Below are 142,480 nucleotides of genomic sequence, written 5' to 3' on the forward strand. Positions count from 1 at the left end.
GTGCTGTTATGGCTTCTCTCTCTTTAGAAGGCTGCTGTTTTTCTCATAAATTAGTAATTAGTTTTGCTTTAACCTATGCCAATTTTTTTTTCTTATTAATGAGTAGGATCAGATTTGTCTTTGCTTGCATAATCTTATTGTACAAGAAGCATTTGGCTTAACTCGGGTGGAGGTTGGAGCAGGATTCCTTGACTTGGGAGCTTGGCATCCTCTAGTGGCCAATTTTAGGAAATCTGGGAGCATGGTGCTCAACTGGCATAAATGAAACAGCTTTAGTGACCTCATCAAAACGATGCCAATTTATAATTTGCTTCAAATAAAAGTTCAGCAGTGAGTAATTAATCTTTTAATTAGCCTTTGACTTAATTCTGCACTGATCCTGTCTCATATACACCTTGCAGTTCCTGAGCTATCACTGTACAGCCTGTGGTACACAGACAAATTGAATAAACTACTCTACCATTTCCATTTAAAAGTGTGGGCAGGACAGTCCAACCCTACAGGAGCTGCAAAGGCAATTATAAAAATTGACCTTAAATATTTGTCACTGAATGTCTTCATTCATGAAAACAGGACTAGCCAAGGAGGAATTAAAAGTATGTTAATTGTATGTTTCTAATTAAAAAATCAAAAGTATGTCTTACCCAGAAGTGTGTACATATTCATTTAGAAACAAAAGAAGTCTTCTTTTGTTTTATTTACAAAATTAATTTATTATTTATAAAAGAAATCCTCTCTGGTGTACTGCAGTCTATGCATAGCAACTGGGATGGTCCCATGGGATGCAAAGGATGATTCAGCCTCCCTGTGGATGTCCCTGTGCTTCTCCAGTAAGAGTAAAGTAGAATTTTAATGGAAACACTTATCTAAAAAAGGCAAAACCTCATTAAGTAGCTATGTTTACCCTTTGCAGAACTCTTGTTCTGAAATACTTTTTCAGAGTAGGGGATGTAACATCCTTAATGAGTCTCAGGGTAACCTGAAAATAAGGCAAATGCCAGCCTAACATAATTCTCTGAGAAAATACTGCACTCTATGCCATGTTTGCTGATAATTATTTGTATTATAAGGAAAGCTACTGATTGCTTTTAAAAAAATTATCTACAATCTTAATGATTTATCTACAACCTTAATGATTAAGACCATTACAATCCAGTAGGAGTCAATGGGAAAGTAGAAAGAATGGAAAAGTAAAAAGAATGGAGTCTCTCTACTCCCACTGATAATAGGATAATGAGTTTTCTTTATGGCCTTCATGTACAGAAGATCTATTTTACTTTTTGTCTTTGTGACCATCAGTTTGGATGGTGACATGAAATTAAATCTATACAGGAGAGCTATGACAGCAAAACAATGATACCAAGGCCTAATTTTCTTTATTCATTGCAACATTTCTGGGCATTTTAATTAGACTTTGGAGAACTGATAGACAGCAGAATAATTGTGGACAATATAACTGGACCTACTCTGAGTAAGCCTCTTGATATAACTCATTGTTCAATTATATTATTGGAGTTTCTAGTACTGACCTGCTTTTAAACTCAAGAGGTAGTTCCATTTTCTTACTCTCTGCCATTAGATAATCTTCATTTTGGTTTCCTGTTCCAAAACTGGGAGTTGCAATCTGAACTAAATAAGGATTTTGTTCCCCTTCCATAATCACTGAAATAAATTTACAGATTTTAAACCTCTTTCTCTATTTCACCTTCTCAAAAATACAATTTGTTAACTGATAAATTGATTATGTTTCTTTACATATTAGGAATTTTATCTTACTGGTCTTTAAAAGATTTTTTAATTATTATTTTTAGCTGATGGAAAATGCAGTTTATACTTTTGAGCAGTTGTTCTCTTCAAGTCAACAGGCAGACTCGGCGAGAGTTGCAACAACCATTGAAAAAGTCAAGCTGAGAGTACTGAAGGTAAATGTCATGTAGCAGCATCTGCAAAGGAAGACCTTGGGGTTTGCCTTTTTGGAAACAGAGGTTGTAGTTTGTATGAATTTATCTCAGTATTTGAAATAAGGTAGCTCTTGGCATCCAGCTGGAAATACTAATTTGGTGGCATTCAGCAAACCTGCTCATTTTGGGGGTAAAACTGAGCTCTGGGCAGACCCTTGTAAAAGTATTGACTTGTGCAGTCCTTTTAACTGCAATTACATCAGCTGGAGATGATGTTGTGGATCTGGGTGAATTATTTTTTATTAGCTTTATAATTAGCCTGCCACAAGAACTCATTACTCTCAGAAGTGGCAGTGCTGAAATAGCTGGAGAGAGCAATTGGGACTGTTCATAGCCAAAGAAAAAACTGAGATCCCAGCAAGCCAGATTTTAAAGTACTTCTGTAAAAGCTGGAATAACCTGCATGGGAATTCAAACCCCTGGGTGCTTCCATGAAATGGTATCCTTTGGGATTGGCACATCTCCAGTGTCAGGATAACAAGAACCAGTTTCTCCTGTGAGTAATAACCCCAGACATGTTTGGCCTTGTTTCTCTCTTTGTCTCTTTTGACAGCAATATGATTATGACAGCAGCACCATCAGGAAGAAGATATTTCAAGAAGCACTGGTACAGATTACTTTGCCCACAATGCAGAAGACACTGGCTTCCACGTGCAAACCAGTAGGTTTCTGTAATTAAACAAAACAAACAAACCCCAAAAAAAAAAAAAAAAAAAAAAAAAAAAGCAAAAAATGCAGGGAAGGATTAACACTTTGACAGGAAATCCTCAGTTCTGTAAAGCTGTTTACTCTCAGGGAATCACACAGATTGGCTGTGGGCTCTGCCAAATGACACTGAGATTTGCCACTTTGTGGATCAGGTTGATATGGAGCACAGGGAATATTTCAGAAAACAGGGATAGCTTTTTTTTTTTTTTTCTCAAGGACAGTTTCAGACCACTGCACACCCCCTTTTTCATCTCTTCTGCATAGATCTGAAGTCCCCTCAAACTGGGCTCCTCTTGACAGCTAGGATTGCAGTTTATGAGCTTGTCCTTGTGTTCAGCAGCCCTGCAGTCCATGGCAGAGGGCTTTTTCCTCTTCAGCAGCACTCCCAAGGCACAGCCTCTGATGGCCACCTCCTACAAAGCCAAATGCCTGCTTGGGCAGCCAAAGCAGCACATGCTCTCAGCAATTTCACATGGAAATAATGTCTCAGCAATCAGGAAGAAAACACAGTGACACTCTCTGTTGCCCTTAATCACACAAGTAACTTAGTACTCTGCAAATGTGGCTACCAGAGTTTCGTGGGGCAGTTGGCAGTGTGGCTGCCTCAGAGGCCAGTTGGAATGCTGCTCACCTGGGCTCAAAATGAATACTCTGTCCCCTTGAAGCCCATGCATATCCTCTTGTATTTGCAGTGTACATGCTGAAAGGTGACTGCCCTCAGCTTCTCCAGCACCTCTGTCCTTGTATTCCCTTGACCTTCATCACTTCCTGGAGGCTGTAAGCTCAGTGTGTTGCTCTTGCTGATCTTCTCCAGCTTTTTGCAGTTTCAAAACCAAGTGTTTGCCCAAGTTATGTTTCCAAGTCTTTGAGTCTGGATTATTAAAACTTTCAAAAACATATTTACAATCACTCTCTGCTTTAAGTCACTCTTCTTTCTTTACTAACCCCCAAATAATAAACCTTTGTAGAGTCTCAGCAGTGCCTTCAAGACAAGGTGTTGTTGCACAGTGCAGGCATTTCATCACCTTGCATAGATGTAGAGAGGGTGGAGGCCCACATGGTGTTTCAGTCACACAGGATGAAGGAAGCAGGGATCAGGCAAACTTCCCTCTCTGCTTAGTTGCCCACAAGCCTTTCACATTTGTGCCTCTGCAGGAATGAGCAGCCAGCTCTAGAAGCAAACGTGTGGCATAGTCATGCCCAGTCACATCTTAACTCTTACTTGAAAACCACCAAATGTTTGTAGGCACCACTTCTAAAAGTGGGCACAAGTCACTTATTTTACTTTTTTATAGACCACCAAGCAGCTGCTTAGTGATAATGACCCAGTTATTGTCTAGACAGCCTATTGACTGTGAATCAAAACATTACACACCTATTAGAAAAACAAAACCAATTTATGTCCCATGCTTGCTGTGGATTTGCTTACTCGGACAAACAGTGAGTGAGGCATTTCCTCAACAGCTACTTCCTCCAGAATGGTTTATTACAGATGGCAATGATCTGTAGTGCTTTTAAATGTAATTGTAGTGCAAGAGGACTTTGGTAAGTTCATAATAAATGGTGAACATAGATAGCTCATTAAGTCATAGTTCAAATATTTCACCTATAGAGTCAGCAAGGAGCATTGCAAGACCTGCTGGATGGCATCTCCAAGGTGCTGTGTTGGAGTAGGGCTGTCAGAATCTCTAATTTTTCTGTATCTGTTCCTTTCTTTGTGCCTGCACAGGAGCTGCAGAAATATGAGCAGTTCATTTTTGCTGATTACACAAGTGTGATCCAAGTAGAGAATGTGTATGAGGAGATTTTATATCAAACACTGCTTGAGGAAACCCTGAAAGGTGAGAACATTCTTGAGGTGACAGTAATAACATTTCAGCTGCTGGCCAGGGAGCTTTTGCTTCGGAACTTCCCAGAGTCCCAGCTTGAATCAGACCCAAGTCCCATTTCCTGAAACCTGGTGGTTACAGTGGTACAGGGTTTTCATTCAGCTCACTAAAGATGTGAGGCAAACCCTAAAATCTGAATTATGGGGCAACTTTACTAAACCTGGGAAACTTGAAATGAAAGCTTGGCCTTTTTCTAACAAAATACAATGATGCCAACTTCATTTTGTCTTGATTCTCTGTCCAAGGAGTGAAATTAATCTTGTTTGTGATGACTTGGTGGTATCTAATGGCAGCAAAAAAATAATTTCCCCAAGTGAAATGTACTGCTGGGTGCATTTTCCAGTGCACCTGCCAGTGCAGGACTCCCTGCAAATGTCTCACCTCTTGTGTCAGAAAATTATATTATTCTTTCTGATTTATATAGATATATGAAATGCTTGTGTCTCTCTGGATCTGTCTGTCTGTATCCTACGTAAGACACAAGTATATGTATTGCACAGGAAGTCCTAACAAGCCCTCTTTGGCACTTGTGTTCAAAAATATCAGTATAACAATTAATGCAATGAGCACACTTTTATTCATAAATTCAGTGTAAACACTTGTGCATTGAAACATTTGTGTGGTGTGGGTCCTCTGGTAGTTTTCTATTACTGAAGTTCCATTATTCCAAATGCATAAAACCCCCACCCCCAGAAAAGAAACATAAACTAAAAGCAAGTTCAGAATGAGAATTACTGTTGTTTGTAACATCAAAATTTATGACATTAAAAGTTTGAGAAAACACTCTGCCTTCTTCTAGAAAACTCTGTCAGTCTTTCCAAAGCAGTTTGATCTCTCTGTTTTCTCTAGTGATAAAAGAAGCTGCCATTATGAAGAAGCACAACCTGTTTGAAGATAACTTGAATTTGCCCTGTGAAAGTGTGTCCAGCTTAACAGACCTGAAAACCCCTTCAGGATCAGCACAAACCACCCCATCAAAGAAGCCTCCCACCACCCCAGCCAAGGCCTCTAACACTGACATTCCAAGTGATGAAACACTCATTGTGACAGGAAAAGTTTCTTGGGAGAAGGATGGTGATGATAAAAAATCATCAGGTAAAGAGGCAGCCACTCCTCTGAATGATCAGCAAAGCCAAAGTGAAGATGTGGTGCTTATAGGTGTCAGTGACAAAAGAGAGGCTCTTCCAGCTATACTCACACACCAAGAAGTTGCAGAGGAAAAAAGCACTTTGCACAGTGAAGCAAAGTGTATGATGAACACTGAGAAAGAGCTTAAGACACAGCAAGAAGCTGTGGAGGGAAAAGATGCTCTTGGGACTGAAACTGCAGTGAAAGATTTTGGAGCCAGACCTAAAAAAGAGCTTAAGGTTCACGAAGCAGAGGAAAGGGACATGAATCCTTCTGAGAGCCAAACAGCAGTGGATGAAGTGTTTGTTGATGGCACTGAAAAAGAAAGCAAAGCACAGGAAGAAGTTGATGAGGCAAAGGTGACTTCCTCACATGGCAATGTAGCAGAAGCAGAGATTTTAGGGAATGCTGAAGAGAAAATCAAGGTAGAAATAGAAATTACAAAAATAATATCCCAAAGGGAAGATGCAGTAAGAATAGGATTTGAAGAGGACACTAAAAAAGAAAGCAATAACCAAGGGGCAAGTACTGAGACAGGGGTTGTTTCCCAGGATGAAAACACAAGGAAAGGAGGGTTTGGGGATAATTCCAATAAAGAAGGGAAGTCAGAAGAAAAGAGTTGTAAATCCCCTGATGATGTGAATGAGAGACAGATTTTGCTTGTGGTAATGGCTGAGATACCAGCAGCTCCTCCAGCTGAGAACATAAAAGAGATTGGTGAAGGTGAGAGATTAAAGTTGCAGGAGCTGAATGAAGGGAACAATGAGTTGAGCAAAATGGCTGCAGCAGAAACTCAAATGAGCCAAATGATCATGAGTGAAGATGCAGCAGAATGTGCTAAATTCAGGGAGGACCAAGCACCTTCATCCAGTTTGGGGACAGATTATAGTAATTTAGTGAATGTGTCCAAAGGGGCTTTCAATATGGTACAAGCAGAAGGGCTGGTGGAAGGCTCAGATGTGCCTCAGGAGGCAAGGGCAGAGGTGGAAATGAAGCCAAGTGTTTGGTACAGAGGCACATCAAGCTGCACAAGTGATAGACTGCAGGCAGAAGGACACACTGAGAACATGTCTGAAGGCAACAGATTAGATGGGGAGGAAGGAGGAGCAGGGAGCAGCCGTGCCATCCTGGAGGCAGGGATTGAGAGCTTTTCTCCTGATCCTGCTGAAAGTGCAGACACAAGACCAGGGCCCATTCTGGATAGAGAAAACCCAGGAAAAGGACTGCTAGAAGTGCCAGGTTCTGTGGTGCCAGAGCAGGGTGAGGTAAGTGCTGTGGGGATCTCAGGAGGTGCAGAGCTTAGGGAGGGTGAAGGGAAGCCAGAAAATGAATCATCTTCACATACAGAAATAACAAGCACAGAAGTAAAAGATACTTTCCCAGTAGGAAACAGAGAAGGTAGTTGTGCACTGCAACAGTCTGAAGGGTAAGGAAGAGTTTTCAGCCCAGCCCTGCAGGATTTATTCACTCCAGAAATCCCTGTGTAATGGTGAATACTTACTTGAGTCAGGGCTAGAGGAAAAAGGGCTTTGTTGTGGTTATTACCAGCTCTTAGAGTTTTCTCATGGATTCATTCTGTGCTGAAGTGGTGAGGGGTGAGAGGTTCATTGTGGGGTAAAATCCTCACTGTTTAAAACCAGTGGGTTTAACTCTTGGGGGTTAAAACTCTTGGGGAACCTCATCTGTCACTTTAAAATCGCTATCTTTCACAGAAAAACTCTGAAAACGTGGCCACTGAATGCTTCAAAAGCAACTCACCCCCAACCATGGAGTTATTTTAACAATTTGACTGTTCTTAGGAGTTTTAGCAGGGGTGTAGCTCATGGTTTTTGAATGCATGGATTTGATAAGTACTGTTAAGGTTCTTAGGTAGCTGGTACATCCACTGCTGCCCCAGGATGCTTCTAGTATTTGCATGCAGTATATGGGAAATAAAGGAAACTTCTTGTAGTCAAACAGAACCAAATAGTGAATTTAATAGGTTGCTCAAAAGCCACAGTCTATGCAAACTCTGCCAGCTGATTTTAGTTTATTTTCAAGATTTGACAGGTATTAAGGGCAAGCAAGTATTCTGTTGGGTTTTTTTCTCTTATTGAAAGCAGAGAAAATAGGGGAGCAGGTTTCTCAGTCCTGCTCTGCACTTCTGGGTTATTCAGCCTTCCAGAGCACTTCCATGGCTATTTTATTTTATTTTATTTTATTATGGAAGGGGAAAATGATCATTTTTATTATAACTATAACCATTTAGGCAGCATCTTTCTGTTTAGATTATAGACTTAGACTGTAATAATTGCCTATAATTTCTAGCACAGGTGTTAACTGAAGCAAAAAGGATCCAAGGTTCTTAGGTTTTGGTTCTTAGAGAGCAGAACTGCATTTCAGAAGCAGGTATTAAAATGAGAGATTGCTTTTAACAGCTGGGGTATTATCAGTTATCAAGTTCTGATCTATGCACAAAGTTGCTCAGATGCATTATTTGCATGCACAGAGATGAAAAACAGTATTTTAATAAATTGATCTTTGGAGATCAAGATCTCACTTTAAGGCACCTTAAAAATTTTGCCTGGTGTTTGAATATTCTGAATAAATATTGTACAGCACAGGACAGCAAAGGTTAATGATCAATACAGTAAAAACTGCAGGATTTACACCTATAAAGACATGGGAAAAAATAAAATTCAATGCTATCAAAATATGCTGTAATACTATTAGAGAATTGTCACCAGAGGAGCAGGCAAATATTACTGCATAAGGAAGGAATGTGGAGTAATGGGACCAACTGCAACGTCACTATTGTAACATAAATACAACTCCTGTTTATTCCAGAGGTCATTTTACAGTATAGAAACTGTAAATCAGAGAGGTTTTCCTTGCAAAGGTACTTTTGACTCATTTCCTCCTCGTATTTAATGCAAAAATGCTAATTTGTAAACACACAAACCACTCCCAGCCTAGGAATAAGTAATTATTAGTTATTTCAGTCACCTCCTTTTCCTCTTTTACAGATCATTACTTATGAATTAGATATATCTGCACATAAAATACTTGGCATAACCAATCCCATCGTGGCAATTTTGGAGAAATTTCTGTGGCAGCTTTAGACCTGGGTGATATTTTCCTGTAATATCAGAATGCAGATGCTCAGTGTTTGTGTTTTTCACAAGTAGGATGGGGAAGGACAGGGAAGGCTGAGCCTGGACAACGTCCTGTGCTGCAATTTAAAGTTCCTCATGGCAAGGGGGGTGATTTTTTGCCTTTGTGGATATTTTTGTAAATTGTTTGTAAATGGATAGTGTTTTGCTTGTCTTTAAGCAGACTTGGGTCCAGGTGAGGGCAAGAACTCAGCAACCTGCAAGGTTACCTTGGACCACTGATCAAAACTAATTATAATCCACCTATTCCATGATTTGTGTCTTTTTTTTTTTTTTTTTTTTTTCTTCTTCTTTTTTTTTTTCTTTTTTTTTTTTTTTCCAATTTCCTGTTTACCTGGAATGAATTATTTCTCTTTTAATCTGAGAATAATGATCTTTCCCTGGTGCCTTGGTGGAGGGGGCTGGGGACGTTTCACTTCACGGGCTGCCAGTTTTAAAGGACAAAATATAAAACACTTGTGTATTTTGCTTTTAGCTGTGTAAAAACGCTTGCCATGAAAATAAAAAAGGCTCTTTCCTTCCACCGCTGGGAAGCTCCCTGTGCCACTGCGCTGACAGCTAAGCTATTATTTACTTTTCTGTAATAAAAATGCACTTCGGGCGGCTGCCGGGGAACACTCCCCTCACCCTCTCACTCGCCCAGGGATAACTTTTAGCTTGGTTTAGCCTCTGGGACGCCGGTGGGAGCCATTCCCCCGGACCGCCGCCCGTCTCCTCAGAGACCCGGAACTACAACTCCCAGCGCTCCCTTCGCTACCCCGCGTAGCGGATCGTCGGGCGTGGCCGCGGTGCATGCCGGGAGTTGTAGTCCCGTCGCACCGCGCTTGCGCGCCGCCCTTCTCGCCCCTCCTGTTGTCCACGTCGCCGCTCTTGCCCGCCTCGTCACGTGGGGCCACGCGCCCTCTTCCGCCTCTCAGCCGCGTCCCTATTGGCCCGGCCGCACGGGCGCGCGCGGGGCGGAACCCGGAAGCGGCGTCTCGAGACGGTTTCCTTGGCTACGCCAGAGGAGAGCAGAGGGGGCCGGGCCCTTCCGCCTGCTCCGGGAGCCGTGGCCGCCGCGCCGAGAGGGGCGGGATGGGCCGGGGCCGGGCCTGGGCCTAGCAGCAGCGGGCAGGCGGCCGCGGCCATGAGCGGAGCTGCGGGCTGCCAGGGGGGCGGCGGTGGTGGTGGTGGCGGCGAGCGGGGACCTCGCTGGAGGAGGCCGTGGAAGCTCCTGGCTCTTGGCCTGCTCTCCGCCTCCTCCGTGCTGGCGGCTGCCCCGGGAGCCGGAGCGATGAGCAAAGAGGAGAAGCGGCGGTTGGGGTGAGGAGGCCGGGCCGGGAGCGGGGAGGGGGTGGTAAACGGCGGGGGAGGCGCTGGGGGACGCTGGGGACCGGCGAAGCCCTGGGAGGCCCGAGCGGGGCTCGCGTGGAACTCGTCGCCCGCGGTGGCTTTGCCGTCCCCTGGCAGTGCTGGGGTGAGGGGGAACCCTGGTGCTCCCCAGCATTGGTCTGGGCTGGGCCTGACGCGTGTACCGTGCCCCTTGCCCGGCAGGACTCCGGGAACCTTTCCCCTGTCCTTTCCATCCCTAAGGCTCCTCTAGATGCGTGGCACCGATCTGTCACCGATTTCCGGTACCTGAAGGGGCTCCAGGGAAGCCGGAGAGGGACTGCTCACAAGGGCGTGGAGTGATAAGGGGGGGGATTGGTTTCAAGCTGAAAGAGGAGAGATTGAGATGAAACATTAGGAAGATGTTACTTCCTGTGAGGGTGGTGAGACACTGGCCCAGGCTGCCCGGAGAACCCATGGGTGCCCCATCCCTGGAAGTGTTCAAGGCCGGGCTGGATGAGGCTTGGGGCAGCCTCGTTTAGGGGGGTTGGAAATGGAGGAGCTTTATGGTCCCTTCCACCCAAACCATTCAGAGATTCTGTGTTTGAGGTGTGGGTGCCAGCACTGGGTTGGTATTTCAGATCAGGTCACTGTGGCTGTTGGGTTCCACTCCTTATCACAGGTGCCTGCAGAGTCAAACCCCTCTGGGAGAAACAGACTGGGAGATTAGAGCCAGTGGTTGCAGGTAATTGTGGGTAAAAGTGATCAAAGGTAAATGTGAATCCATAGGTGGTTGGTGTGATTGTGGCTGTGCTTTGGGAAGGTGTTTAGGAGTCATAAAAGAGATGTGTTCTTGCCTGGTTCCTGTACTTAAGGCAAGACACTTGGGTCCCCCAGGCGTGTGCATGTAAGAAGCTGATTGTCTTTTCACATGGCTCTGAGTTGAAGGGTAAAGATTCCAGTGATGGGTGGCACTGTGAGGAGCAGGAGTTCTGTGGAAAGGAGTCTGTCCTGCTCTCTGTGTTTCTGGGGCAGTTTCATCCTCATCCTCCTCTTCTGATTTGCTGGTCAGCTGCATGGAGTAATGATGCAAAAAGTGGAGACTTTCATGGCTGCTGATTTGTAGATATAAGTTGATATTTAACTCTGATTATAGTTACTGGTTTGTTCATCTTGTGGTACTCAGAGTACATAATGCTCTGTATGTTTTCTTCATGTGACTGTGTGTAAGGTGGTTTTGTGCTGACAGTTCTAAATTTTTTACATTTGTAACTTGCACTCACTGTATCCTCTGCTGCCCTGGAGACATCCAGGTCATGCCTTGCACATGTGTCTGGGGCACTGAGCTGGGTCAGTTCTTAATAATGGCTGAACAGGAGCCAGCAGTGTGCCCAGGTGGCCAAGAAGGCCAATGGCATCCTGGGCTGGCTCAGGAACAGTGTGGCCAGCAGGTCCAGGGAAGGGATTCTGCCCCTGTGCTCAGCCCTGGTGAGGCCACAGCTTGAGTCCTGTGTCCAGTTCTGGGCCCCTCAGCTCAGGAAGGAGATTGAGGTGCTGGAGCAGGTCCAAAGGAGGCAACTGGGCTGGTGAAGGGATCCAGCACAGATCCTGTGAGGAGAGGCTGAGGGAGCTGGGGGTGTTGAGGCTGGAGAAGAGGAGGCTCAGGGGAGACCTCATCACTCTCTCCAACTCCCTGAAAGGAGGTTGGAGCCAGGGGGGGGTTGGGCTCTTTTCCCAGGCAACTCTCAGCAAGACAAGAGGGCAGGGTCTCAAGTTGTGCCAGGGGAGGTTTAGGTTGGAGATTAGAAAGAATTTCTTTCTGGAGAGGGTGATCAGGCATTGGAATGGGCTGCCCAGGGAAGTAGTGGATTCTCCATGTCTGGAGATCTTTCCAAAGAGCCTGGATGTGGCACTGAGTGCCATGGGCTGGGAACTGCAGCGGGAGTGGATCAAGGGTTGGACTTGATGCTCTCAGAGCTCCTTTCCAACCCAGATGATTCTGTGATTCTGTGAATGGTTGGTAATCGGTGTGTTTGTTCAGCAATAAGATCGTGTCAGTCACATAATATCTTTCAGAAAATACCCCAGAAATGAAGTCACGTGTAGAGAAACAGAAGTTATAGCTCCATTGCTGAGAAGCATCACATGCTCAGGTGATCTGAACATGGCACTTGTGTTCCAGACCCTGGGGTTGTGGCTACTGCAGTGGATCCCAGAGCTGCAGACTGGATGTGGTCTGTGAATACCTGAAAAAAACCATCACATTCTGCTCCTTTGGCTTAATGCAATTCATGATTTAGAACTTAAATTTCTGACTCATTGAACTAAGTCAGATATTTAGAATACAGTTGTGGTGTTCTTGGCTCTTTTATGTTCAGTCTTATCAGCTGAAATTGTGAGTTATGTTGATGGGAGCTTAGAAATGAGTGTGCTCTTTGACCTTTCAGAGCTCCCAGTACAGCAGGGATGAGCAGTTGGAGGCAGGGCTGTCTCTGTAAAGCTGGAGAACTTGCATAGTAACAGTTCCCACCTCAACACACCAAATAAATGTACCTGCAAGGGGTTTCCTTGGCATTTGCTTGCCAAGGCTTTTAGTGGAAGGCAGAGGTGTGGCTCCTAATGTGGGACCCTTTTCTGGGTTTGATATTGGTGATTCCAGGCAGAACATAATTTTACTTCCCATTTTTTGCTGAGTGTTGAATATGTCCCATTGCTGGCTTTAATGTGTTGGTGATATTGGCAGCACAGGAGCTTGAGAGTCCCAGGTGCTTAATTTCATATTAGGTAAAGGAATAGTGTTTGCTTTCTGCAGTGAACTAAAGGGCATGAACTGGGAAAAATGATCATGCCATGTTTCATTTACTTGAGTAGAGTGTGTTAGGAGAGGACCTGTGACTGATACTCGGGTATTAAAGTGTTGTTTATTTTCCTGTTCTTAGATGGTCTGTCAAAGGCTAATGTGAGGTGAGTGACCACTAACATTTTTCTTTTTTTTTTTTAGAAACCAAGTGCTGGAAATGTTTGATCATGCATATAGCAATTACATGGTAAGCAAAATACCTGTTAGGTGAAATTTTAATTGATCTATTATTGCTGGGCTGGGAGAAGAAGCAACCTGCAGAACTAGAGAAACCATAGGAATGCAGGGGCAAAACCAAAGCTAAAATGGACAAAGGCATTTGTGTAACCTTTAAAAATAAACGAACAAATGTTAGTTACTTCCAGGAAGAGGAGTGTCAGAAGGGTTGTGACAACTTTCAGAACAGTAGCAAGGAATTGTTAGCAGTAGCTCTGTTAATCCAAAAGCCAGTTTACCTTGAAGAGTGTTCTTTTGAAACTGCAGACTCCTAAAAAAAACAACAAAAGGGAGCTTGAGAAGAGCTGTCTGTAGTCGTCAAGTTCTGTAGAACACAAACTGATCATATTTATTTTGAGGTTAAAAATTCTGTACACTGTTTCTGCTGCAGGAGGTTATGTGAGGTGCAGTTTGATGGCTCTTTTAGGAAGAAACAGTGTAGAATAAAAAGGAGATCCGGAACCATGTGTACACATCAGAGCTCTGGGGTGTGTGTGACTGCCATGTGACAGGGAGCTGTGTTTGCTGGGGTTGCTGCTGCTGTGAGCTGGGGTTTTCTCTGCAGGTATCTCCATGTGCTGTGTGTGCAAGCCATGCTGCACTTCAATCAGCTTGGAAATACCAACTTGGTTTAGCTGTGTTTAAGAGTAAAGAATTACTTAGAATGTGCTGCCTTTTCTCAAGTAATAATTCATTTCAGATACATTATTAGTAATAAACTCTGAGGAGAAACTGTAAAAGTAAAATAAATATATAAAAGATGTATTCTTGGTGACTTAAGCAGTCCTTTTATGTGCTCTCTGCAGAAACCTCTCTGTTCAGTTGCATCAGTTCTTTCAGGACAACTCACTGTCTCCTGACAGTATCTTACCACACGTCCCAGTTTCTCTGTTATGCTTTAACAGTTTTATACATGATACAAGACTAAAAGCCCATGAGTTACAAGTTTATGCAGTACACCAGTTACAGAACAAATGGATTGAAAAGCAAGCAAGAGGATTTGCAAACAGGGTACAACTTTTTTAACATTAGCTCTTGCTTTTAACACCAAAACAGCTGCTGGGTTCTTTTCATAATTTGTAACTAGTTACTTGGGATCACAAAAACCACTTGGCTTGGGTTTCCCATGGCTTCTGAAGGAAAAACTGTTATGTATTTTGCTAAATTGGATAAAAAGGATCAGTGCTTCCACTATTTGTTATGCAATAAAATGGAAACTGGTAGGTGTCTTGCTACACCTGAAACAGGAAAACTCAGAATGAGGAGGAAGAATGACTTCAGCTATACTGGAAACTTTGAAGCCAAAGTATATGTTTGCCATGTATGCTGGAGCACTAAACAAACAGAAATCTGAGCTGTTTGTTTAATGCTGAAGGAAAGATCAGGGTATCAGACCTGATTCTGACAGTAGGAGAATTAAGTATTTTTGCAGCTGCCTGTGAAACTGCCAGCTGAAAAGTTTTGGTTTTCTGTTCCTATTAATATGTTGTAGACTTGCTTGGCTAGAAGAAAAATCATATGTGAATGCAAGGGGGGAACTCCCCTGTCTTTTTTTATCAGTTGTTAACAAAAGCTTTGAGTAAAAAACTGATGGTTCCTTTTAGTACCCTAATGATATTTTGAATAATCAGATTTTTTTTTCTTTTTGACTGTCAGAAAGAATACAGGAAAATATCAGTCAGTTGTGGCTTGCAGCTGTAGTAGTGGTGCATCTGTGTTCATTACTCAAGCACTGTATTTACAGTCCTGACATGAGGAAGTAGGATCATCTGGTCAGTTAGAATGTGGAGAAATTCCAGAGTATCTGTTGAGCTCCATGTGTGTTGTAATTTCCAGAAATATGTTTCTTGTAACATTTGTGCCATCTTTTATACTTCATAGGTCTTGCCATCTTCCTTTGAGGTTACTTGAAAAGGGAGAAGTTACAAGCTGGGAAATCACTTGACCCCATAGACTTCCCTGGTCTAGACAGAGCTTAAGTGGACTTTTATTTTTCAGAAATTCTTCGTGTTCTTTAGGATTTTGTCAGCTGAGAAGTGCATTTTCTCCAGGATTTTTATCACCTTTTTTCCTCCAGAATTCAAGCCAGAGATCCCAGCTTTGACATTGCTTTTGTTGTGTACTTCTTTAATCTGAGACCTCTTACAAAGATGTAGATTCTGGCTTTTGTAGTTGAACTTCAGGAGAACAAAGAGTTGTGCAAAGACCAAAACACTTGGGAGGGTGGTAGACAGGGAAACAAACCTTCAGTTTCAAAAGAAGTTGCTGTAAGAGCTGTTTATTTATAGAAGAACGTTCCTCCTTTTCCCCTCATTTCACATTTGAATATAGATTTTTTTTTTTTTTTTTGTACCATATATTTGGAAAGACTTTTAAGGTGTTTACTTGCAGCAAGTGAACTTCTTTATCCTGCCACATGTTGGTTCTTCACTAAAAGTGACCTTGGAGAGCACAGTACAGCAGTTTCCTGATGGAATCAAAAGAGAGAAGCTCCATTCCAAATTGTTTGTATCTAACTAGTGTGGAGTGGCAAATTTAATTTATTTTTTTTTAATTAGATTCATCTTTCTTAATGTCACTGGCACCCTGAAAGTTTTTTTCAGCCCAACAACAAATTTCAAATTTCAGTTTTATTTGATACTTCATTTTGGTGGTAGCTTAAACCTCCAAAACTTCCAATGACTGGAGAGGAACAAGCATTTTATTCAGCACACTTGGCTTAGGCAGTGGTGCTACTCCTGTTATTTTCTGCCTGACTGACAAGAAATAATCTTACAGTCCAGTGTGGTTTGCAGAGTTCTTTTCTGAGAAACATGGAAAGTAACCATTGCTTTTCCAAAACAACCCTTAGCAATGTCTGTCTCTTTATAAGGAAAAAAAAACCATACTTGTAAAAGGCTCCTGGGTTTTTTTGTGTGTGAATGTTATCTTTTGTGTAGTGATTTACCAATTATTTTATTTTGTAGGTGATTTCCCATATCTGACACTGTGACCCTGAGTCACGTCCATTTGGAAATGTTTCCAGAAGGACTTAAGTCTAATCCTGACAGCTTCCCTATGGAATATCAGCCTCTTGATAATCCTGGTGTTAGTGCTAGGTCTTAGACCAATCTTTGGGATGGTAACTGCCTATCCCATGTACCTTGTTGCAGAAAAAACACTATTAGCCACTGGGTTAGGGGTTTTCTTATGTGCTGTCAGTTGTTCCAGGCTTCTCTGGGAGGCTGGAGAAAGTGGTCCTGTTGCTCTGTTCAGAGTTTAATCATTTCCAGCCACCACTGGAAGGAGGGGATTCTTCCCAGTGCATCTAATTCTGGGCTCCCCAGTACAAGAGAGAGATGGAGAAAGCCCAAGGAAGGGACTGGAGCATCTTGAGCAGAGGCAGAGGGCACAAACTGAAACATGAGAGATTCCCTCTGAACATCAGGAAACACTTTTTTTTTTTTAACTGGGAAGGTGACTGAGCACTGGTACAGGTTACCCAGTGGGATTCTGGTGTCTTCTTTTTTGAAGATACTCAAAAGTTGTCTGGACCCCATCCTGGGCTGTGGGTGGCACAGCTTGAGTGGAAGGGTTGGAGGAGATGACGTCTGGAGGGAGATTCCTTCCCACCTCAGAGTGTCCATGATAATTGTGCAGTTTTTCTGAAGGACAGGGTAGGTGGGCTTCGTTTGAAGAGGCTTTGAGGATTTGCTGAAATGGCTGTAAACATGTTTAACCTATTTCCTTGTTTTGTCTCCCAAAAGGAACATGCATATCCAGCTGATGAACTCATGCCTTTAACTTGTCGTGGACGAGTGCGGGGTCAGGAGCCAAGCCGAGGGGACGTGGATGATGCCTTGGGAAAGTTAGTGTTTGAAATGGTGACTGTCATGTAAACACCCAGGAGTCCTCAGTACAGCTGACAGCCCATAAAACGTCCTTCATTTGACCTCTCCACAAGCTCCTGTTTGTTGAAAGGTTCTATGGGTTCAGACAAAGCCATAATTTGTCTTGTATGTTCTCTGACGGGAGCTTAGGGGAAAAGAAAGCTCTGGTGGTGAACTTCTTGCAAGTGAGGCAGAAATACTTTAATTTCCTCTCATGATGTGAACTGATGTAAAATTCTACCTTAACTGGACAGAGAATTGACCAGTGAGTGAGTGAGATGCAAAGAGCTATTTTTTTTTTCCCAGCTGACACCATATTGGTAAATTTGATTATTAAGTAGGGGTTATAAGGTCAACTATTAGCTGCACACAACAGTAACTGCTATCCCTTATGCTGGCCTTAAGTGATATTTAAAATGCTTTTTACATTTTTATTAGTAGAAAACATAATCAAATGATTAACATGTGTGTGGTAGCCTGAGGCCTTTGCCAAAGTATATAATGTTACCTCTGATGTGGAAATTCTTCATATTTTTCCTTTTAAGATATCTTATAATACAGAATACTGATCCTTTGGCCAAACAGTCAAGCACAAAATTGACTTAATCTAGATGTGTTTGTAATGGATTATATTTTTTCCCACAAGCAATGTTGTCTGTGTGTGGGCTGTTTGTTTCTGGAGCAAACACTAATAAATAGTGTCAGTCTGGAGAGGAGAAGGCTCTGAGGAGGCCTCAATGCAGCTTTCCAGTGTCTGAAGGGGCTACAAGAAAGCTGGGGAGGGACTTTATAGGATGTCAGGTTGTACATGGGGGAATGGATTCAAATTAGAGGAGGGGAGATTTAGATGGGATGTTAGGAAAAATCTCTTCCCCGTGAGGGTGATGAGACCCTGGCACAGGTGTCCCAGAGAGGTGGTGGAAACCTCATCCCTGGAAGTTTTTAAGTCCAGGTTGGAGAAGGCTCTGAGCAACCTGAGCTGGTGGGAGGTGTCCCAACCAAATGGGCTTAAAAGACCCTCCCAACCCTGAAAATTCTGTGATTCTAATGTGTTAATGATTCTAATAGTGTTAATCAAAGCTGAAGTCTTTAAATACTAATTCTACTTCACTCAGTGATATTTAGCACATGATTTTGGTTATTTTTTTGTCATGTACTAAAGTTCCTTAGTCAAGAGATTCCTGTATAATAAACCTGCTGCCTTGGAGGTGTTGAGGGAGATGAATAAATAGTTGTTAAGTTCTTAATAAGTAGTTCACCTGCCACTTGCTGCTGCTGGATGGAACCAAGTGAAGCAGTGAACAGCAGATTCTTGACTTTCTTCATGCCATGTGCAATGTTAAAATCTGTAAAATGACATTGAAGTTTTGGCAGGCTGAAGAGCACTCGTCTGTTCCCTTGTTACTGGTGCAGAAGCTGATGCATACCTTCAGCTCCTGCTTACTTCCCTCTATTGTAGTTTTGTCTCTTCCACACAGAAATGTCATAACAAAATATCAGGATTTTCTTTAGCTTTTCAGCACTAATTTTAACACTGAGTTTGATTGCAATGAACTCGCTTTTCCTGAAGGAGATAATTGGAACAGTTTCTGGTAGGAGAAATTTAGCTTGGAATTATTTTTGATCTTCCTAAATCTTTTTTATTATTACGTGTAAGTCAAGATCCTTTATTTTTTTGAAAAAGAAAGAAAAAAAAAAAAGTGATTGGAAAAAGACCTTGAGCTGTTCTACTGGGTTTCTGAGTAGATTTGACTGGAGACTAAAAATTCATTTTGCATACAAGAAGTTTGGATTCTTTGGTGTGAAAATTTAATTTTATAGCTTGTTTCTGTCATCTTCTGCTCTGGTCACTAACAAAGGGAAGAAACTTAGTAGGGTATTCTGACTTTAAACACACTCTGTGCAGGTACTTTCCTAGCAGCCAGTGGTTTGTGAGAATTTAGTTTGTTAAGGTATTGGTTACTATTAAGAGCTATTTAATCTTGACACGTACAGGTTTATAGTAAACAAGTTTTAAATTTTGTTTTATAGGTTTTCACTGACCTTGATTGATACCTTGGACACTCTCGTGGTAAGTTTAATCTACTGATAAAACAAGAAAGTCTTCTGCTGCTCAGACTGACTTTTGGGTTCCTCTGTTGTTAAATTACATAGAAAAAAACACCCCAATCCTGCTTCACCTTTGATCTCTAGGCACCTGCTCAAAGTGATGCTTGTAATGTTTCATCTCTTTTTGAAAGACTTCAATCCTTAATAAACTACTTTTTCTTAGATTTCAATCCCTTTGACATAATTTTTTCTTCAAAAATGAACTTTGGAAATTAGGAATTTTTGGCCATTCACATCTCCAGGTAAACAAATCTGAGTAGTTTTGAAACTCCTTGCTGCACTGGTTTGGTGACTTGTGTACTTCTCTGATAATTTCTTTCTTATGATGTGCTGTGAGGTGACCCCGTGGCTCTTTGGCATTGGGGCTGAGAATACTGAAAATGTGGAGTCTGGAACCAGACACTCAGATGGATTATTTGGGGTTTATTTATTGGTTTGTTGTTTGAGAGCAGGATTAAACCTTGTGGCATTTAAGGGCATGTAAAGTAACAAAAGTGGATATCACAAAAACTCTTAAAGATTGACTGAGGCAAAGGAAAGTCAGTGTGGGGGGAGGAAAAAAAGTGTAGGAAATGTCTAAACCCTTCTTCAGGCACAAAAGAAAATTGCTGGAGGAAGAAAGCCACTGGGATGCTTTGCCAGGTTTAGGATGCAGCTCCTTAGTCCATGGACTGGAGGCTCTGCCAGCCCACGTAGTCCTTGTTGCACTGGACTCTGTGAAAATAAATCCCTGGGTTATAGTTTGGGTACATTCTCAGTGACTTTATTCTTTGCATACAGCTTTTATTCTCTTTTCTGTATCTCATTAGAAACAGAGTAATGGTGTTATCTGCTGGCACTGGATCAGGGTATGGAGGTCTGAAGTGTCAATCTAAGGCGTGTCAAATGCTTGCTTTGTTTTAATTCTGTGCACTTGTTCTCCCTCATATGACTGTGACTGTATTACCTGTGCTGGAACCTAACCACCTGGTCACATTTGTATTCCAGGTGCTAAATAAAACCAAAGAGTTTGAAGAGGCTGTAAAAAAAGTAATAAAGGATGTTAATTTAGATAACGACATAGTTGTATCTGTCTTTGAAACCAACATAAGAGTCCTTGGGTGAGTAACTTCTGTGTTTTCAGTACTAATTTAGTTTTTTTAGCTAAATGTCCCTAAAGCAGAGCTTCCTGTGCTGTCTCACCTCATTTAAAACAACTGTGCCTTTGTCACTTGACACAGAAAGCTCTTTGCCCTCAAAAGGTTTTCCAATGCTAGGCAGGAATTGCTGCAGTAGCACTCAGTCAAGTTCACCCCTTCAGGCTGCTGCAGGAACAGCTTCTTTTGATTTTTAAAAATTTGTCTGTTCTTAGGTAGAGTTGTTTCTCCTTAATGGGAACAGACTTGAAGATGACACTGTTCCATACAAGAAGAAATGCTTCCAAAATTCTGGCAGCTAACCCTGGTTGTAATTAGAGCTGCATCTGCTCAGCATTCCTGAAAACGAGGGCTGTGTTATGTACAGAGTCATCTGGATTGTACAGATTGCTCATTGCTCCTGAGATAAACACATTAAGATACATATCTTGAGATAAACTTATTAAAATGTGGATAATTTTTCTTGTATTTAGAGGTCTCCTGGGTGGGCATTCAGTGGCAATTATGCTGAAGGAGAAAGGTGATTTTATGCAGTGGTACAACGGGGAACTTCTGCACATGGCAAAGGAGCTGGGCTACAAGCTTTTACCTGCTTTTAACACCACTAGTGGTCTCCCTTACCCAAGAGTAAGTTCTCAGGTTTCTGCTTTTCAGAATATTTCTGTAAACAAAATTTTTTCTTGTGTTGTTTTTATTTCCATTTCTAAAATCAACTGTATATTTATTAAGTGAACAGCAAATCAAAAGCTGATAAATTGCTCAGCTGTAATACATGCTACCTAGTGTTTTTAAATATGGTTTTAGGCTTTCTGAATCCCTACTTTTCCAGCTGTTAAATTCTAATTTACATTGTTGTGGGTAAGTAGGACCAGCAGAAATCTTCCTATCTATAGGTAACACCAAGTAACTGAGGTGATTGATTGATTGATTGATTGATCTTCGTGGTCTGCATCCACATTTTTAAGAGGACAAGGGTTGCTGTGATCTAAAAATACTCAATGTAAAGACTTAAATCAAATTCACATCTTTTGTCAGTGATGGAAAAGTACTTCTTGTGCATGTCATCCACTGAATTTGCAAGTTGTGGCTTTGATTGGAAACTTCCCCATAAATTAAAAGTTTAGGCTCACTAAGTCAGCATTTTTCTAGTGAAAATATCTAATTCAGAGTGTTCAGTTTGACATTCATTTCTGCCAGAAGGCAGGAAGTTGTGCCCACAACAAAAGCAGGTCCCTCTAGCAGGTATTCCTTTGGAGCCAGGAGGAGTGAGGTATTTACAAATCTTAATTTTCACCAGCACTTGTGAAGCTCTGAGTTTCTGATTTGCTGATAAGTAAATTGCTAGAATTAGATTTTCAGGGTTGTTTTCTGCTCTTCAGGTATCCAGTGAATGAGGCAACAGCTGGCTGGGCCAGCCATGGTTTTGTAGGGTTAAGTATTTTGGGTACTTGTGGATAATTTTACCTGCATGTTTTGAGTTGTATGGTATGTGGTAAAGCAGAGCAAAACTATGAGCAAAACTGGGGGTGATTTTTAATTTTTCTTCTCTTTGTGAAAAGCAAGGGTTATATAGAGAGCTGTCATGAGAGAGTGAATTCTTTCAGCTTGTAAAAATAAAGATGTTGATCTTTTCTCTAGGTTAACTTAAAATTTGGTGTGAGGCATCCAGAGGCACGAACAGGGACAGAAACTGATACCTGCACAGCCTGTGCTGGGACCTTGATCCTTGAGTTTGCAGCTTTGAGCCGATTCACAGGAACATCCATATTTGAGGTTGGTTTTCCACTGGATTTTGTTCCATGGGATTAGGTATTAGTGTTCCATTTTGTTAATTTTGGAAAAACTGAGTTTATCAAATGGATAAACTTGGCTCTTCTGCACAAAATATTTGTGTGTCTTAAGATTTCTTGTATTTGCAAGCTTTTTTCTAAAAGTATTAATTTGCTTTTAAAACTGAAAGTAATTTTGTTTGAAAGCAGTTACAGGAATACAGAAGCAAACAAGATAAATATACTGCAGGCCAGTTAAAGGATAATACTTGCAAAACTTCAGGGCATGACTAGGAAGAAGAAAAGTGAGACACTTGTTCCTTAGAATGCAGATTAAGAAGAAAAAATCATACTCGTATGGTCCCCCTGCAGCTGTGCAGGATGTATCTAAGGGCATATGGTCAACAAGAAGCCAGTTGAAAATATTTGCAAGTATTCCTTGATATAATACCCAAAAACCTGTGTTTTTTTCTCAGATTAGAAGTCTTTGAAATCTTTCAGTATGGGCCTGGCAGCTGCTTGGAACTCTGTGGAAGCAGAGCTGGGTCTGTGTTGAGTGTTCTGGTAAAACTCAGAATTCTAAAATCCTGTAGAAGTTTTTGTCAATTCAGAGCCATTTTGTTGAGCAGATGTACACACATTCTTTATACACATAAGAAGTAACTTGTATACTAGCAGAAAGGGGCTGCTGCTCCACCTTGAGGTGTCTGAAGAGGCTCAGGAATAGTGATTCTGAGGATGGTTTTGGTTTTTTCTTTGTTGTTGTTTTTTTACTTAGCTTCCAGTCTCCTGAATTTTAGAGTGGGAAACTGGTGTGGAAGGACACGACTTGCCCAGGAGCACACTGTGTACTGGCAAACAGCACCTCAGACAAGCACCATCCTCTAACCAGCAAATCACTACCTGACCATCCTGCTGCCTCAGTTTTGTAGCTGCTAGATAAAAACCATCTATTACTTCCCAATTATTTCAGCTGACCAAAGAACAGCAGTCTCTAGTACTTGCTTCTCTATAACTTCCTTTACTGGATGGTTTTTGTTGTTGCAGGAATATGCACGGAAAGCTCTGGATTTCATCTGGGAGAAGAGGCAACGCAGCAGCAATTTAGTGGGTGTTACAATCAACATCCACACAGGAGACTGGGTCCGAAAAGGTGAGGGGTGTTCTGACTCTGAACGAGTGACTACAGCTGGGCTTGGGCAAGAAAAAAAAATCTTGGATGCTTTCCCTCTCCCCAACATACTGGATTATTTAAATCTCTGGATTGTTTAAAAATATTGATGGGACAGGCAAGTGGAGTTACATCCTTTTAGTGCTGGAGAAATGTAGCCTGACTTTACCCTGAAAATGAGTTTTGGTAGAGAAATTGGGTTTGTTTTATTCATTGCAAAGAAATTGTTCTCTGCTTCACTGTAAGACTGAAGGGGGATGCTTTGGGAGTAATTTTGAGGCATTCTACTAGAGAAGCATAGGAAAAATGTAAAAATGGTGGTGTGTGGCAGCCAGTAGTGATCTCTTTGTGTGTGCAAAGTGGAACAAAGTCTCCTGACAAAACTGTATATATATAAATTAGTGAATAAATCCCAAAGGACAGCAGAAATGAGTTGGTGAAGTAACTTGTATTTAAACCTTTCCAGGTGTCTAGTTTAAGCAGCTTGCATTTATTGTACAGTGAATGCTTCAAGAAGGGGATAAAACAGGGAAGAACTAGTACCTAAAAAATATTGTTTGCCCGGTATGAAAACAGATGCATGAAGTGGCATTTCAAATAGCTTAGGGACCACAGAGGTCTCTCCCTCTTTCATATTATGAAAACTCCTTTGCCAGTGTCTTTAGTGGTTTCAGCCAGCATCTTGAAATGAATGAGCAGAGTTCAGAAGTTCAGTCACAACTTGAACAACTTCATTGTGTACACAGACACCATCGTGTCTGTTCTGACACTAGAACACCATCTCTTAGTTCTAGTGATAAGAGGTTTTTCCTTTTACTGATAGAGCCTTTAAAATCAAAATGAAACCAAGTGAAAGTACCCAATAGCTACTTAAGAGTAACACCACCTTTTCATTTTCTCCTGTTTCTAGATAGTGGAGTCGGAGCAGGAATAGATTCATATTATGAATATTTATTAAAAGCTTATGTCTTGCTGGGTGATGACAGCTTCCTGGAACGATTTAACACGGTGAGTTAAGACCTTGTTAGGGTCTGTGCCTTCTTTAAGACAAGTTTAATTGTGCTGTCAGTCAGCTCTTAGCCTATGAAGAGCTAGAATCTCTGTGACTTCTGATGTGTTTAATGCCAGCTGGAGTTTTCACTAATCTTGGATGAAGTGTCACCTGAGGAGCTATTTTAACCCCATGCAATGAAAATCAGGATCTTCCAGACCTTTTCCTATGTTTCCAGCATGGGAAAAGCTATTTCAAATCACCTTGGAGAATGCAGTAGTAGAAATGCTTCTGTAAAATGGTGTAAGGGCCTCTTGTTACAAACCATGGCGTGATCTCTGTCTCTCCTGGAGCAATAAACAATATCTGAAAAGCAAAGTCCAGATCTTGCATTGTACTGCAGAGTCTGAGGCCCATTTAATGAAGCTGAAAAGCACACTTAGATTGCTAAATTAACCATTACTAAGCAACTTTGTCAGCATCATTATTCTTGCTTTTGAAAACGTTAATATCCAATAAAATCCTTTTATATCATCAAATTATATCATATAGCATGACTTTATATCATAAGCAGTGTTAAAACTGGAAACCTTTAGTATCTAAAGGCCTATTATGACACTTCAGACATCAGGAGAGCTTCATATTCATAACCTGCAGCCACCATTGTTTTATTTTGCCTCAGTAATTAATGTCTGTTAACTGGTTCCTATTGATTGGCTCACATGCTCATGATTGTACCTCTGTGCTCCAGAAAACATTTATCTTGGGGAGTATAAGGTTGGAAGCTGACAAGTGAGCCAGTGGGTTGTGAAGTTCTGAGCAATCAAGTCCAGCTGTTTTATTGTGTTTTTTTCTACCTCCTCTTCACTTTCTTCTCCTGTGATGCATTTGCTTTAGAGTTACCTTGTTCAGAGAAAGCCATTTCTGCTTTTTTAGTGTGGGCTTTAAGATTTAGCCAAAATAAGTGCACCTTAACTGTGATAGCTGCTTGTTCATCATGTGGCTGCTGAATATAGTTTGGTGTATGTGTGTGACTTGGAAAACATGATGTGTGTTGCACGTGTAACACTGTGGAGTTCTGCAGTAGTTATTGCTGCTCTTAGCTTCCAAAACTGGAAACTACTGTGCACTGCCAGATGTATTCATGAGGAGGAGTTTGGTTCTTCCATTGAAATCAAATGCCACACTCTGGTTTGTAGAATGTATTGATAATACTCCTGATTTTTCTGATGTTTGTCAGCACTACGATGCCATCATGAGGTACATCAGCCAACCACCCCTTCTTCTTGATGTTCATATCCATAAACCAATGCTAAATGCTAGGACCTGGATGGATTCCTTGCTAGCTTTCTTCCCTGGATTGCAGGTAAGGTTTAAAATCCCTGTGCAGGTGACTTCAAAATCTATTAAATGGACTGGATATGTAATTTACAAGTCAAGCTTAGTAACTGGGTTTTCAAAAATACTGAATGAGGATTTGTGTGCTCACTCCTCCTGTGACTTCAGTGCAGTATTCTGTGTGATCTGCTTCCTTCACTCATACTCATGAGAACACTCCAATTATGCTGCCTTTTCAGTAGTCTTTCTTCTTTGTGTGTCATTTACCTCTAACTAAGTCACATATCCACCACAGCTCTCTGTAAGTGACAGAAATCCTTATTCTGCATAGACAATGGTTTTTATGAGCTCACTGGTTTTCCTTATAAACTCTTACAAAATATCTACAGCTTACACTGAGAGGGGGCAATATTTACAGTTGGTATCTGCAGGAATTGTAGAAATGGGTCTGTAGCTTTACATGAAGACAGTGAGTGTGTCTAACTTTGAATATTACTCCTCTGCATGTTTTTTTTAATTAAAATTGAATTGGTTTTAATTTTATTATTGAATTTTAGGTGCTGAAGGGTGATATTAGACCTGCTATTGAAACTCATGAGATGCTGTATCAGGTTATAAAAAAGCATAACTTCCTTCCAGAGGTAAGGCAGTAATTCTTTGACCATATAAACTGATTCTTACCTCAGTTTGAGCCATCTCAGATATCCATTTGAAAGAATAGCAGGTGTGTGTGTCATTAAAGCCAGAGGCTCATTTCCACCATGTTCTGATGTGATTTACAGTTCTGCATGTATTACAACTCTGAGCTGAGTATGAAATACTCTTTCTGCACTGGTGCTGTAATCAGCACAGAGGAAGCTGCTGCTGTTAATAATTGCTTTGCTTTATATTTCAGCCTTTCAAAATTGACCTTGACTCATCTCAGTATAAAACATTTGTATAAGCACACGTAGCAGTAGCTTAATAGAACAGCTTTAGTGCTAAAGATCACAGTCATTAAGTCAAGGAAGGAAACTAAAGAGTGAATTGTTCTTAGAGGATGTTCTGAAAGTCTGCATAATGTCTTTGAAAGTAGATACATATCTGTAGATGTTTCAAGTGTAATCTTTGAACAAGTTAATTCTGCACAGAAAATCTTGTTTACCTGCTCAAGTGTGTCTTTATTCTGTGTATGTGTATATTCAGTCCATGAGAGCTTCTGACTCCCTCTGTAATTCTGACTTTCCCCTAGTGCAAGCTTATTTCTGTTAGAGAGCACTTTAAGTGACATTGCATCCACCTGATGTGGAAGCTGAGACCAAAGAATGTTCTCCAACCACTGGAATGATTTTTTTTTTCTTTTGAGTTCTATTAAAATGGTAAACAAAACCCAAACCAAAACAAAAAAAGGTGGCAAGAGCACTGGTTTAGGTTTTGGCCTCAGAAGTGCTAACTGGACAGAGGTCAGCCTCCTGAAACTCCTCCTCTGCTGTGTGCCTCAGCGGGTGTAACACAGTTAATGGAGGATTCAAACTAAACCTGGCTTTGGTTTTAATTCTTCCATTTATTTCTGTCCTTTTTCTTCCTCAGGCATTCACAACAGACTTCAGAGTTCACTGGGCTCAGCACCCCCTAAGGCCTGAATTTGCTGAGAGCACTTATTTCTTGTACAAGGTAAGGTCACTCTCATTGCTCTGACTTTTGGGCTCTTTGTCTAGCACCCAGGCTTTTGCTGGTGTTTTATTTCTTCACAGAATGAGCAGCACATCAGTAGCTTGTTTTATCTATTAGAGCCAGTTCTGTAAATAAACAAGATGAAAGTATTGGCTATCAAAAACTGTTTGAAGAATGTGTTTTTAAATGCCCAGAATTGGAAAGAAAAGTGTTAAGGCCCATATTTTTTAAGAGACTTTGGTGTTTCTGATCTCTCATAAAAGAGATCTTAGAAGTTTAAGGGCAAAAGCCACTTGTACTTTGCAAAGAAGAGCAATGCTTGAATGTCTTGTGTTTCTGTAAGTATTTCTGTGTGCTTATCTGCATAGCTGTATCAATTAATAAATCATCATGAGGAAAGAAAGCTGCTAATTGCACAGCAAGTCTAAGCACACCTGTGTGGGTTTTTTTGCTTTGTTTCTTTTCTAGGCTACTGGGGACCCTTACTATTTAGAAGTAGGAAAAACACTGATAGAAAACTTGAACAAGTATGCAAGAGTACCCTGTGGGTTTGCTGCAATGAAGGATGTTCGTACAGGAAGTCATGAGGACAGGTAAGCAGCTCTGTAATCATCTTTCTCATAAAATGATGATAGAAAAAATCTAATTACCCTGTTAAATAACCAAATTCATTGACTTTTTGGGTAGCTGTCTGCAGTTTGATATCCAAGTCTTACATTGCCTGTTTGTCATAGCCTGTAAACTGTTTCAGTAACTTTATAGTTTGTTATGTAAGAATATTTTTACCTTAATATTTAATATTTCATCATAATATTTCATGAATTTCATTTCTCAGAGCAATGCAGGAATTACTTTCAAACAAAACATTCTTCAAATCTAGGAGTCTGTAAAGAGGTTTGCTTGTTATTTCTAGATGCCATCTTGATGAACATGATGAATCATTTCCCTTCAGTTTCTTCCAAGTGAAATGAATGACATTGGAATTAAGTTCAGCAATTGTAGTCATGAAGACCTCAGAGATACAGCAATATTTGCAGGATTTGTTTTACTGATGTTCTAGAAAAAAGGGGATATTCCTACATGACATAGTTGTGTTGGTTTTGTTTTTTTTTTTCCATAGAATGGACTCTTTCTTTCTGGCTGAGATGTTTAAATACCTTTACCTGCTGTTTGCTGACAAGGAGGACATGATTTTTGACATTGAGGATTATATCTTCACTACTGAAGCTCATCTGTTACCACTCTGGCTTTCCACTACAAACCAAACCATCTCTAAAAAAAATACAGTAAGTAATAGCTCAGATCTAAATTAGTTTTAGTGGGGCTTGAAGCAGTTCCTTTTTTAATGAGAGGTAATGGAAAAAAATCAGGAAAAATCATAGTTGAAAGTACACCAGCTTCAACACTTTGTTTAAAATTAATGATTTCATTACATGCACAGTGACAGTCACATGAATGTGAATAACATTCCCATGATCGATTCTGCACCACCCAATCTTGAGAAGAAGCTGTGGAATATTAGCAGTATTTATACAGAGGTGGGGAATGAGCCTCTTTCTAAATTTGAAAATAACACACTATGATCTTTTAATCTTTATTTTCTGTTATTTTTTCCAAAATATTTGCAACAACATGCCTAAGTTTTTGTTGCTTGGCAAATTGAATTTTTTTTTGAGGAAGGAGACACAGCTTCTTTAGGCAACCTGTTCCAGTGTCTCCTCACCCTCACAGGAAAGAATTTCTTCCTCATGTCCAACCTAAATCTCCTCTCTTCGAGTTCTCAACCATTTCCCCTTGTCCTGTTGCTACACACCAGTGCCCAAAGCCCTCCCCCAGCTTTCTTGTAGCCCCTTCAGATATTGGAAGGTTGCTCTGAGCTCACCTGGGAGCCTCCTCTTCTCCAGGCTGAACAACCCCAATCCCTCAGCCTGGCTTCCCAGGGAGCTGCTCAGCCCTCTGAGCATTTCAGTGGCTCTGCTCTGGACACCTTCCAGGAGCTCTGTGTCCTTCTGATGTTGGGGACTCCAGAACTGGACACACAACTCCAGGGGGGTCTCACAAGAGCAGAGCAGAGGGGGAGAATCTCTTCCCTTGAGTAAATAGTGTCAACAAAATAAGTATGTTACTCTTTTAATAATTTATCTGAGGGGAAAAATTGGTAAGAAAAAATGGAATGTGAATTTATTTTCAATATAAATATCTGTGAGGGAGTTGGTAGCAGCAACTGAGCACCCTGTTTGTGTTTTTTTTCTCATGAACAGGAAAGGTCTTTTCTCACTGTGGTGAATGTTGCAGTAGTGCTTGCAAGACCTTATCTCCTAAGTGATGGCCCTACTGTTTGTCACACTAAGAACACACTAAGTGTTTATTTCAGTAAACTAAGCTACTTAATTTTTAATGAGCTGATATGTAGTGCAAACAGGGTTTCTTACAAGTTGATAAATAGTAAATAAATTTTTATAGGTAAGAAAACCAACTTGCTGGTTATCCAACCATTTTTTTGCAAAACTAAGACCAGGCTAAATATGGCTTTAAATGACTGTCCATGTTCTGTGTGGTTTCATGTGTTACAAGAGCCAGTTTGTGCAAATGTGAACTCTCGTCTTTTCTGAAAATGGAGATTGTTTGAATTCTGTGTAGCTTCATCCCTGCCCATTCAGCCTTGCAAGTCCTTATGGCTCCTGAGGAGGAGAATCTTTTATTTGTGTGTAAGGGTGCAATGTTCTTAGTGATACAAAACAAGAATTACCTAATGCCTGCAGCTGCTCCACTCAGGATAAAGGAAATACCAAATGAAATTGCAACTACTTCCTTTAGTTGCCCAGCACACAGAAACACAGGGACAGGAGCTATGTCACAAGTGGGCTTGAGAAATATTGTGTGCCAGTAAAGAATTAGCTGATCCTGCAAAACAGATGCTAGAAACTGTGGATGCAAGGTTGGTACCCTACAAATTAGAGCTCATGTTGTATTTCTGTGCCTAGAAAGGGGCTGTGTTACACTGGTTGTCATTGGGAGGTGTGTCAAGAGTGACATCCTCTTCATTCCTGGAAGCCCTGTGGCTGTGGGACACAGATTGCATTCAGCTGCTTTACATTCTGAGCACACAGAGTGCTTCATGGTAGCAAATCTGTTGATTTCCTTGGTATAAAAATCTAACTTGCATCTTTAATAGGTGATGTTTATCTTTTGTTTTAGACTACAGAATACACAGAGCTGGATGACAGTAACTTTGACTGGACCTGTCCAAACACCCAGATTCTTTTCCCAAATGACCCAATGTTTGCTCAGAGTATTCGTGAACCTCTGAAAAATGTGGTGGATAAGAGCTGTCCCAGGGGAATCTCCAGAGTGTAAGATGAAAATTTTCTCTTCTGTTAGTGTAGGGGTGAGTGGAAGGGGTCTGGTATGCACAGGAGAAATATGAGGTGGTGCTGGAGTTTGGCTGAATTCAGAGTCCTTTTGGAGTGGATGGCCACCCCAGGAAAAATCAGTTATGCTCTGGCATCAGCAGCAAGATTTAATTAATTTCCAGTAGCAATCAGCAAGCCTTTCAATGCAAAAGATGCTTAATGAGCCACATACTCGAGTGGGAATTGTGGCCCAGGTATTACAGGAAATATAAAGCTTGGGTTTGTAAAATTAATTTCTGGAGTCTCTTGAACAATTCTGCAACTCTTCTTTGTTATAATCAAGTCATGCTTTCATAACATCACCTGTTCTGAAGAATTTAGGGCAGTCTTTTAAAGCTTGGTAAGTTTATCCTTCTGACCACCCCTGATATCCACACTTCATGAGTAAAACAAACAGCAGCTCTATGAGGAAAACTGGTTTTAATCAGGCTTACAGTAATGGGGAGACCATTTAGGGATCAGAGATAGTATGTGGCAGTTTTATCAGCACTGTGTGCTTTTTGCACCATCATTGTTTTTATAACATCTACAACTTCTGAAAAAGATCGTTTGACTGGGAGTTGCATTGTAGCAAAGCTTGTACTCAACTTGGGGTGGTAGGAATAATGTGAGAGTTATGTTCTGAGAATAATCTGCTTTATAAAGCTTTGATCTCTTAATATGTTTTGGCAGAGAAGAGAGTTTGGGAAGTGGACCAAAGCCACCTTTGAGAGCCAGAGATTTCATGGCCAGTAATCCTGAACACCTGGAGATACTGAAGAAGATGGGAGTCAGCTTGATCCATCTGAAAGATGGAAGAGTACAATTAGTACAGCATGCAGTGCAAGTAAGGCCTGACAGTGCTACACCTGAAAACTTTACTGGAAATTCTGCTAACAATGGTATTTGATACTGGAGGTTCAGGAGGGACACCCCAGCTGTGGAAGGGGCACATGAGCTGAATATGCAGCTGTGTAGTGCAACAAGGCAACCAGGTGCCCCTAATTAGGCATAGGTGGGCTTAACACAAGCTCATGCCCACTCCCTGGCAATTAGGGGCACCTGGTTGCCCTGTTACACTACACAGCTGTATTAGTTTGATGCTTGTTAGTATTTTACCTCAGCATCACTTGTAACTAATCTTCCATTAAATTAGAGGCTGTTATGCTGTTAACTTCATCACTTGGACATTCTTATCTGAAAATATTAATTTGCATGGTGAGATAATTCTGTTCAGGGGCTCTGTATGCGTAGATATTTTTAGTCTCCAGTGTGATGGAGATGCTAAAAAAATTTTTTAATTTAAAATTATGAATGAGAGCCCATGAGCACACACTCTATTTAACAATCATTGTGATCACAGTGATCCAGCAAAACAAACTACTTTGTTTCCCAAAGTTTCTCAAACATTTGAGAAGAAACTATTTCTCTTTACTTCTCAGGCAGCAAGTTCACTTGATGCTGAAGATGGCTTAAGGTTCATGCAGGAAATGATTGAACTCTCCAGTCAGCAGCAGAAAGAGCAGCAGCTCCCTCCTCGTGCTGTTCAGATTGTTTCCCATCCCTTTTTTGGGAGGGTGGTCTTGACTGCTGGACCAGCACAGTTTGGGATGGACTTATCCAAACACAAAGCAGGGGTATGTAAGATGCACGTGTGTGATCTGTTCCTAACTTTGTTACTTTCCTCACTGTATCCACCAAAATTGTATGGAGCTGGTATTGTTTCAAGGTGATCAATTAATTAAAATGGTTTAAATGAGAGGGTGCAGCAGTGACAGAATGACAGCAGTGACAGTCTTAGATTGAGTCTGTGGCCCATGCTCTGCTCCTGAGTCACCAGTCATGCTGTAGGATATAAAACACAAACCTCCTGTAATTTTTGAAACAAAGGTAAATAATCTGCAGTGCACATCTTAAGAGATATTAATTTCAGAAAAGGTTTTCCTACTGTGGCAGCCATGAATTTGCAGAAACCCTTCTAGAGTTTAGGTTAGGCTGGTTTTGTGCAAGCCTTTATAAAGGGCTGTATCTAGATGGAAGCAGCAAATCCTACAGAGGCACTGGTCCCCTAGTGGAAGCAGCAGGAATGCCCCATGACTTCAGCCCCAAAGAGGAGTGCCAGAATAGCAGTTCCCATATACAATTTTTCCAGAGACAGCTGTTGGCAGACAGAATACACTGAATATGAGAGTTAGGTTCTCACTGTGTCCTTCTTCACTCCTTAGAACTCCTGCTGCCTGCACTGACAGAAGGCTATGCTAAATCTATTAGATGAACTGAAGAAACAGAAGTGCTTGGGAATCTTTTGCAACTTTGAACCTAGTGCTGTAATTCTGTCCTTTTTGGTTTATTTTCCCAGACAAGAGGATTTGTTGCAACCATTAAGCCATATAATGGATGCTCAGAGATCACTAATCCTGAAGCAGTGAAAGAGAAAATTGCTCTGATGCAGAGAGGCCAGTGCATGTTTGCTGAAAAGGCACGAAACATTCAGAAAGCTGGAGCAATAGGAGGCATTGTTATTGGTAAATAACATTTTAAGTTCTTCACTTGTGTAGATGCAACCTGTATTTTATAGATTTGAACATACTGGAGAGCTGACAAGAAGCTGTTAAGCTGCCTGAGATGACAGAACTCCAGTACAGCACTCCAACTGCATCTGCATTCAGAAGATGAGGAAATATTCTGGTTTTGTCTGGTTCTACCAAGAAAGTGAAGCTAAACAAATTGGGATGGGTGATTGAAAGTGTTTCTGCAGAATAAAAGTTGTTATTTTAAGGATTATTGAGTGTTGCAATAGTGCTGTCTGATCTGCTGAGGAGAACTTGAGATGCAAATGAAAAATGTTCAGGAAAACAAGTGTACAGGTTGGCTTCTTGCTTCCTACAGCCAACTTATTATTTTCTGCTGGAATCCTTTAACTGAGTAGGCAGTAGGAGGGTGCTGAAAAACTGCTGGAGTTCAGAGTTGTCTTTTTATCTAACAGGAGTTTTGTTGGTTTTCCTTTTGTGTGCATCTGGCTAGATGACAACGAGGGAAGCAGCAGTGACACAGCTCCTCTCTTCCAAATGGCAGGTGATGGAAAGAACACAGATGATATCACAATTCCCATGCTCTTCCTCTTTAACAAGGAAGGAAACATAATACTGGATGCAATCCAGGAGTATGAAGCTGTGGAGGTGCTTCTTTCTGATAAAGCAAAAGACAGAGGTAAGAGTAGAGGTTATTTATACAAATTGATCTTCCATCTGTGCTGTGGCACAATGTGAAATGGACAGCAGAGATTCTGAAGGTGCAAAGGCATTATCTGATAGCTCTGATTTTCTGACTGACATTGGTATTGGTTCTTTGATAAGAAAACCATTATCTGAGATGTCTTTAACTTCTTCCCCCTCAAGTTGACATTAACATCCAGAAATGCTGTTCAGAAGTTAAATGTCAGTTTGTCTACCAAGAAAATACAGCCTTTGGATTCCTTTTGAACCCTTTTTGTCATAATCTGCTTTGAAGTGGTGTCAGGAATAGTGTTTGCAGTGCCCTACATTGGAAATGCCTCTCTTATTGAGCTCTCCAGTGACAATCCTGGTACCCAAAATAAAAGAGACAACTGTTGAAACTATTTTGCCTGTCTAAGGAGAAGTGGTTATCATGAGAAACAAGGTTGCTGACCTCAGATGTTTTGCATTTTTTTCTTCTGTAATAGAGGAAAAACTGCAAGCTAAGGCATTCCCCATTTAAATGTTTGCATATGGCAGAAAATTCTAGGTTTTTCTTTTGTAAGCTTTGTTCAAGCAGAGGATATAAGAACAAATATCTCTATTAAAGCAGTGTTTATTTTCTTCATGTTCGCAGAGCTGCTATGCTGAAAGCTACAGTGTTGTTTCTCCATAGCTGCTTACAAATTCCTCTTGTTTATAACTGTGGTTAAGCTGCTCTAACTAACAAAATACTAATTACAACAGATAGCTCTGCATTTGAGGATTTGTAATCCATATCTGCTTTTTCCCCCCTTCCTCTTGCTTCCGTTTGGTATTCCAGCAACAATCTTTAAAGGTAAAATGATTCCAAACTACATTATTGATAGCAGTAAGTATCCCATGTTAAAAATGGCATATGCAGTTAAGCTCCCTAGAAGTGTTGGAATATTATTGTCCTGTGCACTAGCTGTAAGCATCAAACTCCAGAGCAATCTCCATGTTTTAATCCAGCAGCTGTGACAAAGCTGAATCAGCTCCTGAGACCTGAATTTTAGGTGCTTTGAGGGGAGATGTCTCTCTAATTCACAATTCAGTAAACTTATGAAGCTCTGTCTGATTCCCACTCACTTACAAGTGGGATCCTGGTGGCTCTGGAAGCTCTTTAAAATCTGGTATTAAAATTCAGTGCACACAGTGGGTATTTGGTTAAGACTGAAGAATGGCAACGAGCACTGACCCAGAAGTCACTACTCAAGTTTGAAGAACCAACAGTAGTCTCACTGTATTGTTTGCTATAATTTAAAATGTGTTTAGATGTCTTCCCTCACCTCCCTCCTTAATAATATTAATAACATGATAATAATAATATGCTCTTTGATAACATTAAATTATCACATCAAGGGAAGTCTTGCCCTTCCTTGAGGAAATGAGGCCAAGGGAAGTGACCTTTCATTTGAAACACATAACAAAATGCTGCTTTTCCAAGTTTTTTAAAAACACTTTTTTTTTTTTTTCTCTCCCCTCCCAAAGACTTGGAAATGGAGAATATGGACCAGAAGTTACCTGAAAGTGATTCAAATAAACAGAATTCAGAAGAAGCTATTTCAGCATCTCAGGATGTTGGTGCAGTCAGTGAGGAGCCTGAAGATGACTCTGATGTTACTGACCCTGGTTCTTTCCCTCCTGCTGATGCAGACAGTGACAGTGTTTCCATTTCTAATCAGGATTCCTACATCCCTGGAAGTGATGAGGCTGGTGCTTCAGAGCCAGCATGTACACAGGGAGATCACCAGCCTCAGGAACAAAAGACTGAAACAGAGTCAGATTCCAAGGTTAATTGGGATAGTAAAGTTCAACCTATGGAATCCATATTAGCAGACTGGAATGAAGATATAGAAGCATTTGAAATGATGGAAAAGGATGAGCTATGACTTGGAATAATAACTTATTTGTTAGTAAACAAATGGAGAACTGTTTGGGTAGAAGTGAGGCCCTGATATCTGAGAACTAGAAAACTTATTCAGTATTGTGATGAGCAGCCAGGTTTCACCTGGAAATTACCACAGAAATCCAGCACATGCTCTTTGTGTTGTTTTGATTTCTCCTGTTTCAAAATGGGAACGTGCAATTGATGTGTTTGTCTGGCTCCACTGCATGGTGCTGTCACCCAAGAGGCTTCTTCAGAGAAGGAGCCCAACTTCTGCCCTCCAGGCTCCAAGAGGTCACACTCCCTTGGTCTCTGGAAAGCAAAAGTTGAACATGAGAGGTTCAGATGCCACACAACAGTTACTGGTGAGAGCACCTGAAGGCAGGAGGTCAGCCACTGCTCTGAGTGGGGTGAAGGTGCTGTTTCCCTCATCTCTGCTGGACTGAAAGCAGGTGAAATTGTGTTTCCAGTTGTCCTGTCTTAAAGACACAGCTCAAAGCAGTTTGATTTCTGTCCTGACACATCATATGGAGATGTAGTGTTGTTTATCCTCCTTCCATCTGTTACCATGAAGAATGACCACAAGGACATGTGAGTTTTCCCTTCTGCTCTGCTTTCAGCTAAAGAAACTGCATAAACCAAAGGCAACGTGTGTTTGGTAGGCAGGTTTCATCAGGGAGAGGAAGCCAGCCTTGGGGTCTGCCAGAGAAAGGTTTGTTTGCAGTGTGGTGTGAAACTTGTGCTCAAAGTTAAGGTACAGTGTGGATGAGGCAGATGTTGAGTTTCTGGAATTTCTTTTGGCCTTCCAGGTGGAAAAACCTCAGTCTACCCTGAGACACAGAATTTAAACTGGCAATAATCCTCTAAAAGGACACAAGAGAAACTAGATCAGCTGTAACAAAAATCTTCCTTTTTCTACGAGTCTGACTTTTAACAGCTTGACTTCATTGTAATTCTTTTTATATGCAACTTCTGTGTGTGTGATGACATTTAAGACAATGAGGCCAGTACCAGTAGTGAACTGCAACCATTTTGCCTGTTGGGTCCATAGTTCAAGGTGTGGTGGCATCAGCTGTGAGGGGGACTGGTGTGTTACTCTGGGAGTTTCTTATCCCTATTATGAAAAACATTTTTTAAATCAAAATGGGGATGTTAAACAACAGAGAGATGTTTTGACTGTGTCCGAAGAAACTGCCAAAAACTAATTAACTTGATTTATAAAAACTGCTTTTAGTAGATTGTGGTTCAAAGAATTGTTTTACGTTGAAGAATAAATTAACACTGCCTATATGCTACACCAGGCTAAAAGTGAAGGTTTATATTCATCAATGGAATAAAACAAAAAACAACCCAATCTGAAGTGCACCTTTCATTTAGCTGGTGAAGTTATGCGTGCTGAATATGCAACTGTTAATTAGTACAGCCATACTGTATTTATTTATGTATACTCCTGTACAGTATGAATGGAGAAATGCCAGGCAAATGTTATATACATGTATACTTTGTGACACTTGCTTTCAAGAATATCAAAATGCACAGGCACCTTTTTGAGAGCATGACAGTCAATCAGAATATTGTCTGTGAGAACTCTGAATCACTAGGGTAGGAGTTAATTTTGAGAAGGAAGCAAAGCAGTAGCAAAAGAGAGAATAAGTGTCCTTTTAAACAAAATTAGCTTTTAAATGTAGTTGTAATTCCTTTGCACAAAGAACTGTATGGAGGCTTGGATGGAATGAGTGGAGCTGGAAGCAGCCAGGGTTTTCAGTTGAGAGTGCTTTTTATTTGTGTGAGTTTCTTCAAGTAAAGAGTTGGATCATGGGAGCCTTTTAAGTGTCCTTGGAGCCCTGGTCTGCACCTGCAGGACATGGGGCTCCCCTGCTAGCACTGGGGCTGGAAGCAATGTGGCCAAGTGCAGTCAGTCAGCTGCAGGCTCAAAACCATCAGGTGCAGATCAAAAGGTTTCACTCTCCTAACACCTTTGATCTGTGTGTGCTCAGTGCCACAAAAAGAACAAAAAGAAATTTTTGTTCCTGTGCTCTTTGACACGGTCTACATCTTCATGCCTGCTTAGCTCTTCTGGTGGAAAGAGAAATATTTTTATAGCTCTAGAGGCCCTCAGGTCACTGTTCAAAACTGTCAGTACAGCAACTAAAGGTTATCGTTACTTGCAGAAAATCTAGGTGTAGATATAAAATTTTATTAAGAGATGAACTTTCCTTGCCACCACCAGTTCATTTTTATTTAATAGCTTTTTCTACATCTATTGGTAGCAGATGTTAGCTCTCCTTCTAAGGGATTTTGAGCCATCCCAGAACTCAGTATGGATCTGAAGCATCATTTTGGTGGTGGCCTACCTCAGATAGCTGTTGCCTCCTTCCTTTTGAGGTGGGTTTTGTTTTGTGGGATTTTTTTTTTGTTTGTTCTTTGTTGGGTTTTTTTTTTCAGTTTGTTCTACTTTATCTTTGAAACCATCCTGAGAACCACAGCTTTGTTTGTGAAACTGAATCAGGTATCGTTGACCTTTTGGGGAAGAGGATAGGAGGACTAAACTTGGGAGGGGGGGGAGACAGTTTTATTCAGGTTATTTTGACTTTGTATTTCTTTATGGGGTAACAGGCTTTAGTTTAACCTTTTCACTCTGTTCTGAAAACAGTTCAGCTTTCTGTTGCATCCTAAAAAGCAAAAAGATTTTATTCATTGAAAAAACAAAACCTTTTGCTCAAATTTTGAGCAGTTTGCTCTCTCCATGTGTAATATTGCTCGTGCATCCTTCCTCAGTGAACACCTCTTGCTGTGTGGGTTTGTACAGTTACTCAGATGGTACCAAACACTGAAGGATTCAGGAATCACAGCTGGAGCAAGCTATTACCCTGTGCCATGTAATTAAGATCAGCCAATTTATTTCTCATTTGATCTTGGGGGAACTTTTTCAATTGTTTACATTTATTGTTTCTTAATGAAGTTTCAAACTGAGCCCAGCTTTGGTTCTCCTCCTCCTGCCAGTAGCACTAGGCATGAATAAGTGTGTGTGTTGAGAGGTTAAAACCAGGACATCTTACACAAAAGGCATCAGTCAGAACACAGGAAAAAACCCATTCTGTGAATGAAATATTGTACGTTCAGATTTTAAGACTTTTTTTTTTCCTCTCTCCAGCCAGCCCAAATTTACAGCCGTATATTTTCTTATGGAAGATGTCTAATAACAGGTGCTGTAACACTATTGTTGAGTTTTACTGTCTGGTGATAAGTGTATACAATATTTCTAAGGGCAACTATGTACTGTGATGTAAAAGTCTGGGCTAAAATGTATATAATCTGTGTACATAATTCTGTACTTGATTATAATTGCTGATTGTAAAGATTTAATAAAATGTAAATTTTCTTGTCAAGCTGTGCTGACACTAATTTCCATATTCCCCAGTCAGCCATGTTTGCCTTGGCTTTGGTAGTTGGTTTTTTGGGTTTGTTTGTTTGTTTTTTGTTGTTTTTTTTAATTCTGGCTTTTCTTCCATGGAAATTAGGATTAAGAAAATAAATATGCAGGAGCCCTAAATTTAAATCCTGGTGCAAGCATTCAGCAGTCTGTATGCTATTTATAAAGTAGGAAACATTTTTAAAAGCATGCCCAGCCTCACCAGTGAAGCTGAACTTTTCAGCCTGCTATTCTGGGGTCACCAGGACTTCAGGGATTGGAGTACTTTGAGTGAAGTCACCTTCTGCCTTGGTAGTCTCTTGAAGGGTCTTAAGTTGTTGAAGGGATTCTCAAAGTGTTTTGGTCTCTGGGTTATGTAACTTCACACTTAACATCCTGTATGTATTTACTGGGAGATGTCCACTGCTGCCATACTGAGGGGCTCAGTGCTTTAGCAGGGAGGGTCAGACCAATGGGATTAGTCAGTGCAAGGCAATGGGACTCAGAGATGTTCTCAAGAGACCAGTACAGGTTCTGCAGAAAATATTAAAATAACAATAACCAGGAGGAAACATGCCAAGAGACAGGGATGGAAAGAGGAACGGAGAGACATGAGGTGAGATGTCATCCTCCTCCTCGGAGTGGATGACTGTGGGCAAGGGCTGAGCTGGGAATGGGACAAGACCCTGGTCCTCTCACCATAGGAAAGCAGAGCTTGGGGCTCAGTGCAGGAGGATTTGACTGGCTTCTTGGGCCTTGCAGAAGTCAGAGCAGAGCCAGGAGCAGAGGCAAAGTTGTCTCATCTCTACTGGGGCAACTGGCAAGACCTTGGAGCAAGCCCTCAGCAAAGTGACTTAATTTTATTTAAAAGCAGACAAATAATCAAAAAGTTGTCATACTAGGACCACTGTTAGCAATACATTCCCAGAGTCCTTAAAGGATCTGGCTTTATCTTTGCCTGCTCATCTGTACCAGCTCGCCAGTTTTGACACCCAGATGCTGTTTGAAATAACAAGGAATCACAGAATTATCAGAGTTTGAGGGGACCACTAGTTCATAGATGATCCCTAGAGCAGGATCACCTGGAGCATGTTACACAAGACTGCACCCAGGTGGGTTTGAGTATCTCCAGAGAAGGAGACTCCACAGCCTCCACAGCCAGCCTGTGCCTGTGCCTTGGCACCCTCACGGTAAGAAAGTTTTCTTACATTTAAATGGAGCTTCCTATGTTCCAGCTCGTGCCCTCATTCTGTCACTGGGAACTCCTGAGAAGAGTCTGGCTCCATTCTCCTGGCACCCACCCTTTAGATACTTGTAGACATTAATAAGGTCTCCCCTCAGCCTTCTCTTCTCTGGGCCAGAAAGTCCCAGCTCTCTCAGCCTTTCCTCATGAGAGATGCTCCCATTCCCCACTCATCTCTATTGCCCTCCTCTGGACTCTCTCCAGTAGTTCCCTGTCTCTCATGAACTGGAGAGCCCAGAACTGGATGCAGGATTCCAGGTGTGGCCTCACCAGGGCAGAGTAAAGGGAGAGAATGACTCTCCCTTGACCTACTGACCATGCTCCCCATCCACCTCATTGTCCTCATCAAGCCCTCACTGCTTGAGTTTCCTAACGAGGGTGTTATGGTGTCCACAGCCTTCCTGCACTCAGGGTAGATACCATCCAGTGCCCTACTCTCATCTAGCCAGTAATGAGGTTGCAGAAGGCAATCAGGTTGGTAAAGCATGGGAAGAGAACCACATGGGCACCACTACATCACACATCCTACTATAACTATCTGTAATTAATTAATTACTGATTTGCCATTACCCAGCTTTTCACAGTTCCACTTCCCAGTGTGGTCATCTGAAGCTGGAGGACTTCAGTGATTGTAACAAAAATTCAGCCTCAGCTGCTGTGCATCCCCAGACCCAGGTGAGATGAAATGGTGAGACAGTCAGAGCTGGGGGCACTGAATTTACTGGCTTGGGATTTCTCTGCTCCTCACCTGTGGTGGGGAGGTGATGGAGCCAATATTGCTAATTAGAAACACGTGTGATCCCCCTGCCACAGCAGCCATGTTCCTGACCTGCTGCTGCTCCAATGCTCCTCACACTTGGGGCAAGCAAAGTAGCAAGCACAGCTTCAGAAGGCATAAGGGGAAAAGATGAAAACAAAAAGGGCAAAAAAGCATTTCTGACACAGACACTCTCATGGCTCTTTTATGTAACCTAGCATGTGACTTCCCATGGTTATTTTCAGTCTTGCCACAGGTTATCTGATTGCCAGGCTGGGAGCATTGCTGTTAAATGATGTCAATCTTCACTGCACTGGCATTACAGCATCATTAAGAGTTACAGAGCTGCTATTTTGGGTAGCAGCTCTCTCCGACTCAGTGAATAAATGCATCTCTCCATATGACTCACTCCAGGGGATTATTAATAGATGTAAGAGCAGAATGCCAAAAAACACAAGAATATCACTCAGTTCTCACAGGCACCTTTCTAGTTTCTCACAGCAATTGCACTTGAAAACTTCTTGTCTCAAGAAATCTATATATTTATATATATGTGTTTATATGTATTGGGGAGAATAAATGTTCTATTTTCTATTCTGCAGGGCTGGGTGATTCTGGTTGTGCAGGGGCCCCTGCATTCCCGGCTGGCATCCTGCCAACAGCCTCGTTAAGGCCAGGCTGCTCTCATTAATGAACCTGGAAATGAAAGCTTAGGTCTCCTGATATAAACAGAAACCACCATCCACTGAATAAATCAGGGACAGGTGGCAATGGCCAGATAAAGGCTGAAGGCTGGACCACACCCTGTTCTGGAGCTTCTTAACATGTTCCTTGGAAATCAGGGGGGTTGGAAGTCATTTCTGTGTTCCTTTGCACTGATAATGCAGGAAAACCTTTAATAATTTTTTTTTTTTCCCTAAAATGTTCTCTTGGCGTCCATGAAACTGCTGAGACACCACCAGAGTTGAAGGAACCACGAGTTCATAAGAATGGTGTTGTATATAGTTGGCTTTTAGGAAGCAGGTTCTCAGTCCCACATGTTTATACTGAGGAGGAGGAAGATGATGAAGAACACACAGAGATGCAGAAGAAGCAGCAGCAGAGGAAAATGACTGACATCCTTAAGCTCAAAGCAAGCACTTACCTCAGTGTGGTGGGGAAGAGGATGACTGGCATCTTTAAGCTCAAAGCAAGCACTTACCTCAGTGCGGTGGGTAAGAGGTACGTAGTTAAATTAAATATATATATACATATTTTATTTTTTTTAAGCAAAGAAATTAACCTTTTTGAAGTCTAGCACCTTTCCCATTTTGTGGATCCTCTGAGCCAGGATTTCTCTTCCTTTGCTCCAACAGCATAGCATTTTCACTTGGTGCTCACACAAACTTAGGTGTTCAACCTCAGCATTTCCTCCCCAACAGGGGGCAATCAATGTGCCCCTCTAAAACCATCCCTGGATTCCTTGCCTCCTCTTCCCCAAACATCTCCAGAATGAAATGAAATAGGGAAATATTTCAGCCTAAAAAGGGAGATGTTCCCAGTAGCAGCAGAACCCAGAAGGCAGCAGCTTCCAACTCTGCTTGCTTTGGGGGCTCTTGCTGGACACATGGGTAGATTCTCCAAGATTTACCAGTGGTGTTTGCTTTGGAAAATGTAGTTTACTGTTTGTTGGGTTAGAAAAATTAATGCTTACAGAGCTGAATATGGTGGGGGATGTGGCTCCATCATACCTGGTGCTCTTCCTTGGTGACAGTGATGAGCTCCACTGCTGCTCCTCTCAGGCTGAGGGGACATGGAGGGGACAGAGGTTTCTCTGATGCTGGGGAGGTGAAGACATTCAATGGACCATCAGTGCTCAGGTCTCCTCTCAGTTTAGAAAACAAAGGGGGAACGGCCACCATGGCAAGATGTGTTATACAACATGAAACACAGACTGTCACCTGGAAAGCAGCAACACTGAACAAAGCTGCTGATGGGACAGAAATACCAACAATGACTGGAAATAACCCCTTTTGTTTAAAGTTCGTCTTAAATTCTTCCTTAGTAGCTGCAGACGGTGCCCAGCTGGAAGCCTCTCCCATCCTGAAGGTCTGGAGTGTCAGCCAAGGAGATCTGGGATTAAGTCACAACAAACTCCAAAACAGAAGTGACAGGTAATTACTGTTTTATAGATGTGATAAAGTTGAAATAACTGAGAACCAAATATTTATCTGGTCTAATTTTCATACAACAATAGCAAGGTCTTCAGAGCTTAAAGGCTATTGTTTCATCTACCCCACTTAATCCTGGTTCTTTGGCTGCTTTGGTGATTCTCTTCAAGGGCATTTTCAAGGGCAGTTACATCTTTTTCTATGTCCATCCTCTCCCTTGGCCTCCCAGGTTAGATGTTAGGGAATATTTTGTCACTGGGAGGGTTGTCAGGCATTGGAATGGGCCAGGACAGTGGTGGAGTCACCATCCCTGAAGGCATTTAAAAGGCATTTGGACCTGGTCCTTAAGGACATGGTTTAGTAGTTAGATTATGGTGTTGGTAAAAGGTTGGACTGGATCATCTTGGAGGTCTCTTCCAACCCAAACATTCTGTGATTCTGTTTCGAAACGTGACACGAGTCCCACTGACCGTATTCAGACGCGAAATCGGTTGAGGGGCGGGCGCGGTGGCTTCAGCCCCACCGGGGGGTTCCTTCGGAATTTTTTCCTTTTGATCCGGTAGGGATAGATCCGAATTTTTTCTTTCGTTTCTTTTCTGGTAACGGAGCAGGGCCCGGCCCGGGAGAGGAGCGGGGTGAGGGCTCACAAAATGGCGGCGGTGGAGCTGCTGAGGGACTCACCCGCCACGCGCGGGCCCTGCTCCTCCCTGCAGCACGCGGTGTGCGCGCTCCGGTTCTGTGACACCGCGGGTTCGGTCCGCTCCTTACACCGCAGAGCAGCCCCACCGAGTCACGCAGCAGTCCCGCGTCCGGCAGCCCGGAGTTGCGGAGGTTCTGCAGGTCGGCGGGGGGAACCGCAGAGAGCAACCTCTCCACACCACCACCAGAAGCGGAGCGGAGAAAAAGGATCCGGAACCGGGGCGGAGAGCCCGGGGTGTTCGCTGCCACCGCTGCTCCGGGTGCGTTGGGAGCGCGGATGTTGGCCCGGACCCGACAGCACGCACAAGCGACCCGGTACCGGCACCGCAAGCGCCACGGCGAATAAAAGCGGCGGCGAGAGGAGAGAACTCGCGGTTCTTCCGAGCTCTGGAAAATATTTAGATGGCTTGAAAGAGGGGCTTGAGAAACAGATAATTGAGAGGCTCGGGATCTGCTCTTTAAACGGCTCGCAGAGGGAAAATTGAAAAGTTGATTGTCAGAAAATATCGAGATCTTTACAAGTCCGGAATCCTACTGTAATGGAAATGATGAAAGCCTCCCAGAATCTGGGCTCCGATTCACACACCCCAGCTGTGACTGCTGAGGCTGTCGCGGATTTAAATGTTCACCAGGGTCCACGTTCCGCCTGTGAGAAACGAAGCCATTTAAATGAGAATGCCCCCCTTTGCAAAGGAATAAAATGAAAAAAAGGAGCCCGAAGCGTTCCTCGGGTGCAGAGAAGGAAGGCGTTTTCCTAAGGGTTGATGAACACCGTCGCCCCCTCTGCCCTCCCGGGAAGCCGGAGGAGGAGAGGGATGGGAGGGACCGCGACAGCACCAAGTGGTCCTAAAGAGCAATCCCATAGAGGCACAGACCTCTTCCACGGGTATTTATGGACCTCTGGGTCATCTGTCACCAGGCAAGGTGTCTTTGTGCTTCCCGGACTGGTTGATTCTGATTTTACCGGTGAAATAGAATGCTTTGGACTCCCAGCCCTGCTTGTATTGGAGCAGCAGGTGGAAAGATTGCCCCGCTAATATGGCAGGGCTGCAGGGCTGCTGCTTTGCAATTCCCTTGAATCCTCCGAATGCTCCACGTTTTGCTTTTTTCCCTCTACAAATGTCTCGGCTTCCCATGGTCGGTGTCACTGGCCAGTCCTGCCTCAAGGCACCTGTAATAACCTTACCACCTCTTAATGGTTTGTTGCCAAAATACTCACTCCTTTACCAGATCAAGTGCCAAATACTTTCATTTATCATTCTATCTTGATAGCAGCAAAAGAACAAAAACAAGTAAATGATGTTATTGCCAGTGTGCAGGCAGCAGGACTTTGTGTAGCACCTGAAAACAATTCAAAATGTGGCTCCATGGCCGTATCTTGGTTGGAGGATACAAAATCAAACCATCACTCCACAGAAAATAAACCAGCAAGCGTGCAAATTCTCAATGACCTTCAGAGACTGCTGGGAGCTATCAACTGGATCAGACCTCTTCTAGGGATCACCACAGAAGATATGCATCCTCTCTTTTCATTGTTAAAAGGCAATCCAGGTGTAGCATCACCCTGATCTTTGACCCACAAAGCACAACAGGCTCTGAACAAGATCTCTACAGAGTTTCTACTCAACAAGCCCATCATGTTATTGAAGGAACACCTGTTTTGCTTTTGTTTTTTTATCATCATTTCAGCCTTGCATTCCACAGAAATATAAGGAAAAGCTTTTTCACTGGGAGAGTGACAGCATTGGCACAGGCTGCCCAGTGAGGCTGTGGAGTCTCCTTCTCTGGAGACATTCTAAACCCACCTGGACGTGTTCCTGTGTGACCCTGCTCTGGCAGGGGTTGGACTTGATGATCTTTTGAGGTCCCTTCCAACCCCTAACATTCAGTGATTCAAGACTAGAAGAAGGTTTCTGCTGCTTTCAGTTGTGTTTCCATAAGCACAACTCCTGAAATATATAAAATAAGCTGAAAACCATCACAAAGCTCCTGGGTTCTGCCTGGCACACCGTGATGGTCACAAGACCTGCCATGGACAAGGATTTTCTGGACAGGCAAATCCCCACCCTGAAAACCTCAATTCTGTTCAAGTCTCTTACATAATGGTAGAGCAAACCAAATTCTGCCATTCTCACTTCAGTCCCACCAGCAGCCTGGAGCATCTCAGCTTCAAAGACAACTATCCACTCACTCCAAACTTCCTACCCATCCTCATGCCTCCACAGGCAGCAGCAGGACAGACAATCCATACATTCCAAAATCTTATCATCTAAAGGTCCATCAATCAGTTTATAACTTATAAAGGAGACTGAAGCACTTGCTGTTGGTCATATTAAGTGGACAGGAAAGATAAGAATTGCTTTTTCTCTCTCACAAAGCTTCCACCAAAGCCCATGCCTTTGGCCCAATCATCACTGGCAAGCAAAAAGGAAGAAAAAACATTATTAAAGCTAGTAGTTGGCTGAGAGAAACTCCATGAAAAAGAGGGTGGTGTATTGAAAGATGAAGATGTGTCTGTGATATGGGGCTGCGTGAGGAAATTTACACACAAGTCAGTGTGTAGAAGATAAAGCATGTTTCAAAGATTCCATCCCTCTTACACCATGTGTGAAAGATTCATAAAGCACTTTGGAGAGAACAATTTGAAGGACCATTAATGAAAATGTTTTAATAATTATCTCTTGACTCTTCTTAGTGTGACTACTTACTTGAGAGCTGACAGAAAGGACGGGAAAAAAATCACATATAAGAGGACAGAATTATCACCTGGAAGGATTCACAACCTCTCCAAAGGTTCTGAAGCACTGAGAGATGCCAACATTCTGAGAAGGATGATGTGATGGGAGGAAGGAGGTGAAACTTCATCTCCAGGGAGGTCAGGATGCTCAGGAACAGCTGTGTGTTCAAAGCAGCTGCCAAAATGCAAGAAGTATTTAGCTAATCAGAATTTGCTGGAAAATTTTGACCATTAAGAAGATAAACATGCATGTGGTGAAACCTCCAGAGAGGACTGAGGTTGAGCAGGGGACTGAGCAGTTTGCAGCACTTGGAAATAGCTTCTGCTTGAAGATGACAACTTGCTTCTGCAGCCTTGCAAACACTGCTCAGAAAGCTGCTTGAGGTCACTCCTGGATCTCTCACTTTGGTGACCCAGAGCCACTGCCCCATCCACCGTGCAAAAGCCAAAGGAAAATCTGGTGCAGGGAAGGAAATGTTAAGTTTTGGGCTTGTTTTGGCATGTTCTAGGTATGGTACATAAGGAACAAGATCTTCTTTACCCAGACTCTCCAACTCCACTTGGAGTGAACAGTGGAGGATACCTTTGTAGTCAAGAAATTCCCTAATGTTTTAGAGATTTTCCTAAGTCACAAGAGATTTCTGAGGGATTTTAAAACCCTTTAAAGCCATTCAAAAGTTCCAGAAGTGAAAAATGTCCCATGTTAAAGGGCTTTGGGTTGAGTGCCCTGCTCAAATGCTGGCTGTATCAGAAAATGATGCTATAAATGCAATCTCATCCCCTGTTCCAGGTACATCACACACATCAAAGCCATGAAATCAATCCAATACAGAACCCTATGTCTTGATAATGTTTCTCTGTGAGCTTCAGTGCAAACCTGGTGTCACAGCAGGAAGAAATACCAGCACAGGTAACAATCTCCTTTGAAATACTAAATACAAAAGATGTACTCTTTTTTTTTTTTTTAAACTTGTGACAGCATTTGTTAAAAAAACCTGCTTTTGAGAAGGTGATATCCTCTCTATAATATGGAAAAAAAACCCCTCTACAGGCCAGAACAGGCAGTTGCTACCCTCACCTAGCACAGGGCTGCTTCAAGTGGTTAGATCCACAGACTCATCACCATGGAGGGCTGTTTCTGCCTTCCTTGTCCTCAGACTATTAAAACATTGGCTTGTAGGAATGGTAAAAGACAAGAATACATAAAAACAGTAAAATGTTTATTTTCTTAGAAAAAAAGAGATTGAAAATGATTGTGATCACACTCCCATTCGTGCTCAGCAAAGCCAATACTGCAAGCTTAGTCCTTGATCAAGATGCCTATTAAATGAAACTCTTTTTCCTCTTAAAATACAAATTCCTGCTCGTGTACCACTTCCAGTATTTCAGGGATAACATGCTTTTAATGGATAATAGTTTCCCAGCTTCTTCTGAGCAGAGAAACAAGGCCTGCCATGGCTAGAACAGCCCATATCTCCCAAGTTTGGAATCACCAGCATTAATAAGCACTCAGCCTGAACAGGGACTGACAGACAGCTTAAGGGTGTTTCTTAGATGCTTGACTGGTCGCTTATGGAAGCTTTGTATAACACTACCTCATCTGATAGAAAACAGGCCAGAAGCCTCAATAAAATCAACAACGTCTTTTGGATTAAACTTTAAGGATTTGCTGCGTTATCTGGACACAGAAAAAAGTGAGAAGTTGTAACAAGTTTTAACTAGCAGCAACAAAAGCAGTTCCTTACGAGTTCTTAGCAATATTCCTCATCAGTTCAATTAAGAAACACTGTAACTGAATGGAGCATATAATGTGGAAATTATCTTCTTCTCTTATGTAGTGCTGTTCACTATAGAAGACTTCCAAAAGGTCTTGACTGGGTTGGAATCTATTTACACAGTAGTACTCCTGGCAGCAGCAGCAGCAGAATTGGCACTATGTGACATCCTCCTCTTCTGAACAGTAATCCCGACCCTGTAAGGAGAGGAGCCAGAGAGTTTGTAAACAACAATTTGAAGGCAGGAATCCTGGGAATTGGGTCCATACTAATAATGCATTTCAGGTCTTTAAACTTAGAGGAGGCTTAAATCCAGAGCTGGGGAGAAACCTGAAAAATATGGATCAGAGATTGTGTAACTCCAATTTTTTCTGGAAGGCCTGGAGGGAAGTGGGATAGGAGACCCCCCCTTTCTGTCACTCTTAATTTCATGATTTTCCTCCTCTGTATTGAATTCTGGGGGGTTCTGATTTACAAACTGATTTACAAACCTACTTTGTGTAAATATCTACCTGAATGGACACATCCTTGGCAAGAGCATAAATCTCCACGGTAGAAGCAACAAAACTAATCCTGTAAGCAAGGCAAGTCTGGTGCTGTGAACAAGAACACCTCATCTGATAACCTCAGCAAGAGCTTAACCTAAGAGCAAAAGATACTCTTCATATGGAAATTACACTTGCACCATGGGAGAAAATAGGCCAAGCTTCACAGAACACAGATTAGTTGTGTTATGCTTTCCATCCTATCCCATCCCAAAGATGGGACAAGACTTGGAGCAGGATCTATGTATTAAACTCAGAAGGTCTGGAGAAGGTATGTCCTGTCCCTCATTAGCTGTTTTTTGCAAAAAGGATCTGATGGGACTTAATGTCCTTCTTTTTCTATACCAAAACAACTGGAGCTGAGCTTTTCAACACAAAAGCCACCAAAGATGTCCTGCTCAAAACAAGGGCCTTGAATGCAGGAGAAGAAGACAGGAACAAAGAAAAAAAAGAAGAAAAAGAAGGAGAAAAAACAACAAACAAGAAGAAAAGGAAAAACATGAGTCTCAGACCTGCAATAAAATGTAAAAGCCCCATCCAAGCTGGCCATGTATACTGGAATAGCTCATGTGGAAAGTTAAGCAGGTGCATGGGTTTGAAGGTTTGAAGGAGGGCTCATGGTGAGTGAGCAATTACACATAGAAATTTAAATGGAAATTTATTCTTCTAAAAAGAGGAGGGAAGAAAGCGTGCTACAAGGAAGCCAAAAAAGTTAAAATTCCTTTTTTTTTTTTTTTTTTTTTTTTTTGTCTAAAGCTTATTCTCTTTATATATATATATATATTCAGAAATAAGGTCAGTGTCCCTCAGGAAGATCAGAGAAAGCACAAAGCTGCCTTCCCCACTTCACTGTAAATCCAGCACACAGGGGTTTCTTCTTGGTGTTACAATTGTTTTTTATAAGCCACTCTCTTCATATAGGAAACTGCTTATGATGATAGGACTGGCAGTGATTTCCTTTAGTACACACTGTTCTACAGCCCACATTAATTATATTAAAGGAAAGAAATTCTGATGATCTTTCTGCTGCTTCCTGCGTAGGATTCTGAGAAAGCAGCAGTTTTTTCAGACCATTTTCCATGATAGCCATCATCAAGCTCTCTTAGCTAGAAAACACAAAATGGGGTAAATATTCTATATGCAACATTTTATACAGCAGAGCTTTTACCTTTGGTTTTATTGCTATTTATTATTAATCATAATTTCATGAAGTCTTGGTGGCCCTCTTCAATCTGTGGATCTGAGGTAGCAAAGACTATGCTCAGGATTTAGGGAATGAGAAAGTGGTTTGGGAGGGATCTTAAATAATAATAATAATAATAATAAAATAAATAATAATAATCTTAGATAATCTAAAGATCATCTAGTTCCCCTGCATGGGCAGGGACACCTCCCACCAGACCAGGTTGCTCCAAGCCTCATCCAGCCTGGCCTTGAACACTTCCAGGGATGGGGATGTCACAGCTTCCTGCAGCTCCATTCTCTGCTCTGCACTGTCCCTGTTCAATTAATGAGATTTAGTCCCAGGGGGTAAGGTGGAGTTTGTGTGGGGTCCAAATAAAGCTGAGATGTAGGTGTGAAACACATTAAGACCAGGGAAATTTTAGGAGAGACAGTAATTCTTCTGCTGTGATTCACTGCATCTCTTTGTGAATCCATATATAGCATGTAACAAAATTAGTCCTTGCAGTATTAGAGAGAACAGAGGTAAAACTAATTAATTTGCCTAAACAGCAAGACAAATTATCTAATTTTGCTGATAGTTTCTCACCACAGCCAGTAGAAAACACTGGGTGTCATGCAGACAGGGACTCTGTTAGTGGGGTGCATCTCTTATCTTTTTAATCAGAGCCAGATTTTTCACCCTGGGATGGGAGCAGTGACTTTTCTCACCACAGCTCAGCTGGTGGGGCCCATTTCTACCTCTTCCAGGCATCACACAGCAGCTCTCAGATTTATCCATCAGCTGCTGTGTTTTCTGCAGGAGGGATGAGTCAGTTGCTCTCTGCTTCCTTCTCAGCTTTCCAGAGTCAGATTTCTGCCTTTATTGACTGGGCTGACTCTAGCAGAACCAACATCTCATCCTACAAGCAAGGTTGACTTCTTCACTCACAGGCAGTTCTACCTTTTGGTTTTTACCTTTGGATGGCATTTGCAGAAGGCATTTGAGCTTCCTGCAGGCAGCCAGGAGCCAGGTATGGGCTAGACTTCCTCAGAAATTCCCCAGATGGTTTCATTAAGGCTTTTTTTTGACCTCCAGGATTAACAAATGTTTCGTATTTTCAGCTGCTAAAACATCAGCCTGTGTTCTTTACATTCCACTCTTGGATTGTAGAAATTTTATTTCAGATGCCCTCTCTGTCCCTTCAGTCATTTTATAGAGTCCAAATGGCCCATTTAATTTCCCTAGTTAATCTGCAGCACAAATGTTAGAGCTGTTGTTACTCACTTCTATGAGGTGACTTAAAACCCTTTGGGACTGCAGAGCAAATTGAGAGACATTTTGCTTCTGATTGTAGAATTTCTGTAGCCATGGCCCAAGGATTCAGTGCTTGCCCCATCCAACCCTGGCCCAACTTCTCTGGGCAACACAGGCCAGTGCCTCACCACTCTCACACTGAAGAATTTCTTCCTAATTTCTAGTCTGAATCCACTCTCTTTCAACTTGAAGCCACCCCCCTTTTCCTATCACTCCATGCCATTGTAAAAAGTCCCCCCCCAGCTTTCCTGTAGCCTTTTTAGGTATTGGAAGGTGCTCTAAGGTCTCCCCAGAGCCAGGCTGAACAACCCCACCTCTCTCAGCCTGCCTCCATAGCAGAGGACTTCCAGCCCTCTGACTGGTGATGTTTCCACAGAACAAAAGTTTATTTTCCTGTACCTCCTGTAACTTCTTTACCTTTTCAGTCTTATTTGCACTTAACTATCTAACCAGTCAGTGGTAAGGGGGAATCTGGGACCAGAGTCCCTCCAAGTACCAAAGAACACCAAGCAACAGAGTCTGGTTGTCCTCCCCATGGGACTGGGAAACCTGTGTTTCCACCCCTCCAGTGAAATAATAAATTTGCTCTATTGTGTCTTACCTTTTCTATTTTTTCATCCAGCATTCTGAAGAATTCTTGTTGGCTTTCAGAGATGTGCATGCTGAAAGGCAAAGGAAGATTATGAGTACTGACAGGATTTCAGCTGTTTTAAAATACTGATGCTGTAGTCCAGGTTCAGTGAGGGATTCAGCTGTAAATTTGCACCACAGCAAGAAATAAATCACTTTACATTTTTATCTGCAATATCAATTTTTAAACCTTTTTTTCTTTTTTTTCCCTTTTTTTTTTTCTTTCTGTTTGCCCACAGGAGATCAATTGCATTTAGTTCTGTGCCTGTGTGCTACACTTGGGGTGGTACAAGGAGCCTACATGCATCCAGAGGGGAGTATTCCCTTTTCCAAGAAAGTTTCAGAAAGTTCATAGCCCACTAACTTTCCTTGGGCCAGTGATAGCTCCCTCTGTGTAAAGACAGCTCTTCAAAGCCTGTCAACCTCACCACCACAAAATGAGATGCCTACAGCATGACTTTGCACTGGAAGATGAATCTGCCTGCCCTGCTACAGCTGTGCTCTGCATTCAACAGCCTCTGCCAAGCCCAGGACCATGCTTGCTCTTCCCCTCCCAGCTGGGTGGGTTTTACTGCTCCCCAAGAGGACCCCACAGACCATTCCTTTCACTCCCTGGAAAGCATTCAAAGCCAGGCTGGATGGGGCTTGAAGCAACCTCGTCTAGTGGAAGGTGTTCCTGCTCATAGCAGGGGTTTGGAATTAGATGACCTTGAGGTCCTTTTCACCCCAAAGCTTTCTGTGATTCAGTGATTTAATTCTGCAGCACCAAAGGCTCAGGGTTCACAATATGATTTTGCAGGAATGAAGAGGGCTGGGAAGCCCTCTGTATTCATTGTCTGTAAAATGCTGATGGTGGCACAAGGCCCTTCCCCAAAGGGGATCTGCAAGCTAAAAATACAGAGAAGTCAGATAAAAAGGAAAGGATGAGGAGGCAAAGATGAGGATGTGTGGCAAATGCCATTTGGGGTGTGTCTGCTTTATTTATGATGGGGGGTGGTAAGAGTGTCCTTCCTGAACTGACTGTGTCCCTCTGGGCCCACAGGAGCTGTGGCAAAGAGCCAGGGACTCCGTTTGGGACAAACAGAAGATGAAGAAAAGGAAGGATGGGAAACTGGTGCCAGAGTTAACATTGATGCCAAGTGGTAAGAAGGTCTCAGAGATTTTCCCCAGCAGTAAAAACTGTCTTGGTTTGCTGAATCCCCACCCCAGACTCATCTTCCTCAGCACTATCTTTTCAGATGACTTCCCAAGTGCCCAACAATTTGCTGCCCTTTCCTACAAAGCTCAGCATTCACACTTTCCTTGCTACAGGGATGAATGTATACAATGATTTGCTTATGCCAGCCATAAATGAAGGCTCAGTTCAGAAGAGAAGGCCTCAGGAGTGGCACTGAAACCTGCAGCTGTTAATTCAGGAGAGGGAACAATCCACCTTTCAGTGGCTGTGGGTGGTGGTGTCCCCAGCTGTCTGCCTGTCCTTCAGGTTCCCACCTTCCCCTCTGAAACCAGGAAAAAAAATGCTGCTTTGGGCAACTAAGCCTGACAGCTACATATTTGGGTGTCTTGGAGTGAGGCTTTAGGAGAGTACAGCCCTTTCTGGGTAGCTAAGCACCAGAAACATATTCCTGTCTTTTCAACAGCACAGATTCAGTTTCTAAGAAAATCAGATGATACTGTAGTGACTCACCCCAACCATAATTCACAAGGAAACTAAAGGAAAAGGGAGGGATGGGGAGGAGTATTGTGTTGTTATATGCAGGAAAAATCCCTTGCAGACCATGATCTTCAGAAAAGTTTGGTTGGGCAGTAAAACTGTCCCATGAAGTAGAGATGCAACATCCCCTCTGCCCCCCACAAGCAGGGCATAAAGAGCAGCATTTCTGCTGTTGTTCAAAATCCAACAGCAAAGCTTTATCATGAGCCCAACTGTGTAATCTGTTATTTTCAATCCAATTAGTGATTAAAACGTAACAGTGATTTATGTAAGAAATGAGTTACTAATCTCACCAACCAGCTCTGCCACAGGTCTTAAATATTTCATGGTATATGTAACACTGAGTAATCTCAGTAAAACTGTGAGGGAAGGATGGAGAAACTCTCAGCTACATGACAATCCTTGTTTTAAGAACTTGACCAGTTTAAAAGGAAGAAGTTTACCAGTCCTGATCCCAGGAAGTAGAGCTGCTAATCTAAACCACAAATTAGTAAAAACAGCCCTGGGAATTTAACTGATAGTGTACTAAGGAACACCAGGGCAAATCTAATTTTGTTTATGTGTCAGTTGAATGGAAAACTGGGAAAAAACCCACAGTATGGAGCTCCTATAAGACATGCCAAGAGGCATCTCATATTTTCAAGCCCTGCACATCACCATGCAAAGGAGGGGATGCTGCAGGGATGCAAGTATGAGCACTGCCCAGCTGTGCCATTGGTGACATGGGTGAGCTTACCTGTTTTATTTAAATTGGGCATGGGTTTAGGGCTGCTGGAACCACTAATCAATTTTTTTACTAGGCAATAATTGGGAATCTCACAGATACCACTTCATCCTGTGATTATACAAATAATAATAAAAAAAGAATTGAACTTACTTTACTCTGGGTTGATGCACTAATCCTGGGATCTCCTTACTAGATTTAAGTCTTACATTTGAACTGGCACTTTTTTCCTGAAACACAGAGAAAAGACAGAACAGAGATACCATCAGTATCTATTGAACACACAGTGTGACAGGCATCTGTCATCATGGTGTCACACTGCACTGGGTTCAGGCTCTAGTAGCACAAAATTCTGATGGGTATAACCCTGAGGAATCAGATGACAGAAAACTGAACTTCTCATCAACATAAACAGAAATATTCATGGGTACTCACAGGCTGTGGGGATGAGCCTCATGTATACATAAATACATAAATACAACAATAATCATGTCCCACTAACACACAGGCATTCTCACACCAGTTATTCCCATACTGTGTTCCCAGTTGCCTTGGGATGGCACCAGGGGAAACCCCTCTGGACACAGGGAACTCCAGATGACATGTTCATACAGCCAGACACTGCTGGAGCTGTGTGGCTGACAAAGGGGAAAAGCCCATAAAATCCATGTTCCAAACCAGCAAGAATTCCCTACAAAATGCTCTCATTCTTCCAACATCATCCAAAGCTCAATTTTTAAGATTTTTGGTAGGCTGCAGTTACATAAATGCCACTGCTGGATGAGATATTCCATGTCTTTATTTCACTCCTGTCAACATCTGTTTTATTTGCATTAATTTTCCATTTTGCACAAGGCTCAAGATTTAAGACCCAAGAGAATGAAGTTATAGTTCTTGCTACATGACAAATTTCAGTAAGCATGGGTAAAATGTACATTTTAAAGGCCATATGCATTGTGACACACATGAGAAGTATTATGGCTTTGGGAGAAGCCTTAAATCTGATTTGTTGTACCAACTTTTCATAGGTTTGGTTATCTGGGACTTTTGAATAGTAGAAATAAATTATTATCTCCCAAAGAATATTACAGCCTGCTCACACAGTAAGCTCCTGGTCCTCAGATGTATATGCATGGATTTTGTCTGGGTTCACCAAACAAATCTGAGAGTAATAGTGAGAACAGGTATGTTATACAACAGAATGAAAGACAATCCTTAACAGTTTAAAAAATTTATAAGCTATTTAAAGCACTAATAGAGGCTGGGTATTTAAGGGTTTATCTCCAGTAAGTTTCCTTGGAAAAAAAAAGCAGGTAAAAAAAAGCAAAAAGAGGAAACAATAACTGAATTTATTCTGTCAAAGATGAATAAAAATAGCTTTGAATGCTTAAGATGTTGCAGTGCTTAAAATAATAAGGAAACAAGGAAAATACTCGAGGCAATAGTAGGTGAAGAACTGGTTTAAAATCCAATTACAGAACAGTGGTATCTGACACATATTTGAGACTCAAAATGACTGTAGGTCTGATACTCCCTTTACTGTCCACTCTGATTCTAATGTGTCCACCATCTCACCTTCTGCATCACCTCTACCCCTCATAAGCAGGAGAACACAGGGAAAAGACTCAAAATGAGCTCTGCCCACCTTTTCCAGAGTGCAGCAAATCTTTTCTCTGGGAAAATGTCAGTGCCAGCTGAATCTTGCTGCTGTGGGTCAACCCCAGCAGTGGCCATCAGGCCAGCACTGGGACACAGTGTCTGGTTCCTGGCATGGCCATGGAAAAGGAGGGCTCATACACTGTGCAATCAGGCTGGCCAGGGATGGATCCTTCCCTCCCCCACAAACTTTCAAAGGCTTCTTGATCAGAATGTGAAATAACACTGGGAAACTCTAAAAGATCCAAATCCTGAAAGCTTCACCTGGTGTCTGTCAACTACCACAAAAGGAAGATATTGCCCAACTGAACCACCTGAGGGCACAGATCCAAACCACTTCAAGAGATTTCTGCCTAACCTGTTCTCCAAACTCCCATCCTGCAGGTTTTCTCCACAACCTGTCTTTCATTACCACCCAGCTTAAATCCTTGCCAGATGTCTTTTGCCTCTCTCAGGGGCCACAGAGAAAAACCATCTGTCATGCCTTTTAAAGCAACCCTTCACATATCAAGTGACTTATGTTCTCCTCTGTTTTTTAGCCAAAACAAATCATTTCCTTCCATCTTCCCTTACAACTTACATTTGGGAAACCTTCTATTCTTGTCACTCCCCTCTCAGCTCTTTCCCATCTGCCTTCAGCTCTCCTCCAGAGCACGTTGCCAATTTCAGTCACAGTATTTAAAGCCTTGCTGAAGTCAGGATGGAGCCCATGTCTTGCCATATTTAAAAGCAAAAGAAGCCCCCATTTTTAATCCAAGATCCCAAACCAGCAAGATTAGCCTCCCAGAATCAGAGACAGCATTTTTCTGCCTGCAGCAGCACTCTCAGATGTGTATCAAATGGACAGAAGCTGCGTGTGGCTCTCCCAACTATTTTAATACTATTGAGGTTTCCCTAAAAAAGGGAAGTATATTTATTTTTAGAAAGCAGGTTAGATCCCTTATTTGAGGATGAGAAAGCCCAACTCCTGAGGCAGCTCTGCTTCAAATCTTTCTGTTTTCTGAGAGCCCTCTCAAAGGGTTTGCCACTGAAATGTCAAAGTTTTATTACAACATATACAGGGGACATTTGGCATTCACACTTAAAAACACGAGGTATTTACTTGCTGAAGGAGAAATAAGGTGAGATCAACTTTTTTAATAGCTGCATAAAATTTGTGGTACTGTACTCAAGATCTCTCTGAAGGCACAAAGTTGGTGGGCATGATCTCTCCTCCTGCCCTAAACCTTCAATTGTTTAACAAAGGAATTATTTAGTGCCAACAGAATTATTAGAAAGCAAATTATCCACCTGACTCAGAGTCTAACATGTCTTCCTAAAATTAACAAAAATCACATGCAGCAAGCAAAACAGGCATTCTTAAATCATGTCAATTCTGCTATTTCTAACCAAAACCAGCTTTTAAGTCTGCAAGTTGATTTACAGGCAAGTAAATCAACCAAGTTTTAACATACACTCTATTTTCTTTTCAAGTCAGGCGAGTGCAAGAAGAAAAGCAACTCTTAAAATTTAGCAGGCTTGTCCCATCACAGCAATGTTCAGACAGTGATGGATGGGCATGTTACTACCAGCACTGCCAGCTGTAAGAGCTTTCTGTCTGAGTCAGAAGTATTCTTCAATCCATGCTCACAGGCACTGCAGTTATGATGAGGAGAAAGTTGGAGTTAAATGTGGAAATACTGTCTCAATTTTCACTGCAGTGCTGTAGTATTAGCATTCAATTACTTCCCTACATTAATTAACTCCTTATTTAATCCTAATGTGATAATGAGAACTGTAATTTAAACCTTATACCACACCAATGATTCTAACAGCAAAATCACATTTCATAAAGGTCACCAAAGCCCCATGACCCCTCTGTCTTTTTGTAAGCCATATAAAAGTACTGCAGCTGCATCAGGCCAAGAAACTTCCTTGATTGCTACAAAGAATTTAACAAATAAAATCTATTTCAAAACCCAAATCAGTAAGCTGACTTGAAAATCTCTCTGGCAAAGCAAAGAGCAGCAGAGACATGGTGATCAAGGCTGATGAACCCATGTTCAATAAAAAAAACCACATTAGGTCTTTTGCTCTGTGCTATGAACTTTCCACTTTGGCCCAGTCCTTAGGAGAGACCCCTGATATGGATCAGTTCCTTGACCTTCCCCTGGGAAGCACCTTGTGAGCTGTTAAAAACAGATTACAGACTTAGCAAGACCTGGAACATCAAGACCTAGCAAGAATCACACCCGACCTCCCAGCAGGCTTACCAACTCCTGCAGGAACACCAATAAATGGATGTGACACTTGCACAAAGACAACTGCAAACACCATGCTTGGTGCTCAGCAGTCAAACCTGACAACACTTAACTCACAACTTCTCAACCTGAAGCATTGCAAAAGCAGTTTTGAAACAAACTGAGGCATGAGCTGCCCGTCAGGATCACTTCTTCCCTACCACTGAAATGCAGAACTGCTCTCATTCCCTGACTGTTCATGAAAAGCTGGGCTGCTGGACAAGATGGATGTCCCTGTGGATTCACATCCTTAAATTATTACAAGTTTTTCTGATATTAAACTTCAAGCAGGGTACACTTTGCTTCTGAATCTGAAATGCACTTAAAGGCCCATTTCATCTCCTGGAGGTGCCTAAACCCCCCTGAGGACCTGTTCCATCTCACAGAGGTGCCCAAATTTCTTTTAGGGGTCAGTTCCATCTCACAGAGGTGCCCAAATTTCCTTTAGGGGCCAGTTTCATCTCACAGAGGTGTCTAAATCCCCCTTAGACAAATGGTGTATATGCCCATAATGCTGCTCATCTGAATCATAGCCTGGATGATGCTTCCAGCAGGAGACCATATGTCCTACAGACTAATTTTGCAGCTCTTAAACATCACAATGGCAATGAAGGACTGGAAGGACTCTTTGAGACACTGCTCTGGATATTTTAAAACAGGTGGGCAAGGCATGCACAGAAGCAGAGCTGAAGGGGAAGATGGACAAACAGCCAGAGGAGCAGAATGTAGGTCCCCTCAAGAAGCCTGTGCCACGTGTAGGTAGAACTGATAAAATAATTTTCAGTGGAGAAAGGAAGGACAAACAGTACACAGGGAAACACAAGATGGGGACATGTTTGATGGTGTTTCAAATTCAGTTAAACCAAAGGCAATCAACTGAGTGTACTAAGCAGAAGGAAAGATGCTCCTTTGAGCCTCTTGACTCCTCTACAATTTCTTTCAAATGAAAGGTGGAACAGTCACACAGTGCCCTAAACTTGGGGGCAGTAACACTGCACTGTCCCATTAATGTCCTAGGACTGCTAAAGCCTTTCTGTTACCATGTACTTGCTCTCTTGCCTCAGAAAACACAACTGCCTGACCATGCATTGCTTACAGGTGTGCTTGCCTCAAAACCTGGGAGCTCCTCTTCCTGGGGTCTCTTCTCCAGCCCCCTCCTGTACTTTCCTGCTGGTCAGATAGCACCAACTGAACCAGCTGGGATCACACTAAGCTCAGACCAAGGCAGTGCATGGCTATTTGCCCAGTTTGCTCACTTCTGAAATGGCTGCACCCTTGATAATGAGGTGGCAGATGCACTGAAAGCTCAGGATGTTATCAAGGCTCATCTGGGAAAGAGAAACATTTTGACTATTCAGTGGTCTCCTCCTAATCCTAAAATTCAGAGTCTAGTTTAAGCCCCAAATTCCTGGAGCTTAGAAGCACTTTCAATTAATATTACTGTACTGTCATGAGCTTGATGGGGGGGGGGGGGGCAGCTTCTGGCCCCCCAAATCCCCCATGGGACCCAGGAGAGCAGCAGAGACAGCTCCATGGACACAGCTGTACCAAGCAGAAACTCTGGTCTAGATTAATAACACAGACAAATTCAGAGAATGTTTGTCAATACTGAAAGGTATTGAAAAGTGCCCCTTCCACTCTTACCCTGTCAGGTTTTGTTTACCTGGGTATCAATTCTGCTGTGAGGAGGAAGAAAGATGTCACCATTGTAGTCAGTTCACAGCTTTACACTGACACTGGGGCTTTCTTCTCCCTTTGCTCATGCACAGGAGGCACCTTTGAAAAGACTTCAAACTATGCAGCTTGTGCCACTGCATGATTATAAATAGTGCCCATTTGCATGGCTGCAAAGAAGGTTCCAGAGGAGAAATGATAGATATATCAGGGGTAAGTCTTACCTCCCAAACGTTCAGTAAATTGGACTGCCCAAATGAATTTATGAAAGCAAATTTCATAGCATAATTATCTTGCTGAAAGACAAAATGATCATGCAGATGCTTTGTTTAAAATTATTTAACATCTAAGTATTGATTAAATAATTTAGAGGAACTGTCTATCACAAAACTCAGAAAACAGAATCATTTCCAGGCAAGAAAAAGAATATGAAATAATATAATAACAAGTAACTTGATTTAATTCTACATGTACTCTGCTTCTTGTTATTTTTGGTCCAAGCCATCAGCCTACTGTGGAAAAGCTAGCCAAGAATTCTTCAAGCCCTGCCAGAACTAGAAATATTGGCCAGAAGCATTTGTCATTTCACAGCTCAGTCTCCAAAAAGCAAGATGCTGGACTTCCACAGCCAAGAAAATACAAGGTGCAAGGGACAATAAGAAATGGACTTATTTAATATTATTGGAATGCATCAGATGAAATGAATACAAGTACTCCTAATTCTTGTATGACTTTAGCATGACAAATAGACTTCATTTAGACACTCAGTCCCTGTAAGTAAAAGATTCAGCCACACAGTGTCTGGGATGTGATTCAATCAGCATAAGGCAATGATTTCCAGTCCTCTGCATCCGAGGCAGCCTCCTCCTACAGAGAGCCAGTAGTCCCTTTAACCTTGGCTTAAATTTATTGATTTCTCCACTGGGTATAAATAACAGTACTGCCAGGCAGTTTTGTATGAGTTCATTGCCCACACTGTTAATGGATTTTGCTAACTTTTTCAAAGCACCCATAAAACACAAGGCAATGGTGTCTTATAATTAGGTGCAAAGGCAGAGGCAGCTTCTGCAAAACCAGTGTCTCCAAGAAAAACGTGTGGACACAGAGTTCCTTAAGAACTTTAGGCTTTATATTTACTTACTGGAGGGGACAATATCTTCAGCCACTGCCAGTCCTGTTCATCTCAGCAAGTTACCTGTTGCAGTAAGCAACAGGAGAAGGGTGCCAGGAGGAATCTCTCAAAGAAAATGTATCTCTTTGCTGTTTTATTTAGGACTCAGACCTCCCCTAATGCAAGGTGAGATCCCATCTACAAACTAACAAATTAGGAAATCAGGAAAAAAATAGGAAAACCCCCAGTTCTTCCTCTTGGATCAGGAAAAAAAATCAGAGTAAAATCTAATTGTTCATCTTGGATCAGTCACAGGTGTGCAGATGCCCAGTCTCAAAGCCAAGGTAGCTGCACTAAGGTCATGCTTTTCACCCACCTTATTTTGAGGCAGCAGCAATGCTCACCCACCCAAATAGCATGGTTAGCTATTTAAAGGGAGAACATACCCTGAAAACTGTCTCTGATTGGAACGAGGAGGGTTCTTCAAAAGAGATCAGCTATAAATATTTTTGAGGTACTGATTGAGAAAGACATAAGCAGGAATTAGTTTAAAGGAGAAAGCAAGAAGATCATTTTCTTAAGTTCACTTTGGCATCATATAAAGTTCAGTACTTACATATCTGAGCTAATTAATCAGACTGAATGAATCTAAGCTGTGACAAATACTGAAGGATTGTGTAACAAAGGCATACAGTGCTCTTCATGTCACAGGGGTAGAACTTGCTCACAAACCTCACCATTCAGCTTTCAATTGTGCTTCACAACCTAAGCTTGTGTTTTCAAGCAAGTATTCATCCTGCAGTATTAGTATTTTTAAGGAAAACCTTTACATGGGAAAAACACTGTCAACCAACAGCACCTGAAAGTTATATTTTAAAAAATAATCTCCTATTTATGTAGGTACCAGAAAGCAAAAGTAATTCTTTGGTAGCTTGCACCCTAGCATTAAGTTCCTCTAAACTCAGTCACATAAGAACCTTTGGCAGTCCACATTTTGCCACCAAAGTAATAAGTGATTTCATATTCATACACAGGCTATTAAATTCACACACTGTACTGCTTTAATCAAGAATAGTTAATTAAGCTGTTCCCTTGCTACAGATTTTTATCATTCTGCACCAGCCATGCATCACTTTTATAGGACACAGATTGTGGCCATGATACATGGCTATAATCTGTCCCTCCAAATTAATCTGTCACCATTTGTAAACTCAGAGCAGGTCCAATACATTTTGTTTCACTGGTAACTGGGCCAAGTTTGGGAACACTGAGGACTGGAGGGTAAGTGATGATGGAGCACTACTTCACAGAAGGGAAAAAGGGGGAAGCTGAATTACAAATCTCTCTTGTGGTTTGTCACCCAACAAGACACAAAGGACTTTGTTATTGTTTTAGTGCTTTGTGTTTCCAGCACTTTTATTTCCTTACATGAACTCAAGCTTTATGCTCTGTGCCACTGTCATAAAATCAGTTCCATAATTTACATTAGCACAGAGTAATCATCAGCACACATAATGCAGGAGTTGTAAGCACAGGCCATAAAACCAGGGAGATCTGTAGTGCCAGATTATTAAAAAGGTTAACATGTGATAAGAATCTAAGCTTAAATTTATTACAAGCAAAAATCCCCAACAATTTTCTGTAGCATTACCTGAGCTCAAGGACAAAAAAAAAAAAAAAAGGAAAAAAAAAAAAAATGGCAGCCATAGGAACTAGATTTGAATCTCTGCAGTTTTTAAGTACTCACAGTTTTTTTGATACCAAAAAAAAATAAGTTTACATCACTATTTGGCTATTTACTTATCATAAGAAAAGTGCTTAATGAAGTAAAAAAGTGACCAAAATGAAAACTTGGCTTTTCAAATTGGTGAGCAGAAGAATCTGCTCTAATTCAAACTCATGAAAAAAGGAGCACACAGAGAGAGAAGAAGCTTTCCACACATTTGACCACATTTCCACACATTTATGTAGGTTTTCTAAAAGGTGAACCAATTAGGTTGATGTAAATTGGCTGGGTTTTGACTTTCACAATCTGATGGGTAACTTTAAGAAAATACAACCAAAGAAGGTGGTTTAATGTGGATCCCCATCTCCATCCAGACTCTGCTCTGGGAATCTCCTGGGTATGGAGACAAAAGGAGAAGTCTATAAGAGTACTTTGATAGTTCACTTATTTTAGTTAATGAAGATAGGAAAATAATCCATGGTGAGCCTTATTTGAATGAAAAATCCAGTAAAACCAGAAAGCTTCCAAAACACAACCAAGCCCATAAGGAAAATGCAAGTCCACCCACTGAGCTTTTGGATTGGCTGGCAGAACTTGGACCTTTGGCCTTTTTCCCATTTAATGGTTAGATTTGTTTAGATAAACTCATAAATATGGTTATTTACATGACAAGATAGAACAGTGTATTTGGGGATTTTAGGGAGAACTATTTCATGCTAACTATAAAACAAAAGCATGCCAAACTTTAGTTTAAGAAACATGTTCTAACACTGAGACACTTTTATAATTAATCCTTGCCTCAGATCACCTCAGAACGAGTTATGTTGCTAATTAACAGCAGTTGAGAAATTGCTCATGTTTCTGAAATGGCTGAAATTAGGCCCTGGGTAACAGACAATCCATATCCTTTCTATCCCATGACCAATTTATAGCTAAGCCCTGACTCACTGCATTAAGTTCAAAAATAAATCTCAGCATGAGTGACAGCTCATTGCAGGCTCAGGCAAAACAAGTGACAGGTGAGGATGTATCCCTTCCAAACCCCCCCTCTTTCCAGGAAGGATGAAGACAATCTATTGCTACAGGTTTTTTGTGTATGTGGTCTTTTAGAACAACATCAGGGGCTTCTTAGAGAAGCTACATGGTTGTGGCTAGCAAAGGCTTGGCCAGTGGCCAGCCCCAGCTGGGTTTGCTGCAAGGCTGAGCAATGCCCTTAGCTTGGTAAAAGACTCCTGCTTGTTTGTTTCTTTTTTGTTTTTGTTTTTTTTTGTCTTCTTTTTAAGTAAAAAAAAAAAAAAAGGAGGCAGAAAACCCTATACACAACCCACTAAGAACAAGCTGTACTTGGGAAAGATGTGAGATGTGCCACCACCTCCTTGCTTCTTCCATCACCACTTCTGCCATGGTGCTGAAGTCCTGGGTCACTGCTGAATGTTTTCCCTAGGAAGGAAATCAGGGTAAACACCACTTCTGAGACAGTGTTCCCATATGGATGTTAACCTTTAGAAAAGCTGGGCAGGATGAAGCAACTCAGAGGGCCTGGAGAGCTCCAGAAGCAACAAATCCCACAAATACAGAAGCTGCTAAACTTGTACCTCCAGCCAAGCCCTTCTAAAAAACCAAGCACATTTTGACTTTAACTCTGAAGCAACCTGAAGCAGTTGTTCCACTGCCCCAGCAGCTGCCTGAGTGAGCTGAGGGTTTCCTTTTTTCACCTCATTGCTCAGCAAATGTGCTTGCCAATCCTAAAAAAAAAAAGGGTGGCAAAACATCACCAGCACCTCTCCAACCCTGAAAACACCTCCTGGTTTCCCCTGTGCCAGACAGCCAAACCTGTCCCTCCTCTCTCTCTCACAGCAGCTTCTTTTCTCTGAAGGGTTAAAGGAAGGAAGAAAACCAGGGAAAGAGGGCAGGTTGGTGGCTTGTTCCCTCCCACCCCCATCTTAATCATCCCCTCACACCACAGAGTCCAACATCCAAATCCTGCAGGAAGAGGACAGCAGATCCTGCTCCCCTACACATCATGCCTTTACCCTCTCCAGTATTAGCCTTTCATTTTATATGTTTTAATGTATATTTATTTATTGTATATTTATTTATTATCATTATTTATTATAGTTATTATATTTAATATATATTAATATATTCATATATTGAAAACTTAACCCCAGGTAGTTTCCCAGGAACTGCATAGATTTTGGAATAAAAGTGCTGAGTTGGGTGAAATTTCAGGGAAAATTTGTTACATATTAGCTCCTCTTTGCTGTGTTTGCAGGGAGAGAATCCACTTCTGACTCTCAACTGCTGCTGCAACCCCCCCTGTATTTAAATATATATACATAAAGGCAATTATTATTACCTTATTAAAAAGCATGGGGTTTGTGTTCCCATACATAACATTATCCAGCAGCTTTTTTATTTTATTTAGAGCCACCTGTCTTTGATGTTATCCCATGGAAAGATGACACAGGAGATAAAGCCCCAAGCAGAAGTGCAGAGTCAGAGCCCAACTTGGGGAGATGAAAGTGGAGCCCCCAAGAGCTGCATCTGAACTCACCCAGTTGGGTTTTTTTGTGGGAGCAAGGAGCAAAGTATTTAAAACAAACAAGAAAGGTCCTCTTCCTGATGAGAACACATAAAAGATGGTTTGGGAAGCTGCATGTTAGCTTAGTTCAGTATTACTTTGCTACCTGGGCAAATCAGTGCTTCACGTTAAAAATATTCATGTATATTTATTTTATCACATACCTCCAAGTAATTCCAAGCTGAATCTACCTCCACATTCACAAGAGCCTGAATTATTCACCCAGAATTTTCATACTATCAAAGTGCTTGCAAAGCAATTACAAAATGTATTTTCATTGGGTTTTTTTTCCTCCCTTTGTTTTTCTTGTTCCTTAAAGAAAAAACCCCAACCCTGAACCCTTAAGGGTTATCATCTTACATTGATTCCCTTTCTCCCAGTCCAGTTTCCTGCTCCCATTCCCACCACCCGAAACACAAAAATTCCTCCCAAAACTTGTACTCTTTCAGTGAAAGGGGAAAAACTGAAAAGTAAAATTACAGTGAAAAAAATTCAAGTTGCACCACTTCCAGCCTAGGTTTAAGCATCCGTAGTACAGATCTATTTACCCTTGGAGAAGGCTGAAGGATTTACAGTCACACTGGAGGCAAATATCCAAGAGGGATTTGACCTGAAGTAGCCAAAGCATCAGTGGTGCTTGCCTAAGGAATTCAGTGTCACAGTGATGTAAACCTTCAATGTTCCCACAGTCCCAGCTCAGCCTCCATCCCTCTTATCTCACACAGGAGCAGAAGCTGCTGCTTTTGAGGGTGGCAAAAAAGAAAATTGTTTACCCTGACTCTATTTATCAAGTGCTGCTACAAGCATCCCAGATAAATAAAGAATGGAAAATGTTTCTCATTTAGAAAAAGAAAATCCACCATTTCAACTTAGTATCAAAAGAATTTCTCAAAAGTTTACATTTCTCTCCCTCTCTTGCCCCTTCACAGGTTTATCAGGCTTTTAGGTTCCTTTTTCAGGGGGGTAGAGTGGGTTGTACAGGATCTATGTGTGTAGGTGACACAACTCCACTTCCACTCACCACCAGGAATAAAATCCCTCCTCTTGGTCCACTCACCTCCTCTCTGTAAATCATCCCACAGCTCCACATCCCTCTGGAAGACCCCCAGGGTGGCCACCCCAGCACCAGCAAACCCTCTTGGCAAGGTGGACCTCTGGAGGCTGCAGAATGCTGTCACCTTCCCAGCAGTCCCAAAATGTGCAGCAGCAGGAGAGCAAAGAGAGCAGAACCTTCTGAGTTCACACCAGGTCCTGGGGAGAACTGGATTTGCCAAGCCCATTGCCCTGAGCACAGAGTAATTAAGGCTAAAGAGCTCAATGAGCCAGTTAATACAGGAATTGAGCATGCCAAACAGCCATCTCCAGTTCTTTCTCTTTCTCCATCATTAAATCAGGTTGTCTTCTGCCCACATCTGGCCCAGCAAGCCTAAGCTGATAAAAAAACCTATTTGTTTTTTCCCTGAAAAAACTAAAATTTAAAAAAATAAAAATCCACTTAAAGCCATCTCCTCTGGTTTCAAGTGACTTTGTACAAAACACCAGCATTCTCCCCACTGCAGAGTTTAAATACTTACTGACTTCATCCCCATATTGTCATGAAGCACAACCAAAATTCCAAGCAAGGAAGCACAAGACAACAGCCACAGTAGTGAAAAACATTCCTGCTCAGTAAGGATGTGAGCACACAATTGCCTAATAGGTGGAAAATGTCACAAAAACAGTGAATATTGAAACAGGAAAATAACATTTCAGGCACATTCAGTACAACAGATATTGCCTTTTTGAAGAGTAATTAATTAGTGCTCTCCTGCTCTATTCCTGTGAGTACTCCTCACTCTTGGTTCTTCCATTTAATGTTGCTTCTAGAAGTATTATTTACATTTCTTACTAAAAATACCCATATGAGGAAAAATACACACTAAAATAATTCTGGTGATGAGGAAAGTCTCATATGGACTGTATATGGATTATATATGGATTTTATATGGACTGTATATGGATTTTATATAGATTGTATAGATTGTATATGGATTTCTTCTTTATTTTAGCATCTACACGGGGCAGCCTGGGGTAAGAATTAAAACAATATCTTCCTAAATCAATCCAGCATTCAGACATGGGCAGTATTTGCATTACAGATCACAAAATGTCTATGATTGATGTATCTATAGTACATATTGTGCATACTGTGTACAGTATAGACATTTAAGTTCCTCCCCTTTCACATATGACATTAATTCCTCATTTTCTGCTTGACTTTTAATTTCATATGCTTTATGTATCAGATACTACTTTGAACATATCACTACAGCAAAGTACAATGGTGTTGAACACAGAGCCAATCCTAAGTGTTAGAGAGATGAATGATAAAAGGAGAGCAGTGGTTGGGGCTGAAAAGCAAGACAGGGAATAAAAACCAAATCAAATTAAATCAGCACGTAAATGAGGCTGACAAACAAATACATTTGCAGGTAAATGGAGTGGAAATTTATACTTATTGCAGAAAAAAAAAAAGGCAAAACTCTGTTTATGTTATTAAAGGCTGAGTGAGAGATAGCAAGAGCTACAGAGAGAGACAATTTTCTTCCAGCTCCAGCAGGAACTCATCTCAAGTGCTAACACACGATTTAATTATGGACCTTCAGGACAAAACAGGATTATGCCCAATTGTTTTGAGGGTCTGGATAACAAAAGCAGAAAAATCCTAATAAGTAGCCTTCTGTGCCAATGCAATTCAGAAAAAATACTTCTATTGGTTATAAAAAGTTATAAAAACCTGAACTGCAATAAATAGGAAAGCTGATACAACTCATTAAGTGTAACAAAGCAATGCTAAGCTGCACAAACACACCACATCTTCTTATTTTACCTTTTCTGGCAAGAAAATTTTACAGTGGAAAACCATTAGTGCCACGAGAGTAAGGAAAGGAGGAAAATTAAATTCATCCTGTGATGAGTGTTAAATAGGCTGTAAAGATTGTACAATTAACATAACAGTGCAAGGGTAAACAGTGAGTCTTCTCCAAGTAAGAAATAACCAGATCTTCAGAAATTATAAGGTGTTTTCTTTACTACAGTGATACCAGCTTGGAGCAGGTATGTTTAGCATAGAATCAGCCTTTTAAAATACTTTCTGGTATTTATTTCTTAGCTTTCCAAAGTAATAAAACCAGGTATTATGACAGATGTGATGAGCCATGATTACTTTTGCTGATGTCTAGGACCAAATAAATAATATCTGCAGATCTGAGTGGAAAACTTGAAGCTGGCAGGACTCTGTTTTGGAGAAAGCTTATCATAAAACCATTAAACAACCCCTGGTCTCCCCCAAAAAGATGGGGAATCACCCCCCACCACTGTGGATCCATGGGAAGTTGAGGTTTGGTTTTAACACATGGGGGTTCACCTTGTTTGGCACACTGAGCTGTGCCTGGAGATGTCTTGAGCCCAGAACCTCAACAGAACTTGGCCCACCAAGAAGAGCAAAGCCAACCCACTGCCTTCCCAGGCCCAATAAGCCATGGCACCAGCCCTGCCACTTCCCAAGGTACCAATAACCAGCACAGCAGCTTCTTCAGCTCCAGGAACAACCCCACACTCATGGGCTTCAGCACAATTTCCATGTTTTGTTTTTTTTTTAAATATATGTAGTCAAACACTTGGGATTAAATACATACATAGTCTTGAGAACAAATTACTTCTTTCATCTTTACAGATGTGAGTGTCTAAAAGAGTCCCTAAAAGAGTCCCAGTTTTAGCTGAGCAGCTACCAAAGCATGTGGTGCAGAGTGCCAACAGGCAGCAGAACCCTGGGACTCCTGCACCTTCATCCCATTCCCACCTGCAAGCTACAAGGATGTGTTCATGTCAGCTCAAGGTTTTCCCCACCAAGGACAACATGACTGGCTTGATTTTGAGAGTGGAGATGTCCAGGTAAGATGCTCAAGAAGATGCTGGGAGATGAGATACCAGGAATGAAATTAGGGACAGAGGGATCCCAGCAGCAAGTGGAGGACCAGGGAAACAGCCAGGGTAAAGAAGTCCATCAGGCTGATGGACACAAGGGAACAGTAGGAAAACAATAAGTGACTGTGACAGATCAGTCTGAAAGCAGCTTGGCTTGTTTATGGTTTTGTATTTTCTCTTCCCCCTTGTTAAGAGTCTACATTTTAATTCAAGACCTTCAATTCTGCCAGAAAATGTCTTCACATGGAGCATCTTCTGTGTCACTTAGCATACAGTCCTAGCACATTTGAGGAATATTTCTGCTTCTCCAGGTCAACTACTCTCAAGTTCTGAGCCTTGATAAGCCCCAGGTAGAAGCTGAGAAGTGGCTGATTCACCAACAGAGCCCATGGACACTCCTGCATGCACCAGCCCAGCTCCAGCTCTCTCCTTAAACAGAATAAAAGCCCAGGCTCCTGACCACAGGATCCTTGTACAAAATGACAATTTTCCTGGTGTCTGCAGTGTCCTCCCATTCTCTTTATCAACTTGTGCAACAATCTGTTTTATCCTGACTCAGAAACACTGCAACAGCAAAGGCAGAGATGGCACCACATCCCAGTGCCCAAGTTGTAAGTGAAGAGGTTTTACTCTAAGTGGATCCAATACTATATATGTATATATATATATATATATATATATATTTTTTTTTTTTAAGCAAGACTTCAAAATACCTTAAAAAAGTTACAGTGATGATAATGGGGCTGAAAACCCCTATTGCATCTGAATAACAGAATTCAAGAACAAGGACCAGCAAACAAGATAACCTCCAGTGCAGCAGTTCCCAGGCTGTAACAACATCCAGGTTATCCCTCTGGAGGAGACAGGAATTAGCAGCCTTTAAATAATGAAGAAATGTGTGATTAAGAAACAAGGGAGAAGGGAAATGGGCTGGTTGATTCTCCCAACACCTTTTCTTATTCCCAAAATTTCTGTTGCCTGGAAATGGCTGATCAGAGGCCAGGATTAATGGATGAGCTTGCCAACTTTTCACACATTAAGAAAACTAAAGCCTGAGTGATGGGAAGCTTAACCCATCTTCTAAGCAATGAACTAAAGCATATTTACTAAGGAGAACTTGAGCAGTGAAACTCCTTTAAAAAAATCCAGGAGTGACAAGGATTTGACAATTCCTGGGATTAAAAAGCTGCATACATTAGAGCCAATGTAATCTCCTTGGGGTAGGATGAGGAAAAATGACAAGATTTGGTGTCTGAGATGGGTTTTGTTTTAAAGGATACACATCCTGTCTGTTTGAAGACTTTCTTGATTATTATCTTTTCTTATTTTTCCCCCAATAGATAGGACAGAGAGTTATACCAGCCCTCTAACTACATATTAAGTTACATTTTCCAACAAACCCACTGCTTCCATCAAATATGACCCAATAATAATAAACCAATAAGCAGTGCCCTGTAGAAATGTCTCTTCCTGAGTTTAATCAGGAAGATTAACACTTGGATGGCTACAAGAAAGCAGGCACTGCCAAAAATGCAAAATATCTCTAACAAGCTTTGAATACAATTTCAGCAACTGTGTCCTAAACTTGCTTGGATTTCTCCTTGTTGTCATTCAAGTGGCCAATATGTAAATTTAAATGAAGGTGAAAGCTAGTTTAACAAGTAAACTGCTAGACTCTTAGACTCTTTCCTTTTTTATAAAAAAAAAAAAGAGGATTGCATGGAGTCCCTAAAATGCTCCAAAAAATCTTGCAGTTCCAAATAACCACACTTCTATTGGTGATCAAGCTGATGCACTGTGGCCAGAAAAGGTGCCAGAAAAAGGTGATATTCTCAGCAATGTTGCTGAGGCTCTAAAAAATCCTGCTGCAAACTGAAGCCAAGCCATCTACTTGAGTCTCAGCAATGCAAAGTTGCAGGTGGCAAACTCCTCATCTGGAGACCTAAGCAGAAATGTTGTTGTATGCTGCTCGACCAAAAGGGTAGGGCAGCAAAATAAACTCAGATTTGCTACAGGAATGCACCTTGTAGTTGTGCCTGCTAAAGGGAATGTGAAGGAGCAGGTTGGCTGGAGCTCACTGCAGAAAAAGAAAAAAAAATCCCAAACAGTGGGGTTCTGTGCAGCTGCTCAGTGATGGCAAAAGGGAAATCCTCAGCTGGTGGAATGTTTATGACTCTGATGTTCCCCCTCTGGTCTTAATGGTGGAAGGAAAAAAGAAATCCAACCCTACATGAATTAAAACTGCAAAGAATGAGGGGAACCAGATGTGAAGTTTCACACCCAAGTACTACAAACATGGGATGCCTTAAAAAATTGAAACTGGGCAAAGCCCTGGGTAGCCAATTAAAAAATCTTTCCTTCAACTTTAGAAGAAACAAGTTCTTAGAAATGCCAGGAGTGACTCAACTGTGTTTGTTAAGCTGCTTCAGCAGCATCCTGGTTATTTCAAGTAGAATGAGGAGTTTACCTGTGATTTCCTTCCCATAAGTGGAACAACAAGCCAGCAAGGGAAGAAGAAACACACAGAGAACAATTCTTGCCATGGCTGTTAGAAATACATTGCTTTTTCTAATCCAAACTGCCTTCCCTGTGATTCTGAAAATAAGTAAAACCATCAGAGCAAATAATAACCACCTAAATAGGCCATTTTCTTAATGGCAAGGCACCACTGGCTTGCTATCATCTCCTTGGCAGTACAGACACATCCATTTCAAAGCACATATATTCACATCTGCAAAGGAGGTGGAAGAGTTTAACTGTGGAAGCACTTGCCCCATGATCAAGTAGAGCCTGATTTGGAGACACAAGAAAAAAAAAAAGTCAGATTTTGCATCTTCTATGTGAGCTTCACCAGGAGTTACAACGTTTTTGAGAAAATCCTCTTGCTGTGTGTGAGCTGTGGTTTGAATGTGCTGAATGTCACATATTTCATCACTAAAGGAGAGCCATGTTATTTCAGTAGATAAGTGATTAAGTTCAATCCTTACCAAGTTTTCTTGGTTCCTGGCTGCTATTTTCTGATCATCTTCTCCCCCATTTTTCATGTATTTGACCTCTTCCACTGGTTTGATCCTATACTCATCTGAGCACCAAGAAGGAAAAAAAAAAAAGAAAAAAAAATTTTGAACCAATGTAGTTCAGCAAACTAAAACCAAAACAACTGACTAGAAAGGACCCTAATTAAGCAAAGCACCTAAGAATTATAATTATATAGTTTCAGAGCCTTAAATGTGACCAATACCAAGGGTGTTTTTCCTGACTGAAGCTTCAGTAATTATACAGGAGCTCTCTGGTCTAGTATAAAAATGGCACCACAAGCAGGGGATGTTTGGTATATATTCTCCCCCAAAATCCTTCATTTTCAGCACAATATGTTTAGTAATGAGCAAGTTCTTTCCTCCTGCATTCTCCCTGGATTTTTATTAGCAGTGGATAAACAAGGGGTGCACAGCTGTTCCTCCAGAGAGCACGTGGCTCATGGATGTTTTCTACCTTGGAAAAAACCTCTTTTGAAAAGCAGTGCTGGAGGAGGCTGTTTAAAATTTAAGTTAAAAGCTGGGGGGAGAGGAAGACACCAAAAACCACTGCTTTTTTAAATTTACATTTTGGTTTTCCTGCACTGTTTGAAAGGAGCTAAAGCACAAGGTACACAATACATAGTCACACAGCAATTTGTGGAGAAAAAGCCCCATTCTGAGCATTTCCCTTTTCCCCATCCCCTCTCCCCTTTACATGAACGTTACCCAGACAGAAATCTAGTGTGAAAATAAGGAAGAAAAAAGTAAGATTCATGGTTTACCTTTAATATTATATTCACAGCTAAGCATTGCAGCTCTTCAAATCAATTCCCAGCCCCAGTGCCACTATGTAAATATTATCTGACAGACATGTGCCATCCCACAGGCAGTGAACAGCCCCAACCAAAGCTTCAATAAAGGGATTCTTCTCTTTAGTAGGACAAGATGGGATTTTCAGAAAAAAAATCTTCTTTCTAAGTCCTTGCAGGACTAACACTTTTTTTCTCAGCCATTTTTAGCTCTGGGAATCTTTGTAGCACGTTGTCATCATTTGAACAGGAGGAACTAAAGAAGGAGGGCTTTGGGGGTTTATTACCTTTCCTTGTGACTTAAGGTCTCCAGTCTTTATTCCCCTTTTATTCCCTTTTTTTGTGGCCCACCCGAACCCCAAACTGCTCAACTGTGACACCCAGAGTTTTGCATCCCAGATCTCCAGCCAGGATATATAATGCAGAAGAGAAACTTTACTCCAGAGGTGGAAAATGTAAATACAAAAGGAAATGAGACCATACACTGGGAGTAAAAGGCAAAACCCTGAGCAAATTAGAAGAAACTGCATGAATTTTGCTCTTTTTCTTTCAGTTTTCAAGCAACTTATCTCCCTTGCTAAAAGAAAAATAAAATGCAAATGGCTTTTTCTGGGGTATTGTATTGTTAAAAGAAATGGATCAGAATTATTTAGAAGCAACATTGCTTTCAGCAAACTGTTAACCACAGTCTGTAGAAATTAAATAAGCCTAACTTTGAAAAATAATATTATTTTTTTACAAAACAAAACATGGTTTTGCATTTGGCCTGGTCCCTATCTATGACCTTTTTTAAATATGTTGTATCAGTAACACTGAATTCATCAAAAATCAGCATCTCAGATGCAGATGCTCAAGACAGATGAAAGGATTTATGACAGAATTAGACTGTAAATGTGAACAACTCCCAGTATTCAGATCATTCATTTGCTTGATAAGGTAAGAGTACACCAGGAACTGAAAAAGTAAAAGATGTTAAATGCATTTTCTGAGTTTTACCCTCTGATTTTCTTTATGCTCCTTTCATGTGCAAAAGTCAAAATCAAGTCTTCAATTGTGTAGCTTATTATATAAAAAGAGAAAATTTCCAGCAACTCATCTGGAGGAGGAATGGGGTTACAGGACTGCCATAGCAAATACCAACTTGAAGAAAAGCAGCCTGATTGAATCAAAACAACAGAAATGAACCATAAATAAAAGACAGAAATATTGTCAAGCAGAAAACCCATCACAAAACCCATCACAGGATATAAACCAGAAAGCAGTAACACCTCTAGCATGAAAATCTTTGGAAGGGTAAGGGAGGAAGAATTTTTAGGTTGAATGTGCTGCAAAATTCTCAATAGGGAAATCTTCTGAATGAAGCTCTCCATCTGGAAACAGATAATTCTACTCAAACATGCAACCCAGTTGCCATGGCAACATAACAAGGAACTACAGCACTCATTAATAATGGTTTCAGTGATAAATGGGCAGATCAACTTATAGATTTTGAAACTATCACCTAGAAAGAGGGGTGGGAAGCAAAATGAAGTTGAGAAAAACCTCTTTGGCACCTGCAGACCTCTCTGGGAGTGCTCTTACCACAGCAAGAACAATGATGGTGTTAATTCTGGCTCAGTAAAATAACCCTGAGACATCAGAAGAAAGTGCATCTCCATCAAACACATCTGGACTCCCTGTGACTCTCCTTCATCCCTAACAAAATATGTGTCTCTTCTGTAAAATGTGAGGTTTGTGTCTAACAAATTTTTCTGCATCACACTTCTTCCTCCCAAGTGCAGAAATTGCAGATCTTACCCCTGGGATCACAAGGAATGCCAGGGATCAGAGATTCACAGCCCTCTCCTTTCCCAAAGACTTGAAAGCTAAAAGCTATATTTGGATGAAAGACTGAGTTGCTATTTTAAAAAATATTTGTTGAAAAGCATTAAGAGCTTTTAACTGAAACAGCAGGTGAGTCACTTCAGTGCTAAAAGGAAACCATGCCAACAACACCCACCATGCCATGGCAAAGGAGACAGCTCCCCAGCTACCCTGCTATGAACACCAGGGGTGGGCTCAGCTCTAGAAAGAGCATTGAGAAAACCAGAAAAACATGAACTGCAAGGACAGTCAATTCCCAGAACTAGATAGCTTGGGTAGTTTCAGTTTCCATCATCAGCCCCTTCAGTGCCACAGGGTAAAGCCCATCCTGGTTTGGAGCACAGGAGGGATGAGAGAAACTCTTCAGATTACTCCAGCTCTGTTACTGTGTGTGGCTACCAACTGTCTGGATACTATGGCAACATTAAAAAAAAAAAAAAATATCAACAGTTAGAGAAAGAAATTGCAAAAATCCTGTGAACAAAGATTCTAACTCTTCCTGAGTTAACTACTAGCTAATGGAGGATATCTCAGTTACCTTCTTAGCTCCAGCTTCAAGCTCTCTAAGAAAGCAGCATCTCTATGGCTACTTTGATTTTCCATGGTTATTCTGTTTCTGATTTAATCGCTGAGAGTCACAGCTCTGGATATGCATTCAGGGGGAAATTTCACTGGATATCAAGCACTGGGTGAGCAGCCCATCATCTTCTTCTGTCATCCAGCCCTCAGAGCTACCAACTCCCAGGCAATCCTCCATCTTAGCAATCAGTTTGCTTTTAATAACAGGAAGATAAAGAGAAAAAATAGCTTAGGAAATAAGCCATCCTATTTTCTCAAAGGACTATCTGAGCATGCTCAGTCAGATTTCCCAAATGAAGTTACCCTACCTTAATCCAATCTAAAACACAGCCACTGCTGGAAGCTGAGGCCCTGGACACTGCCAGACACTAAACAGAGGGTAGGTGGACAAAATAATGCCAATTCTGACAAGAAAATAGAAAACAACTGGCAGAAAAGCTGTTTAAAAATCTGAAAGTACTACATACCTGGAAAGACCACCCTCAAGTATTTTTTCTTCTTTCTACACAATCCTAATGGCTGTTAAGAATGCCAACTCCTGATTCTGAATGAGGTGCATGTGGATGCCAGGGATGGGGTTTGGGGAACAGAATCACAAAACCCAGACCCTTCCTGGGTGATTTCTGCAGTATTGGATGGACACACACCTGAAGCCAGGCAAGACAGAGGATACCTCTAAGCAACTGAGTGGTTCCTACTAAAGCCCTCATGTCACACCCAGCCCTTTATGCAACATTACCTCCCTCAAGGCTGATGTCTGCTTGAAGGCAAACAGCACAATTTCAGCAAATTCCCTCCTACTGTATTAGGCTGCTTCTTTCCAGGCCCAAATCCTGACTGCTTTCCACAGGTTTGACAGGAGCCATTAACTTTAATGGCTGCCATCTTGATCTTTGCTTCTACAGGAGCACAAAACCTCAGATTGCCACATGAACTCATCCTTCATCAATGCTGCCAGTTGTTTCCAGTGCTGTAAACCACTTGCAGCTCTTGATCCTGTGGGTATTCCTGTCCTCTGGCACACAGATCTGAATCCTGTCTGGGCTTGAAGGTACCATCCCAAAGCCTGCAATTCCACTTTGGATTTCTTTTCTCTCTAATCTGCTATAGTGGGAGATGGTGATGAAGCCATAATTCAGCTCTGTTGTTTCTGTAGGTTTAATTTTCAAACATGGTACAGGACTCACAGACACACTGCTATGTGCAGGGCACCAGCTGCTGAATCAAGAAAGTCATTTACTTTGTTTCTTTTACTACTTCTTTTCTTCTTGGCCAAAAAGTTCCCGAGGCCACCCAACATTTGGATTGTCACACAGCCTAAGTCCTATGAAAACTACAGCTGGATGTGTGAAACACATCCAGGAAACAAATGACAACAGGAAACAAATGACAACTCCCCCTGGTTTGCACCATGGCTTCCTTACAGGTCAGCTTCCCCTGGCTCTACAGACCAACGGGAGAGAATATTTCACCAGTCAGGGTATGACAGAAAGCTTTTCCTGCTCAGGCTTCTTCCATGCTTGTTGGGGTTAATTCTTTTCACACAAAGATGGGAAGAAGCAAGAAAAAGTGGAAGATTCTTCACAATTCCTGGAGACCAGGGTGCTAATGGATATGTGTGTGCATGGGATAGAAGGAGGATGTGAAATCCTAAACCTCCCTGGACTCTCTGAAGGAAGGCAATGCTCTGCTGCTCTGCTCCATCCTGGCTTCCTGACAAGAAGGTCAAGGATTCTCCAGCCAGCTCCCCCAAGAAATCCCCCTGGCCAGGTACATCCTGCCAGTGGCTGGTTCACTGTCACCATTTGAACAGGACCTAAAGAAGGAGGGATTTTCAGACTCTGAGAGAGGCAGAACACAAAGGAAGGGATCTATTCCCTCCCATTTCCTGACATACTCTATAATAAAGTTCAAGAAGTCAGCAACTCCTCACTCTTTTCTTCCTACTTCCTGCTGGCTGTGCTGCTGTTACCACCAGCTCCCCATGTCCTATCTATCAAGTTGTATATATATATATACAAATATATATATCTATATTTGTATGTATTTCTATTCTTTGTTACTTTTTTTTTTCCTTTCCCTTGTGTTAGTAAAATCTGTATCCAATTGTTTTCAGTTTCCAACTTGGAGTCTCCAAACTTTATTCCCCTTTTATCTTCCCTTTGTGTTTTGGGGGGGGGGAAATAGAGAGAAATTTTGTCATTAGGTTTTTGGTCTGCCCAAACTGCTCACACATGGGGAAATGTACCACATCCTCAGAGGCCATTTTGTCACCCCAGAAAGTCTCAAAAATACAACCTCAATATCCTAAACTCCAGTTACACACAGTCTCTGCCTCACTTGCATGGTACCATATTTAATTACACAACCTCCAGATACCTTAAACTCCCATTTGTACTGAAGTTCTGAGGAAACTGCATATATAAGATGATATTTAAAAACCAGTCACATTGTTGTATAATTAAAGACTTCCATGTACTTGTCTGTAATTAATAAGTCAGAAACAGTGAGGGTGGTCTGCAGTCATACCTGTCTTTCAGCTACCCAGATTTCTGCTTGCTGAAACTACATAATTCATATATATATATATATTTCTATATATGCACAGTCTTTTTTTCTTTAGCATTTAATTAACACATAACTTAAAGGCAGATAACAGGTTGTTGAAAGGAAACCATTTCTCAGGTGGACAAGATCATAGGCACAGTGCTCAGCAGGAAGGATACTCAGTAAATGCAATTATGTAGCCCACTGAAAAAGATGAAATTGATCAATGAAAGGAGGAGAGGAAACAACCAACCAAGAGATTAATTAAAGGAACAGACAGGAAGAAAATAAACAGTCTGTGCCTTGAAAACACTGCTGTTTGTATGAAAGCACCAGGTAGGTGTTTGGGATGGAGGTCACACCATCCTGCCCCAGCATCCCCATGTCACAGCAGGGAGCAACACAGGGCCAGCCCTGCACAGCCCTTGCAGCCTCTTGAAGGAGGCTGAAAGTTTGGCATTTTCAGTCACTTACTACATTTAAACACCACAAACTTAGTTTTAAGCAAATTGCATCACTGTGCCCTGAAGAGGACATCCTGCACTGCTGAGGGACTGCAAAAGCAAAGTTTGAAGAACTGGCTTCATGGCCACAGAAATCTGTTACTGGAGAGACAGGGGATGAGGAATGGTCAGGGAGCAAACCTGCAAGTACAATGTAAACTGCAATACAAGAAGGGCTAAATCTGCTCCTGCAGTCCAGCTAGGAGGCAAAAAAATCTAGGAAGCTTGTGGGCAGTGAGAGCAAGGCCTCCTTGGCCTCAGAGGACAGGTAGGTGCTGTCCTTTAACCTCACCATGGTGCCTCATGGAAACTTGGTACCAACTCAGAAGTTGTCACATCAGCCAATCTCAGGTGCAGCCAGGTCAGGAAGCTCCATTTTACTGCTCCTTTTTAAAAAATCTCCCTTAGAAAGGAAAGAAATAAAAAAAGCCCCAAAGCATCCCATCTAGCACTTAATATTTAATTCTTCTCAGTTTTTTCAGCATTAACAAAATTCCCAGTCTCTGCTGACTCACTCCAAGCCAGCATCAGTCTATGTACTGCACTGCAAACCATTTCTCATTTTAGGGCAGAACCTCTCAGATTCCAGAAAAAAAACAAACCCTAACTGACCATTACTGTGAGCATCCCTTGCACAGTCATGGAGCTCCTTGCAGCCCTGTTAATGTATTGACCAATTGCTCCAGACACCAAAAACCTCTTCCAAACTGATGTGTCCCAAGAGTTTCTGGAAAAAAGAGTAATTTTTATTGCAAATACATGATGGGATGTCTGCAGCTTTCCTCAGCCATTCTCAATCAGTCAACTATTAAAGGAGATTGTTGCCCAACTTGACATGGATTTTCACAGCTGTTCTAGCTTTCTTCTATTAATATTAGTCTATCATATTTTCACTCTGTGTGTACCTCAAAGAATACTTGTAAATGAACAGCTATTTCCCTTTTATTAATTGCATTATGAAAGGGACACAATAGGATCAGTAATGTTCTGGAGATTCAGGGTGAACACAAATGTCTCCTCATTGCTAATATTTATGTAACCCAGGAGGGAAGCAGGGAGCTAATAAAAACTTGATTTAAAAAGTACAGCAAACATTTCCAGATGGAAAAGACTCAAAAGGTAATTAGATTATTTTACTTACAGGCCATCTGAAGAGCTACAGAATTAACCTATTGGAAAGATTAATATTTTACTCTGGTTACAATTCTCAGAGTTAATTTGTTATCTCTGAAAGATGCCTCCTTCCCTCAGCAGCATCCATGTTGCAAAAGCTTTATCTAAAGCCCTAAAAGCAAACACCTACTACCCACATGGCACCCCTGGAGCCAGACTGTCCAAGCAATCAACAGGAACAATGAGAACACCCTAAGAAATTCCTGGGACCAAAGGAACACTGGTCAGGGAGGGCCTGTCCAGCTTCTTACCATGGGATTTCCTCATTTGCACCTGCAGGTAAGCAGCAAACATTGAGGATTCTGCCTTTAAAAGATTAAGGGAAAAAAGTAAATTTGTCTGTACCATAAAATAAACAGATTTCCTTCAGCACTGAGGCTGCCAGAAAATAGATCCTGGCTTCTTTCTTAGCAAACACAAAGGTGTTTGTAAATATGTTATATTTATAGTACAGTAATACAGTTGTGAGATGCATACCCCATGCACTGTATTTGTATCCAACTTGGACTCTACTCCTGATGGAGCTAAGCAGTTTGTAGGAAGGGTCACTGCCAAGAATAAAACTGTTATAAAACTGTTCATGGATCCACTGCTTGCAGAGACTTGGGGGTGCCCTCAGAGCCCCCCATCCTCTGCTCTATCTCCTTTGGGCACCCTGACACTGATGGGCAGACTGGAGGGACATTAGAACTTGCCTGTGATTAATTTCTCCCATAATAATGGGGATGACAACTGTTTCTCCACTTTGCTTCCCCTTCTCTCTTTATACTGTAAATCCTTCCTAAAGGTGCTGAGTCTAATTCTGGGTGGATCATGCCAAATCCAGCAGAAACCAGGCCAGAAAGGCAGGAATGGCTGCAAAGGAGATAAGGAGCACTGGCTGTACCAGAGAAGGTCTATAGAAACACACTGCATTTACAGTGAATAGAATGACACTGCTGAGTAATTCCCTAATCTAACACCATGACAAGGGGTCATAAACATTGCAAGGTGATAAACTGCCAGGTGAAGATAACTAGAGTCTGAAGACTACTTAGTTAATTTATGAGCACTTGATCTTTTTAAAAAGCACCACCTCTTCTTATAAGGTGTTACACAATTTCAAATCCATTCCTATGCAAGATAAAAATTTACAAAATTCTGGTTTCACAAAAAATAAAGAATCACCCCCTCTTTTTTCAGTTTCCCCACTGCAAAATCATCCTCACACATTTTCAACCATTCCAAAGCCAAGTTAAATGTTCATCCTAGATTCTTTATTATTTTTTATTTTATTGTTTTTTATTTAATTAATTTTTTTATATTGAATCATATATTTTATTGAATTTATCTATATTGAATCATATATTTTTATATTGAACCTAAGGCTAAGGGCTTGCAAAAAAGGATACTTTGCATCTCCTAGCTAGGTAGCCAGCATGGTTTAAACCACAGGGATAACTTTTTTAAGCTAAGGGCCATACTGTATCAGTTCAGTCAGATACAACATCTCAAAAAGCAGTTTAAAAAAAAAAAAAAAAAAAAAAGAACTTGTGTTAAATATAGTCACTTGTTCTCTGCTTACAGGCAAGAAAACCTCAGCAACAATTACATGGCAAAGATCTGTTATCCATTTGGGAAAGTAATCACATTTAGAGCCTTTCTGATTTTTTCTCAAAGGAAAGAAGTGAAATTATAGGAGGCAGAACTCCAAATTTGCACCATTTTTCTTTATTGCTCATCATTTTCTTCCTGTCAGGAGAAGCCATGACTAAGAAACAGAAGGCAAATCAGCCACTGAAATGCAGTGCCCTCCTCAGCAGAACTGAGGGGATGGCACTATAAAGCCTCATCCTGCCAACCACTGAGAATGCTCCTCCAGCATGTAAGGACAAGGACAAGCTGCTTGTTCCTGTGGATCTGCTTCCCAGCACAGGTGTCCTCACCAGTGGTGGACATGATCAGCCTCCCAGGGTTAGCATTTTCTTCTCCTTTCTTGGTACTTGGACTTGAAACTAATAAAAAGCTTGTGTGGCTGTACAGGCAATGGTATGAAAGAGGTGGCAGGTGTTGAGTAAGAAAAGAAGATGGCAACAGGGAACCATGAGATGTCTTCATCCCCATTCAGGCAATCACTAGCTCGACTGTGCCCAGACCTGATAGATCCTGGAGTACCATCAAACCAGAGGTTATTCCTGGTGCATAGAGAGCTGCAAGGTGGGAAAATCCCACCTCTACCACTAGGGATGAGTTGTAAAAGGATTGCTATACCTGCTTAAGGAATGTCTTCAGCTCCTGTTGAGGCTGACCTCACTGAAACCATTGACAACTAAGCAGTTATCCAACACCCAAGTATTTAAAGAGCTTTTCTGTCATAACCTCTGAACCAATGTTCTTCCCTGATGATGTGTCCTTTCCCTAGGTGCTGAAAACCAGGCTTGTTAAAAGTGTGGCAAGGTATCTTCTTGGACCTTACAGGTACCTCAAGTATCACCAGATCAGCACTGCTGTGCTTGCAAATAAGAACAAAAGAGGAGGAGGAGGAGAAGGGAGAGGTATTTCAACCACAACATTACAGAGAATCACAAAATCACAGACTGGGCTTGGGTTGGGAGGGACTTTACAGCTCATCCAGTTCCAACCTCCCTGCCATGGGCAGGGACACCTCCCACTAGACCAGGTTGCTCCAACCTGTCCCTGAATGGTCTTCCAGGGACAGGGCAGCCACAGCTTCTCTGGGCAACAGAAACATAAAGCCTTTTACATAAAGCTCAGGATTAACAGGCAGATGCTGCCAGAGCCCCAAGTGGATTAGGAGGCCATGACCAACCTCACTGGTACCTTCTTCTCACAGGTCCAGGAGCTATTTTGGCTGAGCCTTGGCCCTTCTTGAGTCCTAGCCTGAACCATGCCTGTATCTGGTGCCATCTCATGAAGGGATGTCAACCCTTGGTAGGTTGGCATCTTGTGTCCTGGATGCACCCCTCTGGGCAACCTATAACTCATCCTTTCCTGCCTCCAGCCTCATCTCCTGATGCTCCTCACTCCACTCTCTGGATGGACCCTGGACCTTGGTTCATTGCTGTCCATGGGCCCTGCCACCAGCACCCAGTTCTGTGGGACAGAATCCTATCAGTGAGGGCACTGCAGGAGCTGTGGTCATGCCTGGCTCCCAGAGCTCATCACCCTTGTGAGGCAACCCTGCTCCTGCTCCAGGAGAGATCCCCCCTGTTATACCACCTACAAAAGGCTCTTTTGATACTCTATCTCTCTTCATATATTCACTTGCTGGAGTGGGACAAAGAACTTGTTTTGTTGCTACTCTCTGAGAAAACCCACGGCCCAGAACAGCTTCCTCCTTCCACTGCACAAGCAGCACCTTTCCCAAGAGAGCTATAAAGATAAGACACTTCTGTTCACAAAACACAAAATCAGAGCTTTAAAATTCATGGGAAAAATACTTTCTTTGCACACAGTGATCACAAATACATGACCAGACAAAACCTGAGGGTGGGGTTTGGTTTGGTTTTGATTATTTTTTAAACCCTGTCGCTTCCTTATGGGCAATAAAACAGTAAATTACTAACTTACCAAGGGTGTGCTCAGAGTTACATAAATACATTATAAACCTAAATAACAGATGCAATTTTATTCCATTTCCTACTTGAACATAACACCAAATGCTTATTGATCTTCTCTCTCATTTCCTGAAACATGCTGAGTACTGACCCATGTTTACTGTGATAAGAAACCACTAAACCAGATTGACACAGGTGGACAAAACCAAAAATGTTGTTAGAATAATAAAAGAAGTGAGGAAAAACAGAGTCCAGTTTCATTCTGGAAGATGATTATACATTAAAATGTACTTCAGCCCCACACAGCAGCACAATCAACCTTTCAAGCACTGAAGGAAGATCTACCTTGTAACAAAAACTGCTGAAATGATGAACAACTCAGAAGGCAAAATTTCAGGAGCTCATCTGCTACTGGAGTTTAAGTAATAAAAAAATCTCCCCCTTTGAAACTCCTGGGAATATTTAAAGTTTGGCAGCCCTGAGACCAGGTACCTACCAGTCACTCACTTCCATGGAGCTCTGGTGAAAGCACCATGTGGAACAAATGCCTGGGGTTGCACCAGAGATATTTGTGTGTGTTTGAAAATGTCTTTAAAAAAAAGGTTATTGTCTCAAAATAAACAGTATGGTATTAGGACAGCACACAGGGCTGGTCCCCCTTACTCTGCCTAAAATGAGTGAGGTCTGACTTAGCAGCAGATCATCAGGACAGCCAGATGAGCTATTGCAATTACTATCTGAGTGCTTATCAGCTGACTGAGTCAATAAAACAAATCTGCCAGGCAAAGAGTGATGATGTGAAGCCTAACATAGCAAGACCTTCTGATCTTGTGTCTGTGTTCATGGAGAACATGATAGAAATTATATTTCTTCAGCTCAGAGCTTCCATATTGTGAGGACAGACACACTGCCTTTCACAAGGAAGAAATTCTCTTGCTCTTCTCTTCCTGTATATTGTGGGCATGGGTTGGTGCTTTCCTGACAGACCAACTGCCACCCCACAGCCCTGGTCAATACTTGCCACAGTTCAATCTGCTGACTTTCCTCTGAATTACAGCATTTTCAAAGTCTTTGAGAAGAAAATACCACCACAGGAAAAAAAATGTTGAAAAAAACAAGTGAGGAAGACTAGAGCAGACAGAAGAGCCTGCAACCAACAAAGTCCATCACACACCTCTGTGCTGTGCATCTCTGAACCCAAGGTGGGTCTGTAATACAAACCACAAAAGTGGTGAGGAGGCTTCACAAGCTGTAGCATAGGATTTCCTTTGCTTGAATTTCCCCAGCTGTCCTGTTCTGGTTAAAACTGAACAAGTCACTTGAGTCACTTGAAACTTGTTTTAAATAAAAGCAACATCCTGACCTCACAGTTCCAGACCCCACACCTCTCTGTGAAGGAACACACAGAAAAATAACCCCTCATTTAAACCTAAAGCCTGATAAACAACTTCAGATGACCCCTCTGGGTACTCCTACTTCGGGATTCACTGTCAGGAACAAGCTAGCTCCCAGAAAGGTTGAACAAGTGAAATACAACTGGTTTGGAAAGAAGGGGAGGTATTTTTTGCTGCTAGCTGTGTCATTCCTGTTTCTACACAAACAATTGATATAAAAAACACCAGAGAAGTTTGGTGTAGTCAGTAGCAATGTACCTATTTTAGGAGTAACAGTACCAAGTTAGCTTACTCACAGCTGACTTCATTTTCAGAGCAGTATCTGGGCAGATCTAGAAATTTCATTTCTGAGCAGTCCTCCAGATAACTTCTAACATTTTAAAAACTGGATTATTGTTTAGAACAGTTTCTAAAAAACCACTTTGCACACACTCACAGGATCAGGGGGGAAGAGAGAGGGGAAAGGAAAAATTAGGAGGCTGACAGCTTTCCTGCTGCACAAGTGTCTGTGGTAACACCTTGGTTACAAACCAGCCTTCCCATATAGTGAAATAGATGTCTTCATCCCATGTCCAGAGTTTCCCAGTACCACTAAATTCCCCCCAGAAGGTTATTTCTAGCTCCACAGTACCTGCAAACCCTGTTTGCTAGAAGATTTCATAACCTATTGATTTACAGGAAGAAAGTATTCAGGAATTATTTTTCTCACTTGATAGATTTTTATTTTAATGAAATGTGTCAACTATTCTGGTACTTAAGGACAAATGTATGTCAGAGAGACATATATAAATACAAGGAGGTTGTGCAACTGGCTGTTTTTTAACTATTCCAGGATATGCAGAGTTAAAGGCAGTGATTCAATACTGTACATCACTCAGAATGTTAATTTTCCACTAAGGGTTTCACCCTGACCTCTATTTCAGCTGTCAATGACATTGTCCCTTGGAGGGGACAACTGCACTATTAGGGTGATTTATTTTAACACACATTTTTTTACTATTTTGCAAAAAGAGCAAGGCTCCCAAATATACTTTCCACAATATTCATGATGCTGGGAGAAAGATGAAATCTTGCAACACTTACCACCAAACACATCTCCGTTCTGGTAGTTTTTCCCCTTCTGAGTTTCCTCTTCATTTTGTACAGTAGAAACATGCTTGGCGGAGGCACAGCCCATAGCTTCATTCAGACAGCTCCAGCTGGACTGAACCACAAATCATGTCTAGAGATGCACATTCATTTTTTGAAAAATAATCCACCTTCCCGTGTGGTTTTCAAGACACTTTTACCTAAAGAAAGCAAGAGAGAGAAAAATATTGGCAAAAGGTAAGGCCTAAATGTAGACCTTCAAGAAGACAAATTAACAGGATTGTGAAGAGAATTACAAGAGCACAACCTGCCTGCATTGTCTTAGGTTGTTCAACCTGTATCCAATCAATAGCTGATACAGGTAGATCATGATAAAGGTAAATCATGATACAGGTAGATCATGATACAGGTAGATCATGATACAGGTAGACCAATCCTGCCTTGGGACAGGAACCCAAAAATCTTTTCCAGCCCTGTTCTTTACCATAGAATCTTCAGAGTTGGAAGGGACCCATCAAGATCATCAAGCCCAATTCCTGTCCCCGTGTAGGGCAGCCCCAGAATCACACTTGGTTTTATCCCCCTTCCCCTTCATACCCAATCTAAAGCCCTCTTGATGAGCTCTGCCAACCCCCAGCCAAGAATCTTTATCCTCCTTGTGGATATTTCCACTCCATCTCTCACCAGGAGGTGAGTGCCACGCAAACATCCCCATGACCAAAGAACCCAAAACTCAAGCTATGGCACCAGCCTCTAAGCCACATGTTGATCAGGGGTGCTTTCTTGTTCCTTTCAGCATTCCCTGCCCATGAGGGAATTGAACAAAACATCACTTGTGCTCCTGATCCCTCTACTGTTTGGCCCAGTGCCCCTTTTTATTGCCTTGGGACTTCTCCTGGTCATCTCATCACTGCCCACCTGCATGACCAGGAATGGGGAGTAATCAGAGGGTGGTACCAGAGCTGGGAGCTCTCCTCCCCCTCTGCTCTGCCCTGGTGAGGCCACATCTGGAATGTTGTGTCCAGTTCTGGGCCTCTCAGTTCAAGAAGGACAGGGAACAGCTTGGAAGAGCAGAGTGGAGCAAGATGTGGATGTACTTGGAGCAGAGTGACCAAGATGATGAAGGGAGTGGAAAATCTCTCTTGTAAGGAAAGGCTGAGGGAGCTGAGGGGCTCTGCAGCTTGGAGGAAAGGAGAATGAGGACTGACCTCATCAATTTTTATAAATACTCAAAGGGAGAGGCAGGTGGATGGAGTAAAGCTTTTCTCAGGGGCGACTGATAATAGGACAGGGGGTTAATGGTTATAAACTGGAGCATAGGTGGTTCCATATAAATATTAGGAAGAATTTTTTCAGTGTAGTGACAGGGCACTGGCACAGGCTGCCCAGGGAGGTTGTGGAGTCTCCTTCCCTGGGGACATTCAGAACCCATCTGGATGTGTTCCTGTGTGACCTCCTGTAGGTGACCCTGCCCTGGCAGGGGGGTTGGACTCAAAGATCTTTTGAGGTCCCTTCCAACCCCTCACTTTCTGTGATTCTGAGCCTGCAGAGAGTTTTGTGTAAGGATGTTAAATGCAGTACTTTGAATGGCAGCAGAATAATGCATCCATTCTGTCTCCTCTACCATTTCTGCACAAATGTAATTTTCCTTTTTGTCTCCCTAAGTGTTTGGGGGCATACAGATTTTCAGAGGCCAAAAATAAAAAGAATACAAAAATCTCAAACCATTTGCAGTTCATGTTCACCACCCACAACTATTAATTATCAAGATTTGAGAGGCAATTTACAAGCTCCTATCTGCAAAATGCTAGTGAGAAAAAGCTCTCAGGCAGATCAAAAGATCTCAGGCACATCACCCCCAAATTAAATGCAGCATGTTTAAGGTTAACACCTTAATGGGTCAAGAGAAGATGACTACAGACACTTTCAGATGCTCCACTTTGTACCCCCAGGTTTCTTCTGAGCTAAAACAAGGGGAGTTCAATTATTAGAACAGAAATTCCTGTTGAAAACCTTAAGCAATTGGCTGGGTTGGGGTTTTTTTTTTTGTTTGATTTGGGTTTTTGAATCATGTCTATATTTGCTTTTCTCCTTTTACCAGCTCTTCCAACACTTGATTAATCCACTCATAATCCCCATATCTCTTATTTCTGATGCTTATATCCAAGGCTGCATACTTGACAAAACACATTTTGCTTCCACAGCTGAAAAATCAAACACTGACCAACAAATGGAGGATTTCAGGTGTTTTGCAACAAATGTTTGCTATTTTTTCTATTGCCACAACTGTACTTGCTTTCATCTTTACTGCACTGAGGTAGCAAAGCTTTCACCTTCTTCAGGCTGCAGATAAATGTAGAAGTTTCCTTCTGTGTCTACCATACAGGAACATGGGAAATCAGATTAAAATTTCATCAAACTCAAGAGATTAGAGCAATGAGCTTGATGCAACCATGAAAAAAAACCTGAGGTACCAAGGAAAGCTGCACTGGCTTTTCCTATAATACAACCCAGTCCAGACAGAAACCTGGGATTTAACTTGGTGCTAATAAATACAATTATTTCCTATAAGAAATAGCCCTTTTTGTTTTCCATTTTATTTTTTTCCCCCTGAACTGCTAATCTCCTCCTAGTGACAATGCTGATGAGGTGTCTGACTTCCCTGGGGTGCACTACTTTAAACCACTTGCATCTTACTTAAGTTGTCAGCATCCTTCCCCTTGGCTGCCTTCCCCCAAAAGCAACTGGGTTGGTTTTCTGCATGCAGGCAGTGAGCTCCTGTTGAGTGTCTCATACACCTGTGCTTTGACCCACAGTTTAGAATCTATTTGCACTCACAAAAGCTGTATTTAAAACCAATTGCACATGAAACAGATTATGTCTTCCAAATTAGAAATTTCAGGGGAAAACACACCGAGCATAACTTTCAATTTCATGGTGTAAACTTTTCCTGGATATCACTTGGATGTATTTAAACCAAGCACCATGCAGAATAAAAATTAAGAAGAAAATTTTTGGTACAGAAAGAGGTTTAAGAACCACTCCTTCAATGTTTATGCCCATAAACCTCAGCTCAGCAAAAGTTGGGAAGCAAAGAGCTGCTAGGTCAAGGGACACAGTATCCTTTTGGAAAGGTCTTTTCTGGTTTGGGTGGTGTTACCCAGCAGCTGCTCCCTGCTGAACATCAGCTGGACAGCATCACCCCCAGGCCTGACCTGTACTGATTCACCACCACACTCCTGGTTATCTCCTTCAACATGAAGGTCAGACAGCTGAGCAAGAGCTCCAGCCCATGGTTGACACCTGCAGAAGTCACTGATGGTCTGGGGTGTCCCCTCTTTAGGGGATGCTTGCAGAACTTGTCAAGGTCACACCAAGGTCACGTCAGTCTGTGTCCTCATCCCTCACTGCAAGTGGCTGAATCCCAAGCTCTCTGCTGTTTATTCCATCAACATTCCAGAGTGACTGATCCAGCTGAAATGCACCCAAGCAGGGAGGGGATGTTTGCCTTCACCTGGTTCCTACAAAGCTGGTTTGAAACAGATTCTGCAGGTCAAGCACTGTGAGTCCCCGGGTGAGCAGATCCCAACGTGACACCAGGGACTCCTCCATGCACAGCATGGCCCTTGGCACTCCAAAAGCACTGAATAAGATGAAGTTCTCTTTGCAAAGTGAGTTTGCACCTTCCCTTCTCCTCAGGAACAGTAAAGGCTATCAACCAACTGTTCACTACAAGAAGGCCAATGGCATCCTGGCCTGGATCAGGAACAGCATTGCCAGCAGGCCCAGGGAAGGGATTCTGCCCCTGTGCTCAGCCCTGGTGAGGCCACAGCTTGAGTCCTGTGTCCAGTTCTGGGCCCCTCAGCTCAGGAAGGAGATTGAGGTGCTGGAGCAGGCCCAAAGGAGGCAACTGGGCTGGTGAAGGGACTGGAGTACAGATCCTATGAGGAGAGGCTGAGGGAGCTGGGGGTGTTCAGGCTGGAGAAGAGGAGGCTCAGGGGAGACCTCATCACTCTCTACAACTCCCTGAAAGGAGGTTGGAGCCAGGGGGGGCTTGGGCTCTTTTCCCAGGCAACTCTCAGCAGGACAAGAGGGCAGGGTCTCAAGTTGTGCCAGGGGAGGTTTAGGTTGGAGATTAGAAAGAATTTCTTTCTGGAGAGGGTGATCAGGCATTGGAATGGGCTGCCCAGGGAAGTAGTGGATTCTCCGTGTCTGGAGATATTTCCAAAGAGCCTGGATGTGGCACTGAGTGCCATGGGCTGGGAACTGCAGCGGGAGTGGATCAAGGGTTGGACTTGATGATCTCTGAGGTCCCTCCCAACCCAGCCAATTCTATGATTCTATGATCAGAAGCTTAAAAGACACAAAACCATTCCCACCAGAAAGAAGCACCTGAAGAGGTCTTCCTGCTGGGGAAAAAGCTCTCTCTTCACAGGACACCTGGTCATAGACATACAGACCTGGCTCTGCTCTGCCACAGACCTCCCCAAATTTTCTTTTTATTTTTTGTAAGGCAGCACCAAGAAAATTTCTAAATAACACACACAAACCCCATCCAGCTCTCTAACCTTGCTTTTCCCTTTTGCAATGCAAAAAAAAAAAAAACCAAACCCCAAAGTAAAACCACCCTTTTCTTCCCCTAAACAACATGATTGCACCACTTAAAAACACCTTTAAAGAGTGCAGCTCTAAGGCCCCACATACAAAGCAGGGCTGCACGATGTCCTGCACAGACTGTGCACCTCCTTCCCAAGCCCATCCATGTGGATGGTCACCAGCTGAGAACTGGGAGCTGGTTCCATGTTATTTGTACAAAAAAACATCCAAGTCCAGTTCCTAGGAGAGCATTTAACTCTGAATAACAGCACTGAAAATGCTGGCATCATTTACAGCACTTGTAAATCACACATTGCCAGACAACTGATGAAACTCAGCTTCCAGAGAGATGTGTGCCACAACACCATAAATCCTTCTGTCTGAGTTATTGTATTTTTCTATCCTTGTGTTAAATGCAAATTATGCACAACTGAATTACAATATTGTACCTGAGCACCTACCACTTATATTGAAAGAGACTTTTTAAAGGTGCCTACAGAGCACTGCAAAAAAAAAGTCACTAAGATAGAGACAGTGGAATAGCATCAACCCCAGAAGTTAATAACAGGATCCTTCATTCTTTACCTTGTTTCTCTTTGATCAAATTCTTTATAATTCAAAACTCACATGATGAATAGCCACTGTTTTGTCATCTAGTGACTCATTTAATCCATATTTTAGTGCTCAAAATAAATCCAACTTCATCAGGGTGAAGTCCAGATCTTTGAAGACTAAACCCAGAACATCAATGCAAGAACTTGAAGCCAAAAAAATGCAAGGACAGAGAGGACATTTCTGGTTGGCCAAGGATTTGTGCAGAACAACACAGACAGAAGAGTTGTTCTTTCCACAGCTCCACCTTCTCCTACAGGATGGAAGTCACAACACCAACATGGAGAAGAATCCTTTTGGTGGCTATCACCTCTTTGGAAAACCAACAAATATTAAAATATATTGATATAAAACCCTAAAATGGCCATTTTTTTTTCCTTTTTCTTTCTTCTCTTCGCTAAAAGAGAAGCAGAGTCTTAAGTGCTCAGGTTTCCAAATACATCATGCCCAGGTTGCCAAGAAGGCCCAAGGCATCCCAGCTTATATCAGAGAATCCCAGTCAGTGGGATTGCTCCCCTGTGCTTGGCACTGGTGAGGCAGCACCTTGAATCCTGGGTCAGTTTTGGAGCCCTCACAACAAGAAGGACATTGAAAGGCTGGAGCATGTCCAGAGAAAGCCAACAGAGCTGGGGAAGGGTCTGGAGCCCAAGTCTTAGGAGGAGGAGCTGAGGGATCTGGGGGTGTTTAGCCTGGAGAAAAGGAGGCTGAGTGGAGAGCTTCTCACTCTCTCCAGCTCCTGAAAAAGTTGGAAGCAAGGGGTGGGGTGAGTTTCTTCTCTTCAGTAAAATCAACAAGACAGAAAGAAATGGTGTAAAGTTGTGCCAGGGGAGATGCAGATTGGGTATTAGAAGCTTCTTCACTGAAAGGGTTATTGAACAGAGAGCTGGCTGAATCACCATCCCTCCAGGTGTTTTAGGTACATGGAGTTTCAATACATCTGGAGCTTAGGGACACAGTTTAGCACCAGACTTGGCAGAGTTGGGTTAATGGTTGGACTTGATGATGTTAAAAGTCTTTTCCAACCAGAATGGTTCTGTGTTTCTGTGAAGCTTACAATCAGAAACAAAGAAAATGAGGACATTCTGCCAGGAAATAATTTCCCTTCAGGTTCTGATAAACAACTTGCTGTGATGTAACCCTCCCTCATCACATTCTTTTGCTGTCTGATAAAACCTGAGGCTTTCCTATTTATGGCACTGCCAATGCCAAAAGTGCTTTACTTGCAGCCTGCATGAGGAAGCTTGGTTTGAAACCTCCCATATCAGCTCCCAAGGAAACCAAGCAGCACGAGAAGCAATTTTGATATATAATTAGGTGAAATCAGCTTTATGTTACCAACACCACCCTGCTGCCTCCTTGCAGGAAGATTATGGGAATTATCAAATGCTTGCCAGGTTGGAAGAGACCCTCTCAAGTTCACAAAACATGGGGGAAGGAGAGAAATGCCATGGCATTTAAGGAAGAAGTTGCTTAGCAACTCTCTCTTTCTGACAGCTTGGTTGAGTGAAAGAAATTAAAAGTATAAGGGTGAAGGAATTAAGCAGAGAAACTCTGCTTTCTGCAAGGTCCTCAGCTAACCTGAATCACATCACTCAGATGGCTTTGCAGAGCTAAGTCACCTGGCCATGACATGGACACCAAGAAGTACCCAGTGAAGAAATAAAGCCAAAAAAACCTGGGGACAGAAGCCTTGCTCAACTCCAGGCTCTGTATTGAAGGGACACAGAGCAGCCATTTGCATTTCACCACCCAAATGCCAACAACTTCCCCCAAGCATCCCAAAAAAGTGACTTTCCAAGCAAGCACCCAAGATCAAACTTTATAGCCAAGCACAAACCCAGGAAAGGCAATTCCATGGGCATTTGCCAGCCCAGCCAGTGTGCAGAGACAGCACCAGCTGGAATGGAAGATGAGGAACTAAAGAAGGAGGGCTTGAGGGCTCTGAGAGGGGCAGAACTCAAAGGGAGGGCTCTGTTCCCTCCTGTTTCCTGCCCATACTCTAAATCAGGAAAGCCAACAGCTCCTCCTTTTTCTTTTCTTTCCTTTCCACTCCCTCCTGGCTGTGCTGCTGTTCTCCTGTGCTTCTTCACCACCTGCTCATCACAACCCATACCTATGGGATTGTATATATGTATTTGTATGTATTTGTATATATTTGTATATATTTGTGTGCTTTGCTAGTTTATCCCTTATGTTATTACCTTTCCCCTGCCTTAGTAAATCTGTATCCAATTATTTTCAGTTTCCAACTTAAAGTCTCAGGTCTATATTCCCCTTTTACCCTCCCTTTGTGGAGGGCTGGGGGGGAATACTGAGGAATTCTGTCCTCAGGTTTGTGGTCTGCCCAAACTGTTCATTTGTGACAAAGCTGTAGCCCTACCAGCTTGGTTTCTCCCCTTTTTTGGCAACAAAAGGTCTCAGGCAGCCTCTGGATCCAAATGACAAATGAAATATTAAACTAAAATGTGACAGGAAAAATTATATGGATGCTCATGTAACCTGGGGCTTAAATCTGAGCTAACCAACACCTTCACGTTTCCACTCTGAGCAAAGCCCTCCTGTGGCACACACAGATCTCCAAAGAGAGACTCAATAAAAGAAATCAATTTTTTGCTATTATTTGACACAGGAGATGAATCTGCATGTGACCAGTGCTTTTGAGTCTGTAACATAACTGATAAAGGTGTAATGGAATGTTAAACTTAACTGAAGGCTGCTTAAGTGTCTTATTAGAAAAAAATATTTCATTTTATGTAAGCCAAACTACAGACACAGGGAAGGACATCAACAGCTCTCCTATTCATGTATAAAGACTAAGCCTGGTATTCCAGTGCACAGCAGGCTTTTTCAAGAGGAAGGGAGCAGGTAATCCAATTTTTACATGTTAAAATCCACCAATTTTTTAATTTTCACCTGGCTCTCCTTGGTGGTTTGCAAATAAAAAGCAAGTCCAGGCTGGTGATCTTCCCCCCTCCCCCAAGGATTTCACTCCCTAAAAGAGGCCACGCACCCTCAGAATACAAATGACAGGGCATGGTACATCTGGGAATCACAACAAGGAGCTCTGGAACAGACAAGCAGATTGCTGGCAGGAACCTCACTTCCAGGATGAAGAAATTCTGCTTATTTTAGCAAACTGAACTAAAGAAATAAAAGAAATACATTACCCCAATTGCTTCTCACCTGCTGCCTGGCTGGTAGCTATTAGGGTATATTACAGGCAGTGTTTGCTGTGTAGAGAGTGCCCATTACACATTTTCCTACTCCCCAGTTTGCAAGAACACTAAATGTTTGGTTTACTCAAAATTTGCTAAGGAAAAAATAGTCCATTTCCATCTGTGCCAGCTCAAGGGAGAAGAGGGAAGCACTCTGAAATGATTTGGAAAATCACAGATCCATCAGCCTTACAAGTTGTTTGAAATCAGAATTAATCATAGTGTTTGAAAATTATGAGAGAAACATCTTAAATAATAAAAAAATTAATCAAGCTTCAGTCATGGAAGCCAATGTGCTCTGTTTCTTTGGCTAAAGAAGCAGTCACTGCTATTGGCATGTTCAAAAGATGAGGGACTTTGTTGCAGAACCCTGGTAAGTGGCTTGGAGGAACCTCAGAAAGTCACTTGGTCTGTCCCAGGGAGAGGAAGGAGAAGGGAACCTTCACAAGGGCAAGGTTACCTTCCAGAGGATTTCCTGAATGACAGCCCAAGGAAATGGCTCCTCCAGAAATGCTCAAGGAGAGCTGAGTGCTCCCTACATCCTTCCTGCCTGCACTCCATGAAGTGCTTATTAATTCTCTTCTACTCATATAGTCATAAACTTCAATAATGAAAAAAAAAAAAGCCAAAAACCCACCCCAAACCCCTACAACAGCATTCTGAGTTAAATACAGGGCTGGGCTAAACTACATCTCCACTAAAAGGTATCTAGGCAAGAGTGCTACATGATGGGTGGCACCAAACTGTGTGAATTAATCAAGAGTAGAGAAAGCCACAGAATCCCAATGGGCCAGAGAAAAGCCAGACAATTAAGCTGTCTGAGAGTAGAATAAAGTTATCTTGACAAACACAAGGTAACACAGATTAGAAGGAATAATGTACAACTGTGACCTGGGATTTACTGTAGACAGCTCAATGACAGCCTAGCATTAGGATTCAGCAAAAAAAGCCCTGCAAAAATGTGACAGAAAATAACAGGTAAAGGTATGACAGCACTGTAGCATTTTATTTATTGCCTTTGTTTCATTGTTTACCCTAGAAAGTTCAGCATCTGGAGTAAATAAATAAAAAAGAACTAAAACACTAAATCAAAACAGCAAAAGAGATTTAATTAGTACTGAGATTGAACAGCTATCTGGTATTTTTTGTGGTGATCAGGATCACCTCTTGCAATCATGCTCACACACACTTTGTTTATAGACATGAACACTGGACTGGCCTTACTACCAGAAGGTTTCCCCCTACACACTGTAATTCAGGAGGTCTCACGCTTGTTAAAAAGCCCTCTTGAAGGCACAGCAACATTTCACAGCAAGCTTCAGTCAGTGGAAAACATTTAGAAGAGCTGTCATGATGTGGCATAATAACATGCAAGGCAGTTCTTGGATGCTATGCCTGTCTCTTACATAATCTTTGCTGACAAACCCACAAGCACCTTCTTGCTGGCTGCTATTAGAAGACCCATGAGCTAAAACTCCTTCAATTTCTACAGGTCAGGGCACTTAACAAGATGAATTTTCCATGATTAGCATGAGAGATTCCATATGCAGATCCAGATGCACTCCTTAAGGGGGGGAAGAATTTGCATCCTTCAATAATAATGCAGTCCAGCTTATGCTAGACAGCTCCTTGCTAACATCCCCTCCCTGACAGTTCAACTCAGTGAATGCCAAGATTCCTATTCACAAATTGCCCAAATGATGTTTTCCCAGTAAACAGTCAGTGTACTTTCTATGAGGCTCATTTAAAATACCAGAGCAAGACAATCCTGATTCCTGTGCATTTACTCCCATTTCCCTAGACTCAAGGCACTTCTTCCCCCTTGGTCTCACACATTCAGCCCATACATTGTCACTTATGTCACAGTAAGAGTTAATGGCATTTCGTATTTTCAAGGATTATTCTGGACTGGCTTTTCAGCCTAGAAAAACTCTGGACCAAAACTCTAGACCACAGTCTAGCTTTGTTTTTTTTCCTTAGGCAATTTATTAAAAGTTCATTAGACAGAGGTAAAATCCAAGTCACCTGGACCTTCTCTCAACAACTTTGTGCTTGGTTCACAGACAAAAATCAGTATCTTCTGACTTCCCAAGATAAACTAGGCACAGCTAGCACAGGCTATGAATAAGGGACTGAGCTCTCTGGAAAGAATTTCTTCCTAATATCCAACCTAACCCTGCCCTGGCAGAGCTTAAGCCCATGGCCTCTTGTCTGACTGATCTCTGCCTGGGAGCAGAGCCCGACCCCCCCCTGGCTCCAACCTCCTTTCAGGGAGTTGGAGAGAGTGATGAGGTCTTCCCTGAGCCTCCTCTTCTCCAGCCTCAACACCCCCAGCTCCCTCAGCCTCTCCTCACAGGACTTGTGCTGGATCCCTTCACAGCCTCTTTGCTCTTCTCTGGACCTGCTCCAGCACCTCAATCTCCTTCCTGAGCTGAGGGGCCCAGAACTGGACACAGGACTCAAGCTGTGGCCTCACCAGGGCTGAGCACAGGGGCAAAATCCCTTCCCTGGACCTGTTGGCCACCAGCCCAGGATGCCATTGGCCTTCTTGGCCACTTGGGCACACTGCTGGCTCCTGTTCAGCTTCCTCTCAAGCCAAACTCCCACATCCCTTTCTGCCTGGCTGCTCTCAGCCACTCTGTGCCCAAACCATGTTTAAACCCACCTGAAATTCACTGTAGAAACCAGTGAGGAGAAGTGAGCCCATGAAGCAGGACTGGGAGCAGTGTTACCCTTACAGGACATTTCTCTCATGAAAACATGGTTATTCTGTGCATCCTTAATGACCCCAAAATTTGGCATGCGTAAACGGAAATCTCCACTAATCCCTAAGATCAAAGAGAAGCTTAAAACTTTATGGATTTGGCTATCCTTGGAATGGTTTTCCTACAGAGCTGTATTCATGTTGGACCCGTTCACTTACGAGACTTTTAAAATGCCATTGAAAAAACCAAAACAAAACAAAAGCACTCACTTTTTAAAAGAATTTTTATTTGAGGAACACAGCTGTAACTTCAACTACAGAGAGAGGGGTGCCTGAGTTGTGAAAAATAAACATGTAACAGGAAGGCAGACCAGAGACTGAATGCCCTGCACAGGCAATGCTCGACTGAAACTGTAATTAACAGTCTTCCCAAATTCCTGAAGCTGCCCCAAAAGCTGGGGTGTCCCAGCCCATTCAGGAATTGTGACGATGGAACATTTGGATTCCAGGCACAAGCAAGAAGTGTTCACTGCCAGCAGCAGAACAAAAGAAAGGAGGAAAATACTACAACTTTCTAACTTTTTCAAAAAAACAAAACATTCTGGAGCTCAGTATTTCCTCTAAACCAAACGCTCAGATAAGCAAAAGCCTCAGGTTTACTTGAAAACATTTGTCTTGAACTCTTGGAGGTTATAAAATTCAGAGAGTAGGCTAGAAACACAGCATATTAATCTATTTAATAGCTTCTTAAATATTTATTCAGCAGAGAAAACAGCAAGAAATACACAGAACTACTTTCAATTTTCACAAACTTCTAGAAAAAAAGGAAGTATGACCTAGAGTGCATATAAAGCCAGTACTGTAACACCTGATCAAGGACTACCTTAGTTTTCTTTCTCATCCAAAACTTCACTATGGCAGTGAATTAATATAAAAAAATACAAATACTTGCACACACTCTTCAACATCCCTGCTTAATATGACATCTCTATAGAGGTTTTTTCCCAAGAGCAGGGTTTTCATTCTTAGAAGTCAAACAAATGCTCAGTGAAGTGATGCTCCCTTGGGAAAACATTCAAATGAGGTCTCCTATTAAATTAAAAAGTTCATCTGTCTGCAGTTGTTTAACATGCACTTGAATTTCTTTAACAACAGGGCATCCTGTCAGTGTTCTAATACTGTTCAATTATTTTCTTGCTAAGAAATATCAGACCTCTGAACTGAAAGTTAACAATTTTTGACCAACAAAAGCAGTGCATGAATACATTTAGGACACCACTCACATCATTAATGACAACATTGCATTTATAAGTATTCTGCAAGCATGGAATTTGGTGAAGAAAAACGGCTGCAGGCTACAAAAGCATGCTTAAAAATGGATGTGATTGCAATTCAGCAATGTTAAAATCCAAGTGAGGAGAAAATCCCACCAAGATTAACTCTGTAGTCTGCCTTTTACTATTTTACAAATTATACAAGAATTTTCTTGCAAGGTGTTTCTGCTAAAAAGGAGGATCTGGCTCAGAGGAAGGTTTGTGCATCCTTGGTGGGACTCCTAAGGCAGTTTTGGCAAAGTCCTTTTTCAAGAATATGAGGATGCTTTCCCTGGAGAGAGGTAGGGAGAGGAGGGGAGACCTCCTGCTAGGTCCCTTCCTCATCCCCTCAGATATCTTTTTTAAGCCAATGAGTTCAGTTTCAGGGGCTGTAAGCAACCCTGGATGAAGATGCAGAATGTGCTTCCAGATCCCCATGACCTATCAGCCTGCACTGGGAATTCCTAAGGACAGGGAAGATCTGCTCTTCCAAGGGTCAGGAAGGGAAAGGCAGTGTAATTTTCATAGAGTCCAATCTGAACTCTGAGGGAAAAAACAGTATTGTTTCCAATTGGAAGGGAAAAAAGTCAATAAAGCAAATTAGCACTGCTTTGGTAGGCTTCCACTCACTAAAAAATATTCCCTTTTTATGTGGTTTTGTTTTTAGGACTGGAAGGAAGTTACTTTCTTAAAATGATAATTTAAAAAATACATTATATATATATTTATTTATATATATATATATATATACACTGTCACTAATAGCCTTTACTTTCAGCCACTTGTGAAAATCAGCATCTTGTAGAATCCAAATGCACTGGCAGTAAGAGAAGAGATTTCCTTTCAATACTGCAGACTGCAATTTGAGAAAGCACTGCCAGGCAGGACAGTGACAGCTGAAATTAAACAAGCACCTTCTCAAGCCCTGGTGCAGATGTGCAGAACAACACCCTACGTTTTGTGGTCCTCTGTCCCAGAAGGACCAACATTCAGACATTTCTTAAGAGAGTGACTGAGAACTGTGGGCAGTTGTTCAGCCTTTTAATGCTGTGAAGGTTGCATTCACACCCATCTGCAGAGAGAAGACCTCTGGTGTTTGCTTACTTGAAAGAAAGGGTTTCAGATGACAACAGAAGTGGCTGAAAATGGGAAGCAAGAATTTGTTGGGGAATAATTCAAATGTGAAACTGATACTTCAACATGCAAAGTAATTCCAGAATCAACAACAGACAAAACTCAAATGCTGGATCTATTGTAAAGCAGTGCAGAGAATAAATACATCTCTCTGCCAAACTGGGGTTGACTTTTGAATGCACTGTCTGCAAGTTTTGGATTTGCCTCTTTCTTAAATACCTGTTCTGCAAAGGATGTCTCTGCAAGATTAACACAAGAAGTCATTGTTTCAGTGTTTAGAAATGGGAAAAGTTGCTTCTTATTCAAGTTTTTCTGGAGTCCTCAGCACACAGAAAACAGCTTCTGCTCATCTGTAATATAGAGGATTTACTGTTATGTAAGCACACAGTGCTTCTTGTTACCAAAGAGGTAGCAGGGAGCTCTGACAAGCTCAAAAAAATCCTAGGCACAATTCACAGGGTTTCAGTTAAGGGAGGTGAAAGGAGGAGCTGAACTGTTTAATGCACCTTGTGTAAGTGAGGAGGAAGCTGCATGTGAGAGTACACAGGAGGAGCAAGGGAAAGGATCCCACTGTGCTGGACACTGTGTAAACATGGAGCAAGAGCAGCCTATTCCAAAAAGCCCATCATTACAGTCTAAAACAGAAGATAAATACAAGCACAAAGTCATAGAGAAGACAATTTGCAGTTTCTATTAAAACTAATTCTATTTCTACTGATCCCACCAGACAACTCAAAAATGGTTTGCTGATAAACATCAGGACTCCCATCACCCAGCCCTTATTAAAATCTGCTCCTTTCATGCACCAGGACTGGTTTTCAGAAGATGGAAGGTACCACAGTCCCCATTTTACACACCAGCAAGGAGACAACTGAACATAACTGCAGGTTCTAGCTGAAAGCAGATCAGCCCTCAGCCCTGTGACACACAGAATTGCCAGCAGCCTGGAAGCTGGTTTTATAAGAGCAGATCCAGTTGGGTGAGGTCTATGCTGCACGTCTGTAGCATCAGCAAAACCTTCCCTGCTCACAGACAAGATGGGTCCTCAGGCACAGCAAAGCTCCTGGCAGATGCAGTTTTATGGGGAAAAGGAGGGAAGCCTTTTTGTGGGAGTGTTATGGGGAAAAGGGAGATGCCAAGAGATCAGGATGGATTGTTTTAAATGGATGCTGTCAAAAAGACACACGGTGATGGGTGCTGTATGTAATAAACACAACTGGTAAGAGTCTAGACAGGCTTTCAGTGAGCAAATATCAAATTATATGGAACATGCTGGAGGGGATTTGCAGTCACTTCTAATTTTAAGGTTCTACCTGAAGTTTAAAAAAAATTGGCAGCAATACCCTCCCTGGCTCTTTCCCCAAGCAGATGCTGCTCATTTGCCTGGCTAGAGAAAGCAGATAAACCCCTGGTTTATCTTTTAACCCAGCTTTAAACCTGTAGTTTATAAATCCCTTTCAAATTTAGTCTCAATAGGTAAATTAAGTAAAGCTATGGATTTGGGTTATTTCCCCCTGAGGAAAAAGCATGTGAAGAGGGGAGAGTCCCTTTCCCCATATCATGTGGTCATCCTTCTCCATACTCACACCTACCCACAAAACTCAGTTGTGCCCAGCACTATCACTGTCTTGCCTGGTGCACACTGGGCTGGCTGCTTTTTAACCCTGAGAACAACATGAAAATATAGTTTCCCACTGCATTGTTCACAAACACTTTTGCTTAAACTATTAGAAGAGAAAGGTCCTGCCACAACCCTTCTGCTCTGTGAACACTTCACATAAAGCACATCTGAAACATCAATCCCTCATCATCTAATTCCAGAAATCTTTTGCAAGTATCAGTACCAGAGTTAAACTCCTCAGGAGCTCTCAAGGCACACCTTGGTTGGAAAGTTAACCAAAAGATCTGGGGTTCTGAAATGAAGGTTGGATCTCCACTCACCCACAACATGGGTGCAGATCATGCTGACCTCTGAAAACTTCAGAGGGGTGTCCAGAATTCTCTCAAGAAAACTCAAGGTGTAAGAACAAGGGATGCTTCCTCCTCCTTCCATGTGTTAAGAAAAATCACTGGGCTTTTCACCTGACACAAAGCCATCAGGTGGAACTCACCTGTCTCACAACAAGCCACCTCTTTGTGCCTGCACATCTATAATGCTCCAGCCATGGAACAAAGTCCAGAATGTGGAAGAAATCAAACACTACCCCTGCTTCTGCTTCTCGGTTCAACACACTCTGCTTCTTGGGTTAATTAACTCCAAAAAAATCTACTTTTTGCCCCCCTCTCCTTCTTAAGGCAAAATGTGAACAATGAAGATGTTAGCAGACCCATGTGGAAATTCTGGAATTGCTGCAGGGCCTTCTCTGAGGGAGAAATATTCCGTCAGTGAGTTTTTAACAATGGGAAACAGCAAAGCTGAATCCCACTAAGGAAAGTCAGCATTTAAAGCAACTGAAACTTTTCAATCCCCTTATCAGAACAGTACTGACCTGCTCCTTATCACAACAGTACAGCCAAAGGACTTCACACACACACACTTCAACCACAATACACTTGAGGCCTCGAAGTTAAACACATGCCAAGAGATTCTGGTGAAAGATGATCAAAACCACCAGGAAAAGCTTTTGGACCAGCAGGGAAATGCTACAAGTATGTCCATGGAGTCTGTTACCCACACTGGGCCAAAAGCAGCATCATGTGTTTATTTTATTAACACCAAGTTCATTTATATTAAGTATGTCTGATATTGCCATCATTCAACATCTGATGCCAATCTCCTGCTCTGGTCTCCTCCCCTCTTTTGGGCTTCCAGTAAAATTAGACCTTGAATTAAGCTTCCAGTAAAATAATTACAGTTGGCAGCTATTTTTCAACACTAATCTGGAAGCCAAGAAACCAAAGCAAAACAAAACAAAATCAAATCAGGCATTACTCAACTTTTCTCAGAAACAGCTTGCTCTGTAGTTCAAGTGTCTTCACTGGCAGCTGGTTTTGTTCCACCATTATTTCATATGCTTTCTGAAAAAAAACAAAAAAACACTGGCCAGAGAGATCACCAAATTTTCCTAAGCTACAATAGGGAAAAAAAAAGTATCTGAAGTCCTCCAAAACAAAAACAAACAAAAAAATCTGACAAAGAGAAAAAGCTTGGTCAAAAAAAATGGACAGTTTTTTGTGGATAAAACAATTTTAAAAAGGAAAAGGAAAGCAGAAAGTAACAACGACCTCATTCTTTTCTAAAGCACATCTTCTGCTGGCTACTGGGGGGAGGTTTTAGAGGCTTCCTTCATGGTCAGCTTGAGAAGAAAAGACTCCATCTCCTGGCCAGGAGGACAGCTGGAGAGGAAGATACTGAATTTACCTCCAAACTACTCAATCCTCTCCACAGCTGATGGTAAGGACAAGACACAAATCATTGCTCACAGTTTCTGCACAAAGCAGGAAAAACTTACTTGAATTCACACAATGCAAATCCTCAGTGAAACTTCCCAAATCACCACCTCCATCTGTACTGCCAGCTATTTTATTAGGGAAAGCTCCCTTGTAACTGGTTGGTAACCATTAAATCATGTTGCTCTTCATGTAAATACAGCTTTCTTTTGATAAAAAAAGAACTCCTTTTTGCAAACCCAGGGGAAATCCCTAACAAATAATTTCATGGCTTCCCATATGTTTCCCATATTCCCAAGGGTTCATTTCTTTTTGTTAGGAAATGTGTCTTATTTAGGCCATAGTGTGTTACTTTGATACATGCCAAACCACAGCCAAATACAACACCCCAATTCCTTCCATGCTGCTTCTAAAATACAAGCTGCCTGCATCACTGTGGAGATCTTTGGTAAATCTTCTGCACAGGACCAGAACACCATCCAAAGATGGAAGATATGCTGAGCAGCTTTACTTCAAAGCCTTTTGATTAAATACCCTCCTTTCTCACCTACTACTCTTAGGGTCTCACTGCTCCATCACAAGCTCTGAAGGTTCAGAGACACAAGCACCCAGAGCCCCGAATTCAGCTCTTGCTCGCTTGGAGACAAGCACATAAAACCACCATGCTCACAGTGAAGAAGCCTGGAGCAGGAACCCTGGATGACACTTCCCTTTAGGAAGGAACTGCTGTAATACCTAGACAACTAGACCACCTCTTCCAAGAGTTCTTGAGTTTTGTGCTTAAAGAAGAAGGGGCAGAGGGGCAGGGAGGGGGCTGGACCCAGGGGAGTGGATGAAGTCTTCCAGACAAAAAGTGAAAACAGATAAACAGAAAAAAATTAATGCAAGAGCTCCATCTAGGTTTACTTAGATCCTTGCTCAACTGCAGATCCTGTTCTCAGCATTTGCAAGATGCCCTCAAAACCTTCACAGTGGACTCATGAACCATGGTACTGATTTATGGTTTGATTCCCTGGAACATGAAGAGGCAAAGGACACCACTTGTTCTCAGCATCACACTGCTCTTGAAGAGGAAAAATGTTAACCTTGGATGGAAGAGTCAGAAGTCCACTTGTGCTGAGCAGCTGGAACTGCCACAAAAGGGCCACATGCAGCATCTGCTGAAGCAAGAGTGGCCCCAAACCCTTGAGATAGGCTCTGCAGCTCTAGAAAGGCCATAAAGCAGTGACAGGCTTTCCCTTCCCATGTTCTATTTTGCCAAATAATACAGTTCTTTTTGTCTAGCAATTCCACGGGGGAATATTATGAAAAGAAAGAAAAAAAATCACTCAATCAATTTGCACTTTATCTGGGGAATGAAACATGACCAAAAGAAGGAAAAAAGCAGCATTCATATGCAAAAACACAACACAGGAGCCAGAGTCCTTTGGTCAACTTCTAAGCCTCCTTCACCATCATCAATTTGCTGTGCATGCAGAGGATATGCTAATAAAACCTATTAGATAATTTAGTCCATATATACTGCATGGCTGTTTGCTAAAGCACATGATACCCAGCCAATATCATGGGGTTTCTTTCTACTTTATTGCATCACAAAAAACTGCAGAAAGAGGTCACAGAAAAATTCAACAAGAGAGAGAACTGCATTTTCAGAAGTGCTTTAAGTCCATTCACCTCTGGTTTATTTTTCTTGAGAAGCAAAGCTGCCGTCAAAAAGCCTTTTCCTTCTGGCACTGCCAACTCAGCTCTCACTTGATTCCCTCACTTTATCTCTCCTCTTTCCTGTTTTTGTATTCATTGCTACCTTCAGAGGACAATGAGTAGGGGTAGGGGGAAAACTGAGATGGGTTCCTTCAGCTTTGTGAACAGTTGCCTCAGGAAGCAGAGTATTTAACAAACACACTGAAATGCTGACCTTTAATTTTCAGGTCAGCAAGCCAAAGATGTGATGTAGGGAAAGGAAAGAATGATGTCCTGATCCCTGAGGCTTCAAAACCAACCATCTGGTCCAGCCAGAAAAAGAAACTCATACCTACCACTCCTTTCTTGTCCCAAACTCTTTTGAAAATCTAGGATGCTACACAACAAGTGAATAAAATCTGACTGCTAACATCTTTTCACCAACGTAACTCAAAATTGCCAAAGGACTCAAGATGCTCAGTTGCTCTTAAGTAATAGCTGAATGGGACACAGCATTTTGTAGGTGGCTCTCAGACCTCTGTCAGGCCTTTTTTTTTTTCCTCTCACATCCATAGTGAAGTGGATGGCTCAGTCTGCCAAAATAACAGAATAAAATCCCATCAAATGATGTGGGGTATGTTCTTAACTTTCTCCAGCTCCTTTTTGAGAGTCTTTGGCAAGGCTCTGGCAAATGCTCCCCCTGCAGAAATCAAGCAGTGATTTTGTCAGTAAAATAAATCTAGCAGTGCTTAAATATTCATTTATCTCTCCATTTATCTTCTTCTGCCACCAGTTTGCTCCCTCCTGCAGCTGACAAAGGGGAAAGGAAAGGTACTGAGGGCAATGCTCCTGAAGATGACCACAGGCTTGAATCTATACAATCTATACAATGTTTAGACTGCCACTCCCTCACTTCTAAAGGCTTTGGCAACAGCACCTTTTTTTGGCAACATATTTAAAAGGAGAGAAATGACAAGTTAAGGGTAAAGGAGGCTATGGTGCAAGAGGAGCCATCAGAAACCGAACCTAAGCCTGGTGCTTAGCACTGCCATGGTTCATCTGCACAATACCCACCTGCTCCCCTTCCTTCACATACTTGTCCCTGCTCCTTGAGCACAGGCATCATTGCAGCCCAACTAAATCTGAACATAAATCATTAATTCAGAACATACAAAAGGTACCAATCCTGGAAACAGGTCTGTCACCAAAACTCATTTCAGGGAGATCAGAGGACCCTGGGGCAGCTGGCCTGCACTGCAATTTGCTCTACTGTATCTTCATATGCACAGCTCTTAATGAAAAGCTACAAGAAGTATAATTATTGATACTGCAAAAACCTTCAGTTATCAGGTACACCTCATGCTGTGAGCACTTGCATCTTTGATAAGTTGCTTTTCAGAAGCATGAGCACAGCCACCCACTACTGACTCCAATGCCCAATCAAACACCACTTTCTATACTCCTTAGGGACATCCAATAGTTCCTGTGATGAAAAAAATAGAATTCTAATTAAGCACTAGACTCTCACTTATTTGACCATGCACCCGAAGGCAGGACTTCACAAATCCTAAGAAGATTTTTGCCTTATAATCTGAAAGCAAAGCACAGCCAGGCCTAGTGATAATGAAAACTGAGGAGGAGACTCTGAAGGCTGGCATGTGGTCACAGGCTGCACTGCTCTCATTTATCTTAAAAAACAGATGCTTTTCAGCTGGCAGAACAGTATAAACCCTTTATGTGGAGAGAGCTGCTGACCTGCTGTCATTATGTCCTCAGCTGAGGTAGGGATCTGAGGAGCAACACAACATAGTGTGTTGTTAATCTACTAGAAAAGTTAAATTTGGATTTAAAAACTAGCAATTTGATTGGCTGTGCAGGAAACGTGAGAAAAAATGCTACTTGCACATTTGGGGGAAGAAAAGTGCAACCTTAAAAAACAGATACTGTGTCAAAGTAAGTTAATTTTTCTGCTGGCTTAAAAAAGATTGAAAATAAGGGGGTTTACCAAAACAAATAATTAAGTGCATAAAGATGAAAAAGTTTTCCCACTAGCTAGCACCACAGACACTGAGTAAGAACACAGGAGGAACAAGTGCACCCACACACTGCTCAACATGTCACCATGTCACTGAGCCAGTCAGGCTCCTGATGGATGATAAACCATCATTCCTTGGAGACTGAAAAAATCCCAGCACTTCCTTCAGCACTTATCTGAGAGGAAGATGGGAAAACACTGTAAAAAAAATATGAGAGGCAACTCCCCCTTGCAAACCAACAAAGCAGTTGCTGCTTCTTACCAACAAGGAAAAGACTTTGCAGTTTCTCTGAGCTTTCACTCAGTGGTGAAATGAGTGCTGTGCAGAAGTGGTTTGCATTTTTATAACATTTCACATACAGAAAACCAAAGGACGAGTAGAACAAAAGAAGCTTCACCTCCTTAGCCCCCTGCTTTTATATGCATGGCAGAAATAGGCCTTTTGCTTGGGTTTTGTGGGCTTTTTTTGTTTGTGGTTTGGTTTGGTTTGCTTTTTGGTTTTGTTTTGTTTTTTAAGCTGTCATTATATCCCTCTGCTTTCCAGAACTGTTATTTTCCAGAAAGCTCAGTGGGGGATGCACAGAACCAAACCAAGAGGCAATTCCTTCTCCAGGAAGCCTGCAGTGGAATCTCTTGATCCTCCAAGCTCCTTCTGGTCAGACCCCAGAAGCTCAGACAAGGCTCTAGAGCTGACAACACAGAATTATTTTTAACAACTACACTGGGTTGCTAAGTCTCTCATATGCCCCAACCCATGCAAAAGGACTTTTTCCTCTTTGATTCAAAGTCTCTCTAAGGTTGAACCAAATCAAATACACCAAGTCAATATGGATTGACCATGGATCAATCTCAGGCTCTCCTGCCCATTCTCCTGTTCCCCACTCACCCCTGGTTGCCCCCCTACATCTCTTGAATTTTAAGAAGCCAAATTCTTGCCTGAAGTCATGCCTGTGCTTCCCAGAACAACACCTGAGCTTACCTGAGGCATCTTTGTGCCAACACAACACAATTAGTAATGTATCAAGGAGAAATTTAAAAAAAAGCAAACCAAAACAGGAAATGGTGTCAGCACTGGCAAGAGGAAGCTCCATAATTAAATACATTTTAATGACAAGTAAAGCTAACCAAGGAATTACTTTAAAAGGTGAGGATTTTTAAGTTCAAGGTTTTAGTATTTTACCTATTTAGTTGCTCTTGAAAATGTTAAACCAATAAAGAAGACTCCCAAGACACAACTATTTTACACTACCAAGGACTTTCCAGATATTTTGTAGATACACACACGAAATTCCCCACTCCAAACCAGCACTGAAGCCTTGGATCTGAGACTCCACCACAGCAGGCACTGTGCCCCATCTCCATCTCCTCTGCTTGCCTGCAAGACAGCTCCTGTTTTCCAGTGTTCTGCCAGCACTTTTCCTGTTCCATACACTCTGTGCCAACACAAGTGGCAACATGAAAGTACAGACATTGATGCTGCTTTGGGTTTTGTGCTGCACAATGCAAGGTGGACATAAAACAGAAATACAAATGATGCTCAAGCCTACAAAGCAGGCACGTTAGCAGTCCTAATAACTATAAAATAATAACTATAAAAACTATTGTGAGAGTCAATGCATTCCCACAGCCACTGCCCCCTCTTTCCCAACACTACCTCCAACCCTCTGCTTTGCCACCTCCTTATTTAATACATTTATGAACAGACACACTACTCCCACTCTACTATTTCTCCTCTTTTTGATACCAGCTCTGGATGGTAATGACCCAGAAACAACAAACCCTGGCTCTGTTCTTACCCCAAAATGCAGAGAGTTGGACTCCATGCAGTATGTCCTTTACTGCATCATGGTAGCCAACCATTACTCTTAACTTCTTTTTCTATATTAATTTTTAATCTGTGCTAAACCCAAGGTGTCTGCAGAAAGATTTCAGCTTACATGGTGGTCCTTCCACACATGTTTATAGCTTTAAAGGTAATTTAAAGCCACCAGACTCCTTCTACAATGGTGAACAGTATGAAAAACCACTGTGTGCCTCTAAACACACAGAAGCTAAATTCCAGACTTACTCAGCTGAACAGCAAAATTCTCCATGACATCAGCAGTAGCCAGTTTTGGCCCCAGGGTATTGAATGCAAGCACATACAGAGGCTAAATCTAATCTGCAATGATATTTACATAATTTTCCTATATGTAAACAAATTATGGTAGCCACAAGATTTGTCTGTACTTCTGTATTCCATGACCCATGAGTCAGAATTGCTTGTTTCTAGTTATTAGCAATATAAACTTGCAATCAGCACTGTTCCCACCCTGCAGAAGGGGGGAGACAACAACAAAAACACTACAAGGAAACAGCAATACATACCCCAGTCCCAGGACTGAACTGGGTGAGTTGGGACTTGTGATAGACAGTGACAGAAAATATTCTTCTTTGTGGCTATGAACTCAAAAACAGCATTTGAAAAGCAAATTTGTTATGAGAACAGAATGAAGCTACTGAGGTTCAAACTGATCTGAGAGATTTAGAAAAATAATCCAGATTTCACTCTATTTAAAAAAAAATTAAAATATACATATATAAAAACAAACATTTTGAAGCCAAGAAAAAGGGAGCTGATTTTCTGACAACAAGATACAGAGTCCTACCATGTTCCATGCCACAAAGATACCAGCACAGTTGCAAAGAGCCTGAATAGGAAATTCCAGTAGCAGCAGCTCCACAGCATCTCAGGAAAAAGAGCTGTGGTCTCTCACCTCCCACCCTATGGCACCATTCACACCACCATTCCATTTTTCTCCTATCCCAGCAATATCTGGAAGCACATACATTTTTTCCCCTTCTTACCACATGCTTTGAAGCTGATTTTCTGGTACATGCTTGTACTTCATGCTTCTAGTATTCTCTAAAACTTTCCTTGCAGGCACTCACTTCATCCAAGATTTTCTGGTACAGCTTTATAGCAAAGCAGCACCCAAGACAAGAACCAGGAGAACTGACAAAGGCAGCAGCACACACCACCACAGGTATACTAAATTTCCAGGAAAGTACAATGATTACAGCACTCAGACCAGTGTAATTTTCATCAAATTTAAATTTTTTCCCAGAGTAACTCCTGTGACTAACCAAACCAGATGTGCTGGCTGGGTATGAATGATGAACCAGAGACCTGCAACTCCTCCCACCACGAGGCATTACCTTGAGGGTGAAACTCACTCCCATCTCCTCTTTTCCATCTCTTCTTTGACACTCAAATCAAGATACAAAACCAGTCATGCAGTCCTTGGGTCTCCTCCAATGCTCATTTTTCCCCCTCATTGCCGAGCCCAGGTCAGTGTTCTCAGAGAAAGCAACTCTGCTTACACTTTGAAGAACCCTTGCAGATACTGAGGCTTACTCCTGGAGTTGGATATTGGCACCAAAAAAATCACAGAAGCAGAAGACTGAAAAGCTCACACACTACACTGTTTTTTTTTACACCCCACCACCCTCAGCTTTTTCAAAGCAACAAAACCATTTCAGGACAAAACACATTTCAGGCCCGTTCACACCATGTTGGAGGAGTTGGCAGCAGATAAAAAGAAGAATGGCAGATCAGAGAAGAGAGAAATAGGAAACCTGAAAGGCTGGAAAAGCACAGAGGTCACCCATTTACTCATTAGGGGAAAAACCCATCAGCAAACAGGACAGTACAATTCACCTGGTAACAACCACCAAAGAGAAACCAAGAAGACCTCAGGGCTACCTCCATTCCTACTTGTGGCTTTTACTCCTGAGGATATTCAGTGATGACCAAGATCAGGAGTGGAGCTGATCTCACAGGCTCAGAAAATCCACAGCAGACTTTCTGGGGATAGTTTCCTTGGCAGGGTTAATTCACCTGGGATCTTCCATCCCAACTTTGCCCCTCCCAAGCATCACATTAAAAGTAATCTCCTGCTTGTGAGAGACCATCTCAAGGAAGTGGCTCACACTGATCCTGGCCCAAACCAGCCTGTTATGTGCCTTTTCAATACATGCATTGATGCTAAGATGGCCCAGAAAAGAGCTGTTTCTTCTGCATTTTGGCTTAAGGCAAAAATATACAGGAACATAACAATTATCCTGGTATTTTCCCTCCACTAAAAAGAAAAGGGCTGTGATGGCAAGAAACAGCAAGTGGGTTCTTCATGTGCATTCCCAGGATTGCAGTTGCTCTTGGGAAAAGCAGAGGGGAAGACATGGAAGGAGGTACAACCATTAGGATGCTACCTTCCATTGCAGAACTTTAACACAGAATTATAGAATGGTGAGGGCTGAAAGGGACCTTAAAGATCATCCAGTTCCAACCCCTCTACGTATCTATCTGCATGGGCAGGGACACTTCCCACTGCATCAAGTGCTGCTCAAGGCCCCATTGGAACTGCCCTTAAACACTTCCAGGGATGGGGCAGCCACAACTTCCCTGGGCAACCTCTTCCAGCATCTCACCACCCTCACAGGAAAGAATTTTTTCCTAATATCTAACCTAAATTTTCCCTCTCCCAGTTCTAAACCATTGCCCCTTGTCCTCTTGCTACACACCAGTGCAAAAATCCTTATCCCAGATTTCTTGTAACCCCCTTCAGGTACTGGAAAATCACTACAGGGTCACCTCAGAACCTCCTCTTCTCCAGGCTGAACAACCCCAATCCCTCAGCCTGGCTTCCCAGGGAGCTGCTCAGCCCTCTGAGCATTTCAGTGGCTCTGCTCTGGACACCTTCCAGGAGCTCTGTGTCCTTCTGATGTTGGGGACTCCAGAACTGGACACACAACTCCAGGGGAGTCTCACAAGAGCAGAGCAGAGCAGAGCAGAGCAGAGGGGGAGAATCCCCTCCCTCTCCCTGCTCTCTGTGCTGCTTTGGATGCAGCCCAGCACAGTTGGTTTCTGGGCTGGAATCACAAACTGATGCCTCATCTTGAGCTTCTGCTCCACCATCACCCCCAAGTCCTTCTCCTCAGGGTTGTCTTCAATCCCTTCTCCTCCCAACCTGTATTTTTGCATGGGATTGCCCTGACCCAGGCACAGAACCTTGCACTTGGCTTTGCTGAACATGATGCAGTTTGCATGAAATCCACTTTTCAAGCCTGTCAAGGTCCTGCTGGATGGCAACTCCAGCATCTGGACTGCACCACACAGTTTGGTGTCACCAGCAGAGTTGCTGAGGGTACACTCTATTCTACTGCCGATGTCACCAACAAAGATGTTAAATAGCACCAGTCTGAGTACCAACCCTTGAGGAACCCCACTTGTCACATATCTCCATCTAGGGACTAAGCTATTTATCACAACTCTTTGTGTGTGCCCATCCAGCCAGTTCCTTATCCATTGGGTGGTCCATCCACTGAATCCATATTGCTCCATTTTAGAGACCAACATGGTAGTATCATTCCTAGATCAGAAATTGAGTGCTTTATTTCAAAACAAGGCATTTAGACTGGCATTTTTTGCATCTTGGGGTATGGTTTAGAGAGGGGGCAGGAGAGGAGAGCCAGCAGTAAAACAACCACTTGCCTTATTTCTCATTAACCATAATAAGTGGAGCAAAGAAAATCCTCCCTGTGTACTGCAAACCAGCATAAACCCCAGAAAAACCAAAAGTCACTGACACCTCCAGCACTTAATGCACATTCTAGGAGAATGTCACCACCTTCTCTGTAGTCTCCTCTGGTCCTGTGTTGCTGCCCAACCTGTTCTGCCTACAAACCAAGTCCAGTGAAGGGCCTGGAAGGGTTTGGACTAATTTTTCACCCAGCAGCAGGAGCACTACGTGCTGATTCTGCCACATTTGCCTCACTTCAACTTCAGCACCCTCAGAAGACCAAACCCCAGAGGTTTTGCTCACCCAATATTCCCTGACTCAACAAGAACACCATCCAAATCTTGAGGCTGGCGTCTATCTGCAAGAACAGGATCTGTCCTGGGCCAGGAATCAAAGCATGGGGGAGGAGAGGCTCCAGGTTTGTTTACACCCTCTGCAGAGGATGGGTGGGAAGGGAGCTGGGGGGAAGTAAGCAGGCAAAGACAGCACAGCACATCCTTAACCACCATTTTCCAAGCGGATGAATCAGCGCCGGGTGGATGGGTGTTTACTGTTGACACAGCCCTGCCATAAATCCCATCCTCCTGGAGCAACAAGGAAGTTGCAGGGCTTGACTGAGTCATCCTCCATCCTGACACCATCCAGGAGCAGAGCCATGTACATCCCCGGGATTTGGGCTGTGCCTGGGGCCCAAAAATAGCTCTTAAGTCAAATCCCGCAGCCATTGCTCACAGCTGAAACACTTGATTTACACTCAGCAAAAATCCGTGGATGTTTTTGTCCCTGCTAAGAGTAACCAGGACTTAAATTATTTGCTAAACAAAGGAGTCTGACTACAAGAGTTACATCAAGTATGCAATGTTTACTGACCCACACAGAAGCTAATAATTTGCACTTTATGGAACCACTGTGCATACACAACCCATCTTAATGACCAGCAACATGCTGTACAAAATATTAATTGAAAACCAGTCACCAGCACTGTTATTTGTGTTATACCTGACTTGCAAACCTTGTTAAATTGTGGCATTACATTTCTAATAACTTTCTGGAAAGCTGTTCACTTGAAGAGCCTTTTTTTAAGGCATGAGCTCAGAAAACACCACGCGTGTGGGCGAAGTACATGACAGCTACTGGGAGCCTGTGGGAGAGGCCAGGCAAAAAAACCCTGTGACAAAGATGTCAGCTGGATCAACCAGCTGAAATCTTCACTTTGCCTTCATAAAGCCCCCCCTCTCTCCAGAGGGTCACTTGATCAAGCATCTCTCACAGATTTCTGCTCTAACATCAAATTAACCCTATTTCATCCAAGAACTTCTGGGTTTTTCTCTCAACCCGTTTGCATTTAAAGTATTTCTGTGTTGCAGCAGCAGTGTTTGCTGTGGATAAAAAAAGGCTCAGAGACTAGCACAGAAGTATAAAAGCAAACAAAAATGGCATCACAAAGCCTGGGATTTGCATAGTCTTAGGGAAATGAGGTCCTGAATCCCACTGCAACTCAGTGAAAAGTCAAGTGCACAATTTTCCATTCTGCCTTTAAAAATCCCTAAACAAATGTGCAACTAAACATAGCTTCACAAGGCTGAGCATTTGCTATTCTCCTAAATGCTGCTACAAAGCCTGAGGCCTCTTATTCCATTATTTTTTTTAAGGAGTAAAAAAAAAAAAAAATAAAATCTCACTTTTGCCAAAATGTCAAAGATGCAGAATGATAGCTATGGGAAAATCCACCCCAGAGCCAGCTCCTCTCACTGGGGAAGGACAACAAACAACCTCAATATTCTGAGCTGACAATGATGATGCTCTGCTCATTAGTGTTATATCACTCTTTCCTGGTCTGTCACTCTGATGGAGTCTGTTTGGGCTGGGGATGGCAGTCACTCCCTGCTGCTGACGTCTTTGCTCAGGGCTGTGCTGCAGTCTGGGGAACACAATCTGCTCCAGAACGTGCAGAAATGGCTGTTGCCATTTCCAAAGCTTCCCTGGCATTATTTCTGCAGACTGAAAGAGGAAGATTTGGGGAAGCTGATGTATCCCTATCTGAATAACTGCAGGTGTCATCTTCCAAACAAAATGCTTTCACTGTGATGGCAAAGGTGAAGTTTCCCGACCCCAATTTGTTTGGTAGTTAATTAATATCTTCTGCTGCAATGTCTGAGAGGAAAGAAGCATTCTGCTCCTCCCACAATCATCAAGACCTTTTAATTTCAAAAAGATCCCTTATCTGACATGATCAAAACAGAATAGATACAGCCTCCTCCTTGTTTTCCTTTTCCTCTTTTTTTTCCTCCTCCTCTTCTTTCTCCTTTTCCTCTTCCTCTTCTTTCTCCTTTTCCTTTTCCTCTTCTTTTTCCTTTTCCTTCTCATTTTTTTATTTTCTTTTTCTTTCCTCCTTTTCCTCTTCTTTTTCCCTTTCCTTTTTCTCTTTCTCCTTTTCCTTGTCTTCCTTTTCCCTTTTCTCATCTTCCTTTTCTTTTTTCTCTTCTTTTTCTTTTTTTAACAGAGGCAAAACAACAGAAATTCTCTCAGAAGCTTGTCCACTGGGAGGTTTTGGTTCTCAGTTCAGTAGCACTGGGAAGACATTTTTAAATTACAGGCTCCCACACCTGAAAACTAGGTAGCAATTTAAAACCAGAAATCTTTAGAAAAAACAAAGTGTTCTTTAGAACTTTGGTAAAACTAACAGTCTGTATTAGTAAGCCCTGGTTGCCTTTTCTTTCCCCACTAAGAAAACATGTCCCTGAAGTACTCAACTTTTTCCTCCATGTATTTCTGTGGTGGATGAAGGGAAGAGCAACCAGATCTGCCCCCCTGAGTTCAGTCTGGCTTATTCAGCAGCTTCAGTTCTGCTATTTCAGATTCCTGTAAAAATAAAGGCTCAGAAGAGAACACTGAGCCTCTGGGCATCCAGCAGCCCAAAGCCTCTGTGCATATGCAATGAGCACAAGTGCATTATAGGGAAGGGAATGGTCCCTCTCCCTGTCCTCCAGCATCCCATAGCTGGCCATGCTCAGCAGCCCAAACCACACCTTGAAAATCCTTCTCCACAGAACACCCCACTGCTGGAGGTGGCTTCCTGGTGACAGAATGCTGTGTAAATTCATCTACAAAAAAAAAAAAGCCTCAATTCCTGGCACATTTTTTCAGTACATTCATTGCACATCAGCTGCATTCCCTCCAAGATGCAGCTGAGATGAGCAGGTCCACAGACAAAATTAAACACCAGGATCCAGACTAGTTATAGCCAGAACAGAAAAACATCTTAGTCATCCCTCAAAGCTGAAACAGACTTAGCAGCCCTTAAAAAGACAGCATTTGGGGTGGGTTTTTTAACCAGCCATTTCTTTCCTCCAACTGTTTGCTAGTGGAGATGTGCAAATAACCAATATTCAGAACTTCTGGCACTTGGTTTGGATAAATATACCCTTGATTGGATAAAAAGTGCCTGGATGGTTGGGCTGAAAGAGTGTTAGTGAATGGAGCTAAATCTGGCTGGTGCCCAGTCACAAGTGGTGTCCCCCAGGGTTCAGTGCTGGGGCCTCTTCTCTTTAATATCTTCAATAATGATTTGGATGAGGGCACTGAGTGTCCCCTCAGTAAATTTGCAGCTGTCACCAAACTAGGTGGCTGTGTTGACCTGCTGGAGGGTAGGGAAGCCTTACAGGTTAGACCAGTGGTTAATTGCATGAGGTTTAACGAGGCCCAATGCCAGGTCTTGCACCAGGCTCGTAAGAACACAGATTTGGGGAAGTGTGGTTAGAGAGCTGTAAGGTGGAAAGGGACCTGGGGGTATTGGTTGATATTCTACTTAATATGAGTCAGCAGTGTGTGCAGGTGGCCAAGAAGACCAGTGGCATCCTGGCTTGTGTTAGGAACACTGTGGCCAGGAGGAATAGGGAGGTGTTCATCCCTCTGTACTCAGCTCTGGTGAGACTGCATCTTGAGTCCTGTGTTCAGTTCTGGGCACCTCACTATAAAAGGGACATAAAAGTGCTGGAGAGTGTCCAGAGAAGGGCAACAAAGCTCATGAAGGGCCTGGAGCACAAGTCTGGATGATCTTGGAGGGCTCTTCCAACCCAAAATATTCTGTGATTCTGTAACATCAGCATGACATCTAGAAACTGCAAAGTTCACAAAAATGCTGCTGCCACCGTTAAGAAAGGAGAGAAAAAGCAATTTGTTCCTTCCTCTGTGTCCTCCTGATAAAAGAATCTACCTGCCCAATACCCTCAACTGCACATGCTCTGCAAATCTAATTAGCCACGACTCTAAAACACAGAGCTCTGTCTACCAAATATGCACAATCACATCAAAGTTATTTTGCTTCTATTAATAAAAACTGGGGATGGGATGAGAGAAAAATCCTGAGAAGTCTAAAAGGTTGAGTCCCTCCCCCTCACCAAAAGGTCTGGCTTTGTGTGGAGAAACTCTTCCTTTGGGCCTTCACAGAACTTCCAGCCCAAAGATTTCCTAGAGCAATGACTGCTGGAAGGGTTTCCAAGGAGAAGAAATCTGTAGTTACAGTATTTCCATGCACCTGTAAGCTGCCCCATCCGAAAAGACACTGAACTAAACCACATCTCTAGTCTGACCACGAGTAAGTGCTCCTATTCAATTTACAAAACTGAAGATGCCCAAACACCACGTTAATAAATCAAAGCTGAAGTAGCTTAGTACCAAGAAAAGAAATAGTCTTCAAATTAATGACTGCATATCATATTCCACACCACCTCTTCTCTGAACATCCTACAACAATACATCTTGAACAATACTACCAATTCCCAAAAGTACCTCTTTAGATTCCAGTACACCCAAAATGTTCTTGGGCATGTTTAGTCACAAAGATATTTTACAGCACAAAGATGAGCCAGGAGCATAGTGATAGATATTTGCAAGTACCTGTAAAAATTCCTTTGCAATTAATTAGACCCCTGCTTAGACAGAATCAAACACAGGCAGCAAGGAAATAAGTGACAATAATACTTAAAAAACCCCAACTTTTCCAGAGTATTTTTGCAGGTGTAACCAAAACCTAGTGCTGTTCCATCATCTTCTGCTGAAGGATGGAAGAACAACAGCCTTGTGGGTACCTTACCTTTCACTCAATGAGAGGAAGGCTCAAGCTCCACGCCAACATGAAGGCCTCTGGAAAACTGGCTGCTAGCAGTCCACTATTCCCCCTTCCCCTAAAAGACTTGACACCATTGCATACTCTAATATTGGTGGGTCTCATTCACACTATAGTATTTTTAGGTCCAAGTCCACTTCTGGAGCAGCAGAGCCCACGGGAGATCACAGTGCTGCAACAGCTGACAGGGGTGTCTGAGCAAGGCACTGCATGCACAGATACAGAGAAGTTCCTGCAATCCAAGTACATGTCTGCCTCTCCTCCCTGTGCTCCAGCTACTTCCCCCACCTCCCCCTTTCCATAGCAGCCCATCTCTCCCGGAGGGCTCTCCCTTTGGATCCATCCCTGCTTTGCCATACAGAGCACATGGCACTGCCCCTTCAGGAAGCCAAGACTTCAAAATCTTTCCTGCAGCAAGGCTGCTTCCACAACAACAGGAAGAACTCCTAATGGACTGCCTGAGCGACTGCCAGCTTCAGCAAATGTGTCTGGAATTCTGTGTTGTGGTTTTTGGGTTGTTTTTTTTTTTCCCAATTTTAAAACTTTCCTGCTGAGGGTTGGTCATATTCCTACAGCCAACACCTGGGCTGCAGTTAAGTCCTGAGCCTGCACAGCACCCCAGGCACGATCAAACCTTTGCAGAGGTCCTTTTCAACCTAATGACACTGGAAATAAGTTTGCCCATGCATCCAGGCAGCACTTAACACAGCACAGGAGATCCTAGAATAGAGGCAATCAATATTAAGATCATTATAACCCCAAGAAGTTTACCAAAAATTTGTTTACTGCATTGCTGTGTTCACTTGTGTTTTTATCCAATAACTGCAACACATCTCTCCAATGTGAGCAGCTGCCCCAGCCCCTCTTGTTATATATATATCATTTGTTTACTGGAGCTGAATAATCATTTCAACCTTTGTTAATCAGACTGCATAACAAACAACAGCAACCTTAAATAACTATGCTGCCCTCTCCAGAGTGAATTACTTGAAACCCCTCATTTCAGCACACCACTTATTTTGAAAAATAAAATAGATGGTGGAGATGAAATAGGTAATGGTGAAAGGAGAAAATAAAAGCACCTAGCCACTGCTTTCACAGCAAACTACCATAACAAGATATACCACAGGGTGCTGATATAATTTCAGACCTGGTGTAGGCTGAAAGCACAAGGTAAAGCAAAGTGGTTTTGACCACTGAACAATATTGTGCAATAAAGCACATTCTGCTAGATCTTATTCACAGCTCCAGCACAGGCTGTTAAGCAAACTATGTAATATAGCATGGATTTTCAAAACACATAATTGCATGCATATAAACAAAGGCCATAATTTACATGGCAGATCCCATAAAAGCTTATCTAGCACATGACATCACACCCATAAATTACAACATAAGTACCAGTGCCAAACTGCTCCTGCCCTCCCACTCCCAAACGAACATGATTAATATCAAACACTACTCATCCAGGCCTGAGCCTCTTGGAAATAAATACATATGAAGTACCTCCCAAAACAGAAGAGTATTTAAAGATTCTTCAGACAATTAGAAGACTTACAATTATTACTGTATTACATCATCAGAAAGCCTTAAACAAATCAAGCTGCCTCATTATAGAATGCAGAAGATAATGTAAGGTTCAACATCAAACACTATCAGTACACTCCACTTGTATGGAAGGGCAGAGACCTCCAGCCCCCATACACAGACAGCAAACACGCAGCCTCACAGCTGTTATCAAACAGATAGAAAAGCAAAACCAAAACACACGTATTTCTTTAACAGACTTACGACCAAAATTTTTCCACTGCAATCCAACCAAGGTGGGCATAAGGAAGGAGAAGAGAAGGCAAACAGAAAACCAAACAAAGCAAGGACCATGTCTCAGCATCTCTGTTTTAGTTCCCCTGTCCATGAGAAATCAAGAGGTAGTATCAGGGGCTAATGTGAAAATGCCTATTGATCACAGCTGGCTTTCTGCACCGTGCAACAAAATCCATCCTCTTGAATGATACCCACAGTGGCAGCCTCGTCGCAGAAGTTACAGACAAGACAGACCTCAGCAAACGACTCTAACCAACACACATCTGAACACCTCTGTCAGGGAAAGCAAACCGAGTTCTCCACTCCAGGCACAAATACGTGCTCCTCCGAAGTCACCCGTGAATCCGTAACGATTATGACAGCCTGACAGCCTAGGATCTGCCTGCATCAGGGGACTACCTACACAGCAGCCTCTGCACCAGGGAAGAAAGACTCCAGTCTGTCACGCTGAGCCCGCATCGAATTCACCACTTCTGCACGTTATTACGAATCTGACATCACACCAGTGCAACCACAGTCTGGTATCTACAGTGCCGGTAGAAGTGCCGCCTGGCTTACAGGCATTTGGTGTTGCAATTACGCCTGCTGCTGAACCCTTGAAAGAGAAGACATACATATATACACACACACATCTACAATCTGATACAGAAAGCCTCGCTGTGACTTGTTTCCTCTCCATGCGGCCGGCAGAGCCGCAGAGAGCGAGCGAGCTCCCTCCTGCGAGGGGAGGAAAATGCAGCAGCGAGTTCCCTGCTCCCCCCGCCCCTCCCTCCGCCCCGATCCGCGGCACCGCCGGCACCCTCGGAGCGAGCAGATGCAGCCCAAACTCAGGGCTGCCCGTCCGGATGTCAAAACCTTGCTCATCCCGCGGCCATTTCGCCTCCAAGTCGAGACCGTGGTCCCCCTCCTCCTACCCTTTCCCAGCCCCGGGGTCTGGCAGCACTTGCGAACTGAAGAGCCAGGCGCCCGCTCTCTGTACAAAGCCCGGCAGGGTCATGAATAAAACATCGCCCGGAGGAGGCGGGGGGTGTCGGGATACGGAGAAGAAAATAATAATAATAATTAAAAAAAAAAAAAAAAAAAAAGGCTGCGAGGGAGCCGGCGGACGCGGTGGCGGACGCATCCCCTTGCTTCCCACCCCCCGGCTACCCGGCTTGGAAAGGGGGCACCGCCCGTCCCTGGCCTCAGCCCGCCTCAGCCCGCCGGCCCAGCCCGGGCTTCCGCCGGGGAAGCGGCACCCCCAGCCCGCGGCTGCCCCCCCGCCGGCCCCCGGGGGACGCTCACCTCCCGAGCCGCCGCTCGGAGCTGCTATCCCCGCGGAGAGCCGCCGTCAGGGGCCGGGCGCGGTTCGGGACCCGGGCTGGAGAGGACGGGGAGATGGGGGGAAGAAGGGGAGGGGGGAAAAGAGGGGGTGAAACCAGGCGGCTCCAACTGTGTGCGAGCGCGGCGGTAGCGACGGCGGCGGCGGGCGGACGCGGAGCGGCCGATCCAGGGAGCCGGGGCGGGACCAAGTGGGAAAGGGGCGGTGCGGAGCTGGGGGCGCGCCCAGCCGGCACGGGGGGGAAAAAGGGGTGAAGGAGGAGCCCCCGCTCACTGCCCGCCTCCGGGGGGCCACCTCGCCTGGCACCTCCCGAGGAGGGGCCCGAAGGCCGCTTGTTGGGTGGGGGTCTGGGGGTTGAGGGGCGATGGGTGAGGGGGTGAGGGGTTACCCTCTGCTGCGGTGTTGCACCCCTCGGAGCCGGGGCCACCATCTCCCTCCCCCCCCACCGCACTCAGCTCCCCATCTGGAGGGGCTGAGCGACCCCTCCTCACCCTTGGGGCCGCCGGGAAGAGGAAGGGTTGGCCTGGCGCCGGGGGACGCGGGCCTGTTTGGACAGGGCAGTTGAAAAACTGGTTGAAGGCGGCGTTTAAAAATAAGAGCGGGTCCTTAATTAAAAGGTCTCATAGCTGCCCGCGAAACGGTTGTAAATCAGTGTTAAGAATGCGCCCTCTCGAATGCGCTTTGTTTCGAAAACAACCGAGAAGCAAGGATAACGCAGTGTCATCTGTGGAGTCATTTTGGAAATCCCTAAAAAGATGCGTTCGGGGAGCCAGTTCGCCTTTTACCCGAGACTGCTGAGGATGAAGTCACAGTGATTAGCAGGGCTGTGCTTTTTAATTACTGCTCTAAAATCCTGCTTGGGCGCCGGAGCAGCAGAAGTGCAGGGATGGGCCTTTTCCAGGTCAAGCTGTCAGTAATGCGCTGTCTGTACTGAAGTGCAGTGCTTGTGCCGGGAGTTCAGCACCCTCAACGGGTGACAGTGAGCACAAGGACATTCCCATTCCCTCTTCCACACCTCGGTGTGTGGGTTTTCCTCTCCTGAGGGAGAAGGAAGGCTCAAAACCCACTGAAGAGCATCACTGGCATCCACAGTCCATCTTATCTCGGGGCAGGAGTCTGATTATGTTGAGAGAGAACATCAAGCATCTTGAGAAGGTCAGAGGTGGAAAAATAAAGTCCTGCGCTTTTGGTGTCCTTCTGCTCAGCAGTGGGACAGCAGAGGGGCTCTCCATGTGATCATGGAGATTGTTTTCCCCAGAACACAATGCATATCAGCATTATTGCAGCATGCAGCCAAATTTACACAGGAAAAAATGTGGTTTTGTATTCACAGAGATGTATTTTTTTCATGAAAATTACATGACTGTAAAAAAGTGGAGGTTGAGGCGAAGCTTCTGGTTATAGAAGCTCATATTGTTTTCTGCAAGGAAGTGCTGCCATGTGAACTATAAAGTCTCCAGGAAGCCTACATTCTTCTCATAATTTACAGTTTTAGTATCTTTCAATAATCCAGGCAGATATGTTTGCATCTAAGGACATTTTTCCTTCACCATGTTACATGCAGTTTGTTCGCCAAATCCTTGGCAAGATCCCATTTGCACTCATTTCTACCTTCATATTTCTAGCAATCTAATTATTTTTGTTTGCACTGGAAACCACTGCCAAGTCAACATAAACATTAAGAGATTCCCAAAGAGGAAATATCAGCTCCAGGTTGAAAACTTTGGAGTCAGCCAACTTTGTTTTTCACCCTTTTCACTACAGGGAGCCTGATACTGTTTCCAAAGACACCCGGAGCTTTTACATTGGAAAATATATGATTGCTATTCTGCTCTAAACTGCTTCCTATAAAAACAACCATATAAGAACAGCATAAAGCAAACATATTTTGCTTAGCTTCCACAAACAAACCTCCCTGGTGTTTTCCTTGTGATGAGTGCAGCTCGTTAACCTTCATAATCTAATTATTTACATGCAAATCCACTTCCTTATGCATGGATTTGTTGATCAAGTCTTTGTCTACCACGATGACATAGTCAAGGATAGTGTCTAAAAGCAGATAAGTTATTTCCTTGATTTCTCCTGTTTGTTTTACTTGTTTTTGAGAAGAAACAGTGCATACTGAAAGTTATTTTTAGAAGCTGGAAAATCTGTGTAAACAATTTCTGATACCCAGAACATGGTACAAAGTGTAGCCCACATCAGCTGAGCTTGGTTCTCTCTTTCTGCCTAGTGGTGCCCAACTGGGTCTTGGTTTATTACCCCAGCATTAAATTATTCTTTTAATATCTAAACCAGGGGCTGGAGGATTGTTCCTGAAAGGTGACACTTTTTTTGGACAGTCCAAAGAAATCAGATTTCCTGATTCAGTTCTGCTGCTGCATGAGTGAATTGATTTAGATCTAGAGGAGCCATGGACTAAAGAGCAGCCAGAGACAATATTTGCAAACAAAATTATTATAAGTAAAATATACACAAGCTTCTCAAAACTCTTGAAAAGAAAACCAGACACTGCACCTGGTTCTCTTTTTAGAGATGCTCCACCTCTGGGCCAAAATGTGCCATGCTGAATTTTGGGAGCCCTCCCTCTCTAAGGCAATGTAGCTCATGTGTTTCTGAAACCCATAAGCTTGTCACCACTGAGCCTGCTCCCAGCTGGACATCTGGCATCAGTGGCAGATCCCTTCATGTTGACCCTGGCACAGCAATGCACTGGATGGAGCAGAGTGGCGAGCACAATAAGTTTCCCAAAATGCCAGCAGACTTTAAAGCTGGTGAGGTGGTGTCTCAAAGTCTGAAATTTGGCACTGTGAGAGGTTTGGCTTGGTCTCTGCACGTGTTGCTTCTGTTTCTGATTCACTTTCATTAGAGGATGATCTTTATTAGTTTCAATGTGGATGCAGCTGCAGGGGGATATGGACTTGCTCTCTCACTCCCATACTCACAATGTCCTGCCATAGCACATTTACATTCAGAAAAGAGCATTTTCAGTACAGTAACACTAACTGCACAGGGAAAGTTAAAAAGTCCTGCAGCTGGTGGATGTGTAGAACAAGTGCTGAAGATACAAAATATAAAACAGAGTGCTGGGAACTGAAGCCTCTTAGGAGAACAGTTAAAACAATGGTGTTGAAATGCCAATTTAGTCTGTTTATGCAAAAAAAAATTAAAACTTACATGGCTTTAGTGGAATCAGTGTGTGCATGTGCCACACATTGCCTAAATTATAGCAATACAGTGATGCCTGTAGGGGTCTACCCACTTTTTTCTCCTAAAAATGGGAATACAGTTCACTAGGCTATGCCAGAGGTATACATGTATTACCTGTGTCCTACTTGTTACTGGTAAAAAAATAAACTATTGCACAGTAGTAATATACTGGTAAAAAATAAACTGTTGCACAATTAGGCAGTTGTTAACAGCACAACTGTCTCTGTTCCAAGCCTGAAATTGTTCCAAATGCCTGAGTTATCCTGGTTTCTTTCCTGAAAGACATTGGTGATTTCCTGACACTTTAATGAAGCTCTACATTTCAGAACTGAGTGAAATTAGAGAAGTTGTGGCTCAGCTAACAGATAAATAGGCAAAATTGCTGCACATTTTTCCCAATTAATGTGAGTTGTGCAACTAAAATGTTGCACAAATTGTTGCTAGAAACAGTTTAAAGGAAATGGTGGATTCCCCAATATTGGATACATTTAAGATTCTGGTGGACAAGGTGCTGGGTCTGCCTTGTCTGGACCATGCATTTGCCAAGAAGAGTTAGACCTGATGATCCTTGAGGTCCCCTTCCAACCTGGAATTCTATGATTCTATGAATCTCATTGGATGGATCACCTAGACCCTGTCTGGAAAATTCTAACTAACTTCATTCACAATGGCAACTTTGTCTTCCCTTTAATAATAATAATATTTCCAAATCATTGAACTATTTCCTGAACGTGCTGCTACTCCAAGGTCTTTGTAAACATGATGTCTAGAGTTGGAAATTTCAGTCACTGTGACAGGACTCTGAGAGCTGGGATGCTGAAGCCATTCCTCCATCCCCAAGGACTGGAGGAGAGACAAGCAGGCAGGCAAGGACCAGGTAGCTGGACGATGAAGAGAGGGCATAGCAAACAAGCTCTGTAGATTCAGACCCATGCTCCCATGGATTCTCCATGTTCTGTAAAATGTGAAGATGTCACACACCAAAAATTTTTACAAGATGGCAAATTTGCCAAGGTGGGTTTGATGCTGCTCTTTGAGCTGTTCTGTTGCTTGACAAGCAATAGAGGAACAGACATCTGAACTTCCCAGCTTCCTTTTAATTGTGCATTAACATCAAAGCCTAGCTTTACATAATTAAATTATCACAAATTAGTGGATGTTTGTTTTGCACAGTCTGGCCCTGATTGTTGTACTCACTGCTGTTATTAAAATGGAAATGGTGTTAATCTGTAATAAAGAAAAAAAAGGATCAGGTATTATAGAAGGTATTTTAACCAATAAATAATTATCTTAGAGTAAGTAATATCCTTGGAAATGTGAACTGCTCTCATTCACCTCACTGAGCAGTACACCTGCAAGAAGGAGAGATACAAGTCTGCAGCTAGGTAAGCATGTGCAAATTGAACCAACTAAATGGCAAAAGTCATTCTATACCCATAAGAGTGTCCATTACTGGTGGCCATGGAGAGTTGAAGGGAAGCCGACCTTAGGGAACAAAAAGAGAGAGGCTTTTCTTCCACAGGGTAAGCCTGTGGGACTGCATGGTGTTGTAGTTTTGCAAAAACAGCTGAGTGTCACTGACAGTTTTCTTCAACTGCTGAGCCACAGTGGAGGCAGAAGGCAGTCCCATGTCTGTGTGAGGTGTATATTATTACCACCCACCCATCTGATCAACCAGAATCTTGAGATGATGCAGCCTTTTCTGGGTAGGGGTAGGAGATGAAAATCTTACATGAGAAGAAACTAAGCTGTGACTTTTCTGCATAGACCCCAACAACATCTGCAGCCTGCTTCAGGAGGGATGGGGTGCTCCAGGCTCCCACAAATACAGAGGCCTCTCCCTAAGGTGAGCACTCCCTTGGAAGTCTGGAGAAACTGTAAGCCAAACTAAATATTAACTTACCTGTGAGCACTGTAGCCATGTAATTTTTTACAACATACTGTGCCTGAGATGGTGCAAACATTTGTTACTGGGTGTGTTGGGTGTTTTGTGGTGGTGTCTCTGTGTATATGTGCTCTTTGGAGCAGAGAAAGAACTGCCTGTCTCTGAAGTTCACCATGACTCAGAGGTCCAGGTGCAATGCTACAGAAAAGTCAGACTGAGATTGAAAGAAAATGCTTTAAAGGTATTTTTAAAAGCCTTAGTTGAGATTCAGAGGTAGAGCACTTCACTTGGAGTTTAGAAACCCTTGGTTTTCATTGTCTGTGCAACAGGAAAGGGAGATTTCTGAACTTTGTGCAGCTACAATAAAATACCCAGTGGTATCTGCTCTCCCATCTGCAGTGGGGCTGTGCTCTCCCCTGTGGGCTGTTGTTGGCAGTTCAAAGGTGTGGAACAAACCCCAACCTCTATCTTGAGCTATTTGTGACTTCCATGTTGACCAAACAGGGGAAGGCAGTTCCCAGTACCCAATGCCCATCCAGCAAAGCCTTTCAAAAATCATAGAATTGACTGGGTTGGAAGGGACCTCAGAGCTCATCAAGTCCAACCCTTGATCCACTCCCGCTGCAGTTCCCAGCCCATGGCACTCAGTGCCACATCCAGGCTCTTTGGAAAGATCTCCAGACACGGAGAATCCACTACTTCCCTGGGCAGCCCATTCCAATGGCTGATCACCCTCTCCAGAAAGAAATTCTTTCTCATCTCCAACCTAAACCTCCCCTGGCACAACTTGAGACCCTGCCCTCTTGTCTTGCTGAGAGTTGCCTGGGAAAAGAGCCCAAGCCCCCCCTGGCTCCAACCTCCTTTCAGGGAGTTGTAGAGAGTGATGAGGTCTCCCCTGAGCCTCCTCTTCTCCAGCCTGAACACCCCCAGCTCCCTCAGCCTCTCCTCATAGGATCTGTGCTCGAGTCCCTTCACCAGGTTAGTCGCCTCCTTTGGACCTGCTCCAGGACCTAAATGACAGAACACACACAATGTGTGTGGCACACACTGGCTTTGTTCAAAACTTTCCTCATGGCTCCAGCCCATCTCTAACTCCTTTTCCCAAATACATTTGTGTGGTCTGAAAAACTTGATTATTAAATCTGAAATTTAAGAGTTGGCTGAAAACTGTGCATGAAGGGATCCATCAGCAATGCTCTATGTGGTCCCTGGGCCATGTTGTGGTGGGGGCTGTGTGGAAGTCATTCCTTCTTCCTCTTGCCCTGTCTTCAGATGTTTTCTTCATGCAGCTCTGCTCTATGGCAGTCTTTGAGGTGTCTGGATGAGCAGGACCAGATACTTCATTAGCTCATTTAATGTGATGAAGGTGGAGGTAAAAGGACCCTTCTGTCCTCTTTAGCAGACACCAACACTTGTGATATTAGCTGCAGGTGGAGCAGTTAAGTGAGAAAAAAAAAAAAAAAGTAATTCTGAGACTGAACAGATCCCAGTTATCAGGAAGAAGAGGATGAGTGTTTTTCTGTTCTCTGTTTCAATGAGAACCAAATTATGCTCTTAGATGTCCTAACACACATGCCAATAACTCAGCTAATTTCTGGAAGGAAGTACAGGAATGCAGGTGGCTGGGGAAAACAGCTGCCTCCACTAATCCTACTGCATTTCACTGCATTAAGTGTTATTTCTATTTTCTATACTGTGGCCAGAAGGCAGACTAAGCTACTTATTTGTGTGTACAACTAAAGAGGAGGTTCACCCTCACCCAACTCAGTGGTATTGGGAGAAGTTCAGCCAATGTCTTCTGGAACTGTGTGCAAACACTCCCTGCCCTGCCATGTACCGACAGCTGCATTTTGATGCTTTTAAATAGGATGAAGGCTTCTTCAGATGTGACTAACTGCTTGCAAAACACAAGGAGCCTGTTCCTTGCTTGGTGTGGTGGTGATGGGGAGGTGAGCATTGGCTTTGAGGTCCCACCTGGGCTGCATGCTGGGCTTGTTTGGGCATGGCATCAATTTCAGCAACTCTGTTTCTCAACCCTCAGTAAAACAGGAATAAATACTCCTTGGTTCCTCACCTGAATGGTGTGCAGTTTTCTTTTGCTGCATTTGAACAGCACTTTGAAGATACAAATCCCCTAGCATTATGATGTGTTTGAACATGCATGTCCTGCTTGTAAAGTGCCATGTAAAAACCCAGCTCTCATCTGAGCCACAATGGTATTAAGAATAATGCAAATGACTCAGAAATATGAGTTGTTCAGAGCCCATAAGAGATACCAGACATAAGCAAAGCCAACAAGGAAACTCTGTGTGCTGCAAAGGTGGTACAAAAGACTTTCCTAACAATATATGCAGAATATTACTTGCATTGTAGGTGAAGCATTCAGTGCCCTCTCTGGCAGAAAATCATATGTAGAACACAAAATCTTTTCCAAGATGTTGTATAAATACAAAACACTGTGGGCTAGGGGATGAGTTGGAGACTGTTACCCAATCTGCTCTGGAGCAGGCCAGGAAAGTAGATGTGCTGCTGAAAGAGAAAGCAATTTTCCATGACTTATAGACTCTAAATATATCATTTGCTCTTCATAGACAAAATCCATACTAGTTTCAAATAATGTGTATGACGTCCATATACGATTGGATCCTCTTTGTGTGACTGTGAAAATAATTTAGAGCATCCTTGGAAGCCAAGAGAGTTCAGGTGTCTTTGGTTCCCATCCCATTCATCACAAGGAGGTACCCTGAGGTTTTTGGGAGCACTGCAATGTTCTCACTCACCTGTGGCTGCATGAAGGGCTTTTCAGACCTCCTCTGAGTTGAGAAAATACAGATGAAACACAAACACAGAGCAGCATGATATAATTTTTGATCCACTCACCCCTTCCCTGAGCTCCATCACCTCACCTTAGAGCTGTCCTACCACGCTGAGCAGGTCACCAACCTCCTGTTGCCAACACACTCCTTCTGCCAGTGCAAGCTACCAGTAGGTACCCCAATAATCCATGGTGGTGGGTGCTGGGAGCACAGCCTTTTTTCTCCGAGTCACTCCCTGACTGAACTGCAGCCCCTCAGGGCGCTCCCGCTCTCGCCTCAGGGATGCGGCCCCGCTTCCCGCCTCTGCTCACCCTGCGCCTCAGAGCCTCTCGCTCCTGATTGGCTGCCGCCGCCTTCCCGCTCCCGCCGGGGCTCTGAGGGAAGGGGGAGGGGGGGTGTTTCGGGTCCCCTTTGGACCCCGTTAGGGACCCCCAGCACATCGAGACCGAACCCCTCACTACAGCGAGACCGAACCCATCACCAAAACGCGACCGAACCCCCCACTACAACGAGACAAAACCCCTCAGCACAACGTGACCGAACCCCTCAGCACATCAAGACCGAACCCCTCAGCACATCGAGACCGAACCCCTCAGCACAACGCAGCCGAACCCTCCCCTCGGGCTGTGGTCGCTGCTGCCTTGCAAATTCCCGGTAGAATCATTTCAGTCGGAAAAGAGCTTTAAAATCATGAAGCCCGACTGGTAACTCAACACTAAGGTCACCGCTAACCCACGTCCCTCAGCACCACATCCACACGGCTTTCACATCCCCCAGGGACAGACACGCCACCAGTTCCCTGTTCCAGGGCCTGACAAGTTTTTCGGGAAAAAAAAAATTTCTCACAAAATCTAATCTAAGCCTTTCTTGGCACAACTTGAGGCCATGTCCTCTTCACAGAATCACTGAATACCACAGTCACAGAATCATCCTGGTTGGAAAGGAGCTCTGAGAGCATCAAGTCCAACCCTTGATCCACTCCCCCCGTGGTTCCCAGCCCATGGCACTCAGTGCCACATTCAGGCTCTTCCTAAAAACCTCCAGGAATGGAGAATCCACCCCTTTCCTGAGCTCTTTGCCCAGATGACTGAAAGGGCAGGAGCAGCAACTGGCTGGGCCCAGGGAGGAGAGGGCTTTACAGAGCTGGCCTAGGGTGTTGCTGGGGATCTGCAACTCTTCTGTAACTCTTATCAGTTCCTGTAATTGATTTTTTAAATATACAGTGACAGCAGGCCTTTGAGCAAGGCCAGCAAGAAATTAAAATGAGACGTAGCCTCAGCAGTTTCTCAGACACCAGTAAGTTATACAGACAATTAGTAGATGAGAGAAAACTGTAATTTTGTTCGCAGTGGAAAAATGCTAAAGATGAAGGAGAAATTTTGAGGCCTAAGCAAACCACTCCAAAAATTATTTTAGTTACTAGATCCAGCTAGGGCTGAGGGTTTTTTTTCCTTCTAATTGTACATGTCTTTCAGATTAAAATTCCAACTCTATAGAAGAAAATAATTTTCTGCATGAGGATGCAGAACCATGAGGTTGCCCAGAGTGGCTGTAAAGCATCAGTCTTGGGAGCCATCTGGAACTTGACTGGACATGGTCCCAAGCAACCTGCTGTAACTAGACCTGCCTTTATGAGGAGGTTGGAGCAGAGGGCCATGTGATTCTCTACCAACATTAATGTGGTTTTTTATTAATTTGCATTTTGAACACTAGTAGACGTGACTCTGCACAATGCTTAGTGACTTTATGGGTTAATATAACCATTTTAAAAGTCTTAGCAAAATCCCTTTCCATGTTATCTTTAATATAGTCTTACAATAAGAGAAAATACAATTATTCTGGTTCAGTATCAGGTAGGTAAGTAGCTACACAGAGAAGTCCATGCCCAAGCTGGAAGCCTTGGTCAGAGCAGTTGCATCTCTAGCCATGGGCTGAGGGACAGTAGCCAAAGGAATAACAGTGACTCCAGCTCCAGGCCCTGCTAATTCTGAAAATTAAAAATTCTGAAATTCTGAAATAACAGACCTGCCAGGTGACATTAATTGCTTTAGGGGAATGACATTATGCCACACAGTGTGAAAACAGCACACTGTGTGTCACACAGACCCTGGAGGGCATCATGGATGATGGGTACCTACAGCACGTGGATGGCTTCATGCTAGAAGATAAGGATTTCATCCTTTCAGCATTTCTGTCCAGGATGTGAAGAATGTGTTTGTCACCCAAACCAATGTGAGGCTTTTATTTTAATGGCCAAACTATCATTACAGAAATTGGAACTTGGCTGCAAAAGCTCTGGACAAGCCTGTCAAACGCAAAATGAGACAAGTTATTGAACCTTGGAAGTGTCTTTGGATTTTCACAGCATGAGATTCTGAGGCTGCCCAGTCTCTTCTTGATGGATGCTGTGAGAATTAAGCTGAACATTTACGTGATTTTTTTTTTTTTATTATCTACTAATACTTACATTCCTGTTAAGCTACAGTCACACTGCTTCTGTGGGAGTGACAGCTCAGATGGGAGTGAAGGGCCAAATGAAAATTACTTCAAGATCTCATTTGAAAAGGCCACTTCAGACAAAAGAAATGTTAAACAAATAGCCTTACACAAAGGGAAACAGTGAACTTCTGCTGAACCTGGCTGATGGCCAGGTGCCAAGGGAAAGTTTGAAGCTACCCTCACGTTCTCTTTTGGAAAGCTCTCTGGTTTTCATGTCCAGTGTTTGTGTACCATTTCAAATGGAAAATGAAGTGTGTTTAATTATCTTTCCAGGATATGGCAGCTAATGGAAATGAAAATGTCTCTCCAGAACTCCTGTGCTCCTCAGGGTGAAAATCCTGCAAACAGGTAATTACTCAGACAGTATAAACTTAGGCAATATTACATCATAATTGAAAAATAGGAAAACCTAGATTATTTTGCACCATGACAAGAGTATCAAAGAAAATGAAAACATTCTGAATTCATTTCTCAGGATGATTGTTGCTTTTGGACTGCAATCTGCTGCCACCAGCAACAAAAGTGACCATGGTCTGAGTTGCTTTTCAGAACTGTCTACTTGGCCAAGCAATGCCAGGCAAGGGCTGTGGGTAAAAGCAGAAGAAGTCTTTTCTTAGGGTAGGTGGAAATTAAAGAAACTTTCCAGGTTTCAGGACCACAAGTCCTTCAAATTTTCAAATAAAACTGCAATCTCTCTACCCAATATAAACCAAATCCTTCCAAGAATATGAACTCTGCCTGTCAGGAAAAGGTTCTAACATCCAACCACCTTGTCACTACCTTCTTATGTCCATATTTTTTTTTCTTTTTGTCCATTACAGAAAAGCTGCTGTCTAATATTTTAAATATTCTGGTCATTACTATCTGCAGTAAATGCAAAGAACAAATTACTAAAGGGATCAATCCCAAAGTAAAATTATTTATTTTGAATGGAAAGCTGCCATCTCAATCTGATGATACCAAATAAAGTTGCTGAAAATGCAGCTCATCATCTGAGGCAAAAGAAAGAGCCTGGGCCAAGTTGTTTTAAGGTGTGGTGCTGGTCATTATCCTTTTAACTCTGAACTTTAAATCTGAGATTCAAAGGCAAGTGCCCTGAGAGGCTGGAATGTGTTGAGGTGCAGGTTTGCATTCCACCCTGGTGCTCATTTTTAGTAAGAACATTTTAATTCTCCAGGTGGCAGGAGAATTTTGAGGGATACCTCAAAATGCTCTGAGCTTTGTGTCAAACCAACCTTCTGCTGGTATATCCTTAGGGTGTTGGTATATCCTAATGATTCCTGGGCTGCATTCCCAGAGTATGACCACGAGGCCAAGGTAGGTGATTCTCCCCCTTTCTGTCTCCAGTTCTGGAGCCCCCAACATAAGAAGGACACAGAGTGGTTGAAACACGTTGAGAGGAGGTAAGGAAGATGCTCAGAGCTCAGCCTTTCAAATGGGCCAGTGAGCAGCAGGTATTTTAATACAAGATATACCTGGATTCACAGACTCCTCCCAGGATAACTGCTACCTCTTGTGCTCCAGCTGACAGCAGCTGAACGTACTCAGGGCTCTTTTTAGGAAAAATTACAAACATTTCTTGCTAGAGGCTAAATGCAACTTAGTTTGCCAAGTGCAGTCTCTTCCCTGGGTTTGCCAAGTGCAGATGGATGTAAGATGTATTTATACTGAAGCAGAATGACCCATGAGTGATTTGCCCACAATTCCATCCCTTTTCTCTTCAAAAGCACTAATTCATGGCTCAAAAATTACTTCAGCTAAACACCATTTTTCTGTGTGAGAGCACTATTTAAGTAGTGCTGTCCTACTCTGATTAACAAGCACAGGCTCTTCCACTCCCTGACCTCTGCCATTTATGGTACTAAACATATATGCTCAGCTAAAATAAAAAACCTTTGAGGCTGTTTGCTGGGTGCTAGCTTTAAATTTAGTCCAATCAGCAGTTTCTCAGGTACCCTCACTGTTACAGAGATTGCATCTGCTCCATCAGTCTGACCTGTTCCATCCAGCCCAAGAGCTTCAGTGCTGCTGAGAAGGTTCAGGGTACAAGAAGATGCAGCTTGAGAGTTGCTGCTGAGCATGCTGAAAAAAGGGAAAGCATTCAAGTCTTTATTCTCTTCTTTTTAGGCAGCTCACATCTGCTGAAGGAGGAGGTCTCCAGCACTGGGACCACACTGACAGCCACCATCAGGGTTTGGTGCTTTCCCACACCTTGGTCCCAGCAATAAATGGATCCAAAACCTGGCTCAGCAGCTGCAGGCAAGGCTGTGGCAGGACTATGGGAGCTGGCTCTGCAGCTCTGGTGAAATCCCAGTTGCTACCACAACCCAGAAGTTTCCATTCCACCTCTGAAGAAGCAGGTGAGCAACACATGCTATGCAGAAATGTTTGTGGCAAAGCTGAGTCCTAACATGTTCTTCCTGAGATCAAATGCTTGTTGCAGTATAGACCAAACTATGAAGCTTTATTTGTTTTTCCTTTGGAATGTGTTGAATGGGGAAAAAAATAAAGCTTGTTGTGCCTGAAATGGATTTTATACCTAGATTCTTGTAGCTGTTTTTTGATAGCTCTATTCAGTGTGGTTTCAGGTGCCAGTGTAGGAAGCAGAGCAGTGCAGGTTCCAGTTTGTTTCTTGGTGTCACCATGTTCATTCTCTGACTTTGAAAACAGTCTAACATCTCATAAGTACTTTTTTTTTTCCTGCTGGCTAATAATCATCCCAAAATAATCTCAGAATCACTTAAGACTGATTTAAGGTAGCCAATTTTCTAATTCTCTCCCCAAAAGGAAAAAAAAACTAAAATGAAAAGAAAGAATATTACAAATTTCTGCCCCAAACCCCACAAGACCAGGCTGCATGAAACTGCTTGGGTTTTGTATGGGTTTTTTGGTCTGACATTACCACATTTCTTGCACTGCTGTAACCCATAGCCTATCTTCCCATCACAGACCTCCAGAAGCTAAGCTCTCCATAGCACAACTTCAGCTCATCTCCTGAACTTTTCCTGTCACCACTCACTCTCCCATGTCACCAGAGGCCCCCACAGAAATTATGTGTCTCTTCCTTTAGTGTGCCCCAGACAGAAGGCAGTGCAAGCTGTTTCCTGGAGCTTTGTGCCTGTGGATTTGTTGGCAAGTATATCCATGGCCAGCAGCATCTGCTGCAGACAATATCTAGGAGACAGCTCCTCTGCAGCAGTCTCAATAATATCCCTTTCCTCTACGTGCTTATCTTTTAATGAAATTTAGAGTATTTTAATTTTTTAATAGCCTTACTGCAGCTTGCTAGCTAACTTGGGTTCAAGCTGACCATGGTCTGATCCCAACATCCTTGTTTCCTGTGGAAACCAGGCTAAAAGGCTTCTTGGCTGCATTTGAAAGCTGCCAATTTGACATCCTACAAGAGCCTGCCTGACAAAACCAGACCTCTCATGCTTCCTCCCTCAATGGCTGTCCCAAAGGTGAACTGCCAGGGTGTTGATCCCACTGCAAAGGTGGTGGCAGTGGTGGCAGGAGATCTCTGCAAGGATGAACAACCCACACTGGCTGCTGGTGCCCTTGATCTGGTACTAACTGGTCCCTCAATGAAGAGGGCTCACCAACAGGCTGTTTGATTTCTTTTCATTAATAGCTCTGGAAATGTCACCCACTCAAAGGTTAAACAAGGCAAATCACACATTTATTTCACCTCCAGCTCCCCTGCAAGATTGTGAGCAGAACACTTGTTTTAATCTCTAAAGGAGCACTTACTGCCAAATCAACACAAGAGCCTTCTTCCTCTTCCTCCTTAACCTTGTTTCTGATTCCAGCACAGGCTGACATGAGATGGAGATGTCCATCCCTGCACATTAGGGTGCCAGCATGAGCCCTCACCACCCCTGCTGAGCCAGGGACTGCACCTGTGACCATCCTGTGTCAGACAAGGAACTGAAGACCCTAAAAGTAAAGATGCAGCTCCCTGTTGGGTTTGAATCTTCATCTGCCTTGGCTCTGGCTCTCCAGAGAGGTTTTGCACCCCTTGCAGCAGCACTGGCAGAGTTCTCCAGCAGCTATGAACAGTGAGCACTTCTGTAAATCAGGCAGGCAGGATTGCAAGCTGCTCAGCAGAAACCTGAAGACCCATTAGCCAGCAGCTCTCTCTTCTGGCTATGACACCAAATAGTGGCAGTGGTGGCAAATGTGACTTTTCTATCACCTGGACTGTAAGGTCACCCCTTGCCTTCCTGCAGTCTCCATCTCACAGCATCTTAGGGAGGTGTCCCACAGGAGCTTCCATCCTCACACACAGCTTTCCCCCCCATGCTGATCCAGAGTACATCCATGACACAGAATGTCACATGAGAATATTGTCATTGTTTTAGCCCACAACCAGGTAACAGATGCTCTCTGATATCCCCCACCACTCTCCCAGGGGGAGATAAAAAGGGAAATATGGGAGAGAGACTTTAAGTTTGGAAAAAATCTAGAATAGGTTTAACAAAATAGTAATAATAATGGTGAAGGTGAATTAAAAAGATATACCAATAACTGGAAATTAAACCCACACTCCTCAGCTGGTAATTACTTCCTGACAGCCCCATCCTGGTACTCTCAAACCAAAACAGGGAAAATCCATTGATCTTTAAACTAGGTGATGTCCATAACAGAGCAGACAGCCTGGCCCTGGGATGGGTGAGGAGCCAGCTGATAGCTGGGTCACCAAGCAGCCTGGTGTGGGTAATTCCATCATGGTTATCCAAGGATTGGGATGAGTGGCACGAAGTCCACATGGAGGCTGTGTTGTACCTCAGGGGTCACTATGGAATCACAGCATGGTTCAGGTCAAAAGGGACCCAGAGTTAGAGGAAATCATATTCAAGGTCCCTTCCAACCCAAACCATTCTGTGATTCTATGATTGAATTTCGTTTAATTTAGACCAAGACTCCAATCAGTTCATCACCTCCCCAGGGAGGTGGATTGAGTCTCCATCCCTGAATGTGTTTAAAAATCACCTGGATGTGGTGCTTGGGGACATGGTGGCTCATCAGGAATGGGGTAAGAGGGTTAGGACAAGGCTGGACTAAATGATCCTGAAGGTCTTTTCCAGCCTGAGCAATTCTATGATTCTAAATTAATTTCCACTGTCAATACACAAACACTGCTCCTCTGCTCTGTTGAGACTCAATTTTATGATCCACTTGTACCCTCTTCTCAAATAAAAGCCTTGACAAATTAATTGCCAAAGGCCTCATCATACCATAATATGGATATTACGAGTTGCAGAAGTATGTATGCACAAAAATGCTTTCCACTTCACATCCTGTTCTTTGCTGCTTCACTATTTTTTGAGTCTGTTTGGGAAGGACAAATTACATGGTAAAAATTTACAATTGGTGGGTTTCATGGCTTGAGCCAGAAAAGTCTGTACTCAAAATGTGCCACTTAGTCCATGCTGCTGTCCCATTAAGCAATACTCTTAAAAAGCTCTGGGGGAAGCAGCTGGCTTGATTTTTATCTTGGTTTCCTAAATTATGCATCTCAGCCATGTTTCTAAGTTTGAGAGAGGCAGAAGTTTAACTGCTTCTTCCCTCTCTAACTGCTTCACCCACAGAAGTTTCCACTGGTGGAACAGATTCCTTCCAAATGCAGTTGAGCAGCCTCAAAATCAACATCCTCATCTGCAGCCCCACAGAGGAACTTTGCAGTGGGCCCTTCAGCTGCTGTGGTTTTTTTATCCCTTGTCCCCCTGGGAGCTTCAGAGCCATCACTGCTGTTCACAGAGCTCAGCACAACCTAAGTATGGACTTCTGGGTTTTTTTCCACTTGTTCCACATGTCTGAGACTCTGCAGTCATGTTGTACATCTGCCCAGCACAGCAAGCATTCCTTCATGAGAAAAAACATAAAGGGGAAAAAAAGGAAGTGTCCTAGAGTTTCCCAGTCCTTGGTACAGATCTGAGCTGCGTGCCTGTGACTTCAGCAATTAAAATTGCCCCATGGGAGTTAGTCTGGAGATGATCAAAGTCTCCTGATGTTTCTTGTTCATTAGATAATATGACCTCTTTTGCTGGATGAAAACTGGAAATGCAGCTGGGCTGTTCCTGGGAATGCCTCTGAAAATCACACCATGCAGCTTGCCAGCAAGGGGTATGAGCCTTGGGCTCAGGGTCCTTGCTGCTCCCTGGTTCCTTTCAGAGGTGAGATGATCAAAATTGCTCCTTTCTAGGTTGGCTTCTGCTTGCTCCTGTGACTGCTGTCAAAGACCCCTCACTCCATGTCACCAAGTCATTGCTGTCTCTTTCCTCTGAATCTTCTCTCAGTGACTCTCCTGATCTGTCACTTTGGATTTGCAAGCTGAGGTCATGTTCAGTCAAGACTTATAGGTGGAGAAATACTGTAATACCAAACCCAAGTTTACCAGAGCAGGATGTTCTTTCATTGTTTAATTTCATTGTCTAATAATTTCATTGTCATCGGGACTCTTCAGTGTCCAAACACATCTAATCAGAGAGATAAGAATTGTCTTTTGTGGAGCTTTGGCTTGGTGTGGCATCTGAGCTACCACTGATCCTCCAGCTCACAGCAGCCTCTCCTGAGCATCTCTTTGTTTCAGCAGGATCCTTGCCCATTTCCCTACAGGAATGGTCCAGCCTCAGCCTGGCTAAGACTGGGTGGGGCCAGAAGGTGAGCAGAGGACAGCAGGAACACCAAAATTATGTCTGTTTTTCCTTCAGCAAAAAGACAGCTCCCATCATGGCTCATCATCCCAGCCACACCTGCAAAGAGGTCAGAATGGACTCTGCTGGGAGCAGCCTGGATCAGTGGAATATCCAGATGAGTGACAAGTGCTATTTTCTCAAAGACCCTTTGAGTCACTTGCAGATGTCTCTCTTTTCCTCAGGACTTCCAGAAACAAATGGCAAATACTTTACTCCTGATTTTTTTTTTCAGATTCACATGTGAGAACTTACAGGAAAGACTGAGCACAATATTTTTAATTTAATTTTCTTTTACATCACATGAAGACTCTGTCTTGAGCAGGATGGTGCCTCAGAACATGACAGGATTATTTTCCAGCCCTGCTGGAGATCACAGATGAACATCACCATATTGATGGTGATGACTTGAGCTGCAAGGAGCCTTTGCCCCAGCCAGACTTCCCCAGAACTGCCAAGGCCACTTGTCACCATGACCTTATGTTCTAGTTCAAAGGCAAAAGGGCCTATTTTTTCCTTTCTGTTTAATTTTAAAGAGATAAATATAGCCAAGTGCTCATGTGGAAATCTTTAAGTTTAAAGCTGAACACATGGAATTGAGCAGCAGCTGGTTTTTATTGATGGGTGGTTCATAATTGTTTTGCTTTGTGTGAGGTTACCTTGTGTGCCTTCAAATGCAGTTAATTAGCATGAGGTCAGCTGGCTTTGCAAAGCAGCAACATGAGTCTTTATATTGCTAAAAAACTATATTCTAAAGAAAAACACCCACAACTGTTACCAGTAGCAAAGAGAGAATGTCCAGCATTGAAATGTTATTGAATTCATAAATACCAGGTCAAATGTAGTCTTGAAAAACCTTCCCCTGACTATATGAAAGCCTGAATGTACACTTTGTTTCTAAAAATACTTGGTATTTGCAAACAAATTAATTGTTTAACTTTTGCATTAACAGCCAAAAATCATTCAGCAACACCATAGCTTGGTACAGCCACCCACCCCCTGACATTTCAGTCTGTTGACTTTGAGATGTACACCCCAGGGCCTTTTAAAATACACAGCATGCTACCAGCTCCTAAAAGTTCAGACAGGTTTGAGATGGCTGTTCTTGTCCCCTGGAGACAGACACCAAGCACAAAATGTACCAGCTTGGGATGTACCAAAGTAGATCTGCAGCTGAAAAATATGTTCCTTGCTTCTATGACAACACTGGAGATACACAAGAAATGAGACAGCACTCATTCCATGCATTCAAGAGATGAAACTGCTTGCTGTCCTGAAGTGACCACTAAGCTTTCTTTCTCATCAGCTCCAGGACTTGAAGTTTTAATGTTATTTATTCACGTTTGCATGACTGATGTTCCTTGATGCCAAGCACCATCAAAATCTGCCACAACCTCTGCTGATTGCCATCTTCCACCCTGACCCTCCTCAGAGAGTCCTGAGGTAACAGGAGCTGTGGTGCCTCTGGTCCAAATTTCAGGAGCCCTGGAGTTAGGGAGGAATGAGCTGAGTGCTCAGGAAGGCTCTTAGAAGCTTTGTCTTCTGCTTTCCTGGGGGAAGGAGACAACTTCCACTCTGAAAACAAGAATATTACCCGTCCATGGCCTGGTGCTGTGGAGTTTAAATATTTCTCTACCAAAGGTGGTCCTAAAAGCAAGGTCCATCTTCTTGGCTTCTTCACCTGGAATACAGGGCCAAGAGTTCAGTGGGTTTTCTTTTTTCCCCTCCACAAGGGTGCTTTGGAGAGAAAATGGCTTGCTTGAACCTTCCATGCTGTAAAAACAGTGTAAGGGTGAAAGAACCTGAGACAGGACTCCTGTGCCCATGCTTGTTTGAGCCTGGCAAAAAACTCTGCATTTTTCCTGACCTCCACAGGAGACCTCAGCATCAGGCCAGGGAGGCAAAAAACACCACTGCTGCCTCAAGAGCATGGACCCTAAGCCCCACAAATCCACCAGCCAGCTTGGGCTTTCCGATCTTTAGGGGCTTGTACTAAAATCAGTCATCTTGGATGGTAGGAGAGGAGACACCCCCATCCAGAAGGTGTCAGTAGGAATCAAGGATGCAGTCCCAGAGGTAAGAAGCATCATGGTTTCCTGACTAGGACCAGTGCCATTAGGTCAAAGGGCTAAAAGTTTCTCTGCTGACCTGGTGGTGCAAGCTCAATCTTCTCATTACCCTTTGCTGCTGCCCTTCAGGAGGTCACAGATGGAGAAGCTGGGAAGCAACATGCTTAATCAGTGTTCTGTTTAGTGGCTGAAGTGAAGTGGAGGGTTCATTTGCTGTCACTACATATCTTCTCTTTAGTTGTCTTCTACCAATTCCACTTGAGCCAGTGGCAGTGATGGGAGAAGGTTCCTTATTAATGGCAGCTCATCACTGTGAGCTTGGCATCTAGTGCATCAAGGAAGAAATCATTTGTGTCCATGCAAGATGAGAAGTGGTGGAGAGGAGGCAGCTTTAATTAAAACCAACCACCATAGATCATAAAGCAGCTTTATCACCTTGCTGGCACAGCACAGTGTGCTTCAGGGAGTGCTGAGCAGTGGGAAGTGGCAATGGCCCCAGCATAAAGTGTAATAACAAAGCACAGGGCAAGGAACAGCAGCACAGAATCAATCACCCAATTATTTTGATTGGAAAAGACCTTTAAGACCATGTAGTCCAGCACTGCCAAGGCCACCATTAAACCATGTCCCTCATCACATACCTGGCTTTTAAACACCTCCAGCCATGGTGACTCCACCACTGCCCTGAGCAGCCTCTTCTAGTGTCTGATAACCCTTTCAGTGTAGAAATTTCTTCTAATACCCAACCTAAACCTCACCTGCTATCTACTGCAAAGCAAACCTATCCACCCTGCTTCTTGCTTTCCCTCCTGGGAAAGAGATCCCTGAACCCAGCCTGCTCTGGGATGTGCTACTTGTCCCATGTTTCAGTGACCATTCCATGCTTCTGGAAGCACCCTGCAAGGTTTGTCTGTTCGTCCTGCAGTCCTTGGATGTGGTGAAGGCTTTGGGTGTGAGAATTCATGGAGGTTGAGCTACCCTGGTGTAGGTCTGAAACTCCTTTAGAGTCCTGGTGCTTATGCACTGAGTGACCTTGGGGGCTGGAAGAGGTGCAGAACTATTGCATACAGGGTACAAAGAATGACAGTGTCCAGCAGTGTCAGCCAAGATACATAACCACTCTTTCAAGAAGTGAAGCAGTGTATTTAAAGAAAAGCTTTTGGCTTTCTGAGTGGTTCAGGCTAAGCCAGGCTGAAGGTCAATATATTGCTCCTTACCATGAACATACATAACTGGGACCTGACCTGGAAATATGCCTTTGCTTTTCATTAGGGATTTTAATTTGCTGAAAGCAGCTGGATGTATTATTCATTAATATCTCCTCTAGAATTCACAGACCAGCTTTTCCTGGGCTGCATTCAGTGAACCAAATTTCCGTGTAGCAGAGCTATGGGTTGAAAGGCTTGGGTGAAACTTCTTTTAGCTGTGTGCAAGGAAATTCATGAAAGTCCCAATTCACAAGAGACTACAAAGTTCAGTGCCTCCAAGAATCTGAAAATCATGAGTCAGACCTCAGTCATAACTTTTTTTTTTTTTTTTTAATTACAAAGAAACCTCAAGGTCTCTATTTGCTTACTGGCTTCTGAACATTGAGTCCTTGTTCTCAAACACTCAGGCCCTCTACTTCTAAATCTACTTCTAAATAAAAAGCCAGATTCTCCTGCAATAGCAGCCTTAGAGAAGCTAAAACTTAATTACAAGTTTCATACCTTTTGGGGGGGTGGAATGAACCTTCCTACAGTCTGATGCTGTCACCTAATGTTGACCTTCTCCATGTGGACTTGTGCAGGTTGTGCAGGTTGGCAGTACTAGGTTAGGACCCAGTACCTGGCTTTAAGGACCTCCTAAACTAAGATTTCCAAAGCATGTCAGAGGGAACAACTGCATGAATATCTCCAGACAAGGCTGTGAGAAGGGATGCTTCTTACCTCCTGCATGTTCCGGAGGAGCCAGACCTCACCCAGGCCATGCCAGCACCTCTGCTCCTGCCTTTGAGATGACATGGAGAGTTATTTTAATCCTAGGTCTGAACTGCTGCCAAGCTTTATTTCAAAAACAACCAAACCAAACCAAATATATATATAAGGGAAGGCAAGCAGGCAAGTCATGGGAAACTTCCAGGTACAGTTTAGCCATGTGAATAATGCTTATGTGTTTGTATTCTCTACACTGGTCCCCAAACCTGATGTTTTGCATTGAACTTTTCACTCTGCCAGAAGCATGGCAGCAAGAACACCAAGTGCAAGTGCCCAGAGAATGTGTTTTGTAGTGGTGTTGAGGTGTAGCAGGTGCCAGCACACACAGGGGACTCAAAACTCCAAATGTAGTCAGGTTTCTTAGTAGAAACCAACAGCTATCTGGTTTGTGTTCTTCTCTTAACCCTGGAACACAAAATAGGCAAAAGAAGTTTTTCAAAGCTCATCTATTTCTGTGAAATGCTGCCCTTAAATGTTCTTAATTGTGGAAAATTCAGGGCTGCAAAGTGCTTTCTGGTATGTTGCATTTATGTAGACCTGATGTATCAAGCCTTTCTATCCTCACAGTTAATCTCTCCTGCTGGCAACCATCACTGTTTGTCCATCCAAACTGCTTGTCCCTTCCTAGAGCATCACCCTACTAGGAGAACC

General features: G+C 42.7%; 3 protein-coding genes across 4 annotated transcripts in view; 2 read left to right on the forward strand and 1 right to left on the reverse strand.

The window, feature by feature from the left end:
- Positions 1 to 7,166, forward strand: part of NIBAN1 (niban apoptosis regulator 1) — a 44,208-nt gene extending 37,042 nt beyond the window's left edge. Inside the window, exons 11-14 of the mRNA XM_030455291.1 lie at positions 1,812 to 1,922; positions 2,515 to 2,622; positions 4,399 to 4,510; positions 5,408 to 7,166. Of these exons, the coding sequence (XP_030311151.1) occupies positions 1,812 to 1,922; positions 2,515 to 2,622; positions 4,399 to 4,510; positions 5,408 to 7,116 (2,040 nt within the window). The 3' untranslated portion in view covers positions 7,117 to 7,166. The remainder of the gene's footprint in view (positions 1 to 1,811; positions 1,923 to 2,514; positions 2,623 to 4,398; positions 4,511 to 5,407) is intronic.
- A 2,649-nt stretch (positions 7,167 to 9,815) lies between these two features.
- On the forward strand, positions 9,816 to 39,163 carry EDEM3 (ER degradation enhancing alpha-mannosidase like protein 3). Its single transcript, XM_030455077.1, has 20 exons — positions 9,816 to 10,140; positions 13,148 to 13,193; positions 16,969 to 17,069; positions 19,123 to 19,162; positions 20,188 to 20,300; positions 20,810 to 20,963; positions 21,975 to 22,109; positions 23,153 to 23,258; positions 24,187 to 24,284; positions 25,508 to 25,633; positions 26,163 to 26,246; positions 27,175 to 27,258; positions 27,727 to 27,851; positions 28,379 to 28,544; positions 30,457 to 30,611; positions 31,344 to 31,497; positions 32,093 to 32,287; positions 33,010 to 33,175; positions 33,675 to 33,860; positions 35,378 to 39,163. The coding sequence occupies exons 1-20, from the start codon at positions 9,965 to 9,967 to the stop codon at positions 35,776 to 35,778; spliced, it is 2,811 nt and encodes a 936-aa protein (XP_030310937.1). The 5' UTR covers positions 9,816 to 9,964; the 3' UTR covers positions 35,779 to 39,163.
- Positions 39,164 to 47,971: 8,808 nt separating this feature from the next.
- On the reverse strand, positions 47,972 to 120,866 carry C8H1orf21 (chromosome 8 C1orf21 homolog). 2 transcript variants are annotated; one of them, XM_030455232.1, is made up of 7 exons: positions 120,643 to 120,860; positions 102,678 to 102,758; positions 86,161 to 86,366; positions 72,623 to 72,717; positions 54,793 to 54,869; positions 52,173 to 52,233; positions 47,972 to 48,744 (listed from the first exon to the last, which is right to left on the reverse strand). In XM_030455232.1, exons 3-7 carry the CDS (start codon positions 86,252 to 86,254, stop codon positions 48,706 to 48,708), a joined length of 366 nt encoding a protein of 121 aa, XP_030311092.1. In that variant the 5' UTR covers positions 86,255 to 86,366; positions 102,678 to 102,758; positions 120,643 to 120,860; the 3' UTR covers positions 47,972 to 48,705. The 2 variants fall into 2 exon arrangements, with proteins under 2 accessions (XP_030311092.1, XP_030311091.1); XM_030455231.1 differs by lacking the exon at positions 102,678 to 102,758 and having other exon boundaries at positions 120,643 to 120,866.
- Between the last annotated feature and the right edge of the window lie 21,614 nt (positions 120,867 to 142,480).

This window comes from Calypte anna, chromosome 8 (genome assembly GCF_003957555.1).
Source record: "Calypte anna isolate BGI_N300 chromosome 8, bCalAnn1_v1.p, whole genome shotgun sequence".
NCBI lineage: Eukaryota > Metazoa > Chordata > Aves > Apodiformes > Trochilidae > Calypte > Calypte anna.

Coding starts and splice junctions, on each gene's coding strand:
- EDEM3 (XM_030455077.1), top strand. CDS start 9,965: ATGAGCGGAGCTGCGGGCTGCCAGGGGGGCGGCGGTGGTGGTGGTGGC. Junction 17,070..19,122: donor GTGGATGATGCCTTGGGAAA/GTTAGTGTTTGA, acceptor TTTGTTTTATAG/GTTTTCACTGACCTTGATTG. Junction 20,301..20,809: donor ACCAACATAAGAGTCCTTGG/GTGAGTAACTTC, acceptor TCTTGTATTTAG/AGGTCTCCTGGGTGGGCATT.
- C8H1orf21 (XM_030455231.1), bottom strand. CDS start 86,254: ATGGGCTGTGCCTCCGCCAAGCATGTTTCTACTGTACAAAATGAAGAG. Junction 54,870..72,622: donor CCAGGAACCAAGAAAACTTG/GTAAGGATTGAA, acceptor TCTGTGTTTCAG/GAAAAAAGTGCCAGTTCAAA. Junction 48,745..52,172: donor TGGATGAAAAAATAGAAAAG/GTAAGACACAAT, acceptor CTCTCCTTACAG/GGTCGGGATTACTGTTCAGA.